Source organism: Arachis hypogaea, chromosome 18, assembly GCF_003086295.3.
Source record: "Arachis hypogaea cultivar Tifrunner chromosome 18, arahy.Tifrunner.gnm2.J5K5, whole genome shotgun sequence".
Lineage (NCBI taxonomy): Eukaryota > Viridiplantae > Streptophyta > Magnoliopsida > Fabales > Fabaceae > Arachis > Arachis hypogaea.
In genome coordinates, this window is record NC_092053.1 from 26917319 (window position 1) to 27061497 (window position 144179).

Consider the following 144179-nt stretch of genomic DNA (forward strand, 5'->3'; position numbering starts at 1 on the left):
TATTCTTGAGTGACCATTTATCATTAACTTTAATCACCTACCTGAAGTGTCATGTAGTGCCCACCTTGCTTCAGAAAATTAATGCCCATCCTTTCTGTCTCTGGCACACCAATCGTGTCCAAAACAGCATCGAACTTCCCCTTTATAGCTACTTCCACATCCTGTCACTCAAGATGAGATTCAAGACAAACCAGGTCTTAAACAAGATGTTTGGCATCAAGAAAGCATACATTCAAAGATCAAATTATCTGATTTGGGGTTGATTGTATTTTCATAACTTGCTGGATGATCATATTATATAGTTATTAGCTTTACTAACCTGCTACTTATATAACATAGTCCACCTATTTTACATGTATGTATGGGTTGTATTTGGGTTTGGGGTTTATGTTAATCACGTCTTACTAAGTTTTATTCATCCAGCAAGTTTCCCTTATGGACTAACAGTATCAAAATACTTATGGGATTCAGGATTTTGTTCCATTTACTTGATGTATTACATCAGGATAAGGGCTTAGAAATAATTGTTGCTACATTAAAAGTGCAGTTAAACAATTGCACTAAAATAAATTAGCTGATTTCAATGATGAACCACCATCTCTCTCAGGTCCTCACTATCCCACTTATCATAATTTCACATTATAAGAATAAATAGTTGATATTCACAGTGCATACACACAACATAATCATTCTTTTGCCACATTTGATAGGTATCGCCTCTCAATATCAATTGTTTTTACCTTTCTTACTGTTGCCTTATTTTTCCTGTAAATCAGTATGGCAAGTTTAATTTACTTCCAATTCATGAAATTTTCTTCCAGAAATCAGAACAAAGAATTTGAGTAACATTTTCTGTCATAATTGAAATATCTGAACATGGCAAGTAATATGATCCAAAAAAGATTCATAACCACCTCAGTAATATAGTCAACAGCCTGCTCAGCACCAGCTGCTGATAGTCGCTCAATGCTTTGACCTCCACAAGTGGTTGCAACATGACAACCAGTAGCTACTGCAATCTGAATTGCAGCAAAACCTACTGCTCCTCCACCTCCCACTACTAATATCCTTTGTCTGTTGAGGTAAACTAAAGGATATTAGTGAGTAAAAAAAAAAGAGGTTTCAGCAAGATGAATTTAGAGGGTATAAGATGAAAACTTAAATTCATCCAATTGAAATCATACCCTTCAGTTATTCTGGCAGTACTTTTTAGAGCACGCCAAGCCGTTAGTGCAGCAAAAGGTATTGCACTTGCTTCCTATAAGATAAAAAATATCGGCAAACATGCTTTCAATTTTTATATCTCTCGGTTAGGAAGGACAAAAAGGTTTCCAAGAAATAAGAAAATTTTGGATGATATGTGGCTCACATTTTGAACAGATCAACATGACAGATAAAGAAGTTGGATATGTTTCCTGATTAACATAGTCTACAAGAAGTCCTAAAGAAACTAAATTTGATGTGAATTGAGCCTATAAAGCATGCAAATGTTTCATAATCTATAGGACAGGCCAGCACATTTTCAGATGTTTCCTTCTAGCTGCAGATCTTAAAATAATTATGTTTTTCAGTGTAATACCATTTTCATATTCAAAATTCAGTTATGATTAAGTCTTGATCATAATATAAGCCAATCACTGTTGCCGAACCTTAGTACACATTGACTAATAGACATAGTAAAACATATTTGGCCACTTACACATCAAAAATTCATTCTTTAATAAGCGACCAAATTATTTACACTCAGTCTTTCCAAACACACTTCTACTATCAAATTCCCTACACCAAATATTGTGTTTCAAATTAATTTAGGCCCAAGATCCATCAAATCAATAGGCCACACATAGCTGATGGAAAAAGGAAGAACAATAAAATTTCCAAATAAAGCTTGGGACCAAAACAGAAACAAGAGAGCTCCAAATATCACATTCAACAAGACTAATTTCTGATTTTTGTCAATGGCACATGAAATCACAACTTGCATTTAAAATCAACATTCCCTGCTAAAGACACTTACCACATGCGAAAGTGAACTAGGCTTTGGAGTAATCTCATCTTCAGGTAGAATAGCATAATCAGTATAAGTACCCCTCACAGCAGTTGGATGCAAAGCCCCAAAAACCTCCTGTCCGATGCTCACCGACCTCACCGAAGCTCCAACGGCTGCAACCTCGCCGCTGACGTCGCGGCCCAAGATGATAGGCAAGAGCGGCTCAAAAAGGGAACGCCCATAGCCAGAACGCATCTGAGCCAAAACAAACTCGATTCAGCATTTTCCAAAACATCCACATTGTTCAATAGAAAGAAACGAGCTGGAAAATTAAAGTCAATGAATCCGGAACAGGGTCAATGCAAGAATCGAATCTCCACAAATTAGAGATGCAAGTATACAAGACAAGAATGGAGTAAAATCCAAATTTAGAAACGAATGATTGAAGAAATGGAGGAATAAAGGAATCTGAAATTGGCATCTACTCTAAGAAATAGAGAGAGAGAAAGAGTGAGTGAGTGAGTATAACTGACGCGAGTGTCCAAGGGGTTGATGGAAACGGCGCGAGAGCGAACGAGAACTTCGTTGGGCTTCAAGGGAGGGACTTGGACGTTGGGGTGCAGTTGCAGAACCTCGGGACCGCCGAATGAGGGAACAAGAACGGCGCGGCAAGTGGAGTAGCAGCTGCGATTATGATTGGAAGCAGCGCTAGCAGAGTGTGTGAGAGTGATTGCAATTCTTGTCGGGATCCTCATTTTGTTGATTCAATTGGTGGGGTTTACGGAGGGGTTTTGGGAAATTAGGGATTGTAGAAGAATTATAACGAGTGAATTGAAATTGAAATTTGGTGTGTGTGGTGTGTGCATGTGCATGAGAGAGAAGAGGGGAACGTGTCCGTGTTAGGCTCCGCACAGCATCACACAGAAGCAGAGAGAGAGAGAGAAGGGGAGGTTGGGTGGTGGATTTGGTTTGCTGACGTAGCTGTTGCTGTTTAAACGGTTAATGATGGATCGTTATTCATCTCCTGATCCTTCATAATCATGTTATTACACATGCATTAAATATTGAAAAACATCTAGTGTTAATAGGGATGCCCATTTAATTTTAATGATACGTGATATTTTTTTTTTTTAATATAGATGGCTCAATTTTTTATTTTTATAAAGTTTGAAAAGGCTCAATTTTGTTATAATATAGATGACGGCCAAACCATTCCTCCAATTAAGTTTATTTGAAGGTAGAAACTCAGGTGCAGTCAACTTCATGTGAAGTTGATATTTGAAAGCTGTTAGATGAAAATTTAGTCAAATCAGTCAAATCATTTAATGGCTCTCAGTATCAACTTCACATGAAGTCGACTTTACTTGAGTTTTTCACCTTATTTGAATAGTATAAAATTTTAATATAGACGGTGCTATTTTTTTTAAATTAAAAAAAAATTGTACGAGTATAAATAGAAGTAGAGTCTAAGGCATATAACACACTATCAATAATAATTTTCACTCTCTTTATATTGCTGTAAAAACATTTTTCTCTCTTTTATGTATACGTTACTATATATATTAATAATATATCAAGGTTCTGAAAACCAGTTTGGACCGGCCGGTCGAACCGGTTGAACCGTAAATCGCACAGAAAAGCGATTTGGGTAAACAGTGAAACTGGAGAATTTGAAAATCGGAATTGAACCGGTGAACCGGTCGATCGAATCGAACCGTGACCTGGCCGATTTTTTGGCTGCGCAGTCAAACGTTGCCGTTTCAGCCCTAAATCCCTAATTCGATCCTGATTCCTGAATTCCCCTTCTCAGTTCTCATCGAGCTTCCAGCTTCCAGAACCAGAAGTGAGAACGCCTCTCTCAGACTGTCACACGACAGGGGTTCTCATCGAGCTCGTCGTCCGGTCGTCCCTCACCTCCGTCGTCATTCCTTCGAATAGCCACCGCCTCGTGCTCGCTCACTTCCCCTCCATCGCGCAGCAGCGATTGCAACCTTCAAAGCCTTTGTCGCGCAAGCTTCGAAGCCTCCATTGCGCAGAAGCCATCGCAACCTTCGAAGCCACCTTCCGTGGAAGTCATTCACCGTCGCAAGTTCCTGGAGCCAGCTTGGAGATTCGCACAGCCCTTTCCGTCGCGAAGTCAGCCATGGAAATCGCAGCCACCGCCACCACTCCTTGCCGTTGCGCAGTGTCTTCCCACTGACGCCAGCCCTGTTTGACCCTTCCACCCCAGCCACTGTCCCTATCGTCGCTAGCTCTACATTCTTCCCTGTTTTTCACTAACCTTAGGTATAAATCCAATTTGTTGTAATAATAATTGTTGAAGCATGACGAATTATTGGTTTTAAACCTTGCTGTTGATTGTTTAAAGCATGACACCGAGCACAGGCTGTGATAGCTGCAGATAGTTGGGCTGCAGAATTTTTTTGTGGATCCCAGGAATCCGTATTTCTTCCTTGGTATTGCTGTGGTAGACAACGATGTGGTAGTCTTTGCGAATATGTTCAATATAGATAAATTCACTATATTTAAACAAATATTGTTTACAAGCCTTATCACAGGTTGTTGATTAATTTTTTGGTGCTGGTTGGTGATTAATTCTTTGGTGCTGATTGCTTAAAGTATTATTAACTATTAAGTGATTAATTGTTGAAACTGGTTGCTTAAAGCATGATTAAATGATTAATTTTTTGGTGCTGATTGCTTGAATTGTTAAATGATTAATTGTTGAAGCTGATTGTTTGATGCATGATTAATTGTTATAGTAGTGCCTCAATATATATATAATCTAGCTAGCTTCTTCTTTTGCACTTAGCAGAGGAGGAGTTTGTTTTATCAGAAAAATGAAAGCCTAGTGACCAAATATGGGGTATTTATAAAATTGAAAAAACAGGCCTTTCATCCAACAAGATGCTTTTTTGCATCTGAAACTATATATATTAATATACTTAGATATATCTTTAAATGATTAATTTTTAGTGCTGATTGCTTGAAGCATTGTTAAATGATTAATTGTTGAAGCTGATTGCTTGAAGCATGATTAATTCTTATAGTTTATTGTTGAAACCTTGATAATTGATTAGTTGTTGGGTGCTAAACCTTGTTGTTGAGGCATTAATTAGTTGATTAGTTGTTGGATTGTATTGTTATTGGATTGCTGATAATTTTTAGGTATGGATGATAGTATCAACCAAGAATTACCTAGGAATAATAATTATATTAGACTATAATTATGTTTTAATGTGTTTATTTATATTTTATATTATTTTATTATAAAATAATTTTTTTGGTTCAACTACGGTTGAACCTATAAACCAGTAACTAGAGCGATTCGATGACCGGTTCGATTTTCAGAACCTTGTATATATATATATATATATATGAATTATTTTTATTATATTGAGATATTAATTGTGGTGAATATTAATAATAAAATCTTTTATTTATATTTTTTATTTTATATTTATTTCCTCTTCATTATTTATTTATTTCACAACACGTTATCAGCACGAGATTCTGATCAAATTAAGAAGACTCAGGTAATAAATTTTTATTATGTCAAAACTTTCTCATCTTGAATTTAATGCTCTTGATATATCTGAAAACAACTATTTATCATAGATACTAGATGATGAAATCCATCTTGATTCAATGGATATTGGAGATACCATTAAGGTTGAAAATAATGCATCCCAGAAGGATAAAATCAAAGCCATGATCTTCCTTCATCGTCATCTTGACGAATGATTGAAAAATGAATATCTCACACTGAAAGATCCCGCAGATCTGTAAAAAACCTTGAAGAAAGGTATAATCATCAAAAGACAGTGATACTTCCTCAAGCCTGATATGAGTGGACGCACTTACGTCTACAGGATTTTAAATCCATAAATGAATACAATTCAACAACGTTCCGAATTACCTCACGAATGAAATTATATGGAGAAAAGATAACTGATAATGACATGTTAGAGAAAATTTTCTCGACCTTCCATACCTGGAATGTGCTCCTGCAGCAGCAGTATCGAGAAAAAAATTAAAAAATATTCTGAGCTGATTTCTTGTCTTCTTGTTGTTGAACGCAACAATGAGTTGCTTTTAAAAAATCATGAAGCGCGCCCAGCTAGCATCGTCCCATTTCCTGAAGCAAATGCGGTAAATCATTACCCCAGAAGAGGTAAATGACAAGATTTTGGTAACAAGAAAAATTATGGAAGGAAGAAAAATTATGTTCACAAGAAATAATCTCACCAGAAGTGGGATAAAGAAACAAACAATGAGTAAAATAAATCAACAGAGGATAAATATTTTTTGTTGTGGTGGAAAGGGCCATTGGTCGCGTACCTGTTGTACCCCAAGGCACCTATTCGTTCTTTATCAAGCATATTTGAAAAAGGACGACAAAAGAAAGAAGACGAAGTTTGTTTCAAAGGATGTTGCTGAAAATTACAATACTCATTATGAAGTATCCGATTTCTTTGAGGATCCTGAAGGAAATATTGGTCATTTGATCAATAATGAAATAGTTTAATATGTGGATTTGTTAAAGTAATCATGTAAATAAATAATGTAAAAAATTTCTTGTTAAGTTTTATTTTCAATGTATTTAAATTTCAAGTATGATGTATATAAATAATGTTTAATAAAATATTAATGTTTATGTTTAAGAATTTTAAAATTATTAAATGTGTCAAGATTTAAAATAATAATAATAATAACAATGATAAAATTTTTAGTATATGACACTATTTTTATGTACAATGTTTCTTAGAAAAATAATTTCAATCAGGAATACAATTTTACTGTGCATGTACTACTACTTATTTTTTTATTATTATTTGTCTTTGAAGAAAATGGCAAGGATATATAATGAAAATGTTTGCCTTGCGGATAGTGCAAATTCGCATACCATTCTCAAAAGTAATATATATTTTACTCATCTTGTACAAAAAAAAGAATATGTTAATATTATTATTGCCTCAAACAATGTGATAAAAGGCTCTAGAAGAGTTATAATTTTATTTTTCGGAGGAACAAAATTCATAATAAATAATGCACTATTGTCTACCAAGTATCTAAGAAACTTGTTGAGTTTTAAAGATATTCGCCGGAATGGATATCATATTGAAACAATGGATGAGGAAAATCATGAGTACTTATGTATCATAACTCATGATTCCAAAAAAAAAAGTTATATTAGAAAAGTTATCCTCACTTTCATCTGGATTATATTATACTAAAATTAGTACAATTGAATCACATGCCATTGTAAACTCAAAGTTTACTAGCCCAAATGAATTTATAAATAGGCATGATCGATTGGGTCATTCGGGAACAATCATGATGCGGAGAATTATTGAAAACTCCCATGGACATTCACTAAAGAACCAAAAGATTCTTAAATCTAGTGAATTATGTTGTGCTGCATGTTTTCAAGAAAAACTAATTTTAAGGCCATTACCAGTAAAGATTGGATTTGAGTCCCCTAAATTCCTAAAAAGGATTCAAGGTGATATATGTGGACCTATTCATCCACAATGTGGATCTTTTAGATATTTTAGGGTCCTAATAGATGCATCTTTGATATGGTCACATGAGTACTTATTATCTTCTCGCAACATGGTGTTTGCAAGATTACTTGCTCAAATGATTCGATTAAAAGCACAGTTTCCAAAAAATCCAATTAAAGCAATTCATCTTGATAATGCTGGTGAATTTACTTTCTAAACCTTTGATGCTTATTGTTTGGCTAATGGAATAAGCATTGAACATCTAGTAGCTAATGTTCACACACAAAATAGGTTAGCATAATCACTTATTAAACGCCTCCAATCAATTGCTAGACCCTTACTTATTAGAACAAATCTCCCAACCTCGACTTAGGGGCATGCTATTTTACATGCCGCGATACTTATTCGTTTGAGACCAACAAGTTATCATCAGTTCTCTCCTATGCAATTAGCTTTTGGCCAGTAGCCAAATATTTTCTATTTAAGAATATTCGAGTGTGTGATATATATTTCCATTGCACCACCTTCTCGCACCAAAATGGGACCCAAAAAATTTAGGGATATATGTTGGATATGATTCTCCCTCTATAGTGAGGTATATTGAGATACAAACTAAAGATATATTTAAAGCCCAAGTTGTGAATTGTCATTTTGATGAATCAAAATTTCCAACATTAGGAGGAGAGAATAAGCTTTATGAAAAAGAACTTAATTGGAATGCATCATCCTTGATGCATTTATATCTTCGATTAGGGCAATGTGAACTAGAAGTTCAAAAGATTATACATTTGCAAAGAATAATAAATGAATTGCCTGATGCATTTTCTGATATGAAAAGGATAACTAAATCCTATATACCAGTTGAAAATGCTCCAATTCGAATTGATGTCCCAGTCGGACAAATGGCCACTGAAACAAATTCACGTCAGAAGCGTGGTAGGTTTGTCGGTTCCAAAGACAAAAATTTTCGAAAAGGAAAAGAGGTATATACTATTCCTGTTGAAAAAGATAAAGACATAGTAAAGAGCCCTGTAGTTGTCCAAAATTCTGATATAGTTTTGATGCCAGAAGACATTCAGGTACCTGAAAATACTAAAAATTGTGAAAATTATGAGATCTCAATAAATTATGTCTTTACAGGAGAAAAATGGGACCGAAATAAGACAATTGTCGATGAAATATTTGCATATAATGTGGCATTAAATATCATCCATGAAAGTAAGGATCTTGAGCCAAGAACAGTCAAAGAATGTCGACAAATAAATGATTGGCCAAAATGGAAAGAAGCTATGAAAGCTGAGTTAGACTCACTTGCAAAACGTGAAGTCTTTGGACCTGTAGTCCATACACCAGAAGATATAAAACCTATTGGATACAAATGGGTATTTGTAAGAAAACAAAATGAGAAGAATGAAGTTGTACACTACAAAGCTCGACTTGTGGCGCAAGGTTTTTCACAAAGGCCCAGTATAGATTATGAAGAAACATATTCTCCTATAGTAGATGCAATAACATTGCGTTATTTGGTCAGTTTATCTGCATACCATAAACTACATATACATCTAATGATGTGGTAACAACCTATTTATACGGAACATTAGATCGTGATATCTATATAAAAATCCATGAAGGACTAAAGATATCTAAACAATCAAATGAATATTCGCAGGGGGTATACGTTATCAGCACGACGCTCTGATCAAAATTTAGGAAGACACATGTAATAAATTTACATATATTCTTTCATCTTGAATTTAATGCTCTTAATATATTTGGAGATAACTACTTATCATGAATATTAGATGTTAAAATCCATCTTGTTTCAACAAATTTTAGAGATATCATTAAAGCTGATAATAAAACATTTCTAAAGAATAAAGTTAAAGTCATGATCTTCCTTCATCGTCATCTTGATGAAAGACTAAAAAATGAGTATCTCACATTAAAAGATCCTATAGATCTTTGGAAGAACATTGAAAAAAGGTATAATCATCAAATAACAGTGATACTTCCTCAAGCTTAATATGAATGGACACATTTGTATCTACAGAATTTTAAATTCATAAATGAATACGATTTAGCCATGTTCCAAATTACCTCATGAACGAAATTATGTGGGAAAAATATATTATAATGACATGTTAGAAAAAACTTTCTCGGCTTTCTATGCCTCAAAAGTGCTCTTGCAATAGACACCTGCAATATCGAGAAAAAGAATTTAAAAAATATTCAGATTAAATTTTTTGTGCTCTTGTTGCTAAATGAAATAATGAATTACTTTTAATAAATCATGATGCACGCACAGTTGGCGCCGGCCTATTTCCTGAAGTAAATGCGGCAAATTATAACCACATAAGAGGTAAATGACAAGACTTTGGTAAGAAGAAAAATTATGGGAGGAAGAAAAATTATTTTCACAAGAAATGATCTCACCAAAAGTGGGATAAAGAAAAAAATAATGAGCAAAATAAATTAATAGACAATAAATATTTCCGTTGCGGTGGAAAACGTCATCCGTCACGTATCTGTCGTACCCAAGACACTTAGTCGATTTTTATCAAGAATCTTTAAAGAAATATGACAAATGAGAGGAGACAAATTTTGTTTCAAAGGATGTTGCTGAAAAGTATACCACTAATTATAAAGTATCTGATTTCTTTGAGAATCTTGAAGAAAATATTGGCCATTTAATTAATGATTAAAAAAGTTTAATATTTGAATTCGTTAAGTACTTATGTCATAAAATAATATAAAAAACTTGTTAAGTTTTTTCTTAGACATTTGAGTTTCAAGTATGATGTATATAAATAATGTTCAATAAAATATTAATATTTATGTTTAAAAAATTTTAAAAAATCATTAAATATGTCACAAATTATAAAATAATAATAATAATAATAATAATAATAATAATAATAATATTTTTAGTATATGATACTATTCTTTTGTATAGTGTTACTTAAACAAACAGTTCCATTCAAGAATACAATTTTACTGTGCATACACCTTTACTTATTTTGTGATCTTATTATTATTATTATTTGTCTTTAAAAAAAATAGCAATGACATATAATAAAGATATTTGCCTTGTAAATAGTGCAAGTTCGCGTACTATTATCAAAAATAATATATATTTTATTTATCTTGTACCAAAAGAAGAAGGTGTTAATACCATTATTGGCTTAGGCAATGTGATAGAAGGTTTCGGAAGAGCTATAATTTTATTTTTCGAAGGAATAAAATTCATAATTGTCTATTAAATCTCTAAGGTAGCGTTTGTTTTGAGGTACTGAGACAGAGACGGAGAGGCTGAGACTCAGTATCGTGTTTGTTAGTTCAGAGACTGGTACTAAAATTTCTGTCTCTGTCTCTAAAATTTCAGTATTTCAGTACCTCCAAAAAGTAGGGACACAGGAGACTGAAATTTTTAGAGATAGAGACTGAAACTTTAATAACATTTTATATCTAAAATACTTTCATTTTAATTAATTAATTCCAATTTTACCCTTTGTGCAAATTAAATTAGAGTTTCATTCTTGTTTCAATTCCTGTCTCCCATTTTACACCAAACAGAATACTGAGATTTATTTCAATCCATGTCTCTTAGTCTCTGTCTCTCAGTCTCAGTCTTTCCGTCTCTGTCTTTTCACCAAACGCTACCTAAGGAACTTGTTGAGTTTTAAAGATATTCTCCAAAATAGATATTAAATTGAAACAATGAATGAGAAAAATTATGAGTACTTATATATCACAATTCATTATTCAAATAAAAAAAATTATATTAGAAAAGTTATCCTCACTTTCTTTTGGGTTATAGTACATGTTATCTAGATTATTTTTTTATTAATTTAATATTGATGGTAATTAATTATAGTAGGAGTACATAAAGTTAACCAAAAAATAATTTTTAGTTTTCTGTTTTCATTAATTTGAAATTTTCAAAATGAGAAGAACCAATTTTTTTCTCTCTCAACTTTCACTCTTTCTCCTAACATCGCAGCTTGAATAGATTAAGACACGAGATTTTTTTTATGGTGCGGTGAGCGTGGAGAGCAACAAGTTGTAAATCGAATTAAAAACTTATGAATTGCCAATAGTTGCCAATGACGTCGTTTTCTCTCTTTCCCTTGTTTTTTTTCCGACATTTTCTTTTCCACTTTCTTACCTCTTCCTTCAAACTCATATGAATCCTTATTACTTTTTGATTCATTAATTTCTCAAAATGACGGACATAGTAAATAGATCCTTGGGTGGTAGTTTTGACAACCAGAGCAATGCCAATCTCCTCTATCAACTAACGAATCTTCAATCTCAAATTTCAAAGAGCAACAAATCCGATTTAAGATCAATCAAAGCCTTATTTTTTCCACCTTAAAAAAATCCAAGTAATAGAGGTCTTGGAGCTACAATAGCATGCTCTCATTGCAACAAGCAAGGTCATACAGAAAATGTGTGCTATAAGAAGTATGGGTACTCCTCCCGTTTTCAGCAACAGTAGCAACATAACACCACAATCGATCACGTGATTACTGAAGAGCATGATGATATACTCAGTGACAAACAATCCCAGCTCAATTGTCTCCAAGAGAACACTGAAACATCAAGATCTGAGTTCAATCCAGAACAAAGATTTGCCTTGTTAGATTTGATCAAAGACGAAAGTGTGCAGCAACAATCTCACAACGCAAACCAAATTTTGACTAATTTCATTTGATCTTCACTCCAGGTATAACCAATGCATTATATTTGAATGCAAGAATTATGAGCATTATCACTCCAAAATTTGCACTATGGGTCACTGACTCTGGTGTAACAGATCATGTGACTTTTGATTTAAAAGATTTTGTAAACTTTCAAAATATTGCACAAATCAATGTGATATTGCCAAATGAGACTAAAACTATTAGCACCATCATTGGCATGATCACGTTCTCTAAAAATTTTTTTTCAAAAATATTTTGTACATTTTCTCTTTTGATTTCAAATTGATCTCTGTATCAAAATTAACCTCAAACTTACATTGTAAACTGTTAATGGATGATAAATATTGTGAGATACAAGATCAATCCACATCGAAGATGATTAACATTGCTAAGTGTAGAGAAGGGTTATATATAATGAGTAGAGAACTAGAATTCTCTCACTTTTCCCTCCTCCAACAAATCAAACTTTATTGGTGATAACTACGACTACTACTCATCCCACAACACCTTCACACACACTGAGCACAAAAACTTTTGGCATCTTAAATTAGGACACATACCTATGCATAAACTGATTTTACTAAAGAAATATTATCCTTTTATAGATTGTATTATTTGAAAACTTTCTTGTGACTCATGTCATTTTGTAAAATAAAAAAAATCTTTTGATATTAGTACAACTGAAATAAAAGATTGTTTTGATATCTGGGGTCCCATTTCTGTCTCTTTCAATAAAAGACATAGGTATTTTTTTTTACTATGGTGGATGATAAGAGCATATTCACTTGAATTTTTGTATGAAAACCAAATCTAAAGCACCACAATTGGTTATTAATTTTGTGAATTTTGTTAAAGTACAATTTGAAAAACAAGTTAAGTGTATAAGGACTGATAATGGGCCATAATTCACTCTAAATTTTTTTATATCAACTGGCATTTTATACCAAATTTCTTGTGTAGAAACACCATTGCAAAATGGGATTGTAGAGCAAAAATACCAGCACATTTTAAGTGTTGCTAGAGCACTGTTATTTCAATAAGGAATTTCACATTGTTTTCGATAATACGCAGTTGCTCACGCTATTCACCTAATTAATAGGCTGCCTAACACTAAATTGGATAATGTTAGTCCTTATAAACTTTTGTATGGTAACTTATCTAACCTTTCATATCTAAGAGTATTTGGTTCTATTGTGTATTCCTCCACATTAACAAATTCAAGAACAAATTAGACCCAAGAGTCAGGAAAATAACTTTTCTCGATTTTAAATTTGGAACAAAGGGTTTTTAACTAATTGATTTAAAATCAAAGAAAAATTTCATATCTAGAAATGTAACCTTCTACAAAACTCATTTTTCATTTTCACATTCTACTAGCACTAACATTCCTACGACACCCACTCACACTCCACAATGCATTGATCTTTTTCAATATGATACACCATCCACACATCATTTGCAATCACCCATACATACCACACTTACAGATTCAAATGAAAATTTCTCAAACTCAATGCACTCACCAATATTCTCATACACCATTGCACCCATTACCACACCACACAAGAACAATGCACCTACATCACAAAACTACGACATCACACATGACTGCATAACTAGATAATCTAAAAGAGTCAAAAAATTGTCTACTTATTTGAAGGACTACCATTGTATGATACCCATGCAGCTCACTCTAGCAACTTTGCCAACTCTAACTATTTATATCCTATCTCACAACACTTGTCATGTGATAAATTAACCCCAAAATATAAGTCCTTTTCTCTAGCCATCACCTCAAATTCAAAACCTAACACTTATGAGGAAGCGGCTGCATATGAATGTTGGAGAAAGGCAATACAAACTGAATTGACAGCTCTAGATCAGAACAGAACTTGGTGTCTCACTGAACTCCCAAAAGGCAAGAAGACAGTAGGTTGCAGATGGGTTTTTTGGGTAAAATTTAACTCCGATGCCACCATAGAAAGGCACAAAGCCAGGCTAGTTGCAAAAAGATTCATTCAAGTACAAGGAGTGAATTTAAAACATGTGGACGTCAAAATGACTACTCTACGAGTAATGTTAGCATTAGCAGCGGCAAAGACATGCCATTTGAAATAGGTGGACGTCAATGCTGTCTTCCTTCACAGAGATTTGGATAAGAAAGTTTATATGAGGATACCACCTGGTTTGGCTGTGTCACAACCAGGTTTGATTTGTAAATTGTAAAAGCCTTTATATGGAGTTAAGCAAGCAAGCAGACAATGGAACATTAAGCTCACTCAGACTCTTGTTGATGCTGATTGTAAGCATTTTTTTTATGATCATTCCCTCTTCATCAAGAAACAATCCGAAAGCTTCACTGTCATCCTAGTATATGTGGATGACTTGGTTTTAATCGGGGATGACATTAGCGAAATCAATTCCATCAAGCAAAATTTGGATGTCAAATTTAAAATAAAGGATCTTGGTTATCTCAAGTACTTCTTGGGAATGGAAGTAGCACGGTCTAACTCTAGAATTCATATCTATCAGCAAAAGTATTCCATAAACCTTCTCAAGGATTTTGGTTATCTAGATTGTAAGCCTCTCTACACTCTAAGTGATTATAGTCAGAAATTCTCAAAGGAGTAGGTACCATTTTAACAGACAACATTACTTACAGACATCTCATCATCCGACTCCTTCACCTCACAAACACTAAACTCGATATCTCTTATGTTGTAGGACGTTGGAGCCGATTTTTGGATTGTGCAACCACTTCTCACCTACAAGCTACTTTACGCATACTTCAATATTTAAAAGGCAAACCTGTAACTGGTCTAATCTTTTTCTCTACTTCTGATCTGCATCTCACCAGATTTGTTGACTAGGCTACCTGTGCCGATACTCGTAGCTCCATTTCCGGTTATTGCTTCATGCTTGGGAACTCTCTCTTTAGCTGGAAGAGTAAGAAGCAAACCACCATTGCCAAGTTCTCTGCAGAAGCTGAATATAGGTTTTTGTTGCCACTTGTGAAGCTAGTTGGTTATCTTTTTTAATGTATTTTATTGGTTTGTCACTTCAAAAGTCTATCACTCTATTTTGTGACCAGTTAGCTATTCATATTGCCAATAATCCCATCTTTCACGAAAGAACTAAAAACATTGAAGTAGACTACCACATTGTTCGTGAAAAATATTTGTCTGATCTCATTCATCTTATGTCAGCTTGTTCCAAAGACCAACTTGCTGATTTTCTTACCAAAGCTCTGCCATCGAGTCATTTTCTTACTAATGTTTCCAAACGAGGATTGTTAGATTTATACAATTCTAGCTTGTGGAAAAGTGTTACCTAGATTTTTTTTTTATTTGTTTAATATTGATGGTAATTAATTATAGTAGGAGTACACAAAGAGTATATAAGGTTAACCACAAAATATTTTTTTAAGGAAGAAGGGACAAAAAAATACACCTGAAAGTTCACACGCTGGACACGATTACACTTCAATCATTTAATGAGTCATGCATACACATTATTTATACATTTCAACGGACACATTTACCCTTTCGACCATCGGCGTGTGGCGGCGTTAAATGATTGAAGTGTAATTGTGTCCAACGTGTGAACTTTCAGGTGTATTTTTGTCCTTTCTTCCTAAACAAAATAAACACAAAAAATACCGTGTCCGTCGGAGTGTATAAATGGTGTGCACGCGTGACTCATTAAATGATTGAAGTGTAATCGTGTCCAGCATGCGAACTTTCAGGTGTACTTTTGTCCCTTCTTCCTTTTTTTAATTTTCTGTTTTCATTCATTTGAAAATTTCAAAATGAGAAGAACCAATTTTTCTCTCTCTCTCAACTTTCACTCTTTCTCTCTTTCTCTTGGTTCATCAAACCATTAACATCACAGCTTGAATAGCTTAGAACATGAGATTTTCTTCAGTATACTAAAATCAGTACAATTAAATCACATGTCATTGTAAACCAGAAATTTACTAACTCAAATGAGTTCATAATTTGGCATGATCGATTGGGTCATCTTGGAACAACCATGATATGGAGATTTACTAGTAAATTTTGGTGTGTTGCATGTTCTCAGAGAAAGTTAATTGTAAGGCCATCACCAGTAAAGATTAGATTTGAGTCTTCTAAATTATTAGAAAGAATTCAATGAGATATTTATGGACCAATTCATCCACCATATGGATTCTTTAAATACTTTATGGTCCTAATCAACGCATCATCGATATGGTAACACATGTACTTATTATCTTCTCGTAACCTCGCGTTTGCGAGATTACTTGCTCAAATTATTCGATTAAAAGCACATTTTTCAGAAAATCCAATCAAAACAATTTTCCTTAATAATATTAGTGAATTCATTATCCAAGCTTTTGATGCTTATTGTATGACTAATAGAATAAGTGTTGAACATCCAGTAGCTCATGTTCACACACAAAATGGGTTAGCAGAATCACTTATTAAATGTCTCCAATTAACTGCTAGACCCTTTCTTATGAGAACAAATCTCTCTATTTCTGTTTGGGGGTATACAATTTTACATGCTGCAACACTTATTCATTTGAGGCCAACAAGTTACCATTAATTCTCTCCCCTACAATTAGCTTTTGGCCGAGAGCCAAATGTTTACCATTTGAGAATATTTGGGTGTACGATATATGTTCCAATTATCCCACCTTCTCTTACCAAAATGGGACCTCAAAAAAATTGGAGATTTATGTGGGATATAATTCTCCCGCTATAGTGAATAAACTATTTGAGAAAGAACTTAATTATAATGCATCATTGTTAATGCATTTAGGCCTATGATCAGGACAATGTAAACTAGAAGTTTAAGAGATTTTATATTTGCAAAGAATAGCAAATGAATTATCTGATGCATTTTCTGATACAAAGAGAATAATCAAATCCTACATACCAGCTAAAAATATTACAATTCAAATTGATGTTCTAGTTGGACAAATGGCTAATGAAACAAGTACATGCTAGAAGCGTGGTAGACTAATTGGTTCCAAAAATAAAAATCCTCGAAAAAAAAGAGAGGCATTTGATATTATCGAGACAAATGGTACTCCTGTTGAAAAAGATAAAGACATAGAAAGGACACCAGTAATTATCCAAAATTCTGATATAGTTTTGACGTTAGAAGACGTTCAGGTACCTGAAAAGTGTGAAAATAATGAGATCTCGATAAATTATGTCTATACAGGGGAAAAATAAAATCAAAATAAAACAATTATCAATGAGATATTTGCATATAATATGGCATTACACGTCATGCATGAAAGTAAGGATCTCGAGTCAAGAACAATCTAAGAATGTCGACAAAGGAATGATTGGCCAAAATGGGAAGAAGCTATAAAGGTTGAGTTAGACTCAATTACAAAACGTGAAGTCTTTGGACATGTAGTCCATACACTAGAAGATGTAAAATCCGTTGGATACAGATGAGTATTTGTGAGAAAACGAAATGAGAAAAATGAAGTTGAACACTATAAAGCTCGACTTGTAGCACAAGATTTTTCATAAAGACCCAGTATAGATTATAAAGAAATATATTTTTCTGTAGTAAATACAATAACATTGTGTTATTTGATAAGTTTATCCGCATACCATAAACTACACATGCATCTAATGGATGTGTTGACAACTTATTTATACAGATTATTAGATCATGATATCTATATGAAAAATTTTAAAAGAATAAAGATATCTAAACCGTCCAATGAATATTCACAAGGGTTATTGGTGCGGATTTTCTAACCACAGACTAACCGGCAAGTGCACCGGGTCGTACCAAGTAATACCTTACGTGAGTAAGGGTCGATCCCACGAGGATTGATGGATTAAGCAACAATAGTGTTTGATAGGCTTAGTTAGACAAACAGAAAATAGTGTTTGGAAGTTTAAAAGCATTAACAGTAAATTTAGAATATTAAAGATAGGCAGATAAATAAGTTGGAAATAAAATATTGAGAAGGCAGTTAAGGCTTCAGAGTTATCTATTTTTCCGGATTTACTTTTCTTACTAACTATTTTAATTATGTAGGATTTAATTTATGGCAAACTATATGTGACTAGACCCTAATTCCTTAGACCTTTCTAGTCTCCTCTAAAATTCATTAACTGCCAATTCCTTGGTCAATTAATTTCAATTAGAAGCTACATGATCAAATTCCAGTTTATATGCCACAAAAACTCTAATTACCCAAAAATAAAAGGATTATATATCACGTATCCCGTTAAATCCAAATAATTAAAATTTAGGAGAATATGTTTTCAAGTTGTTGTTCAAGTAAAGAGCTTTTCCAAGTTATACAAGAACTCAGGGTTGAAAGCATCATTTGCCTTCATCTCTTCTTCTGCAGAAACTCCATCAAATCCAGCTGAATGCTACCTAAAATAAACAGAATTGCACAAGATTCAAAGTAGCATCCATATTGGCTAAAAGATAATTAATTCTTTATTAAACTTAACAATTTAGATGCAAATTCACTAGAAAAAGATAGGAAAGATGCTCACGCATCACAACACCAAACTTGAACTGTTTCTTGTCCTCAAGCAACCAGAACTAATATAAGCTTAGGATGTGAATTTGCATGAGAATGAGAGTTCGATTAAGCTCATGTCTCTTCTTATAGTGGGGTTTACAACTACAATCCTGAATAGTTTTGGCATCTCACTTTATCCTTTGAAGTTCAGAATGATTGGCATCCATAGGAACTCAGAATTCAGATAGTGTTATTGATTCTCCTAGTTCAGTATGTTGATTCTTGAACACAGCTACTTTATGAGTCTTGGCCGTGACCCTAAGCATTTTATTTTCCAGTATTACCACCAGATACATAAATGCCACTAACACAACTGGGTGAACCTTTTCAGATTGTGACTCAGCTTTGCTAGAGTCCCCAGTTAGAGGTGCCCAGAGTTCTTAAGCACACTCGTTTTGCTTTGGACCACGACTTTAACCGCTCAGTCTCAAGCTTTTCACTTGACACCTTCACGCCACAAGCACATGGTTAAGGACAGCTTGATTTAGCCGCTTAGGCCATGATTTTATTCCTTTGGGCCCTCCTATCCATTAATGCTCAAAGCCTTTGATCCTTTTTACCCTTTGCCTTTTAGTTCAAAGGGTTATTCGCTTTTTCTGCTTGCTTTTTTTCTTTTTTTTTTCTTTCTTTTTCTTTATTATATATATATTATTTTCGCAAGCTTCGTGTTTTTCACTACTTTTTCTTGCTTCAAGAATTAATTTTATGATTTTTCAGATTATCAATAACATTTCTCTTTTTTCATCATTCTTTCAAGAGCCAACAATTTTAACATTCATAAACTTCACTATAAAAAATATGCATTGTTCAAGCATTCATTCAGAAAACAAAAAGTATTGCCACCACATCTAAGTAAATAAGACTACTCTTAAAATTAACTCAATTTCTCATGCAATACATCACTTCTGTATTTTTTATTTGAATTCAAGCTCAGTGAGTAATACGTGAGACATCTTTTAAAGCAATTAAGAGAAAACTAAACTAGACCTAGGATTCTAACTAATAAAGGATCATGCAACAAACAAAGTAAAATAGCAGAAAACCGGAACATGATATAGTAAAAGTGGGAAGGAATATAGAATGAAAGGAACTCAACCACCTTATTTATCCTAGTGGTCGTTTTATTCTTCAGGTTGTGCTCCTCTTGTGAAGATGATTCGCCTCCCTTTGGTGCCATAAGAATAAACAGAAAACTTCTAAGCGAAGCGTCAACACCAAACTTAAAGGTTTGCTTGTCCTCAGGCAAAGAAGAAATGCATATGACGCGTACACGTCGTGTGCTTCTTCTTCTTTTTTTTTGTGTGTGTGTCGCCTGAAGTGTTCGGTTCCTTTTATAAAATAGCTGCATGATTAGAAAATAGTAAAAACTCAATAAAAATCAAATAAGTAATAAAACTACTACTACGAAAAATAACTAAGGATACGAGATTATCGGGTTGCCTCCCGACAAGCGCTTCTTTAACGTCACTAGCTTGACACTTGATTATTAAAGTTTCTTCCTCTTCTTCCAGTTGGTTAAAAGAAATGTCTCCAAGGGGGGAGAGGTGAAAATTAGTGCCCCCTGATATGAAGTCCTCCTAACAAGCTTTCTTTTATTGTGATTAGCTTGATTCATCTTTCTTGTTGGGTGATGTTAGGATTTTTGCTAGTATAGAATTTTATAAAAATAGTCGCGTTGTAGATATAGTTTCTAAACCAACAGAAACCCCTTCGTACAAACGTTTTGGTTGTCACAAGTAACAAACCCCTTAAAAATTGATAACCGAAGTATTTAAACCTCGGGTCGTCTTCTCAAGGAACTGCAGGGAAGTATGTTCTTATTATTGGTTATGAAGATTGTAAATTGGGGTTTTGAAGATGAGGAACAAGTAATTTAAATGGCAAGTAAAATAAATAATAACTGTAAAATAAACGTTTGGCAAGGTATGAGAAATTGGAAGTCCTATCCTAGTTATCCTTATCAATGATGATGAAAATTGAATCTTAATTCCACTTAGTTAACCTTTACTTAAAGCAAAGGAATGTCAAGTGACTAATTAGTTTGATCTTCAGATCCTAATTACTTCCTAAGAAAAGATTGGGATTATTGAAGTTCAATTCAATTAGCAAAGGTAACAATTATCAATCATGTTGAGTTTGATAACTCCTGAGTTACTGATTTCTTAACCAAGACCAAAAGGGGAAAAGTAAATCTATTCGAATAAAAATGTCTTCAGATTGGAAGCAACAGTAACATAAATAAAAGAGAGCAATAATAAACTGAAATACCTCAAATAACATTAATTAAAAGAATCATCTGTAACATAGAAAATTTCATAAATTGAATTGAGAAAATAAGTAATTAAAAAGGAATATTGAACCTGATAAAAAGAGATAATCCTGAAAGCAAAAGAAATCTTAATTCTAAATCCTAAAAGAGAGAGGAGAGAACCTCTCCCTCAAAACTATATCTAAATCATGAATAGTAACTAATTGGGGACTTCCTTTGAATGGATGCATTCCCCCACTTCATAACCTCTGATCTGTGCCTTCTGGACTTGGATTTGGGCTAAAAAGGGCTTCAGAAATTGCTGTGAGCATTTTCTGTAATTTCTGGTGCGTAACCTCTGTCACGCGTCCGCGTGGGTCACGCGGTTGCGTCATCTGGAGTTTTCCTTATCACGCGGTCGCTTCAGTCATGCGTCCGCGTCAATCACGCGGTCGCGTCACTGCCAGTTTTTCCAAAAACTCCGTTTTGTGCTTTCCTTCCATTTTTGTATGTTTCCTTTCCATCCTTTAAGTCATTCCTGCCTTAGAAGATCTGAAACTACTCAACACACGAATCACAGCATCGAATGGAAATAAAGGGTAATTAAAATAATTATTTTTAAAGCATAGGAAACATGTTTTTTCACATACATCACATAATAAGGAAATGGGAAGTAAAACCATGCAATTTTCATGAATAAGTGAGCGAGGGATTGAATAAATCACTTAATTTGAGCACAAAATATATCATAAAATATGGGTTTATCAACCTCCCAACACTTAAACAATAGCATGTCCTGATGCTAAATCCAAGATAAAGAGTAAGGTAAGGGTAAAGTGGTGGAATCTCATGCAATACAATCTATTCTAAATGCAACTACCTAAATGAATCATGCAATTCTAATTGTTATTCACTTGTATATAAAACTTACATGTAGTTAAATTAATTCACATTCTCAAGGAATCATATATGCATAGCCAAACCTTAGATAATGATAAAGCACTTTTACAATTGAGATGGGAAAGAAAAATATTTTACAAACTTGCAAGACAATTAACAAATTAGGCAGAGATATATGTTGATGAGCTATTGAACCCTCACTGGATTTTGTGTTGACTCTCTAGTCACTCAGTGTTTATTGGGTTAATCACTCTATTCTTCTTTTTACCCTTACTTTCTATAACTTTGTTCTTCTTCTAATCAATCAACAATTATAGAATTTAGGCATACAAAAATCATGAGGTCTTTAATTAAGGTTGTAATGGGGCCAAGGTAAAGGAAAGGGTATATGTATAAGGCTAAGTGAGCTAATAAGTGAATCCTTGATTAGTCTAAGATCTCACCTAACATACATACTTTGTAAGGCAAGAATTTCTTTACCTATTCACCCAAATTTTTCCACTTTTGATGTTACATGCTCATGCATTAGTTTTGATTTTGTCCCATGTGCATTGCTTTATTTTACATTTGGGGAATTCTTTTGTATCCCCTTTATTCAAATACTGAAAAATAAATTTTTTTTAATGCACATGGTAATTCAATTATTTTGATTTCACATGAGCATGCTTCCCAAAAATTTTTATTTTGAATTATTTTATTCTTTTTAACTTTCTACCCTTTGTTTTTATCATCCATGTTCCCAATAGGTTTTCCACACTTAAACAATACACACTTTCTATCTTAAGCTAACCAAGGATTCAACTTGGGATTTTTATTTTATTTTTCTGCTTAAGGCTAGTATTGTGGTTTATAGAATAAGAGGGGATTTAAAGGCTCAAGGGGGCTAGCAAGGGTGATGTAAAAGGTAGGCTAATTTGGGATAAGTGAGCTAGAATCAAACAATGGCCTCAATCACTTTCTTGGTATGTATCTATATTCTATAATCGGACATATAGATTAAAACAAAGTAAAGAATACCAGAATAAAAAAGAAGGGCGGAACACACAGGAATAAAAATTATGGTTTGAATGTAACCATACAATTAAGCTCAAAACTCATAGGCTGTGTGTTCTCTAACTCAAAAATCATATATCAGTTATATATGTCATGCAAGTAAAAATTAAGAGTTCCCATTATTCTCAATGCAAATCTTAAGGTGCCTTTAAAGTTTTAGTGTTTCTCCTTGATGAAATGTTGTTAACTAACTAACATGTAATGCTATATACAAGGTGTGTGGATTGTTTTTATTATGTTAAAGTCTCTAGTTTACTTCCTTTTTATAAACTAAGTTATCTTATGCTAAAAAGGGTAAACTATACTAATTAATCCACATTTTCTATAACTAATAAGTTAGAATTGCAACTAAACTAAACGGCTAAAATATGAACTAAAGTGCAACATGCTGAAATATAGTATAAATACATGAAAATAGCAATGTATAAGTACTGAGAAAATAAAAATAAAAATAAAAATACAGAAAAATAGCAAAATAAAGTAAAAGAGTCTGTAGTGGTTCACCAAAAAATACGCCAGAGATGGCGACCTCCCCACACTTAAAATGAAGCATCATCCCTGATGCTCACTTAAGCAGGGTGTGAAGGGGTGTCATCACTAGAAGGATGGGTAGCCGGAGTCTCTGTGGGGGTGGTCTGAGGATCTGCCTATTGCAGAGGAGGTGCTGACTGAATAGGGATCTCTGGGTCTGCAGCCTGAATCTGAGGCGGGGCCTCCTGCTGTGATGCAACCTGCTCCGTGCCTGCCTGCGCAGCCTCTCTCTGTGGATGGGTCTCCGCCTCGTGATCATCCGCCTCCTCCTCAGATGGCTCTGATGGTGTGTCAGGCTCGGAGGGGATGTCGCTGCCAGAACGGATCATCAGCTTCAGGTGCTCATAGCGTCGCTTGCTGCGACGCTCAGATCTCTCATATCGGCGCCGGTTGCGGCGCTCCATCTGGTCTAGCTGCAGAAACAGGCGGTGTACTAGGTGATAAACTGGCTCTGAGGCAGGTGGAGGTGCAGTAGTGGTAGCAGGGGTAGCTGGGGTAGCTGTAGAGGAAGAGGGGCCAGCAGACGGTGTGGCTATCTCATCAGGAGCTGTGAGGAATGGAGGTCTGTAGCCCAAAGCCAGAAAGTTCTTGCTGTGAGGGATAATCTTCTTGCATTCTGCAGTAGGTGGCTTCTCATTAGCATCCTTCCAAGGCACGTCAGCTCGACGGCCTAGTTGTGTAATCAGATATGGAAAGGGGAGAGTGCCTCGGATGTGGACCCTGGCCATGTAGTACCGGATGAAGCGGGGCAGGTACAGGTCCTTACCCTCTATCACACACCATATGAGGGTGATCACAGCGGCAGGTAGCTCCGTCTCATGGGTACTCGGCATAACAAAGTTGCTCAGGATCTGATGCCATAGCCGAGCCTCATCATTTAAGTAAATCCGCTTGATTCCCTTAGGCATGGTGGTGTTCTGACCCATGACCCATGGAACAGCCGGGTCAAGGGCTATCCTTGCCTTGACGGCATCCCAGTCAAACTTCATGAAGCGCATGTCCTCCTCAGCCTTTTAATAACCATCTGGCTGATCAGATTTAGGCAGAAGCTTCAGAATATCCTCAATGGCCTCTTCAGTGACCAGTATCTGCTTCCTTCTTAGGTTCACTGCATCTAGGGAAGTTTTGAAGTAATTGTAGTAAAACTCTCTTACACAAGAAGCATTGACCTCAGTCAGGTTTCTCTCCAGGAAGAACCAGCCTCTTTGTTTGATCTGATCAGAGGTGTATTGCTGGAGTTCTTCCGGAATTTTCAGAGTCCGCTCCAGGTACAGGTTCCTGGAGGTTGCAAACACCGGATACTTTAACTCGCAGTATTTGTTTGCAAACTTGATGGGATCAGTAGCAGGGAGTTGCTGGTCAGCCTTCTCCTGCGGGGTAAAGTGTTTCTCCCGCTAGGAGTCATCATGCATGATGTCCAGGATGGACATAGAGGATTCTCCTCTTTTTCGTTTGCCAGTTGTTGCCTTTCCTTTTCCTTTTCTTTGGGTGTCAGACATCCTGGTAGGCGTATGAATGAAAGTGGGCAGAGAGATGGCTGGGGGCTGGTGGTGGTGGCGGCTGACGTGGCTGTTGAGGGTGGTTGGCGCGGCAGTGATGGCTATTCGGAGGAAGGGGGTTTCAGGTAGGGTAATGGGGGTAGGGTATAAGGGGGTAGGAAGGGAAGGGGGGCGTGGGTGGTGGGTGGAGGCGCGGCGGTGACGGCGCGGTGGGCGGTGGTTGTCGCAGAGGGAGTAGCGGTGGTGGAAGGAAGAAGAGGAAAGAAGAAGAAGAAAGAGAGGGAAGGAAGAAGGGGGTGGCATTGCGGTGGGTCTGGGTGGTCGGCGGTAGGGTGGTGGTCGGTGGTGGTGGCTGGAAGTTGGTGGTGGTTGGTTGCAAAGAAGAGAGGAAGGAGAAGGGGGTTGGGGGGGCGCGAATGGGTAGGGTTTCGCGTGGATGGGTGTTATCAAATTTGAATCTACGCGATCCCGAGGGGCACGCGGTCGCGTGGCTGGGGTGGAATGGGGGTTGACGCGATCGCGTGAGTGATGCGATCACATGGAATGGGAAAAAGAATGAATGACGCGGTCGCGTGAGGGATGCGACTGCGTCGCTGGAAATTGTGCTAAACGCACAATTCCAGCATCGTTTCAGCACAACTCTCTGTCTCCTTTGGGGTGTTGTGCAATCCACGCGACGCGATCGCGTTGCTCACGCTTTCGCGTGGGACGGGTGTTGTGCAAGTGACGCGATCGCGTCAGGGACGCGACTGCGTGGGTCGTTTTGTGCGAAACGCGCAACAGCCGCACGATTCCAGCCCAACTTTCTGGGCGTTGGATCCTTACGCCGATTTCCAGATCACGCGGCCGCGTGAATGACGCGGACGCGTGGGAAGTGTTTTTCGCAACTGACGCGATTGCATGAGGGATGCGGTCGCGTCGAGCGCCCTTTTTTTTATATGCAGGTATGCAATTATGCAGTATGCAATGCGAGTGAATAATATTCAGGTTCAATTGAAGAGGAAATAAAAATAAATAACACGAAATAAAACTGAAAAAGAAACGACCATACCATGGTGGGTTGTCTCCCACCTAGCACTTTTAGTTAAAGTCCTTAAGTTGGACATTGGATGAGCTTCCTGTTATGGCGGCTTATGTTTAAATTCATCCAGAAATCTCCACCAATGTTTGGAATGCCAATGGCCTCCGGGGTCCCAAACTAGGCATGTAAAGCTTTTGAGTAGCTTCAAACAGATTCTCAGGTTCCCGGGGTGGCGAATGTCAGAATAGATTCCAGGATCCTAAACCTTGCTTTTAAATCTGCCTCCGTCTTGATCTATATTTTTTCATCCGGGCGGTTTAGAAAGTAGATTCTCACCATGGTGACCAAACATTTTCCGATATCCATTAGATTGATCAAGATGCCAATCCGTGCACTTTGAGTTGAAGCGTGGAACCTTATTGAACCTTGTACACCAGCTCTGAGTACGAGCTATTTCCTTCTTACTCTTAAAGCCACAGAGAGCTCTAAGCTGGCCATCTGTTTCAAGCAACCCATATTCAAGTGGAAAAATAAAGCTAAAGGTTAAGGATTGTACCCACTTGAAGCTTGTATTGGGTGGTAATGGCCTTGGGATAGGTGTTTCCAGTGGTTCTGTAAGTTCTACTCCCTTATGTTCTTCTGTGAATTTCTTCACTTCCTTGCAGACTTCTTCAAATGCATCCATGTCCTGATCAAAGCCTTCTATGTCTTCCTCGTCACTTAAGTCATAAACGGGAGGTTGAGAGAAATCTACCTCCGCATCATCTTCGTATTCACTTGGGGAAGATTCTTCGATCTCAAAGAATTCACTTGCGGATGCAAGTTCATTACTAGGAGAACTTGACTTGATATTATCATCATCAAGAAAACTTGCTTCTTGGATTATTCCGTCTAGTTCTTCATAAAAGACTTGCTTTGGGAGTTGTGCACTATCCTCCTTAGCATCAATTGTAATGTCCTTGATAGAATTTTCCACAATTCTGGATTCCCATGGAAGTTCAACTTCTCCTAAGTCTTCAACCAACTCTTCTTCTTTTACAATGATAGCTTCCTCTACTTGTTCCAGTACGAAGTCATGCCCTGTTCTGTCTACTGGAGTTTCTAGTATCTCCTTCATACTACGCTCTTCATTAGATTGTCCACTTGGGGCTGTGGGAGGTCCTTGAATGTTCGAACGTCTAGAAGATAATTGACTTACTGCTTGCTCCAGTTGATGAAGGGTTGTTTGAAGTTGATCTACTGTTTTTTTGAGGCGAACCTCTGATTCTCGGGGTGATGGATTTGGACATGGTACACGGGAAAGTGATGGTGTTTGGGAGTAATTGGATTGGAATTGGGGTAAATGAGGATCATATGGTGGTGAATGGTGAAAAGGAGCTTGTGAGTGTGGTGGTTTGAAGTTATGTTGAGAGGATGGCCTATAAGCACAGGGTGGGGCTTGTTGGTAACTACAAGGTTGTCTACCATGTCTATTGGCTTGGTATTCATTGTAGAATGGTCTTTGTCCATGATATCTTGGAGGGTGTTGTTGCCTAAAGGGTTGATCAAATCCTCTTGGCTCCATCCATCTTTGATCTCTCTGATCTTGATGCATATTCCTGTTATAGCTTTCACTCCTTTCAACAATATTAAAACCAAACTCAAAGCGAGGGGGGTGAGAATTCATAGTAGCTAATAAAAATTAAAAGAAGAAAATAAGAACAAATAAACAGGTAAAAGAGAAATATTTACAATAACCAATAATAAGGCACACGATTGCAGTTCCCCGGCAACGGCGCCATTTTGACGTTAGGATTTTTGCTAGTAAAGAATTTTATAAAAATAGTCGCGTTGTAGATATAGTTTCTAAACCAACAGAAATCCCTTCGTACAAACGTTTTGGTTGTCACAAGTAACAAACCCCTTAAAAATTGATAACCGAAGTATTTAAACCTCGGGTCGTCTTCTCAAGGAACTGCAGGGAAGTATGTTCTTATTATTGGTTATGAAGATTGTAAATTGGAGTTTTGAAGATGAGGAACAAGTAATTTAAATGGCAAGTAAAATAAATAAATAACTGTAAAATAAACTTTTGGCAAGGTATGAGAAATTGGAAGTCCTATCCTAGTTATCCTTATCAATGATGATGAAAATTGAATCTTAATTCCACTCAGTTAACCTTTACTTAAAGCAAAGGAATGTCAAGCGACTAATTAGTTTGATCTTCAGATCCTAGTTACTTCCTAAGAAAAGATTGGGATTATTGAAGTTCAATTCAATTAGCAAAGGTAACAATTATAAATCATGTTGAGTTTGATAACTCTTGAGTTACTGATTTCTTAACCAAGACCAAAGGGGGAAAAGTAAATCTATTCGAATAAAAATGTCTTCAAATTGGAAGCAACAGTAACATAAATAAAAGAGAGCAATAATAAACTGAAATACCTCAAATAACATTAATTAAAAGAATCATCTGTAACATAGAAAATTTCATAAATTGAATTGAGAAAATAAGTAATTAAAAAGGAATATTGAACCTGATAAAAAGAGATGATCCTGAAAGCAAAAGAAATCCTAATTCTAAATCCTAAAAGAGAGAGGAGAGAACCTCTCCCTCAAAACTACATCTAAATCATGAATAGTAACTAATTAGGGACTCCCTTTGAATGGATGCATTCCCCCACTTCATAACCTCTGATCTGTGCCTTCTGGACTTGGATTTGGGCCAAAAAGAGCTTCAGAAATCACTGGGAGTATTTTCTGTAATTTCTGGTGCGTGGCCTCTGTCACGCGTCCGCGTGGGTCACGCGGTCGCGTCATCTGGAGTTTTCCTTATCACGCGGTCGCTTCAGTCATGCGTCCGCGTCAATCACGCGGTCGCGTCACTGTCATTTTGCGCTGGCATGCGGCCGCGTCGTCCATGCGATCGCGTCACTGCCAGTTTCTCCAAAAACTCCGTTTTGTGCTTTCCTTCCATTTTTGTATGTTTCCTTTCCATCCTTTAAGTCATTCCTGCCTTAGAAGATCTGAAACTACTCAACACACGAATCACGGCATCGAATGGAAATAAAGGGTAGTTAAAATAATTATTTTTAAAGCATAGGAAACATGTTTTTTCACATACATCACATAATAAGGAAAGTGGAAGTAAAACCATGCAATTTTCATGAATAAGTGAGTGAGGGATTGAATAAATCACTTAATTTGAGCACAAAATATATCATAAAATATGGGTTTATCATTGGGGTAGAGGTTAGATTGCTTTTTATTGACCTTTAATTTCTTCTTCATGGATATTTTCTTCTGTTTCTTGGTCACAATTCCCTTTTCAGTGCTTCCCTTGGTTATCTTCACTTCTTTGATTTCAACATGTGGGTGTTGTGTGATGGTTAGAGTATACCCTTCATCAAGAACTTCTTAAATTGGTGGTTCAATAAACTCACCCTCCATGCCACTCTCTGCTTCATTAGAGTGTAGATTCCCATAATTATTTTCATCCCTTGCAACCTCCTTTGTTTGTGCATCTTCCTTCTTTGTTGGTGCATCAACCTCTTTTGTTTTTGCATCTTCTTCTTCTTCCATGTGTGAGGGTGGAAAGTTCTCTAATTCATTGGAGTATGAACTCCTTTGATTGATTTCCTCATTTTCTTCTATAGGATCTTGTATTATATCTCTTGGGAAGGAATTTGCTTGCTCCTCTTCTTATGACTTGATAATCGACTGCATATGTTTCTCTACATTTTTGACACTCGTCTTTATATCATGTAAGAATTCTTTCATGAGAAGCTCAAGATCTGATGGTATTTGAGATGAATAAGGAGGAGGTGATGGTTCTTGATAAGAATAAGAAGGATGTGATGATTCTTGATAAGAGTAAAAAGAAGATGGTTCTTGGTAAGAATAGGTAGATGGTGGCTCTTGATATGGGTAGAAAAATGATGGTTCTTGGTATGTATATGGAGATGGTGGTTCTTGATATGAATAGGGAGGTGGTGGCTCTTGATAGTTGGAACATGGAGCACTGAAGTTTCTTTGGTTTTGACCTTGCCAACCAAAATTTGGGTAGTTCCCCCATTCATAATGATATGAATCACTACTCGGGTGTGAGTAGTAACCCATATGATCTCTTTTCATTATTTTTCCTTAGCACAAAACACCAAAAAGGATTAAACGCACCATGTGGTAAACAGGAAATCAAAGAAGAAAGAACAGAATTCTAAAAATTAAAATAAGAAAAATTAAAACAAAACTAACTAGGAAACACCAAACTTAATTTTAGAAATTAAGAAAAAATATTAGTGCTATTTATATATATATATATATATATATATATATTGTTAAAAAAAAATTTTTGAAAATTAAAAATAGAAATAAAATAAAACTAATAAAATATAGAAAAAAATGAAAAGAAATCGAATGAAAATAAAAGAAATTAAAAATAAAAAATAAAATATATAAAAAAAACGGACAAGGCTTTAAAAAAAATTTTCAAAAGTTAAATGAAGTAAAAAAATTATAACAGGGAACAGGGGGTGGGAAACGAAAAACAAATAAAAAAAATAAAGGAAAAAAATGAAAAATAAAATTTAATAATACTAAAAGTAAACAAATTAAAAGAAAAATTATCTAATCTAAGCAATCAAACAATGAGTAGTTGCCAATCACAATCAATTTCCGGCAACGACGCCAAAAATTTGGTGCGGATTTTCTAATCACAGACTAACCGGCAAGTGCACCGAGTCGTACCAAGTAATACCTTACGTGAGTAAGGGTCGATCCCACGAGGATTGATGGATTAAGCAACAATAGTGTTTGATAGGCTTAGTTAGACAAACAGAAAATAGTGTTTGGAAGTTTAAAAGCATTAACAGTAAATTTAGAATATTAAAGATAGGCAGATAAATAAGTTGAGAATAAAATATTGAGAAGGCAGTTAAGGCTTCAGAGTTATCTATTTTTTTGGATTTACTTTTCTTACTAACTATTTTAATTATGTAAGATTTAATTTATGGCAAACTATATGTGACTAGACCCTAATTCCTTAGACCTTTCTAGTCTTCTCTAAAATTCATTAACTGCCAATTCCTTAGTCAATTAATTCCAATTAGAAGCTACATGATCAAATTCCAGTTTATATGCCACAAAAACTCTAATTACCCAAAAATAAAAGGATTATATGTCACGTATCCCGTTAAATCTAAATAATTAAAATTTAGGAGAATATGTTTTCAAGTTGTTGTTCAAGTAAAGAGCTTTTCCAAGTTATACAAGAACTCAAATAGAAAGAGGATCATACTTCCGTTTCACCCAAATTCATAAGATAAAGAGCGAAAATAATTCTTAAATTATAAATCCATACATGAATTAAAATAGATAAAGCAATAAAATCAATCCATACAAATAGACAAAGCTCCTAACCTTAACAATGGAGGATTAGTTGCTCATGGTTCAGAGTAGAAAACTAGGATTACGGAATGTAAATTTGTATAGAATTGGAAGTCTGGAATGTCATAATGTTGAGGTGGTATCCCCCTATTTATATCTAATCCTAATTAATTTAAAATCTATCTTTAAAACTAAAATAATATCTTTTTCTATTTTTAAAATTTGAATTTAAATTAGAATTAATTATAGCAATCAGCAAATCTTCAATTAATGGATGGGGACCACTTGGCTTCACTAGGATCCACACCTAACTTGAGCTTGGCAGCATGAATTGGAGTTTAGTTGAGTGAAGCTGCGCCTAACTTGGGCTTTAGTGCGCCTAACTTGGGCTTTAGTGTGTCAAACTTGAAGTGGGCAAGACCAATCTCGCGTATTGTTGTTGTGTCTTGCACCTAACTTGAGATTCAAGTTAGGCGCAGCCTTGGCAGCGAGTTCGGAGAAGAAGTATGAACTATTATATATCGTTGGAAAGCTCTGGAAGTTAGCTTTCCAACGCCACTGAAATCAAATCCATTGGACCTTTGTAGCTCGAGTTATTCAGGTTTGAGTACAGAGAGGTCAAGGTTGACAGCATCATTCGCCTTCATCTCTTCTTCTGCAGAAACTCCATTAAATCCAGCTGAATGCTACCTAAAATAAATAGAATTGCACAAGATTCAAAGTAGCATCCATATTGGCTAAAAGATAATTAATTCTTTATTAAACTCAACAATTTAGATACAAATTCACTAGAAAAAGATAGGAAAGATGCTCACACATCAGTTATACTCAGTCAAATTGTAAAGATCTTTATATGGTCTAAAGCAATCTCGATGAATGTGGTTTAATCGTCTTATTGAGTACTTGGCTAAAAAGGATTCAAAAATGATGATATCTACCATATTTTTTTATAAAGAAATCTACATATAGATTCATTATAATTGCTGTGTACGTTGATGATTTAAATATCATTGGAATCGATTATAAAAGTTTTAAAAGAAGAGTTTGAGATGAAAGATCTCGAAAAGACTAAATTTTGTCTCGGCATGCAGATCGAACACACAAACAATGAGATCTTTATTCATCAAACAACTTATACATAAAAGATCTTGAAGAGATTTTATATGGATAAGTCACATCCATTAAATACTCCAATGATCGTAAGATCTTTAGATGTGAAAAATGATCAATTCTATCCTAAAGAAGAAAATGAAGATATCTTTGGTCTTGAAGTATCATATTTCAGTGCCATTAGAGCACTAATGTATCTTGCTAATATTACACGACTTGACATATCATTTGCTATGAATTTACTAGCAAGGTATAGTTTCACTCCAACCAGAAGACATTGGAATAAAATTAAACAAAATTTTTAATATCTTCATGGAACAGTTGATATGGGACAATTTTATCCATATGAATCCAAATCACAATTAGTTGGCTATGAAGATGCAAGATACTTGTCTGATCCACACAAAGAAAGATCTTAAACAAGATGCCTATTCACATATGGTGATACAGCTATATCATGGAGGTCTACAAAATAGACGATAGTAGCAACATCTTTTAATCATCATAAAATACTAGCGATACATGAAGCAAGTGTTGGGAATATGTAGTATGACCAAAATCTAATCAATTATGTATCAAATAATTTATTATTGTTATTATATTAAAATGTTAATATAATAAGGTTCTTGATTAAATTTAAATATTTATCATTGTGATAGTGATCATAATATTAAGAGATAAATCTTTTATAATTTAATCTAAATTGTTCTTGGTTATAGGATTATTAAAAAGGACATTATAATCCGAAAAGATTAATATATATATATATATATATATATATATATATATATATATAATGGTTTTCATTGGATGAAGATTAATAGATCTCTTTTATTAAATTATATATATAGATGGTGCATATAGAGATATGACCATTGAATTGACTCACTTTGAGAATTCCTAATGATTATAATTACCACATATTTGTCAATAGGATATTCTCAAGATGAACATGGTAATAGAGTTTCCTTTGACCTGTGACTATCATAATAATTAACAATGTATTTATTATACTTTGATTCCGGACACCTAATACCCTAGGGTGCTAGTTGAATGGATATTGGGTATGATTTAAATACTTGTAGAATTAATGATTAGTCAATAAGGAATCTGTCAACTCTCGGTAAAGAGTTTGAGCTCTATGATTATAATGACTGAGATGAATAAAACCTTGGCCAAAGGGATTGAATGAATGAAGAAATGAGTTTCTTAGGTCATTCACAGTTCATTATAATAATGATAACAAGTTAGAGTTTGACAATTAAACCATACTCTAAGGATTAACCAAGAGCTGAAAAGATGAGAGGAATTATACTTTGTTCTTTTGAGGTTCTTAGTAAAAATAGATTACTTCATACTATCGTGTCATTGAGGAGTGTTGCTAAACGCTAACCTTGATTAGTAAATTTAGTATGACTAATTTACTACCCGCTTAGTATTGAACTTATGATGTCACACACTAACGAGTGTTTTAATCTTTGTTATAGAATTATTTAATTATTATTTTGATTTGATCAAATAAATAATTATATTAATTCAAATGGAATATTATTATATTCTTTGCTAGTACCAAGAATATAATAATAATATGATCATTAAGAATATTAAATGAGATTTGAGAATAATTAGTTATTTTATTTCTAAACTTGAATTCTAAATTTAGATGAGATCCTAACTGATTCTGTTTCAAATTGAGTTATGATATGATTCATAAATTTAAAAGATTCAAGTTTAAAATAGTAAGATATGATTCAAATTTGAATTAAGATTCAAATTTAAAATCAGTAATAAATCTCATGCTATATATATATGCCAAGAGTAGAGAAAAGAGATGAGAATAAAATACAAGAGTTTTATTTCTTTACCTCTATACACATAAATGTATGTGAGCCTAATTCTTGGAGAAGAATTTTATGGCATGCAAAGAGTTGCAAGAGGTTTTTCAATTTAGATCAGATGTTCATTGGTCAAGGAGTTGACAGCAAAGGTTGGTCTCGGTGTTGATACGTATAGCGCCTTCGTACCATCGAAGGAGAAAGTGATTTTTACTAGTGTACACATGTATTTAGATCTTATCTATACATATATTATTGTTGGAATATAGTTCAAGCACAAAATAGATCTTTAGGATTATTTTTTTTTTCTTTCACTGCGTATTATAAACACATGGTAATCCTTCAGCAAGTCACGAGTATTTTTGGCTCAGAAGTTTAATCCAATATATCCTATCATCGTGTGAATTGACTCATAAAAAAATAGTTCTAAATATTCTGTTTGAAGATAATACATTATGCATTTTTCAACTTAAGCATCAAAGGTGATAGAACAAAGATATTTCTCCCAAATTCTTCTTCACTCATGACCTTTAAAATCAAATAACAATTGATGTCTAACAGATCCGCTCAAGCAATAATTTGACAGACCTATTTACAAAGTCACTTTCAAAATTCCCCTTTAAAAGATTTGTATATTAGATTGGGATGCTGCTGAGCGGATAATTTATACGCTTTTTGGCATTGTTTTTAGTATGTTTTTAGTAGGATCTAGTTACTTTTAGGGATGTTTTCATTAGTTTTTATGTTAAATTCACATTTCTAGAATTTACTATGAGTTTGTGTGTTTTTCTGTAATTTCAGGTATTTTCTGACTGAAATTGAGGGACTTGAGCTGAAATCAGATTCAGAGGTTGAAGAAAGACTGCTGATGCTGTTGGATTCTGACCTCCCTGCACTCAAAGTGGATTTTCTGGAGCTACAGAACTTGAAATGGCGCGCTTCCAATTGCGTTGGAAAGTAGACATCCAGGGCTTTCCAGCAATATATAATAGTCCATACTTTGGCCAAGAATAGATGACGTAAAATGGCGTTCAACGCCAGCTTTCTGCCCAAATCTGGCGTCCAGCGCCAGAAAAGGAGCCAAAACCAGAGTTGAACGCCCAAACTGGCACAAAAGCTGGCGTTCAACTCCACAAATGGCCTCTGCACGTGCAACACTTAAAGCCCAGCCCAAGCACACACCAAGTGGGCCCCGGAAGTGGATTTATGCATCAATTACTTACTCATATAAACCCTAGTAGCTAGTTTATTATAAATAGGACCTCTTACTATTGTATTAGACATCTTTGGTCTCAGTTTTAATCCATAGTTCATCTTAGGAGACTATTGATCACGTTTTAGGGGGCTGGCCATCTCGGCCATGCCTGGACCTTTCACTTATGTATTTTTAACGGTAGAGTTTCTACACTCCATAGATTAAGGTGTGGAGCTCTGCTGTCCTTCAAAGATTAATGCAAAGTACTACTATTTTCTATTCAATTCATCTTATTTCGCTTCTAAGATATCCATTCGCACTCAAGAACTTGATGAAGGTGATGATTATGTGTGACGCTCATCACCATTCTCCCCTATGAACACGTGCCTGACAAACACTTCCGTTCTACATGAAATAAGCTAGAATGAATATCTCTTAGATCTCCTAACCAGAATCTTCGTGGTGTAAGCTAGAATGATGGCGGCATTCAAGAGAATCCGGAAGGTCTAAACCTTGTATGTGGTATTCCGAGTAGGATTCAATGAATGAATGAATGTGACGAGCTCCAAACTCGCGATTGCAGGGCGTTAGTGACAGACGCAAAAGGATAGTAAATCCTATTCCAGCATGATCGAGAACCGACAGATGAATAGCCATGTCGTGACAGGGTGCGTGAGTATATTATTCACTGAGAGGATAAGATGAAGCCATTGACAGTGGTGATGTATCACATAAAGCCAGCCATGGAAAGGAGTAAGACTGACTGGATGAAGATAGCAGGAAAGCAGAGGTTCAGAGGAACAAACGCATCTCTATACGCTTATCTGAAATTCTCACCAATAAATTACATAAGTATCTCTATCCCTATTTTATTAATTAATATTCGAAAACACCATTATCAATTTATATCTGCCTGACTGAGATTTGCAAGGTGACCATAGCTTGCTTCATACCAACAATCTCCGTGGGATTCAACCCTTACTCACGTAAGGTATTACTTGGACGACCCAGTGCACTTGCTGGTTAGTTGTATCGAAGTTGTGAACCATGGTATTGGCACCATGTTCTTGGCGCCATTGCCAGGGAAAGAAAGAGCCATAAATTTTATATAATTAAAGTGTAATCACAATTTCGTGCACCAAGTTTTTGGCGCCGTTGCTGGGGATTGTTCGAGTTTGGACAACTGACGGTTCATCTTGTTGCTCAGATTAGGTAATTTTCTTTTTATTTTATTTTCAAAAAAAAATTTTCAAAAATATTTCTAAAATTTTCTCATCTGTTTTCGAAAAAAATAATAAAAATGTTTTCAAAAATATATTTCTCTTCAGAATTTTTAAGAATGAATTCTAGTGTTTCATGAAGCATGTGAAGCCTGGCTGGCTGTAAAGCCATGTCTAAATTCTTTTGGACTGAGGCTTCCAAAAGATCAGTTCATGAAATTGGATGAGGAATCAACTGTTACATGTCTGAATCTACATGCTGAAGTTTGGCTGCCCATTGGCCATGTCTAGTGTTTTGGACTGGAGCTTTCATTGAAAGCTTGGCTGGCTAGTGAGCCATGTCTAATTCCTGGACTGAAGCTTTAGACTAACATTGCAAGATTCCTGGAATTCATATTAAAAATTTTGGAATCCTTATTTTTTCTTTTTCATATAATTTTCGAAAAATATCAAAAAAATTAGAAAATCATAAAAATTAAAAATATTTTTGTGTTCTTGTTTGAGTCTTGAGTCATATCATAAGTTTGGTGTCATTTGCATGTGCATCTTGCATTTTTTTTCGAAAATTTCATGCATTCATGGTGTTCTTCATGATCTTCAAGTTGTTCTTGGTAAGTCTTCTTGTTTGATCTTGATGATTTTTTGTTTTGTGTCTTTTCTTGTTTTTCATATGCATTCTTGAATTCTTAGTGTTTAAGCATTAAAGAATTCTAAGTTTGGTGTCTTGCATGTCTTCTTTGCATTAAAAATTTTTCAAAATTGTGTCTATGATGTTCATCTTGACATTCATAGTGTTCTTGGTGTTCATCTTGACATTCATAGCATTCTTGCATGCATTCATTGTTTTGATCTAAAAATTTCATGCATTGCATAATTTTCATGTTTTTCCCTCTCATAAAAAAAAATTTCAAAAATCAAAAAATATCTTTCCCTTTTGTTCTCTCATCAAATTCGAAAATTTGAGTTGACTTTTTCAAAAAATTTTTAAAATCAAATTGTTTCTCATGAGTCAAATCAAATTTTCAATTTGAAAATCTTATCTTTTTCAAAATCTTTTTCAAAAATCAAATCTTTTTCAAAATTCTTAGTTATTTTCGAAAATTCCAAAAATATTTTTCAAAAATCTTTTTCTTATTTTTATATCAAATTTTCGAAAATAACATAATCAATTAATGTTTTGATTCAAAAATTTCAAGTTTGTTACTTACTTGTTAAGAAAGATTCAAACTTTAAGTTCTAGAATCATATCTTGTGATTTCTTGTGAATCAAGTCATTAATTGAGATTTTAAAAATCAAATCTTTTTCAAAAACTAATTTCTATCATATCTTTTCAAAAATATCTTCTTATCTTTTTCAAAAATTTGATTTCAAAATATCTTCTCTAACTTCCTAACTTCTTATCTTTTCAAAATTGGTTTTCAAAAATTTGTTTCAACTAACTAACTAACTTTTTGTTTGTTTCTTAACTTTTTCAAAACTACCTAACTAACTCTCTCTCTCTCATTTTCGAAAATATCTTCCCTCTTTTTCAAAATTTCTTTTTAATTTATTAATTATTTTAATTTTTAATTTTTAAATCTTAATTTTCGAAAATTTTTACTAACCTTTTTCAAAAACTATTTTCAAAAATCACTAACTCTTTTTCAAAAAAATCATTTTCGAAAATTCCTTCTCTCTCACCTTATTCTATTTATTTATTCATCTACTAACATCTCATCTCACATCTCTGCCATCCTCACATTTGTGTTTCTTCCATTATATTACATTCTTTGTCCCCCCCCCCCTCTTCTTCTACTCACACAGGGATCCCTATACTGTGGTATAAGGGATCTCTATTATTATTATTATTATTCTGTGCCCTCTTCTTTGTCATATGAGCAGGAGCAAGGATAAGAACATTCTTGTGGAAGCAAATCCAGAACCTGAAAGGACTCTGAAGAGAAAATTAAGAGAAGCTAAAATACAACAATCCAGAGATAACCTTTCAGAAATTTTCGAACAGGAAGAGGAGATGGCAGCCGAAAATAATAATAATGTAAGGAAGATGCTTGGTGACTTTACTGCACCTAATTCCAATTTACATGGAAGAAGCATCTCCATTCCTGCCATTGGAGCAAACAACTTTGAGCTGAAACCTCAATTAGTTTCTCTGATGCAGCAGAACTGCAAGTTTCATGGACTTCCATCTGAAGATCCTTTTCAGTTCTTAACTGAATTCTTGCAGATATGTGATACTGTTAAGACTAATAGAGTAGATCCTGAAGTCTACAGGCTCATGCTTTTCCCTTTCGCTGTAAGAGACAGAGCTAGATTATGGTTGGATTCTCAACCCAAAGACAGCCTGAACTCTTGGGATAAGCTGGTCACGGCTTTCTTAGCCAAGTACTTTCCTCCTCAAAAGCTGAGCAAGCTTAGAGCTGATGTTCAAACCTTCAGACAGAAAGAAGGTGAATCCCTCTATGAAGCTTGGGAAAGATACAAACAGCTGACCAAAAAGTGTCCTTCTGACATGCTTTCAGAATGGACCATCCTGGATATATTCTATGATGGTTTATCTGAGCTATCAAAGATGTCACTGGACACTTCTGCAGGTGGATCCATTCACCTAAAGAAAACGCCTGCAGAAGCTCAAGAACTCATTGACATGGTTGCTAATAACCAGTTCATGTACACTTCTGAAAGGAATCCTGTGAGTAATGGGACGCCTATGAAGAAGGAAGTTCTTGAAGTTGATACTCTGAATGTCATATTGGCTCAGAATAAAATATTGACTCAGCAAGTCAATATGATCTCTCAGAGTCTGAATGGAATGCAAGCTGCATCCAACAGTACTCAAGAGGCTTCTCCTGAAGAAGAAGCTTATGATCCTGAAACCCTGCAATAGCAGAGGTGAATTACTTAGGTGAACCTTATGGAAACACCTATAACTCATCATGGAGAAATCATCCAAATTTCTCATGGAAGGATCAAAAGCCTCAACAAGGCTTTAATAATGGTGGAGGAAACAGGTTTAACAATAATAAACCTTTTCCATCATCCACTCAGCAACAGACAGAGAACTCTGAACGAAATACTTCTAATTTGGCAAACTTAGTCTCTGATCTGTCCAAGGCCACTGTGAGTTTCATGAATGAAACAAGGTCTTCCATTAGAAATTTGGAAGCACAAGTGGGCCAGCTGAGTAAAAAGATCACTGAAATCCCTCCCAGTACTCTCCCAAGCAATACAGAAGAGAATCCAAAAGGAGAGTGCAAGGCCATTGACATAAGCATCATGGCCGAACCTGTAAGGAGAGGAGAGGACGTGAATCCCAAAGAGAAAGACCTCCTGGGACGTCCAGTGATCAATAAGGAGCTTCCCTCTGAGGAACCAAAGGACTCTGAGGCTCATCTAGAGACCATAGAGATTCCATTGAACCTCCTTATGCCCTTCATGAGCTCTGATGAGTATTCCTCTTCTGAAGAGAATGAGGATGTTACTGAAGAGCAAACTACCAAGTTTCTTGGTGCAATCATGAAGCTGAATGCCAAATTATTTGGCATTGATTCTTGGGAAGTTGAACCTCCCTTGTTCATCAATGAACTAAGTGATCTGGATCAACTGACATTGCCTCAGAAGAGACAGGATCCTGGAAAGTTCATAATACCTTGTACCATAGGCACCATGATCTTTAAGGCTCTGTGTGTCCTTGGTTCAGGAATAAACCTCGTGCCCCTCTCTGTAATAGAGAAACTGGGAATCTATGGGGTGCAAGCTGCTAAAATCTCATTAGAGATGGCAGACAATTCGAGAAAACAGGCATATGGACAAGTAGAGGACGTGTTAGTAAAGGTTGAAGGCCTTTACATCCCTGCTGATTTCATAGTCCTGGATACTGGAAAGGAAGAGGATGAATCCATCATCCTAAGAAGACCTTTCCTGGCCACAGCAAGAGCTGTGATTGATGTTGACAGAGGTGAACTAGTCCTTCAATGGAATGAGGACTCCCTTGTGTTTAAAACTCAAGGATCTCCCTCTGCAACCATGGAGAGGAAGCAGAAAAAGCTTCTCTCAAAGCAGAGTCAACCAGAGCCCCCACAGTCAAACTCTAAGTTTGGTGTTGGGAGGCCACAACCAAACTCTAAGTTTGGTGTTGAACTCCCATATCCAAACTCTAAGTTTGGTGTTGGAGAGTCTCAACAAAGCTCTGCACATCTGTGAGGCTCCATGAGAGCCTACTGTCAAGCTATTGACATTAAAGAAGCGCTTGTTGGGAGGCAACCCAATTTTTATTTATCTAACTATATTTTTCTTCGTTATATGTCTTTGTAGGTTCATGATCATGTGGAGTCACAAAATAAATAGAAAAATTGAAAACGGAATAAAAAACAGCAGAAGAAAAATCACACCCTGGAGGAAGCACCTGCCTGGCGTTCAACGCCAGAACAGAGCATGGTTCTGGCGCTGAACGCCCAAAATGGGCAACATCCTGGCGCTGAACGCCCAGAACAAGCATGGTTCTGGCGTTCAACGCCAGAAATGGCAGCAAATGGGCGTTGAACGCCCAAAATGGGCACCAACCTGGCGCTGAACGCCCAGAGTTGTGTGCAAAGGCATTTTACATGCCTAATTTGGTGCAGGAATGTAAATGCCTTGACACCCCAGGATCTGTGGACCCCACAGAATCCCCACCTACCTCATCATCTCTCTTTCCATTCATGATCATCCCTTCTGTTTTCCATTCACCACTCACATCCATACACCCACTACCTTCAAAATTCAACATCTCTCTCCCACCCAATCCCACCCATATGGCCGTATACACACACCCATCCATCTCCTCCATATCTTCTTCTTCTTCTATTCTTTCTTCTTTTGCTCGAGGGCGAGCAACATTCTAAGTTTGGTGTAGTAAAAGCATAGCTTTTTTGTTTTTTCCATAACCATTGATGGCACCTAAGGCCAGAGAAACCTCTAGAAAGAGGAAAGGGAAGACAAAAGCTTCCATCAAAGGGTCTATAGCTCAGTGGTAGAACATTTGACTGCAAATCAAGAGATCCCTGAGATACCTCAGGGGATACATTTTCTTCCACACAATTATTGGAAGCAACTAAGGGTGGAACATCAAGAGCACTCCATCATACTCCATGAAATAAGAGAAGATCAAAAAGCAATGAGGGAGGAGCAACCAAGACAAGGAAGAGACATAGAAGAGCTCAAGGACATCATTGGTTCCTCAAGAAGGAAACGCCACCATCACTAAGGTGGATTCATTCCTTGTTCTTATTTCTTCTGTTTTTTTCATTTTCTATGTTATGTGCTTATCTATGTTTGTGTCTTCATTACATGATCATTAGTAGTTAGTAAATATGTCTTAAAGTTATGAATGTCCTATGAATCCATCACCTCTCTTAAAAGAAAAATGTTTTAATTCAAAAGAACAAGAAGTACATGAGTTTCGAATTTATCCTTGAACTTAGCTTAATTATATTGATGTGGTGACAATGCTTCTTGTTTTCTGAATGTATGCTTGAACAGTGCATATGTCTTTTGAAGTTGTTGTTTAAGAATGTTAAATATGTTGGCTCTTGAAAGAATGATGACTAGGAGACATGTTATTTGATAATCTGAAAAATCATAAAAATGATTCTTGAAGCAAGAAAAAGTAGCAAAGAACAAAGCTTGCAGAAAAAAAAATAGGCAAAAAAAAAAATAATAGAAAGAAAAGCAAGCAGAAAAAGCCAAAAGCTCTTAAAACCAAGAGGCAAGAGCAAAAAGCCAATAACCCTTAAAACTAAAAGGCAAGGGCAATAAAAAGGATCCCAAGGCTTTGAGCATCAGTGGATAGGAGGGCCTAAAAGGAATAAAATCCTGGTCTAAGCGGCTAAACCAAGCTGTCCCTAACCATGTGCTTGTGGCGTGTAGGTGTCAAGTGAAAACTTGAGACTGAGCGGTTAAAGTCAAGGTCCAAAGCAAAAAAAAAAAAATGAGTGTGCTTAAGAACCCTGGACACCTCTAATTGGGGACTTTAGCAAAGCTAAGTCACAATCTGAAAAGGTTCACCCAATTATGTGTCTGTGGTATTTATGTATCCAGTGGTAATACTGGAAAACAAAGTGCTTAGGGCCACGGCCAAGACTCATAAAGAAGCTGTGTTCAAGAATCATCATACTGAACTAGGAGAGTCAATAACACTATTCGAAATCTGAAGTTCCTATAGATGCCAATCATTCTGAACCTCAATGGATAAAGTGAGATGCCAAAACTATTCAAGAGGCAAAAAGCTATAAATCCCGCTCATATGATTGAAGCTCTGTTTCATTGATAGTTTGGAATTTATAGTATATTCTCTTCTTTTTATCCTATTTGATTTTCAGTTGCTTGGGGACAAGCAACAATTTAAGTTTGGTGTTGTGATGAGCGGATAATTTATACGCTTTTTGGCATTGTTTTTAGTATGTTTTTAGTAGGATCTAGTTACTTTTAGGGATGTTTTCATTAGTTTTTATGTTAAATTCACATTTCTGGACTTTACTATGAGTTTGTGTATTTTTCTGTGATTTCAGGTATTTTCTGGCTGAAATTGAGGGACTTGAGCTGAAATCAGATTCAGAGGTTGAAGAAGGACTGCTGATGCTGTTGGATTCTGACCTCCCTACACTCAAAGTGGATTTTCTGGAGCTACAGAACTCGAAATGGCGCGCTTCCAATTGCGTTGGAAAGTAGACATCCAGGGCTTTCCAGAAATATATAATAGTTCATACTTTGGCCAAGAATAGATGACGTAAACTGGCGTTCAACGCCAGCTTTCTGCCCAAATCTGGCGTCCAGCGCCAGAAAAGGAGCCGAAACCAGAGTTGAACGCCCAAACTGGCACAAAAGCTGGCGTTCAACTCCACAAATGGCCTCTGCATGTGCAACACTTAAAGCCTAGCCCAAGCACACACCAAGTGGGCCCCGGAAGTGGATTTATGCATCAATTACTTACTCATATAAACCCTAGTAGCTAGTTTATTATAAATAGGACCTCTTACTATTGTATTAGACATCTTTGGTCTCAGTTTTAATCCATAGTTCATCTTAGGAGACTATTGATCACGTTTTAGGGGGCTGGCCATCTCGGCCATGCCTGGACCTTTCACTTATGTATTTTTAACGGTAGAGTTTCTACACTCCATAGATTAAGGTGTGGAGCTCTGCTGTCCCTCAAAGATTAATGCAAAGTACTACTGTTTTCTATTCAATTCATCTTATTTCACTTCTAAGATATCCATTCGCACCCAAGAACGTGATGAAGGTGATGATTATGTGTGACGCTCATCACCATTCTCCCCTATGAACACGTGCCTGACAAACACTTCCGTTCTACATGAAATAAGCTAGAATGAATATCTCTTAGATCTCCTAACCAGAATCTTCGTGGTGTAAGCTAGAATGATGGCGGCATTCAAGAGAATCCGGAAGGTCTAAACCTTGTCTGTGGTATTCCGAGTAGGATTCAATGAATGAATGACTGTGACGAGCTCCAAACTCGCGATTGCAGGGCGTTAATGACAGACGCAAAAGGATAGTAAATCCTATTCCAGCATGATCGAGGACCGACAGATGAATAGCCGTGCCGTGACAGGGTGCGTGAGCATATTATTCACTGAGAGGATAAGATGAAGCCATTGACAGTGGTGATGTATCACATAAAGTCAGCCATGGAAATGAGTAAGACTGACTGGATGAAGATAGCAGGAAAGCAGAGGTTCAGAGGAACAAACGCATCTCTATACGCTTATCTGAAATTCTCACCAATAAATTACATAAGTATCTCTATCCCTATTTTATTAATTAATATTCGAAAACACCATTATCAATTTATATCTGCCTGACTGAGATTTGCAAGGTGACCATAGCTTGCTTCATACCAACAATCTCCGTGGGATTCGACCCTTACTCACGTAAGGTATTACTTGGACGACCCAGTGCACTTGCTGGTTAGTTGTATCGAAGTTGTGAACCATGGTATTGGCACCATGTTCTTGGCGCCATTGCCAGGGAAAGAAAGAGCCATGAATTTTACATAATTAAAGTGTAATCACAATTTCGTGTACCAGATGCGCAGATTTTGAGATATTAAATAATAACAAGAGGGGAGTTGTACTCTCTTTTTTCTTGTTAGGTTTTTATTACTATTGGATTTTTTCTTGATAAAGTTTTTAACGAGGTATTTCTCATCACAAAAAATATTGTATTCTTTTTCTTTCACTAAAATTTTTTTTCATTGAATTTTTTTTATAAAATTTTAATGAGGTATAATCCTAAATGGATATCTAAAAAGGAGTGTTATGATATCGATATCCATTTAGTGATATGTGATTTTTTTTTTATAATATGAGTAGTTCAGTTTTTCAATAGTAGAATCTTAAAGTTCTCAAGATGGATTATCTTAATAAAGTTTGAAAATATTAACTTTGTATATATATAAATAGAAAAAGTATGGTTTGAGACAGAACACACACAATACTAGCATAAAACACTTCTCTTTATATATGTACACTCTAACATATGAAAAAGTGAATTATCAAAAATATAAGAATTATCTCAATTATATTAAAAGAATGATATTAAAAAATATTATTAGAATTTTTTATTTATATTTTTTTTATTTTATATTTATTTTTATTTATTTATTTATTTTACAACACATAGTTATTACTTATTAAACACTTTTGATATTAGTATTAAATACAGTTGTGATAAATTAATTATGTATTTAAATTATTTTATAATTAATAAAATAAAGAAAATATGTGTATAATTATTAAAAAAATACTAATATATATTATTTATTATAAAAAATGTATAAGTAGTGGGATTGTTAAACATTTTAGATAAATCGTTTTCGTTATTTGTTATGCCCTTTTTATCTCTCTCTTTGCCCAAACTCGGATGGACATGGGTGGTTCAGCGAGTAAATACCCATAGTTGTCCTTGAGATTCACGCAAATACCTATAGTAATCCCTAAGATTCCGATTTTTTCATTGTAGTCCTCCAGATAGAGCTCCGAGCACTCAAACTGGTCCCTGATCATATTTCAGGTGATGAGTCATCACTGGAGCGCTGACGTGGCCTCGGATTGCCACGTGAGAGGGGTCTAAAACGTCGTTGTTTTGGTTTGGTGCCCTTCATAGCAAAAAACGACGCCGTTTAGATGTTGCTAAAACAGTTTTCTCTCCCAACACAAACGTTTCACTTCACTCGTCTGTTCTTCTTCCACTCTCTGAATTCTTCTTCATCTCCCCATCAATGGCGTAGCCATAGGGTTGTATTCGCTGGCAAGAAAAATTTGAGAGAAGAAGTAATTCGACCAGAAGTTGTTATTGTTCTTTCCCTCCTTCACGAGAAGAACGAGGTTCTGACTTTGTGATCGGACTCAAGGTAACCTTCCCTTTTTTTTACTTTGCATTTTGAATACAGTGTTGATTGATGATATGCAAGTTGTTAGTGTAGTTGAGGTTCTGTTATGTGTCCACCAAATCTGAATCTCATCTTTTGTTGGGTTTTATAATCACAAGTGTTCTACTTCATAAACCGATTTTGGGAATATTGTTCCAATTGTAGCACGTTTCTTTTTTTCTTTTTTTTTTCTTTCAGTTATTTGTGCTTTATTTTGTAAAATTAATTCACCGTCCGAAACAAGAAGTTCTGGTCCTAGAGGTATAATATCAATCACTTCACGTCCAAAGACAAATTCAAAGTCTCTTTTTTGGCCTCTGTAAATCAAAACAAAAGTCTAGAGCCCTTACTATCGAAAGTACTCCATAGCTGCTTGCTCCCTAATGGTTAAGCTATCCCCATGGAATCGAAATTCAGTTATTCCTGGAGATTAAGAATATGCTTTTTCCTTAACAGAAGAACTTGAAATTCCTAATTTAATAAAAAAAATGTGCTTTTGTGAATAGAAAATTAGAAATCATAGTTAGCTTAGATAAGATTGCTAATCACATATTTTTTCAAATGTTGTTTTGCTGAATTCATATTTTAGGGTCTTCAATTCTTCATAGTGTTGGTGATTTAATCAAGAAAGTAGCTTAGAAATTTCAGAGAGATTGAAGATGAGAAAGGTTCTGTTTTTCGGTATCTCTTGTAGAATATAGTGCTAGAACTCATGCTGAGAAGACATTGGTACCCAAAGACAAGAAACTGAAAATGGAAAGAGATGAAGTAGTTAAAATTAAGATCATCCCTCCATCTGGCTGTGGGAAGAAAATCTATGAAATTGATCCACTTTTGCTCACTCACCGCGACCATCTTGATTTCTGGTAACCTCACTTTTAAGCTTCATTTCCTTAAAGTATTTGTGGAACAACTATCTGAGTTGCTAGATCATGTAAAATTTTCAAACTACAGTTTCGGACGATACTTGAGATTGCGAGAGGATATCGACAAGCATGAAGGTGGCCTAGATCCATTTTCTCGCGGCCATGAAAATTTTGGCTTTAGGCAGAGGTATCTAACTTCTTGCTCAGAAAGCTGCTATGAACTTATCTACAGTTTATTAATACCAACTTATTTATCAATATTACTACTATTTTTTGCAGTATCACAGGAATTACTTATAGAGAATGGGCACCAGGAGCTAAGGTATATATGCTTTCATATTATATTCTTAACTCTTATTATTAAAATTGGTTTCTTTTCTTATGCTCAAATTCAATTTAAGGAGTTGTATTATTAAAAAATCTGTTTTGGATGTTCATCTAAAGTTCAACAAAAATCTTGTTTTCGATGTAGAAATATAGCTTGACATGTGTCTTAAAAATGATTGGATATTTTCTCAGTCAGCAGCATTAATTGGAGACTTCAACAATTGGAATCCAAATGCCGCTGTAATGACTCCGGTATGTTTCGGTTAATGTATGCAAATGATTGTGCTAGTTGGAGCATGTAATCATCTTCGGTTAATATATCCAAACAGAATGAATTTGGTGTGTGGGAGATCTTCTTGCCAAACAATGCAGATGGTTCGCCACCAATTCCTCATGGATCTCGAGTCAAGGTATGCTTATGCAGATGGTTCGCCACCAATTCCTCATGACATCGAAGCACCAATATATATCGTGAAAAAATGAACAGGAAGAAGTGTATGAAAGAAGAAGGAGAAGAGACGAACAAGACGAAGAGATGAAGTGTATGAAAATTTGGGGATTTAGGGTTACATATAATAGGAGGGACCAATTTGGGTACAATTTGAAAATTAGCCAGCTCAGCTAGTCGTTGGGACCCCTCCAGCGTGGCAAACCGAGTCCACATCAGTGTTCCGGTGATGAGTCATCACCAAAAATATACCTAGGGACCAGTTTGAGTGCTCGGAGCTCTATCTGGAGGACTACAATGGGAAAATCGAGATCTTAGGAATTACTATGGGTATTTGCGTAAATCTCAGGGACAACTATGGGTATTTACTCGTGGTTCAGCCTTGGTTTGAGGAAATTCTCCAATGTCCAATTTTTTTTATAGATATAATTTAATTTTTATATATTGTACATAATTTTATACGGTCATTCATTCTTTTAAATAATTATTTATACGGTCAATAAAAAAATAGTTATTTTTATTAACGTGTTATACTGTTATATAATTGGATATATGTATAAAATTATTTTACATTGACAATACATCAAAATTAAATTCTTATTTAATATTAATTATTATCTTCACATAATGTCAATAATATTGTAGCTATTAACTAAAATCTGGATCGTTACCAGTAAAACTTTAAATTGGTTGTTTGCTATAGTTCCGAGGCTCTGAGCAATGATTAAATTGGAAAAGAGTAAAGTATTGTTTTTATCCCCAACGTTTGGAGTAAGTCCTATTTGTGTCCCTAACGTTTAAATCATTCTATTTGTATCCTTAACGTTTATAAAAGTGATTCAATGTTATCATACTATCAATTATACTAACAAATCAGATAATATTTTTCAATTATTCTTACTTGAATGTATTCATTCTCAATTAGATCTCACTTGGATGTAATCGATTTTAATATTATACCCACTATTTGTGTTTAGATTCAATTATGTCCCTAGAAAAGTGAATTATGTAAATGTTGTAGGAATTAGTTTCAACATTTGATGAGCTATTTTTCGGAGTAGATCATCGATTCTATCCCAGACATTTGTATTCTAACTTCAAGAAGAGATTTTTAAAACTCAAACTAAAGCGCTCATGATGTGTAATTAACAGCAGGATAACATTAAATCACTTTTACAAACGTTAGGGATACAAATAGGACGATTTAAACATTAGGGGCACAAATAGAATTTACCCCAAATATTAGGGACAAAAGCGATACTTTACTCGTTGAAAAAAATTGTTACTCCAAATGGTGTTACTAACGAACATAAAGTTGAATTTCCATCAGATCGAGTAAATTGCCAAGAATGTAGTGCATCTTTTCGAGATTATAAAGGGAATAGTTCAATGGAAAGTAAGAACTTCAATAATATTTGGTGAAGTTGAAAATTTCCACGGAGGAACGGAAAATGCCCACCATGTCCAAGAAGGAAAGAACTGTCGTAGGTTCAGAAGGAATTCTGCTCTTAAGACGAAAATCGGGTAAAATTGGGGCTCGCAAGTTGCAAATTATCTGGGGATTTTGAAAAATATATTCATTTTAATATTGTTTTTAAATTAAAAATACGAAAAATGGTGCGTTTCACTTATATAAACATACACTTTTTAACGCAAAAATTTACTGTACTATGATAACGTGTGCTTTTCTTTTTTCTCCCTACTAACATTAATTGAATTATCATAAAATTCTTACATAAATGTCAATAATCATTTTGAGGGAAGAAAAAATAAACCCAGCAATGGGAGAGGATTAGAATAAGCATGCTTTATTTTCCTTCAGCCATGCTGTGACTAGAGGCACCATGAACACTGCTTGAAGCAACGTTGGTTGCGAATGTAGCAGCACTGACCGGGAACACGCTTCCTGCCGTAACATCGCTAGATGTTTCGACTTTACTTATACTTTGTGCTAATGTTGACATTGGAGTGTTTGCATTCTGTTGTTTCTGTGATTCGGCCGAAGTAGTAACCCTGACAGCATGAACAGGTGCTGGATCCATGCCACTCTTCATCTCCGGCACGGCATGAAGCTGTTGTAACCTGAAATCGGTTTCCGGCCTGCGACAAATCTTCCTAAGTTGCACAATTTCCTGTGAAGAGAACACAAGTGGATGTGGATGATGAATAAACAAAATTGATCATGAACATAATATGAACTAATTTCTAAGTAGCACTATACAACAACACCTTTCATTTATATTTGATTTAGTTTGATATTTGTACACAAATCATCTCGGCAATCCAAAAAGATAAACTCATATGCAGTTGTCTTCATGTGAAGTTGATAGTTGAAGTCGTTAGATAGCAATTTAGTCGGACATGTCAAATTATTTAACGGTTCTTAACTATCAAACTTCGTATGAATACAATTGCATATGAGTCTCCACCATCTAAGTAATATAACATTATTCTCTTATCCCTTCTTTATATTCTAGTACTGTATCTTATCCGTTTCGCTGATCAATCATGGAACCTAACATGAACACTAATGATCGTAGCATAAAAACACAAATCCCACAAGATGGAACCACAAAAAAATATTAATACCTCTGACTGATCATGATCATAACGAACCAAAAATCTACAACGGCAACCTCTTACATCATGCCTCCGCCTTTGAGCATCAAGTACATGGGCATCAAAATAAAGGGCCTGTTCTTTACCTTCCTGAGATGTCAAAACAAAAACATAAAAGAATGATTACCAGAAATGGTGAGTGTCCAAGAAGTCAAATAGGACGATAATAGACAATAAAATTAACCACAATTATGTTTTTAATGATGTCATGTCAAGTCAGAGCCTCGCACCTGAAAACATAGTATAAGATCCCCGGGAAGGACTGCAACACATTCTGCTGATTCACATGGCAGAGAGCGTGGCCTGACATTCTTTCGGACATTTACCCACTCATCTTCCGCAGGTCCAAAACCAGAAAATCTTACCAGCACTTCCTGAAAGTGAACATATTACTACCATTAAGGAACTATAAAGGCATAAGCCGCAAGAAAATAGTCACTTCCTGTTTGTTATGAAAGAGTTCATGACGCAACTCCAGATATTTGCATAATCATTAATGAGCGACCAGAAAATTGAGAATCAAATCAATTCATTTGTTTACAAGTAAAAACATTACAACCTTTACAAACATCTTGGAAGTTGTATGCAAAAATCAGTCATGCAACCAAGAAAAACCAATCTTTGATGGTTTATTGCAGCAAGATCAACCAGTCCAAAAGAGCAATTGCTAAGAATGTTTTACAGCATACCAAATCCCCTACATAGTCTTGATATTCCGTGAACATGCATTTGGAAATATAAAAGTAGTACATTCACTGGATCATCAAGTTTATATATTAAGGGAAAAGGGAAATTAACCCATGAAAATAAAAAGACCAACATTTCTCAACAAAGCTTGTGAATTTAAAGAATCTCAAACTAAAATTACCGGATCACCACTCTCCAAATATCTGTGCATTATAAAGTTAGCAACGTCATACCTACAGAGAAAATAAAAAACCATAAGTCAGTTCCCACGGATACAAAACAATTTAGAGGGAAAATAAGAAACAGAAGATCCTAAAACAATTTAGAGGGAAAATAGGAAACCGAAGATCGTAAAAATCAACAGGGAAAAAATCCTGACCATGCTCTATCCCTTCCAGATTTAGCTTCAAATTCTGTGGCTGAGCTTTCTTGAGTAACTTTTCCTGCAGTTGGAATAAGCAGAAAAATGAAAAAAGTGTACATAAGCAAATAAATTGAATAATAAGAGCATACAAGCATAGACACTTGATGTAGTAGGATATCATTTGCTTAATAAGTTTTTCTCCAACGGCTATTAAAGATTATAATCAGAAAATAAATGAAACTCTAAGCCAAGATCATCACGAGCAAACTCCGAGTTTTCTTTCTGCTCAGTTATGACTTAAAAAAATTAACATCTTTGCAAGAAGCATAGTATCGTGGACATTAAAAAGTTACGTTACTGTGACATATGTATTCAGAGACATAGAGTGGAGATGTTCATATAACACACATTCAGACCCCAAGATATATATCTAGCCAAATGTTAACATTATTACTAGTCTTGGACCATATAATATCTGTTGAAGCATAAAAAAAGTGGCATGGTTCTACCTGAAGCAGTTGGAATTGTAGCAGCTGTTGGTTGATGAATATTCTTTACTACGGCTGAACTGGCCTTGGTCATTGGTGTGATATCTAACTTTACAAGAGACTTGTTTAATTTTGCCCTTATAGCATATCGCTTATTTTGAAACCAATTCCACACCTGAAAATAGATGAAAGCTAAGATAACAGCATAGGAAAGAGTCATCTCACAACAAAATATGATTACCGTACTTGTCTCATCTGAACAGTAATCTTGTCTTTACGACCCGGTGATTCACTGCAAATTATTGAAAAATAAAGGAACTCATTTCATTAATCTTAATGTACTAGAGCAAACTGAATAGTACCGAATACTAATATTCCTTCAAGAACTAAAGATAAGAGCCAAGAACGGTATGACACACCTGAACTTCTCTGCAATAGCAGTAAGAACATCGCGTGCCGGCATTGCATTATTGTGCTCATGCAAAATAGCCTCCATTTCTGCAACCTATACAGTCAAAACAACAGTTTATGGCAGCATTGTAAATAGAAAATATTCCATATGCCACTAGTGGTGAAGCCTCATATTGTCTCACTTCTGCAATTCTAATAAGATTAGTCCCTTATTTTGCATCGATCAGAAGCTGTTAAAGTGAGGTTTTTAAGGAAAACAACTACAATCCCATCAGAAACACATGGAAAGCCCCTAGTCTACTTTCATGTGTTTATTGATATTGAGTAGTCTAACATTTGAATTGAATGACACAATAAAGAAAAGTAAGATTTTCCCTCTATTTCGGACAAAGTTTCACTGAATAGCAAATTGAAAATGAAATAGAATGTGGCATTTAGCTTCTGCAACAGTGTGCAGAGGCTATCATCATGTGATCCAGCCTATAAAACATTACGAAGTTCCTCTAATAAGGAATGCTTTCTTTGAAGACATAGATGTTTTCAAATAAAAAAATTTCCCAATACGAACTCCATGCATGCGTATTTCAAAATCCACTGCTGGCTGTATTAGTTAGTAATTTAGTAATCATGTATTTAATATTTATTAGGGAAAAAAATGAAATATATTCAGAACCCTAAAAGTAAGCAAGTAGGTACTTGCATAATGAAGGTAAAGCTAACCACTTCGTTAATACTGCACAGGATTCAAAATTTAGCTTGAAAACAGGCACCCAATACTCGAAAACGAAAAAAGTATGGAACAGAACTTCACTAACTCATGTGAGAACTTCGAATTCAAAACATCCAAAAGTTCACCATAGAAATAAACATGTTCATGCGTGGAATAGAGAAATTTTGGAGGGAAAAATAAGATAAAATGAGCACCTCAGATGAAGTGAAGCGAAAGGCAGGTCCTCCATTGCTGGGTGGGCGACCCATGAGAACTTTTGTGCCTTTTGTGGCACAATTTCTGCTATGCAATTTGTGTACGGAAGAAGGAGAGGAGACCAAGAAGAGAGAGAAAAAAAAGTGGATAATTTCGGTTAGGTAGGTATAATAATAATAATTAGAAGAAGAAGAAGAAGAAGAAGAATGAGAAGAAGGAGAAGAAGAAATTTGAGTTTGAAGTAGTGGGGTGGGGGGACAGAGAGAGCATGAAAAAAGAGGCGCTTGTTGTGGGGGGAGAGAGAGAGAAAGATCTTTTTACAGAACAGTTAGTTGGGGTGGAAACAGGAAACTACATAACGAGGAACGGCTTTTCCCAGATAAATATTTGTTTGTACGTTATTAAATTGATAAAAAAATTTAATAAAAAGATTTTTTTATTTTTAATGTATTTAATAAATTTTTAATAATAAAAATAAAAATATTAAAAAATATTAAAAAATATTTTTTTAAAAGTTATAATTTATATTTTTTTAAAAGATTTTTTTTAAAAAATAATATTTTTTTACATAATAAATAAATAAAAAAATATTTTTATCTTATTTTATTCATATATAATTAATAAATAAAAAAAATTTTTATGAAATATCTAAATATAAAATTATTTTTATTTTTATAAAAAAATTTTTAAAAAAATATCATTTAAAAACAATCTTTTTCGAAAATAACACCCAAATAAGTTTTAACAGGTTAAAATCTATTCTTTTTTTTAAAAAAAATGTGTACCTTCATTTAATTATATTATTTTTTAATAATTAATTTAAATATAAAATTATTTTATATTAATAATATTTTAAAATTAATTTTTTATAATATATTATTTTTTAAAAATTTATTATCAAAATATCACTTTTTTTTATTAATTATTCAAATATTACTTTTTATTAAGATAATAACTGATTTATTATTTTATTTTTAATTAAAATTAATAAAATAATATAAAAAAAGTAGCATCTAAAATAATTTTAAAAAACTGATATTTTGATATTAAGTTAAAGAAAAAGCATAACACATTGATAAAAAAAACCTTTAACATTTATCTATCTTAGCCCTTCAAATAATTAATAGTTAAAGATTAATGCGCTTAGTCGCTAAAATTTTAGTAATTAAAAAATAATAAAAATTTTATATATTTTAATTTAAATATTTAGATTTTAAATCTTATTTTATGAATAAAAAAAATTATTTAATTATTTCTAATTTTAAATTAAAATATTTATTTAAAACATAATTTGTAAGTGAAAATAAGTAGTATTCTCAAAAGTAATTATATTGATTTATATTTGGTTTTTAATTATTACTTTATACCTTAATTTTATTATTTGTTCCCAAAAAAAATCCTAATTTCATTACCCACATTCACTCACCCTCACTTACCTCCTTCAGAGTCGTTGTCACTCCCTCACTCTCATCTTTCACTCAACGCACAACACACCCACACACACTCAGTCCCTCGTCAAACACACAAAATCCACACATAGAGGAAGAAAAAGAAGAAAAGGGAGAAGAGGAAGGAGAGGAGACGACGCTAGCGGGTTGGGTGCCGCCGCCATCATCGTCGAGCTGCAGGAAGAGAGAGAGATGTAACACGAGAAGAGAAGTGCTGCCGAAATTTTTATAAGTTTGGACCTAATTAAATGATTGATTTAAGAATAAATGATTTTTGAGTCTTTTAAGAGAGGTTTAAACTTGAAATGGTTTGAAGTTAGTTCGAGAATTTTGGACAGGTGAAAATGAGTTCTATAAAAGAGAAATAGTTTTAAATGAAGTTGCTTTGGAGGTTCCAAAAAATGTTATAAAAAGTGGTATCAGTTTTAAAGAAAAACAATTTGAGAAAAAGTGTTAAATGGTTCAAAAACCCGAGAAATTTTAGATTTAAATGAGATATGGAAGTGATTCTTGACGTGATGTGAACTAAATATGTATTGTTCTTGAAAGTAATAGGCCAAGCATGTCTTTGAATCATGATAAAAATAAGTATAAAGACTTATGGTTCGATTTTTATTATGAATTGAGTTGGATTATGATTTTGAGTTTGATTGATTGTGAATATTATTGAGATTTGTTCTGGACAAGAGCACTTTAGTTAATTCCGCTTGTTTGAGGTACCCGGTAAGGACGGTGGTTAATCCTGCTTACTCGTGGACTAATGTGATAGGCAAGGACGGTGGTCTTATTCCACTTGCATGTTTGACATCCCAAGAGAAGGTAACAGGGCACTCTCCCTTTGAGACCAGCTTGTGATAAGCTTGAAATGTTCCTCTCAGGGATGTGGTGGGTTGTTTCGCCCACGTTCTTTCTTATTGCAAAGTGACAGGGCACTCTCCCTCTAAGACAGGTGACAGGGCACTCTCCCTCTAAGACAGAATGATACCTCCAGTGACAAGGTGACATTGCACTCTCCCTCTGAGACAAGAATATTTTTCCTCCTTGGAATGCACAATAGAGAGATCATGTCCGGATTAGCTACCGGGTATATTGGGTTCTGTAACACTCTAATTACCCTAAGCTTTATCTCTAGCCGTAAAGCAAAGGTTATGACAATTCTAAGGCTTATACATATTTATATAAAAGGAAATAATATATTCTAGAAGCCCGATGAAGGATTAAGCTCAAAATAGAATTACAAAAGCGCGAAACGTTCACACGAAGCTAACGTGCAAGATACAAGGTATAGATGCAAGAGAATAGAACATGTATAGATATAAGAGTATAATAATCATAGGGAACTAGCCGCAGCTTGCGGAGTTTAAGCCGACTAGTTATAAACAGAAAAATACAGAGTTTTGGAGTTAAAACAGCTTATACAACTTATCTCTCAAGTAAGCCTCTAAGGTCATAAAGTCTAAAACAAAAAGGGTGAGAGAAAGTACTACAACAAAATAAAACAGAAATAAGCCAGGAAGAAACCATACTCCACTCTGCCACCATGTCCGCAATTTCACCGAGGTGAATTACGACCTGCATCTGAAAAACAACAACAAAATATGGAATGAGAACTGAAGGTTCTCAATATGGTAACAGTGCCCAACAATGTAAGATGTAAGGCTCCGGGACGCCGAAGGCAATCCTAGAACTTCACATCGCATACGGATATTCAAGCTTAGAATAAATTAAATAAATAAAGAACTTAAAACACAAACCGGTTATCTAAATTTAGGAGAATTCTATCTAATACTAATCACACCGCTGTACCTCACAGCCTTCACCAACCTAACCTCCGTGCGATCCCATCACCACCGCCTACCTACCTCTTCAGCACCAGACAAACACAGGTAATGCAAGCAAATAAAACACATATATTATTCATATATAACAAGTAATTCAAGAAGCAATTAGGCAAACTCAAGTAACCAAAGCAAACAAACACATAAGAGATGCATATGATGAATGCCTGTCCTATTGGCTCGTGATATCACATGTCGGTCTATAAATGCCAATCCGACACATCCTTTCAGATGTAGCTTTTCTGCCACACCCACGGATATAGTGCCGGGCACACTCTATTTACCCACGGATATAGTGCCAGGCACACTCGCATGCACAATCCAAGGGCATAGTGTCTGGCACACTCTTGCAGCAGAAAAGATTATCAATCATAATTCAATCCCAAGGACATAATACCCTGCACACTATCATACTTAACCCAAGGATATAGTGTCTGGCACACTCTCAACATTCATCAAGATCATCATTCCTCTTTGAGTTACCACCACACTTAACCCAAGGATATAGTGCCTGGCACACTCTCAACATGCAACAAGATCATCATTCCTCTTTGAGTTACCACCACACTTAACCCAAGGATATAGTGTCAGGCACACTCTCAACATGCAACAAGTCCATCAACCTCAAATCATCACTTGTCATCACCATTTCTCATATCAATCCACTTTCAATTATCATTTCTCAACATTCCAAGGATATAGTGCCTGTCACACTTTCCACATCCAACATCCATCAGGCTCATAATAACCATCCTCAGTTCTTAATTCCATTCCGAACTCGTTTGTTCATCAGTTTCTCAATTCGTTGTCAGTAATCACCAAGTTCACTACTCTTTCTTCTCTCTCAACCAAACTCATCCCCCAATACACCAGAAACCTAAACCTCCGTTCTCTAACTTTTCAAAGTAATACCCAAATAATTTCACCCAAGACCTTCTCAATGTTTAACAGCCAAAAGCAAGCCAAAAAGTCTTAAATAGGTGCCACAGAAGTTTACAAGCTTGTTGGGAAGGTGAAACAGTTAAAAACAAGATTTTAGTTGAAAAACAGGGCATGTGCATACGCACAAGGGTGTGCGTGCGCACGCCTAGGAAAGTTTTCAAATGTGTGCGTACGCATAGGTAGTAAAAATTTCAACTCTGTTCATCCATACAAGGCATGCGAATGCCCTCAACAGAGTGCACCTTCCAACGTGTGCGTGAGCACAGGGCTGTGCGTGCGCACAGGTTGCAAAACTTCGATGGTTGTGTGTGCGCACAGGTCGTGCTAGCGCTCTCATCAGCAAGCCTTCCCCTGTGTGTGCGTGCGCTCAAGGCTGTGCGTGCGCATACAAACCAGAAATCACAAATTCTGCAGCATGCACAGAATTGAAATTTTGACACCAAACTTTGAATGATCATAACTTCTTCTACAAAAATCCATTTCTTACAAAATTTATATCTACTTAAAGATTTTTCAAAGAACTTTAATTTAAGATAAATTCTGACTAATTTTAAAAACTGAGGCTCAAGTTATGATATGTCAAAGTTCACCAAGAATCTGCTTTTACCAAAACCTTGAAAATTCAACTTACCACAACTCTCATCTTAAAACCAAATCAAAGCCTACTCAACACAATACCGAATTCACTCATGAATCCATACCAAACATTTCTCAACCAACCATCAATAACCTCCCATTTACACTATTCCACACTATCAAAATCATTATTCTCCAATGTCTAATAATCATCATAAACACTCCTAATTCTCCTCATTCATCAATAACATTTTTACAACTCATCATCAGTCATCAACAATACCAGCAACTCTCAATAACTATAATAATTCTCAACATTCATCATTTTAAGCTCCCAAACATTTCACAGCAACATTACACATCAATCATTCCTCATACATAAATACTTCACTTACCACCCATCATCCTCATAATAGTCATCCATCATCAATCATAGCTCAACATCAATAATGCACCCTCATACAACATTAACTCACAATCAACACCATTCAATATCATCACCAACCACAAGATTCAAAATCCACAATCATCATCATAATATATCATCACACATCATAATCATCAATATCCTTCAACAAGCACCATAAACATATATTATACATTCCAACATTCCCTACAATCCTCTTCATCATACAACATAATTTCATAAATAATTAGGCATACACCAACATCATTCAATCCTATCTTATGGTCCACTAGCCTAAGTTTCCAGAAATACTACATATTACATAAAGAAAACCGAAACCATACCTTAGCCGATTCCCAATATGCGCAAACACCCAAAGCTTGATTCCAACGAGATCAACAAGCCTTAAACACCAAAACTACTTCCAAAACTCACCAATTATCAATCCAATGAGATTAGGGATAAAATCCAACAATTACCTGCTACTAGAGATCACCTAAATAACCAAAACCACAAAACTTACTCAAAAACCAAACCCCAAAAATGCAAAAAGTTAGGGCAGGAAATTGGGATGTGAGTTTCGAATTCTTACCAAATTTTCTTATATAGAAACGAAGAGCTCAACGAGAGCTTCGCGTAACCACAAACGGCTCGTCAATCGGAGTTCCGTAACTCAAGTTATGGCTCCCGGAAGGTGATGATGAATAGTAACATCACCTGTTCTTCTCTCTCTTCTCTCAAACCGCGCCTCTCTCTTTTTGGAGGGTGAAAATGAGCTGAGTTGCTCATTTAACTCACTTATATATGTTGGGCCTTGGGCCCGGTTTAGGCTCGGTCCAACCCGTTAGCGTTTTTAGCCCGTTTGACCCACTTTGAGCCAAAACCTTTAAGATTAACGCCCGATTTTCGATTCTAAATTGTTTTTGTCCTTTCAAAATACCAAATCAATTTTCAAAATCTTATTTTCCAAAATACGCGGTACTGGACAGACTAGAGCTGATACTGCCGGCTTAAGCGCCAGTACGCATTTTTACAAAAACTTTTCAAAAAGGATACATTTTCCAACTAAAAAAATTCATTGAAATCAAATTTCACCTTTAAATTTTCAAATTAAAACTTCTAAATTTTGAATCTACTCCAGACACTTAAAAATTATTATTTTCACTAAAGCGATTAAGCCAGTTCTTACAAGTTCTAGAAATTTAACCGACACGTGAGCTCATGACCAGTAGGATAGGCATGCATCATACTGCATTTATTTGCTATTGTTTGGGTGTACTTAATTGTCTTTGGTTTGTCTATGTGAATATTTATGTTTAACTGCTAATTGTCATACTTACTGTAATTGTTATTGATTGTGTTTGAACTTCTTTACTTGTGATTGTGACTGGTTGGTTGAATTGTGGTGGATTGAGTGTTGATTGATTATGCTTGAGTTGGACGCCGTGATTGATTTTGTGATGGGCGGGTGATAAACCCCATTTTTAGGGTTTATCTTGTACTTAATTTAGGGGATTTTATGACCTTTTACCCACATTTATTCAATAAAATAGCATAGTTTCATGATTGTCTCCTAATTTGTGCTTAAGTGTAAAAACATACTTTTTAGGCACTTAATTGCTAATTTTGATTCACCTTTGATTCCACTAGATGCCTTGATATGTTTGTTAGTGAATTCAGATTGGAAAGGCTAGGAATGGATCAAAGGGATGGAGAGAAAAAGCATGCAAGTGGAGAACTCATGAAGAAATAAGGATTTGGGATGCTGAGATCGACGCGCACGCGCAGCAGACGCGCACGTGTGGAAAGTGACGTCGCAAGGTGACGCATACGCGCACATGACGCGTACGCGTGGATAGCAATTTGTCAAGCGACGCATACGCGTGACCCACTTAAAGTGAATTCGCTGGGGGCGATTTCTGGGCTTCTCAGGCCCAAATCTAGCTCATCTCTTATGCTATTTAACCCAAGGATTGAAGGGGAATCAACACATTACATCACATTAGTTTAGTTTAGTTTAGTTTTAGTTTTAGAGAGAAAGTTAGTTTCTAGAAAGAGAAGCTCTCTCTTCTCTCTAAAATTAGGGTTAGGTTAGATCTAGATTAGGATTTCTTAGATTTAGGTTAATTTCATGCTTTGATTCACTTTTTCTTTACAAATTCTTGTTCCTCTACCTCTCATATCTCTAGTTTAGCATTTAATTCTTGTAATTCTCTACTTTTATGTTGATGCACTTTTGTTTCCTCTATTTTTCTTTTAATTCAATTTATGATTCATGTTCCTTTATTGTTGAATTGCTTTGTTATTGTTTAATTCCTTGAAATTGAGTAGTGTAGATTTACTTTTCTTGCAATTTGATTTTACTTTCCTTTTATGCCTTCCAAGTGTTTGACAAAATGCTTGGAAGGATGTTAGAGTAGAATTTTATGTTCTTGACTTGGGAAGGTAACTTAGGAATTCTTGAGTGACTAATGTCCAAGTGATTGATAGTTGGTAGCCATTGACTCTAGCTCTCATTAATTCAATTCGTGAATAGCTAGGACTTATGGACTTGGATTAATCCTTGCAATTATCATGTTGTGGTTAGTGATAAGGATAGAGATCCTTGACCACCAAACCTTGCCAAGACCTCTTTTTGTCATTTAATTTTCATTGCCATTTACTTTTCTTGTTTCTCATCTTAAAAACCCCAAAGATATTTCATAGCCAATAACAAGAATACTTTATTGCAATTCCTAGGGAGAACAACCCGAGGTTTGAATACTTCGGTTATTTTTATAGAGGTTTGTTACTTGTGACAATCAAATTTTCGTATGAAAGGATTATTATTGGTTTAGAAACTATATTTGCAACGAGAATTCATTAGTAAAATTCTCTACCATCAATTTTCCATTCATTAGCGGGAGGCCGTGATTGATATATATTTAAGGTTTAGTAGAGTATGAAAAATCAAACTAGTTCAGCATAGACTTAATAAACGCATGCTTGGAACATGTTGGTCATTCATACAATTTAGGAAACTTTTAAATTTTTTATAAGAAAAATATGAATTTAGATTTTGGAAAATTAACTGTTAGTTTTTGAAAAGATTCATAATACAAATGATGATCACTGTGGTTGAAAATAGCTTTCTTTTTATATATCTTCTTATGACGATTCTGAAACTCCTATGGTGAGACCTTGTGGTTAGGTTCTCATCCCCTACACCCTTATATTTTCAGAAAATAGACGAAGAAACTTATAAAGAGTTATTGTGCTTTTGGGTCATGCGATATTGTTGTATTAGTTTAGTTATTATTTTTTCTTCGCCATTATTATTATATTCTTATAAAAAAGGTTATGAGTCGTGATTTGTAATGATATATAATATTTGTAAGAATGTGTATAACGAACTCTGGTTATTATGTGTATATATATAAATGAGATGACTGTAATTGGTTTGTATGTATGTATGTATGTATGCATGTATATATGTTTCAAGAAAAAGTATTTTTTGATTTTTTGAGGGAAAGTCGATACGATTTATAGTTAAAGGCTCCTATTTTATTACTATATATGTGTGTGGATATTGTCGTAATATCTTTGCTATCAGAGTGGTACAACTGAAAACGTAACATTCTGATAGTAAGAGTGTTATATTAAGTAATTTAATTAAAAATATTAAAATATTTAATAAATTTTAATTATTATTTAGACAAAAATATTTTTATATGATATTATTTATAAAAATTTAATTTTAATGTATTAATAGAATAAATTATTTGGATGATCTTCAAATGTTAGTTGTGGAAACTAAAAAGTGATTATTTTTGGTACTATAATAATACATAATTAGATATATGTATAAATTTTTTTATATTATCAATATATCAAAATTAAATTATATGCGTAAACTACTAAAATTGTCATCGTATTTTGGAGATGCTAACAAAATGCTCTATACTTTTGATAACGACAATAATGTCATCAAAATATTATAAGATACGATAAAAAAAATCAAAAAACATTTTTTATTATAAGTGGCAAATGATTTTTGTATTTGGCAAACCAATTTTTAAATATGATAATAAAAATACTCTCCACTTTTGAAGGTATTTTGTCGGCTTATTCAAAAATTGAAGAAGATTTTTCTGGTTTATCCAAAAGTAAAAGAGCATTTAAAATAGCTTAACTTAATAGTCACCCGAATTCAAAAAATAAAAAAAATTACCTAAAATTTTTAAATTAATCTTCACTTATTTAATTTATTAAGGAATAAGTTCTATTTATATATAAAATATTTAACCATGGTCTCAAATTTTTATTCTATAATTTATATGGAGGATTTTGCTACTGTGTAGAAAAAAATTTCTTTCTACATATATAAAAACCACGTGTCTTATATAAAAATAGGATAGTTATACAGCGTAGAAATGTGTATTGGATCAATAGCTTTTTAAAAATTTTAGAAAACTGTGATTTCAAGAATGCTAGGCCCTATATATTTTTTTAATCAAGCTATAATAAAACCTATAAAAAGTATTAATGACTAAAATTAAAAAATAATTTTTTATGCAAAATTATTTAGTAAATTTAAATATTTCATTTGTTAGAAGAGTGTAACATTGGATCATAAAAGAAAAAGATAAAAATTGAACTTAAAATAAGAGTAATAGCAGGTCAAAACTGACGTCGTTTGAAGAAATTTAACAAAAAAAAACCTTATCAGCCCATTTACTCACCACCATCAGTAGCCCTAGCGTAGAATCCCATTTACTCACCATCATTGCAGAACTGCTCTCCGCAGCCAAAGGGTGGCGTTATTGCCGCCGAAGGTCTATCATGCTTGGCCCTCCTCTCGCTGTCGTAGCGAAGGTTTGGCAGTAGGAGTTGTTCCCGTCAAGTCGCCAATGTCTACTCAGCCATGTTATCCTCGTTGTCGCGATCCTTTGTAATCGGCCTTGTTGTCGTCACCGTTACCTTCATTCCGTCTATCATCTCTACGCGAGTAAATATAAGAATGGGGGATGAATATGAAAGGAGAAGAGAAGAAATCAGATTTAATCAACTTTATACCTATTAAAAAGAATTAACATTAACATTAAAAGTAATATGTAACTTACATAAAAATAAAGTATAAGAGAATATAAAAAGTTAAGGTTAAAAAGAATTCTATGATAAGAATCCTATGATATAATACAAAGATAGAAGATAGAAGATAGAAACCTAAGAGACTAAGAATGAATCTGGAGCCACTTAAACTGACATGACATCATCTTAGAAACCTAAAAAGTTAAGAATGAATATAAAAGCTACCTTTCATAATTTTAATGGCATCTTAAGAAATTTTTTTTCTTGTAACGTGACCTTAAGATCAATGTAGGATATGGTAATTGTACATTGAATTTTTTAAGGCGTAACATTTCAAAAATTTAATGGGAGTTTAAGATAAAATTATTACATTGAATTTTATTCCTTGTGACGTTTCATAATTTTAATGGGAGGTTTCATGATGATTTTCATAGTTTCTTTTTATTTTTTATTGTAGTTGAAAAAAGAAGAGTAAAAGTCTAAGAATGAATCTAGAGTCACCAAATCTTACGTGGTATCATGATAGAAATTAAGGAAGTTAAGAATGCATATAGAGACTACCTTATATTCTGTTTTAATATATTACTAATAGATATGTATAAATTGTAGAATTTTAACATTTGTAACGAAAATTTTTTATAATTATTATAATTATGGAACTTTTAATGTGTGTTTATTGTATTTAATTATTATTTTATATTTTAACTGAATAATAATATATAAGAGTTTTTCTTTTAAACTTTAAAAAAATTACTAAAAGATGATTGGTTGATTTCCAAATTTTGGCAAGTAAAACAAAATTACTGACATGACATCGTTAGAAAGAGAAATATGGCTTAAACACAATATAAAAGAACTTAGGTATCAAATTTTATATAATAAGAATAGATAGATAGATGTACTTAGTAAAGAGATTTTGTACCAAATTTAAACAAGCTAATCCTAAATTTGGCCTCTCAAATTTGAGGTCGAACTCAAATCGACCCCTAAAATTACAATTGACCCAATTTGAACTCTAAAATTTACAATATTAACTCACATTAGCTCCTGAGCTAGTTTCCATTAATAGTGTGCTGATTTTGCATGTTAACTTGCCACAATTTAGACTTTTCGCCTAAGTTCCACGTGCCTGAGACCTACTCGAGCTTTTATAGAAGCTTGAATGGCTCCCCAACTTCCCTAAGAAGACAATAATAACAAACTCAACTCTTAAAATCTTGGGGCCTGGGAGCAGCAGTCAAACTTCTGGGAGTAATAGATCGCAATCACAAGAAACATGGGCGAGGAATTCAAATCGAGGCAAGTTAACGTACCAAATCAACACGTCATTAACGGAGATCAGCTCAAAGGTTAATGTGAGTTCTGATTGTAATTTTGGGTCATTGAAATTTTAGGATTTAATTTAATTCCACATCAAATTTCAGCAGGCAAATTGAGTATTAACTCAAATTCGAACATGAGAAGTTTTTAATAATTTGTATGAGAGATTATGAAATAAAATAATAGTAGTAAAAGTCTTAGAGAACATATATAAATAGGTCAAATAGTATAAAATTTCAAAATTTATAATTAAAATTTTTTATGATTATTATTATTATGACATTTATAATGCAAGTGTTTATTGCATTTAATCTGTTGAAGGTAAGACTGGAAATAGAAAATAGTTTGTAAGCCAGTTTTAGATAGTGTTAGTTGGTAGTTAATAAAGGTGAGTATTCTTTGTTCTAGTGAGTGTGTATATATATCTAGTTCAATGTATGTAATGTAAGTAGAAGTGATAAAATAAAACCAGTTCAGTTCTATGTGATAATTCTCTTTTTCTCATATTGCATTTTTCACCAAAAGCTAATTGCCATTGTTCTTAGCATTTTCATTGAGATTCTCAACTGCAGTGAAGTTCTATCGTAGCATTCATTCTTGTAACATGGTATCTTGAACTTGGTTGTGAAGATCCATGGCATTTTTTTTGTGTGAATTCAACCTCTACTATTTAGAATGTTTTGGTTCTAATTCAAGACAAACTTAAATAAAATAATTTTTCAACATGGCAGCAAGTTGTTTTCCTCACTCTTGAAAGCCTCAAACTTGAAGATTATTTGGATCCTTCAAAAATTTCCTCTCAATTTGATTCAAAAAAATCTACTCAAGAAAAGGCAAATTCAGATTCAATAAAACAAGTCACCCCTACAACACCTTCAACTATTTCAATCAAGAAAGAATCAAGCAAATTTAAAGAATGGAGGCAGAATGACAAAGCTCTTATGACATGGATTCTGTCTTCCACAAGCATGACGTTTAAGCATAAAATGGTAAACTGTAAACAATTTTATGAGGTATAGAATAGAATTCATTCTTATTTCACTACATATTTAAGAACATGAATTCAAAGTCTAAAGACAGAACTCCGATTTGTCAAAAAAAACTTCAAATGTAACTGAATATTTAGCTATAATTCAAAAGCATGTGGATTCTCTTCTAGCCATTGGATATCCTCTCATTGAGGATGATCATATTCAAGCTATTCTAGATTGCCTCACAGAAGAATATCATGGATATGTTTTGTCAGTAAAGTCGCGCATGTCAAATTTTACAGTTTAAGAAATTGAGTCATTTTTACTTGCTTATGAAGATTTACTTCAAAAGTTTAAAAGGCCTTATGAGAGAATTGCTTTGGCCAATTTAGCACAAACTCCTTCAACTCCTTGGTACAATTCTAATAGAGATGCTGGTGGAAGAAGGCGTGGAGGTAGGCTTGGACATGGTGGAAGGTTTATGACTCAGCGGCCACAATGCCAATTATGTGGCAAACTTGGTCACATGCTACAGAATTGCTTTTTTAGATATGATCCTCAATACCAAAATTCAAATAACTCTGTACCCTCCAATACACAACTTTCAACACAAGTTTCATATAGCAATTCTTTCTCACCACCATCCTCATCATCATTCCACCAACTAAGAGCCTATTTTTCAATAAATTCATCTCTCCAAAATACAGCATGGTATCCTGATTCAGGGGGCTAGTCATCATCTTACTACTGACCATGTTAATCTTCTCAATACATCAAATACTTCAACTTGCCCAGAGCAAGTCTTTGTTGGTAATGGTCATAGGATTCCTATTTTACACCATGGCTCATATTTTTTATATGATAAATGTTGCAATATATGTTTTAAAGACTATTTTACATGTTCCTAATATTTCTCAAAACTTATTAAGTATTTCTCAATTTGCTAAAGACAGTCATGTCTTTTTTGAATTCTGACCTGACTTTTAATTTGTGTAATTCGTGATTAGGATATTCGGGATCATTTCCTTCAAAGAATAGCTAAAGAAGGAATCTATTATTTTGATCAACTAGTTGTTCCAAGAAATAGGATGATTACATCTACTGCTGTTAATTCTAAATGCTTAGCTAATTCAAACAATTCAAAAAGATCTATTACTTCTTTCAATTTTGTTGTTGCGTGTAATAGTCACATTTGTAGTGCTCTCAATAAATATACCAAGATCAATAAAAATGATACTGATTATTCTACCAATCTTATACAATCTTCAAATCTCAAATATGATCTCTTATGTGATAAGTATAATTCTTTTTCTACTTTTCATAATACTGTTGATTCAGATGCCGCATCATGGTTGTTGCCTAAATCCATGAAAAATAATCCTAATACTCATATCAGGTCTACTATTAATGATAGTGACATTGTGCATATACTTGTATCTTCTATTAAGAAATGTGCTCTTGCTTGTGCTAATAAACCTCATCATACTAATGACAGTTCTAACAAAACAGTAAAAGACCTTAGTAATTTGCATTATAACTTCATTTCTATTGCTTTAAATACTCAGTATAGGCCTATTCTACCTACTGAACTATGGCACAAGATACTTGGCCATAGCAATTTAGGAACTGTCCAAAAAGTCATATCCTAATGCAATATTACTTTTTTCAAGTCTGATTTACTATACGGAGTTTGTGAATTTTGTACTATGGCCTAAATGCATCAGTTACCCTTTAAAGACTCTGACTCTATTTATAATAATTCTCTAGACCTTGTCTATGTTGACATTTGGGGGCCAACTCCCTTTGTTTTAAAATCTAGTTTTAAATACTACATATGTTTTCTTGATGCATGTATCAAATTCTCATGTATTTTTCTTCTTGTTAAAAAATCACAGGCTCTTATTGTTCTTCAAAATTACAAGACACTTATGGAAAACCAAACCAACATGAAACTAAAAAGTCTTCAAAGTGATCATGGTATGGAGTTTATGTCAAAATCTTTCAAAACCTTCCTACAACATAGTATTTCTCACCGTCTATCCTGCCTTTACACTCACCAACAACAAGGAAGTGTAGAGAGGAAGCATAGACATATAACTAAGACTGGTTTATCTCTCTTGGCTATTGCATCCATGCCCCTAGAATATTGAGATGTTGCTTTTACTACTGCATGCTTTCTTATAAACAGATTACCTATAGCAAAACTAAATTTTAAAAGTCCCTATGAAGCTCTCTTTCACAAACCACCAGATTATATGCCTCTAAGGATATTTGGATATGCTTGTTATCCCTTGCTAAGAACATACAATAAAGAAAGTTCAATTTTAAATATGAAATGTATGTGTTTTTGGGTTATGATTCGAAACATCAAAGATATAAATGTCTTAATATGGATGGCAAAACTTTTATCTCTAAAAATATACTATTTGATGAACTTATTTTTCCTTTTTTGGCTATGGAAGGCTTCAAATTCTTCTGCACTACACTCTCCTCGCTCTCCTAATAATGAACATGTTGGAGTCATCCCCTTGAATAGTCAATCTATTCAATCCGATTCTACTTCTATTTCTAACATACAACCTTCTCCTCTATATAACCAAAACTTATCTCACACTGTCACTCCTCCAAATTCTAACACTAATACCAGTACTCCTTCTCCCACAACCACCACCAAAACTACAATAAATTATGACATTTGTAGTTCATCCACCATTGATCTAACTACAACAAGCAATAATATTTGTAAGAACCGCGAATTAATTAACCGGTTAATTAACATAAAATAATAATAATTTAATTGTCCAGAATAGGTTCAAAATTTTAGAATATTAATTAGAAAATATAAATATGATATTTGAAAAATTTTCTTCGGAATAGTAATTTTCTTCGGAAAATTTCGTAAAAACGCGTACTGGTAAATTAACCGGCAGTACCGGCTTAAATCTGTCCGGTACTGTGCGAGAATGATAAAAACTGTAGAAAGACTTAGGAAAATAATTAAAGTTGAAAACCGGACACTAATTTTAAAGGTTTGGCCCAAAGTTGGGCCAAACGGGCTAAAAACCCTAACGGGTTGAACTGAGCCCAAGTTGGACCCAAGCCCAACATATAAGACCCTTCATTAATGAGCATTAAGGATGGCAACGGATTCCCATGGGGGCGGGGACATGCCCTCCACCCCCCGTCCCCGCCACCCATAATCCGTCCCCGTCCCCGCCCATCCCCGCGATGGGTAATGGGGACCCTGTATCCGCCGGGGATCGGAGTCTCCGCGGATATCTGCGAATTCTTCAAAAAGTAAACAATTAAGAGAAATAAACAAAAATCTTCAATTATCATTACAATCATAATCTTCATCACCAACAATATTTAGTCATAACTCCTAAGTTCATAATCTATACCCAAACCAAATCAATCAAACACCAAAAATTACACAAACCATTAAAAACATTCATATTCATGCTTCCAATTTGAACACAACCAGATACCAAATTAATCAACCAGCCACATCAAACAGCAATTTACATTCGGCCATCACTAATCCAAAAACAAAATTTACACAAAATTCACAAACGAGCCATCAACCATCAAAGATCTTCTGCAAACCCACCTCAACCTTCATAAAAAATATAACCAAATCCTTCAAATATTCAAAAATTAATATTTCAAATATTCAACTATCCATAACCATATATCCTCACAACATAACAATTAACTTCAAATATTCAATTCCAATTTTTCTTTAGCCACTGCATTACCAAAAAAATAGAAGGACATATATATATGAAGTAAAATCACAAGATAATTGATTGAAATTCAAATAAAATTAAAGAAAATCATAGAAACCACAAGACAATTTATGAAAGAAATAAAAAATGCTTCAAGTAGATGAAAATTACAGAATCACTGAAGAAAAATAGCTTTTGTCTCTGCGAAGAAAATAAAGACGGCGACGGTGAAGAACGCTTCTGTCGCTGCCTAGGGCTGGATGTCAGGCGAAGAATGCTTCTCCTAGGGCTGGGTGTCAGGTACGTGAGTGATTGCGAACGAAGGTGCTGGACGGCGGAGAGAGTGTCTGAGTGGAGGAGGGTGGCAGAGAGAGTGTCTGAGTGGAAGAGGGTGGAGCGAATCTAAGAAAAGAAAAGAGAGCATGGAGGAGGGACGGAGAGGGAGAAGGAGAATCTGAGTTTTGAGAGGAGAGTGAGTGAGTGATGGCCGATAGAGAGGAGAGGGTTAGGAGTTAGGGTTTCAGAAATCATAACTAATATATATATAAGCCCCCGCCCCATTTATTTCGCGGATCCCCGTCCCCGCCCCCTACGGGTGAAAAAATGTCCCCATCCCCGTCCTCCCGCGGGTAAATCCCACGGATACCCGCCCCGCCAGGGGAAATTGCCATCCCTAATGAGCATTCAGCTCATTCAATACACCACACAACACAAACACAGCTGCAACATGAATTGAGAGAGAAGAGAGCAAGGGTTACAAATTTACTATTCATATCCACATTCAATCGCTCATAACTCGAGCTACAGTGCTCCGATTTGCGTGCCGTCGGCGTCTATGCGAAGCCCTCACCAAGCCCGTTAGTTCTATCTAACTTTTGTAGGTAAGATTTCGAATTTCACTCCCCATTCTGCTGCTCTAAGAAATTTGAAATTTTAGGTTTTGGTTTTGAGTGGGTTTTGTGTTTTCAATTGATTAGGTGGTATCTAAGGTTGGGCAATTAGTGGTTTGTGCCCCAAAGACCATCGAAAAAGGTAAAAAAACTCTTTACCTTGTGAATTTGTGTATTTAGAAACCAAGGTATTGATTTATGGTCATTTATATGGTTTTAGTTAAGTTTTTGCACTTGTTGGAGTTGATTTGGAGTTTGGAATGTGAGTTGGTGAATTGCTTGTGATTGGAAGCTTGTTTGGACTCAAAATTTGGGTATTATGCATATTGAGAATCGACCAATGTATGGTTTTGGTTTTCTCTATGTAATATGTAATATTTCTGGACACTTAGGTTAGTGGACCACAGGATATATAGGTTTGAATTGTTGATAATGGATTATGATTATTGATGCTTGTGATGAGTTTAATGAATTGTGATATTATTGTTGATTATTGAGATTGAAGTTGAATAATGATAATATTGAGTAGTGGTGTTGGATTTGGATGCTTGTGGGTGTTGATGAATGTGAGAATTTTTTAATTAAGGTTAAGTTGTGATTTATTGAAAACCTGAAGGTGTATAAGTAGGACTTTTGAGTGGGAATGGAGAAAATGTGTATGGATAGGTTGGAGAATAAATTGAAGGATATAAGAATATCGTTTAGGTACATTAGAATTATTTTGAATGTGGAATAAGAGATTTTTGATTGAGAGTTTGATAAATTTGAGGTTTAGAGAATTTTGGTAAAAATAGATTTTTGGTAAACTTTGACAGATCATATCTTGAGCTATTATTTTTGAAATTGAATGAATTTTATATCAAATTAAAGATAATCCAAAGGTATTTAAACGGTATAAATTTTGTAGAAATCTGAATTTTGTAGAAAAAGATATGATTGTCGGAAGTTGGTGTCAGAAATCTGAATTCTGTGATGTTGCAGAATTTGTAATTTCTGTTTTGTGTGCGCGTGCTCTGAACAGTGGCTACACTTTGACTTGTGCGTATGCACAACTTTGTGTGCATGCACACCCTGTGATTTTCAGAAAACGTGTGTACGCACACACGCACACATAGAAAGATGCTTACTGTTGAGAGCGATCGCACACTCTGGTGCGCACACACACCCTACGAGTTTTGCAAGTTGTGCGTACGCACAACAACGTGCGCATGCACACGCAGAGAAGTGCATTCTGTTGAGGGCGTTAGCACGTATTTGTGCATGTATTAAAAATGAAGACTTTTACTTTCTGTGCGTACGCACACCTCTATGCGTATGCACACTTTGAGAAAATTCTTCTGGGGTGCGTACGCACAACCCTATGCATACACACACTGCTCTGTTTTTTCAATGAAAACCTTATTTTCAACTGTTTTACCTTCTCGGCAAGCTTATAAACTTCCGTAGCACTTACCTAAGATTCTTTAACTTGTTTTTAGGCTTTGAAACATAGAAAATTCCATAAGTAAGTTAACTAGGTAAATTCAAGTAAAAAGTTTAGAAGATGGAGTACTGAGAGTGAATTAGTTAAGTGAAGTGGTAGAGTACTGTAAGGACGATTGGTATGATGAAATTGTGGAGTTGTGGATTTGATGATGCTTGAGACGAGTCTAGGACTTGGGGTGGAATGATGGCCTTACAGAAAATAATTTTTTTAAAATCCACTGAAATACTGTTTTATATTGCTATTGATGAGACGTTATGCGGCTGGCAGGGATGGTTCGGTTAATCCCGCCTGTTGAGGTCGCGGCGGCGGTGTAAGGGCTGTGGTTAGTTCCGCTTACGTTGAGATGTGAGGTCCGTGGCAAGAGGATCCCGCTCGCATACCTTCGGAATCACTAGAGTGTGCAGGCACTATATCTTGGACCGTGTTCTGGGCACGATATCTCGGCGGTTCCCATTCTGATATTGAAGGGCGACATCTCCATGGAGATGTGTCGGGTTGGCAGTTGAACCGACAATGTGATATCACAGCCAATAGGATAGGCATTCATCATGTGCATCTTCTATCTGTTTGCTTGCTTTGTCGACTTGAATTGCTTGCCAGCTTCTTGAATTTCGTGATATATATGCTATACCTGTGTTTTACTTGCATTGTTATTACTTGTGTTTTCTACTGGGATTGAGGAAGTTCGAAAGGCGGTGGCGATGGGATCACATGGCGGTTAGGTTAGTGAAAGGCTGTGGGACAGTGGTGAACTGATAGTTAGAAATCTCTTAAGTTAGTTTACCCCTTTTTCTAAAGGTTTTAAAGTTATGGTTTTAATTTTAATTATGCTTTAAGTTGAATCTTATGTGGATATGAAGTTCTAGAATTGCCTCTGGCGTCCCAAAATTTTATATCTTACATTACTGGGCACTGTTACCATACTGAGAACCTCTGGTTCTCATTCCGTACTTTGTTGTTATTTTTCATATGCAGATCACAACCCACCTCGGTGAATTGCTTGATGGTGAAAGAGCAGAGGACCTTTATTCTTAATTTGGACTCTTTTGGTTATTTTGATTAGTTATCTCTCTTTTGTATTTATATTTGTCTTAGAGGCCTACTTTGAGAGAGATATTGTATATGTTGTTTTACTGTTCAAAACTCTGTATTCTCTGTATATAACTATTCGGTTTAAACTCCGCGGGTTGCGGCTAGTACGTTATGACTATTCTACTTATATGGATATCTCGTATCTATATCTTGTGCCTCAATTTGTATAGCTTCGTGTGAATGTTTCGTGCTTTTGAGACTCTGTTTTGAGCTTATTTCTTTATCGGGCTTCTAGAATTATTATTCCTTCTATATATATTTATGTATAAGTCTTAGAATTGTCGTAACCTTTTATTAATCTTTGCTTTACGGCTAGAGGTAAGGCTTAGGGTAATTAGGGTGTTACATTTAGTAGTATCAGAGCGGTTCATCCTCGTGAGCCTAAGGGATTGACCGATTGTGCTTCATTGCGTACTCTGGATCATTTTTCTTTCATGCTATTTAGGTTATTTGCTTGATATGTGTATAGCATACTTGTTTGTGAGTGCCTTTTTGGGATAATTGAAGCACTAGGCTCAAGATATTGAGACTGATCACCTTGATATCAATTGCTTGGTGTGGACAAGACCCTTAATGGTGACTCACGGACGAGGTCAGACACGTACTCGGAGAGAAAATGAGGGTAACCCGTCGACGGACAATCGCGCTGAACTCATGGCGGTGATGACTAACTTAGTTAACACGATTCAAGCGAGCACTGCTATGACTATTCATGCTATGCAGCGAACAAGGCAATCAGCCAGAAACGAAAATGGAGAAGGTGCTAAGGACAGCTTAAGTGGTGTTCCGAGAATTCTAGCTGCTTTTTCTGAAAGTTGACCCGCCGGTTTTCAATGGATCGACAAACCCTACTAAAGCAGACAACTGGTTTCAAGTTGTGGAGAGTGCATTGCGAACTCAACATGTACCGTATGACCAGTTTGTGGAATATGCGACTTATCAATTAGTAGGAGAAGCTCAGCAATGGTGACAAGGAGACCGCCGACTGCTACACCAACAAAATGTGGACATTACATGGGCGTTATTCCAGGCAGCTTTCTACAAGAAGTACTTTCATGAGCCAATAAGGGAGGCCAGAGAGTTAGATCTCATACAGTTGAAGCAAGGGTCTATGACTATAGCCGAATACACTAACAAGTTCGAAGAACTCTGTAGGTTCTTGAGAATAAGTCAGGGTGCCCCTGAGTCCTATGAGGGCTGTAAATGCATCAAATACCAAGTAGGGTTGAGGGAAGATATCATGCGTGTTGTGGCTCCATTGGAGATTAAAGGATTCTCAGAATTGGTGAACGAGGCAAGAGTGGTGGAGGATTGCATTAAGAAGAAGACTTTAATGAGAAATACTCGCAGGGGTACCAGTAGCAAAGGTCGTGAAAAGTATTTTCCACCAGGAGGCCAGATCTTCAAAAGGGATGGACATGCCACTCAGCATCCTCATGGTCAAGGAAACTTCCGAAGAAACAACAATACCCAGTTTCAATGGGCAAAAAGAAATGGTCGATGCTATACTTGTGGATTATTTGGACACATTACCAGGGACTGCCGTCGTGGAAAAAACCAGGATGCGAGTCAGAACTAACAGTAAAGCCATGTATTCGCTGTGAACGCCCTATGTGGGAGCCTGAGATAAGAGGTAGGTGTATAATTGGTTATAAAACTTTAACTGTATTGTGCAATATTGGGACAACGCATTTACTCATAGCTTGTGACGGAGAGAAAGGTTTGAGAATAAAGGTGTCAAACTTAGTATTAAAATTTAGGACCAAACTCACTTGTGCAGCGTAGAGTATTACCACTAGAGCTGATAGAACTTAGGAACATTTTTGGTTGGCGTGGGCAAATAATCCAATTCTTAAAGACCAACAAGTCAGAGTAACGCTGCGGAAGCACAGTGATCTTAATGACGGTGTGAGGTTTTGTACGAATGAGAGCACCAATACATCCTTGTGAACCGATCTATCTTTTCCCTTGTAAATAGCATTAGGGCTCTTTCTTTCGAAATCCCTCTTGGTGAATAAATTGAACCTTTCCCAAATCCTATTCTTTGTTTGCACATATCCTCGCACGAACCTTGTACTCCTTGAGGTGAGCTTGAACGTGTACTATTGGATTGAACCGCCTTTATTCAAGGGCTCGTGATCCTCTTAAAATTAGTAAAGACATGTTTTGATTCAATTTGCCTTACTGTTTCCTCCAAAGAATCTTGATTTGGAATTTCTTTCTTGAGGTGTACTCTAATTTTCTTTCTAATGCATTTTCTTATTTTCTATAACCTTGTCTGAACACAACATAATGTACCTTTTCAATTTCTTACGGATATCCTTCGAAATTGTTTCCTCCCTTTTGAGCTTGGTATCCCTTCAGATAACTTGAGCTCATTTTGACATTGCATACAATCGTCAGACGCAACCATCGATATGTTAGTTCCTTAGGACACAACTTATGAACACGAAGGATGAAACCGGTGAGCATGCGACTTTACAAGGAGTTGTGAAGCTTTGGTTTTGCAAATGGCGTTACCGATAACTGAGTCAACACACAAAGGTGCCCATTGGTACAAACGTCAGATTATGGGGGAAATTCTTTAAGACTTGAAAGAAATATTAACTACAGCGCTAGTGTTTGCACTGCTTGAACCCCATGGACCATTAAGGATCTACTGGTATGTTTCATAGAAAAATCTTGGAGTGCGTTCTGATGTAACATCAGGATGTAATGGTTTATGCATCACGACACTTGAGGCTGCACGAAGTAAATTCTCTTACTTTTAATCTGGAGCCTGCTGTGTTTGTGCTTGTGTTGAAGATGTGGAGCAAGGAGGAACTACCTCCATGGAGATGGATGTAATCACTAAAGGACTACGATTTTGAGTTAAGCCATTACCCAGGAATTTCCGCGCTTGACTTTGGTTTTTACGTGTAGATTATAGGGGGGTTAATATAACATTTGGTACATGGTGAATCATAGAGTGCAGAGGTAAGTAGAGAAGGAGAAAAATAAGTGAGAATAAATTTAGGCTTGAATTTTTTGCTGAGTTTAACATTTGATTTTAGTTATGATAAGTAGAAATTTATTAGTTGTTTAGTATGTCTAAGGGAGGCTGAATTGTATACATTGATGAAACTGTAAATGAATTGGATAATTAGATACGGAATAAACAGTATGGTGGTATTGTGGACCTTGCGATTTTGTCAAATGAGTAAAGAAAATGGAGAATAGAATATTTTAGGTGTTGGAATGATTGAATGTGATTGAGTGGTTGGTATTGAAATTGTGGTTAGTATAAGAATTGTTGTTAGGCTTTGAAAATGTTGAATGGTTGGAAATTTATGGATATTGTACTTGGAGCTGTAGAAAATTGTTTAAGATTAGAATTAGGCATAGAGACCCTACAAGGCACTAAGTTATGAATTAGTCTTAGGATAAGCGTAAACGCTATTTGGGTCAAGTTGAGGAAGTTTAGAAGTAAGCCTAGGTTTTGTAATCCGATAATGATGTATGACTTGACTGAATAATTAGATTAGTTAATTAATTAGTGCCAGAAAAATCAAAGTGGTGCAGCAGAAGCTTGTGGCATGCAATGAAACATGATAGTTGGGAATATAGGTAGTAGAATGGTGACTAAATGTATCTTAGGCTTGAATACTTGAAGAGTTTAGTAGGTTATGGTAAGTAAGGATTTCTAAAAAACTAAGTTTAATTATGGCTGTAAGATTAGATTGAATTAGAGTAGGTTTTGGAGATGATAATAGGTGTAATTGAATTGAAATGCCAATGTTGTATTGAGGTTGATTGAAAGGAGCTAAGAGTGAGAAGAATGAGTACAGCGTAGGCTTGAATTCGATTAAGATATGGCGTTATAAATAAGAATAAAGGATGTAGAAAGGAATTTGAGCTGACATGGAGGGATGAAAAGAAGCGTAATAAGAGGTAGGTTTAAGTTTATGGAACATTTAATGATGATGATGGGTAAACCAAATTTTGAGGACGAAATTTCTTATTTGGTGGGGAGAATGTAAGAACTGCGAATTAATTAACTAATTAATTAACGTAAAATAATAATAATTTAATTATCCGGAATAGGTTCAAAATTTTAGAATATTAATTAGAAAATATAAATATGATATTTAGACACAATAGATTTTTCTGAGTTGGAATATTTAATTTTCTTCGAAAAATTTCGTAAAAATGTGTACCGGTAAATTAACCGGCAGTACCGCCTTAAATCTATCCGGTACTGTGCGAAAATGATAAAAACTATAGAAAGACTTAGAAAAATAATTAAAGTTGAAAACTGGACACTAATTTTAAACGTTTGGCCCAAAGTTGGACCAAATAGGACAAAAACACTAACGGGTTGGACCGAGCCCAAATTGAGTCCAAGCCCAACATATAAGACCCTTCTTTAATGAGCATTCAGCTCATTCAATACACCACACAACACAAACACAGCTGCAACTTAAATTGAGAGAGAAGAAAGCAAGGGTTACAAAGTTACCATTCACATCCATATTCAATCGTTCATAACTTAAGCTATGGTGCTTCGATTCGCGTGCCGTCAGCCGCTACGCGAAGCTATTGCTAAGCCCGTTAGTTCTATCTAACTTTTGTAGGTAAAATTTCTAATTTCACTCCCGATTCTTCTGCTCTAAGAAATTCAAAATTCTAGGTTTTTGTTTTGAATAGATTTTGTATTTTCAATTGATTAGGTGGTACCTAAGGTTGGAAAATTGGTGATTTGTACCCTAAACACCATCGGAAAAGGTAAGAAAACTCTTTACCTTGTGAATTTGTGTATTTAGAAACCCTAGGTATTGATTTATGGTCATTTATATGATTTTAGTTAAGTTCCTGCACTTGTTGGAGTTGATTTGGAGTTTGGAATGTGAGTTGGTGAATTGCTTGTGATTGGAAGCTTGTTTGGACTCAAACTTTGGGTATTGTGCATATTGGAAATCGGTCAATGTATGGTTTTGGTTTCCTCTATGTAATATGTAATATTTCTGGACATTTAGGTTAGTGGACCACAGGATATATAGGTTTGAATTGTTGATAATGGATTATGATTATTGATGCTTGTGATGAGTTTAATGAATTGTGATATTATTTTTTATTATTGAGATTGAAGTTGAATAATGATAATATTGAGTAGTGATGTTGGATTTGGATGCTTGTGGGTGTTGATGAATGTGAGAATTTTTTAATTAAGGTTAAGTTGTGATTTATTGAAAACCTGAAGGTGTATAAGTAGGACTTTTGAGTGGGAATGGAGAAAATGTGTATGGATAGGTTGGAGAATGAATTAAAGGATATAAGAATATCGTTTAGGTACATTAGGATTATTTTGAATGTGGAATAAGTGATTGTCGATTGAGAGTTTGGTAAATTTGATGTTTAGAGATTTTTGGTAAAAATAGATTTTTGGTAAACTTTGACGGATCATATCTTGAGCTATAGTTTTTTAAATTGAATGAATTTTATATCAAATTAAAGATAATCCAAAGAGCTTTAAAACAGTATAGATTTTGTAGAAATTTGAATTTTGTAGAGAAAGATATGATCATCAGAAGTTGGTGTCAGAAATCTGAATTCGGTGATATTGCAGAATTTGTGATTTCTGGTTTGACTTGTGCGTATGTGCGCACGCACAACCTTGTGTGCATGCATACCCTGTGATTTTCAGAAAACGTGTGTACGTACACACTGGTGCACATGCACACGCAAGGAAATACCTACTGTTGAGAGCGATCGCACATACTGATGCACACACACACCCTACAAGTTTTGCAAGTTGTGAGTACGCACGACATCGTGCACACGCACACGCTAGGAAGTGCCTTCTTTTGAGGGCATTCGCACGTATCTGTGCGTGCATTCAAAATGAAAACTTTTACTTTCTGTGCGTACCACACTTTGAGAAAATTCTTCTGGGGGTGCGTACGCACAACCTTATGTGTATGCACACTGCCCTGTTTTTCAATGAAAACCTTGTTTTCAACTGTTTTTACCTTCTCGGCAAGCTTGTAAACTTCGTAACACTTACCTAAGATTCTTTAACTTGTTTTTAGGCTTTGGAACATAGAAAATACCATAAGTAAGTTAACTAAGACAAGAGTAAGGGTTGTGGTTAGTCCTCCTTACGTTGAGATGTGAGGTCCGTGACAAGAGTATCCCGCTCGCATCCCTTTGGAATCACTAGAGTGTGCATGCACTATATCCTGGACCGTGTTCTGGGCACGATATCTCAGGGGTTCCCATTCTGAGACCAAAGAGTGACATCTCCATGGAGATGTGTCGGGTTGACAGTTGAACTGATAATGTGATATCATAGCCAATAGGACAGGCATTCATCATGTGCATCTTCTATCTGTTTGCTTGCTTTTGCCAACTTGAATTGCTTGCCTAATTGTATAACATGATTACTTGCTTCTTGAATTTCTTGATATATGCTATACTTGTGTTTTACTTGCATTGTTATTACTTGTGTTTTCTACTGAGATTGAGGAGGTTTAGAAGGCGGTAGCAATGGGATCGCATGGCGGTTAGGTTGGTAAAGGCTGTGGGACAGCGGTGAACTGATAGTTAGAAATCTCTTAAGTTAGTTTACTCCTTTTTCTAAAGGTTTTAAAGTTATGGTTTTAATTTAAGTATGCTTTAAGTTGAATCTTGTGTGGATATGAAGTTCTAGAATTGCCTCGGGTGTCTCAAAATCTTATATCTTACATTACTGGGCACTATTACCATACTAAGAACCTCCGGTTCTTATTCTGTACTTTGTTGTTGTTTTTCAGATGCAGGTCGCAACCCACCTCGGTGAGTTACTTGATGGTGACAGAGCGGAGGACCTTTATTCTTAATTTGGAGTCTTTTGGTTATTTTGATTAGTTCTCTCTCTTTTGTATTTATATTTGCCTTAGAGGCCTACTTTGAGAGAGATATTGTATATGTTGTTTTACTGTTCAAAATTCTGTATTGTCTGTATATAACTAGCCGGCTTAAACTTCGCGGATTGCGGCTAGTACGTTATGACTATTCTACTTATATATCTATATATATCTGGATATCTCGTATCTATATCTTGTGCCTCGATTCGTATAGCTTCGTGTGAATGTGTTGCGCTTTTGAAACTCTGTTGTGAGCTTATTTCTTCATCGGGCTTCTAGAATTATTATTCCTTCTATATATATTTATGTATAAGCCTTAGAATTGTCGTAACCTTTGATTAACCTTTGCTTTACGGCTAGAGGTAAGGCTTAGGGTAATTAGGGTGTTACAATATCCCAATCTCTGAGATAGAGATTCAACTCCCTCCTAGTACACCTATTGCTAACACAACTCCGTCTCTTTCTTTCAATATTCATCCCATGACCACTAGGCTCAAATATGGTGCTATAAAGCCTAAAAACCTTATGGTTATTGTTGGCTCTTCTGATTTAATCAATCAAGTATCAAAAAATGCGAAACAGGCACTCACTTGTTCTCATTTGAAGCAGGCTATGGACAAAGAATTTGAGGCTCTAATTAAATGTGGGACGTGGTCCTTGGTTGATCCTCCATCCAATGCAACCATTGTTAGTTACAAATGGGTATATACCATTAAAAAGAGTGCAGAAGGTAAAATTCTCAAGTATAAGGCATGATTAGTTGCTAAAGGTTTTCACCAAGTAGAGAGAAATGACTTTGAAGAAATTTTCATCCCTATGGTGAGGCTAGTATCAGTGTGAATTATAATCACTATTGTACTCATCCAAAGTTGGTGCATAAGACAGATTGATTTTGATAATGCATTCTTAAATAGTGCATTATCAGAAAATGTCTATATGCAACAGCCAATTGGATACAATGAAAAGCAGCCAGTGAAAGTTTACAAACTGCACAAGACCATCTATGATCTCAAGCAAGCCCCAAGGGCTTGGTATAATACTCTTGCTTCTACTTTAAGAAATCCTGGTTTTCGAAATACAACTTCTGATGTGGCATTGTTCATAAGAAAAACAAATTCTGATGTCACTTACATGCTGATATATGTGGATGATATCATTGTTATAGGGTCAAACTCTATTGAAATAGATAAATTAATCAAATAGTTGAATTGTATTTTTCCTTTGAAGGATCTTGGTTTTTTTCATTTCTTTTTAGGACTTGAAGCTCATTATTTACCTAACCAAAAATTGTTACTCACTCAAACAAAATATGAAAAAGACTTGCTAAATCGTGCAGGGATGAATAATTCAAATCCTATGCCTACACCTATGATGACATCTTTAAAGATGAGCGAAAGCGACTCAGATCCTTATGAAGATCCTAAGCAATACAGATCCATTATAGGAGCCTTATAGTATCTCACAATTATAAGACCAGATCTAGCATTTATTGTAAATAAAATTTCTCAATTTATGCACTCACCAACCATTCAACACTGGAAGGCAGTCAAGAGGCTACTTAGATATCTACAAGGTACATTTCATGAAGGTTGAATTTTTTCCAAATGCACTGACTATCGTATCTTATTTTTTGCATATTCAGACTAGGCTTCGGACTTAGATGATAGGTGGTCGACTACTAGTTACTGTATCTACCTTGGCACAAATTTAATAGCTTGGAAGAGTGGTAAACAATCCAAGATTAGCAGGTCTACAACTGAAGCAGAATATAGAGCGATAGCCTCAGCTCAGACTGAGATCATGAGCATCAAGCAGCTATTGGGAGAATTGGGAGTCCCACAAACAATATCTCCAACAATTTATTGTGACAATAATAGCACATGTGTACTTGCTGCGAATCTTGTAATACACAGCAGGTGCAAGCATTTGGGATGGATTTTCATATTATTAGAGAACTGGTTAATTCTAAATAATTCTATGCGATTCATATCTCTGCTCTTGACCAAGTAGCAGACTTGTTAAGAATCTCTCTCAATTACCCTATTCACCAAATTTAAGAGCAAACTTAGGATATGGACTCATCCCTCATTATGTTTGAGGGGGTGTTGAGGGTAAGACTGTAAATAAAAAATAGTTTGTTAGCTAGTTTTAGCTAGTATTAGTTGATAGTTAATAAAAGTGGATATTTTGTTATTCTGTTTTGTCCATCTCAACAGCTTTATTAGCTTCTCTGTTTTAGTAAGTGTGTGTGTATATCTAGTACAATGTATATAATGTAAGTAGAAGTGATAAAATAAAATCAATTCGATTCTATGTGATTATTCTCTCTTTTTCATATTGTATTTTTCACCAAAAGTTAATTGATACTATTCTTAGCAATTTTATTGAGATTCTCAACTATAGTAAAGTTCTATTGCAGTATTCATTCGTGTAACATAATCGATACTTAATATTTAAATTAAATAATGATAAGTAATAAATTTAATTAATTACTTAAAGAGGTTAAAATGATAAATTTTTATTTTGCTTAAAAATGGTTAACTAATTGCCATCTATTATCATATATTTAAAATTGCTGATATGATATCATTAAAAAAATATTATAATTTAAACTCATTATATAAAAAATTGATATACACTTTTATATAATTAAAATATATAGATAAATGATACTATCACTTCAATTTTTTGCAATTTTTTTATACAAATATCTGCTCATTCTTATAGGTTGAACTTACTCATCATCTTTTAATTCAACAACTTTAGTATTTGTGTTGAGTTTTGGTATTGATACATAAACTATAAATAATTTTCATGGATTGCAAAATCTTTTGTATTAGTTATTTATTATAATGACATAATTTTACAAGAAAAAGAGAAATTATTATATCAAGTCATATTGTATAGTATATAATGAGAATAATAATACTAGATAGTCTATTGTTTTAATAACTAAGTTTAACTAAATATTTTATGTACGTATTTTTCTTTTATGTCTCTCTATATCTCTCTTTCTCTCTCAAAAGAATAAGAATAAGAATAAGAATAAGAAGACAAAAAAACGAAATAAATGCATAACAAAAATGAAGTAATAGCAAAAACAAGTTGCAAAAAAAATTACAACATTAAAAGAAATATTTTTATGTATTTTTAGAAAAATTTATGTTTAGTTTTGTTCAGAATTTTATAATTTTTATTTCATTTTTTGGTTTATTCTTTTAGACAATAAATACAAAAAAATTTTAAATAAAAATACAAAATTTTATAAATAATAACACAGAAATTTCACACAAAAAAAAAAGAAAAATAATAAGTATCCAAAAAAATGCAACACTAATGTAGACATTTTTTTTAACAAAATTATTGCGTTTTTCAGTAAAAATTTTTGTGTTTTTAGTTTTGTACAGAATTCTATAATTTTTTATTATTTTATTTTTTGGTTTATTATATTCAACAATAAGCACAAAAATTTTTGAAGCAAAAATGTAATTATACAAACAATAACACATAAATTCTGCCCGAAGAAAAAAGAAGTCGAACAAGTTCTAGTTGATTTAAAATTTTATTATGTCACGGTTAAAAATTTTTTTGTGTCATAGCTAAAAAATTTTAATATTATTTTTTTGTTTTATGTTTTTTCAAATATTTTTTTTTCTTTTTTCATCATCTTCTTTTTGTTTTACTTTTTTATAATTCTTCTTGTTTCGTACTCTAAAAAAATAAAAAAATTAAAAATTAAAAAAATACTGCTAACACCAAGAGGAGGATCGGATGAGAAGAAATTTAAAAAAAAATTCAGCAACAACAACAATAAAGAAGAAGGAAGAGGCGAAGAAGGAAACGCATAAAAAAAAATATAACACGAAAAAAAATACAAAAAAAATATATGATTTACACGTACATTATGTGAGTGATTTTTTGTTGAGTTGAATCAACTTGATTAAATTTAATTATAAAAAATACTTATATATGTAGTAAGATTCTAATAAAAATACAAAAAAAAAATTGATATCCAATTTTTTTTTTAAACATCGTTCGTTATCTATAATTTAAAAAAAAAATCTTGCTATTTCCAAAATTAAGAGATCATGGGTCAAACATTGGAAATTACTTAAAGTTATAAATTAAGAGATCATGGGTCAAACAATAAATTACTTGTCATCTTAACTAATTTTATTTTTATTAATTTTATATACAACAAATATAAGAGTGAATCCTGCTTATTAATACACTAAATATTGTATAACAAAAAACTTCGGGCAAAAAGGTGTAGCTTTCTTTCACTTATTTTAGCTTATTATACAGTATATATGATTTGTAATTTTAAAACAACATAGTGGACGTGCCGGAGTGGTTATCGGGCATGACTAGAAATCATGTGGGCTTTGCCCGCGCAAGTTCGAATCCTGCCGTTCACGTTTTTTTTTATCTAATGAAAATTTGATTTTTATAATTATGATATATTTGAATATATTTAGTAAAGAGATGTGTCAAATTTAAATTTGGGTTTAGAAAAATGAATGAGAATAAAATACAAAAAATATAAATATAAAATTATGAATTAATTTTATAATCATAATCTAATGAAAATTTGATCTTATTTAAAAAGACATAGACTTTTTATATTAGAGTTGTACAAAATTACATTTTTATTTGTTGCTTCTATCTTTATATTTGTTTTAATTGTCATATTTTGTCTTTTTATACAGTGTTCTTTGGGTTGCAAATAATTAAAAAAATAAATAAAAATAAAAAAACCAAAAATATAAATTATTTTTATAATTATGATATATTTGAATATATTTAGTAAAGAGATGTGCTAAATTTAAATTTGGATTTAGAAAAATAAATGAGAATAAAAAATACAGAAAATATAAATATAAAATTATGAATTAATTTTATAATCATAATATATTTGAATGTATTTAATAAAAAAATGTGACAAATTTAAACTTACTTAAAGGAGTTTTCGTTAATTGGTATGAAATATTAAGAAATAAAGAGTAGTAAAATCTTATGTAGCATGCATAAGTAGACTAAACAATGTAGTAGTAAGAGTATTAATATATTTAAGTTGTAGAATTTTAATATTTGTAACTGAAAATTTTTATAATTATTATTATGGCACTTTTAATATATATATTTATTGTATTTAATTAGTACTTTACGTTTTGATTGAATAATAATAGATACGATTTTTTTTAAAAAACTTTTTACTAAAAGATGATTGGTTGATTTTTAAATTTTGCCAAGTAAAATTATTAACATAGCATCATTAGTAGGAGAAATTTGGCTTAAATACAATATAGAAGAATTTAGGTGTAGACTTTCGTATAATAAGAATAGATAGATAGATGTTAAAACATGGCCAAATATCAAGTAGGAATGTTATATGTCATGATTTGCAAACAAAAATCACAATGCAATGCTCTCTAAAACACAATGCCATTTGTTATTAGATATGTCACAATGCTACAAAATATGACTTGACTGGCAACCGTTATTAACCCTTAAGATTTAGACATATAAACGTTGACTTTTTATTTGACAAGTCCAATCCCAATCTCAAACCCGATAAAAGAGGTAGACTGTGTGAGGTGTTAAAACTTAAAAAGTTTTGTCGAATTTCTACACCACGGATCATAAATGGATGTCTCATCTACTGAGATAAAATTTTGGTGTTGTTATAGTACCAAAGTTCAGCATCAATATGCTTAAGCTAATAAGCATTCTTCTTTTGCAATTGCAAATTATACTCTTTCTTTGACAGTCGAAAAACTTTGGAACATATTTAACATAGTTATAGTAACTGCTAAAACTTTACAAGAGCACGTGAGCACCTTGTATTGATCTTATAGTAACTGTCAAAAACTGTTTTTACATTTTAAAGTTCTAATACAGAATTTAAGCAACACAATAACCATTGGAGAGGTCCCCTAACCAGAATCTTTTAAGGGGCACCCACCCAAAGCTATGATTCAACTGCAGCGTAGCTGGTAGCTGAGTATCTTCATCCTTTTGCTTCTTTTTCTTGCTTTCTGTTTGAGCTTAAACTAATCCAGACAGAACTTTCATAGGATTAGCAATGATCTATGGTCTTGCATCAGAGTTCATTAAGATACAGGCAACCTCAGTTCTGATGTTCTACAGGAAATTGACCAACAAAGACAACAGCCAAAACACCATCAGGCAGAGATTAGTTGCTAGCACACACTACTGATGATCTGTGATGTTAAATAATGGCCTCAACAGCAACGCATTCGCATACTGGAGACCAACGTCAAAACCATAGTTGAAGTTGTTTGATCTCATCAACTAGTGTTAGTGGCCACCTTCGATGGTTAGTTACATTGATGAAGCTTTAACAAAACTGGAAAATAATGAGGACTCATCATTCAGAAGAACCTGTGGATTTCCTTGTTCAGCCTACACAGACACAACACAAGGGAAAATGATGTTATTCAATGAGGTGGGTTAACAAGTACCTGCTCAAGTAGCTAAAAATTGTTGCTTGTCCCATGGAAAGCACACTGTAAAGAGATTTGCAAAGTTTTTGGAATTTTAGGAGCTACATACTAAGTAATGTTGAACCATGAACTAATCAAGTAATAAATCAACAAGGTTCGGTAAAAAATAACCTTAAGCTGCTTATTACCCTTTTGACATGTGAAACATACAAGAACAGCTAAATCTTATCTTTCTAACTGGGGTGGGGTCAATTACATAGATCAAATGTCAGTATAGTGCTTTGTCATAGATCATATCTATGAGGTGAGATGCGGAATAAAACAAAATGAAACATACCAGGTTGCCATGGTCTAAAATCAGAATGCTATCCATATTTAAGACAGTAGAAATCCTGTGAGCAATTGTGATCACTGTCATGCCTTTGCACTTGCTGGATATGGTGGTGTGGAGAAGCGAAGCAGTTTGAATGTCCACATTGGCAGTGCATTCATCCAAACAGAGAACCTACAAGGACAAGAATACAAAAATAACCTTGTTGTTATGCCTTTGTATGATGTATAGTTTGTTTCTCAAGGAAGACACTATCATCCTTCATTAACAGCAAAATTACTGTTATGATGGAAATTCAAACTATAACCACTTCTCTTGAATCATCACCCGTACTTTTGAAGATTTAAGAAGCGCACGTGCAAGGCAAAGAAGCTGCCGCTGGCCAACGGAAAACGATATACCTCCTTCCTTTACAAGAATATCCAGCCCTCCAGCTTCTTCTACTTCCTCTTTCACATGGCACTTCTCCAAAGCATCCCAAATTTTTAAGTCGTCACTCATCTTAAATGGATCTAGGTTCTCCCTGGAGTTTTGAAACACGTTGAAAAATTTAGCAGACATGACATATTGTGCAATTAATAATTTGCATCAGAATCATCAAATGCAAAGACATTCCAGTTCTGTACCTTAATGATCCATTGAACAAGAATGGACTCTGAGGCACAATAGCCAAATGTGTACGCAGTTCTCTGACAGGAACATTTCTAATGTCCGTACCATCAACTAAAATGGAGCCTGAACATATTGGGGTCAGGCAGAAAAGGGCATTTAACACACTAGACTTTCCAGCACCTGTTCTTCCAATTATTCCAACCTAATTCATGCCATGTAAAAAGTATGAAGAATGACGGGGTTAATAATCATAGAAACTTTCATTGCATATTCAAGTATCACTAACTAACCTGTGTCCCTCCAGCAATAGTAAAACTAAGATTGTAGATTGCAGGTGCCAAAGATGGCATATATTTCAAAGTGACATTCTGGAATTCAATAACTCCTAGGTTAGGCCAATCTGGATTCACATTTAAGCATCCAGCTTGTTCTTCTTGAGGAATGTCCATGTACTAGATATGTTAACGAATGTTAGTTTCTGCAAAATAAATCAAAACACGTCTCTAGAAAATGAAACAAGTCTTTTCATACTTGAAGTGCTCTTTCAACTGAAACCATCTCCTTTTCTGTTTCAGTGAAACTTGTTAAAAAACTCCCCAACAAGGATACGATAGGAGCTGCATATGAGAGGGCCAATCCTACCTGTCAGAATAAATAATTGTGATATGTTTAATTTTGCATTAATTGGCTGATCTAATCAAAGATTAATAAAAGGGTAATCGACAGACCAGCCCTGGGGTACCAAAGTTGATAGGCAGACTTCTATGAGATCCAACAACAGCCATCAAAGCTATGAATGAGATGATAAATGCACCTAATAACTGGAAGAAGTTCAAGATTACAAGCAATTGAGAATAAGAACATGAGATTATAGATTTCATAAGTTCAAACCTAACCTTTTATATACAAAAGGGAATTGAGAGAAATTTGGCGAACAACTTTTTTTCCCCTATTATAGCCCTTAACTCCCCCCACTAATTAAGCAGTAAAATATTTATTGAAATAACTTCTTGCTATTCCTTATACTTAAACCCAAGATAACTTAATAAGAGAGCAAAGTACTTATCATGTAGACTAGTCTCACATTTGTTACTATTACACATAATAAAAATAATGCATATTAATCCACTAGCTTATTTAAATTCTACATTAATAAATCTTATATAAGGCATAAACCGTAGGTTTATTGCTGCATTTTCTTTGCTTGAAATGTTGCAAAACATATTTAAGGCAAAGAACTACCTGAAGACGCAAGGAAAGCCATAAACTTGCTACAGTCTCTGTGTATGAAGTCTTTTGATACAATGTGATGTGTTCAATGAATTTGGCAAAGAAGAAGTCCTGTCCATAATTCCCATTTTGTTATAGTTAACTCATTGCACAAAAGTCAAGGCTAGTATAAAAATCACTACACATAGGGCAAGCAACAAATCCCTTCAGAAAACAAAACTTCCCAATAATAAAGTGGAATATAAGTCACCCAAATCAAAATATGGATGACAAACTGTATTGGAAGTCCCAAAAAAAGGGGGAAGAAAGAAAAACAAATTGACATGCATCAAGCAGGAATTTTATGTGAAACAATAAAACAGAAAAATATAATCTCTTGTCTCAGCAGCTCTATTCCATGCACAAAATTTTATGTTCTTCATGGCTATGATAAGAAGTAAGAATTTACAAATAGCCGTATCTCATATGGACTCATTGATGTGATATGATAAATGTACTTTTGTTTGTCCTTTAATTCAGTTTTTCTTTTCTTCTTCTTTTTTTTTCTGATGTACATTCTTCTTCAAAACCCTCTCCCCACATGATCCAATGTTTAACAATTGCTCCCCCTCATCCTGTGATTATTATTATTATTAAACTCTGATATGGTGTATATATTTACCTCGGATTTGAAAGCCCTTATAGTTGAAGTTCCATCAAGTGTTTCTGAGAAAGATGTATATATTGGAGAACGAGAAACACTGTCCAATCGGCGTAATTCTCTTGATGTGGATCTGTAGAAGAACTGAATGCACACTAAAATCAGTTGAACGATGTATATCATACCAAGATTATGAATACTCACAGTTATATTTATAAACAGACCATAATTGATCTGAAGTTTAAAAAACTACCTTTTTTTATGAAGAATTCCAAATTATACAATACAATAACATCAATCCTTATAGGTGCGTTAAAAGCAAAGAAAGTGGATAGATCAAGGAAATGAAAAACAAGACCAACAAATACCTGTAGTTTACTGTAGATATACCACAATGGCAATAGGAGGACTAGGAAGAAGACCTACAGAAAATGAAAGGATAAAATTACTTCAACGATGAGGAAGGCTAGTACGAATTTCAAATTTTCATAAAATGTTAGCGAAATAAGAAAAAAAATTAGGGATACCTGTACATATGACAAAATGATTGCAATGCCCAACAGGCCTACAAAATTAGCCAGGAGAATGTTCATAATGAATGGAAGAGAATCATCAATTGTATAAAGATCTGAAGATAATCTGCATGAAAAAATATAAATCATGAAACATGTTAAAGAAAATTTCATGTTAATATAATCTGCTATGGTCTGAAGACATCTGATTCTAACCTGTTCAGTATTCTTCCACCCGGGGTCTGATCAAAGAATCGCACAGGTGCATTGATAAGCTTGCTAAGCAGTCTATTGTGTACCTTAATTGCTGCTTGTAATCCACCAAACGCAAAAGAGAATGCCCTCACCAATGTGAAAAAGGAATTCACAGCACAAAATAGACATAGTATAGCCTGCAACATTAATTTCACACTCAGATTAGGAAGCTATAATATCAGTACCTGATGGGATAAGGTTATTCACTACATAACCAAATGGTTCAATATTATATACAGTAAAGAGAGCATGAATTTTCAATTATGCTTTAAACTGAACTTCTAACAAGCTAGTTTCATTTAACTACTTCTTTCTGAAACATCATATTAGAATAATAAAAGGAAATTTGAAGGGAAAGAAAGAAAGAAAGAAAGAAAGAAACTACTTTGTTGTGCTTTTTGGATTAGACATTTGATGCCAGAAAATATGTAATTGTATCAGTCATAGTCCACAAAGAGAAATCCAGTACGAAAACTAGTATCACAGATTAGCTACCCACCAGATAGAAGGACACAGAGTGCACTGTTTGACCAGTTTCTGTTGTATCAACCCAATATGATAGCCATAAATCATTTCCATTCCGAGATGCTTGCATGAGGATAGCTGACAGGCATATAACAACTGTAACAAACTGACCAATGAAGACAGCATAGTTCCTGCAAATTGCACTAAACTGTTAACCAACAATTGGAATTATTATCCAAAGAGCACAGTAGTTAATCCACAAAACTGACAAGATAAGCTCCCTGAACATCACTTGTATCATCAATTTATGATCTATTACTCACTTATACACTCCAATTTCAACTTTTCCCTCTTTCCTTAACTCAACTTCAACTATCTCCTCTGCTATCTCCGGAGAATGCACAATTTCTTTTTCAGGAAGAGATTGCTCCTTAGGTTTGGATGAAGAATCTGAGCTGCAAGATTCTCTGTGATTTTTTGAAGTTAAATCAATATCATTCGATGGGGAGAATCTTGTGTATGAAGAAATTGGAAAGGCAGCTGAACTTCCCAACCATTTTACATGCCCCTTGTCCATTACAACAACCATGTCAGCTAAAGATATTGCCTGCATATGAATTTAGATATGTCAATATGCTAATGTTTACATTTTTATTTTAATAAAAAATATACAATACTTCATCTGAAAATACTCTCCTCAGCTATAGCTTAAAGTGTCAGTTTAAATATCATTTAATCAGAATTTTGCCAAAATGCTTGACAAAACCAATGTAATTTGAGCAAACAAATAACAATTGTAAAAGAGAGAACATAATAACCTGCACATTGTGAGTACAGAGCAATATAGTTTTTCCTTGCATAAGAGGGCCGAGAATGGCATTGTGTAAAATCCAGTGAGCAACTTGTGCATCAACTGCACTCAGAACATCATCAAGCATAATAACATCTGAGCCATGATACACTGCCCTGCTAATTTCCCAACTATCAGAACATTTTTCTTGATAATAATTAAATAATAAAAAGAGCACAAATGAACTAGTAGAGTAAAAGGAAAGAACATCATCAAGTCATCACCTCGCCAAAGCAAGTCGAGCTCTCTGTCCACCAGATAAATTTAGTCCTTTCTCTCCAATATACGCCATGTCATGTCCAACCATCAATTCAATATCAACATCTAATGCGCATGCCTGCAGTGTATCTGTATACCTGTTTAAGCTATGATAATTAGTTCTTTACACTTGAAATATACGAATGGAGTGAGACAAGGATTGTGTTTTGGATGAATTCCCTTGAGAGAATTATCTCCCAGCGTCAATATATATATATACATAGGTACAGAAATAAAATCCCTTAATACTAGGAGATATGATAGAATCAGATCCCTTAATACTAGGAGATAGAATCAGATCCCTTAATACTAGGAGATCCAACAGAATTAGATATCTAAAGATGGAAACTATATCAAAACAGATCTAATCTGATATTCAACACTCCCCCTCAAGCTGGAGCATATAAATCATATGCACCAAGCTTGTTACATATGTATTGTATCCGAGGACCCCGGAGAGCTTTGGTGAAAATATCTGCAAGTTGATCGTTGGAGTTGACAAAGGCTGTTACTATTTCCCCACTTTGCAACTTCTCCCTTATGAAATGGCAATCAATCTCTATGTGCTTGGTCCGTTCATGAAACACAGGGTTGGAAGCAATATGTAAGGCAGCTTGATTATCGCACACCAGTTCCATCTTACTCGGCTCACAAAACTTAAGTTCCTTAACTAATTGCTTCAACCATATAAGTTCACATGTGGCAAGTGCCATAGCTCTATATTCAGCTTCCGCACTAGATCTTGCTACAACATTTTGCTTCTTACTCTTCCAAGATATCAAGTTTCCACCAATAAAAACACAATAACCAGATGTAGAACGTCTATCAGATGGAGATCCTGCCCAATCTGCATCAGTATACCCAACAATCTGGTTATGTCCTTTATCTTCATACAACAAACCTTTTCCTGGAGCACCTTTGATATATCTAAGGACTCTAACAGCTGCGTCCCAATGACTATCGCATGGAGAGTCAAGAAACTGACTTAGGATACTTGTGGCAAATGAAATATCTGGCCGAGTGACTGTCAAATAATTCAATCGGCCAATTAATCTGCGATATCTACCAGGATCTGCAAGAGGTTCTCCTTGATTTGGACTAAGTTTTGTATTGGGATCCATTGGTGTATCTACAGGTCTAGAATCCAACATTCCAGTTTCTTCAAGAATATCTAGAGCATATTTTCTCTGTGAGATACAGATCCCCGCATTAGATTGTGCCACTTCAATTCCTAGGAAATATTTTAACTTCCCCATATCCTTAGTCTGAAAGTGATCAAACAAGTGCTGTTTTAACTGAGTGATTCCCTCATGATCATCTCCAGTAATGACAATATCATCCACATAAACAACCAGATATATGGAGGTCATGGAGGAAGAATGACGGAAGAAAACTGAATGATCTGCTTCACTTTGAATCATGCCAAATTTAGAAATAACAGCACTAAAGCGACCAAACCAAGCTCGAGGGGATTGTTTCAAGCCATATAAAGATCGGCGTAAATGACATACTAAGCCGGAAGACTCCCCCTGAGCAACAAACCCGGGAGGTTGCTCCATGTATACTTCCTCCTCGAGATCACCATGTAAGAAAGCATTTTTAATATCAAGTTGATGAAGAGGCCAATGGCGAATGGCAGCCATAGAAAGAAAAAGACGAACAGAGGCCATCTTCGCAACAGGAGAGAAGGTATCACCATAGTCCAAACCAAAGATTTGAGTGTAGCCCTTAGCCACAAGGCGGGCTTTTAATCGATCAATGGTTCCGTCTGAGCTGACCTTAATAGTATAGATCCAACGACAACCCACAGTAGATTTGCCCGGTGGCAGTGGAACAAGATCCCAAGTACCAGTAGAATGTAAGGCAGACATCTCCTCAATCATAGCCTGGCGCCACCCTGGATGTGAAAGAGCTTCTGCTGTTGTTTTGGGTATAGAAACAGAAGACAAAGAGGAGGTAAAAGCATAGTGCGAAGATGATAAACGATGGTAACTGAGAAAATTATAAATAGGATTAGGATTACGGGTGGAACGAGTACCTTGTCTGAGAGCAATAGGAGGACTACTGCTAACTCCCGAAGAAGGATCCAAGGACGGTTCAGCCACGGGTTCAGGAGATGAGTTATCTTGGACTGCAGGCCGTGGGCGGCGATGATAAACTTGGAGAGGCTTTGTGGGAATAGGAGGCCCATCTAAGTAAGGAACAGGAAGCACCTCCGTAATGGAAGGTGAAGTGATGTCGGGTGCAGAGAAAAAAGGGGTATTCTCAAGAAAAGTGACATCGGCAGACACGAAGAAACGATTAAGAGCTGGAGAATAACAACGATAACCCTTTTGAAATCGAGTGTACCCTAAGAAAACACATTTGATAGAACGAGCAGTTAACTTGTCTTTGCCTGGGGTAAGATCATGGATGAAACAAGTACAACCAAAGACTCGTAGTGGAAGAGAAAAAATGTGCTCATGAGGAAATAAAATGGAATGAGGAACTTGATTTTGCAAAACAGAAGAAGGCATACGATTAATTAAATAACATGCAGTCAGAACAGCCTCACCCCAAAATTTAAGGGGAACATGAGTATGGAGAAGAAGAGTGCGAGCAGTTTCAATCAAGTGACGATGTTTACGCTCAGCCACACCATTCTGTTGAGGGGTATGAGGACAAGATGACTGATGTAGAATGCCTTTGGAGGACAAGTAAGACGAAAAGGGTGCTGAAAAATACTCACGAGCATTATCACTTCGTAAAATTTTAATTGAAGTTTTGAATTGGTTTTGAATTTCAGAACAGAAAGACTTGAAATGTACAAATAATTCAGATCTGTCCTTCATTAAATATAGCCAAGTGCAACGAGAAAAGTCATCAATAAAGGTGACAAAATAACGAAAGCCTGAATGAGAAGTAACTCGACTAGGTCCCCATACATCAGAATGAATAACAGAAAAGGGAGACGCAGCCCGTGTATTGACACGACTTGAAAAAGAACTACGAACATGTTTACCTAAATGACAAGTTTGACACTCTAAGGTAGTAAGACGAGATAAACTCGGGACCATAGCTTGTAACTTCGAGAGGCTGGGATGTCCCAGGCGACAATGGACCACGTCCGGAGACTCAACAGCAGCAACAGAAGACACAGTAGTAGTGGGTAAGGCAAGCCGATACAGTCCTTGAGACTCACATCCTGTTCCAATCGTCTGTCCCGTCCCTCGATCCTGCACAATGACGGAGTCAGCAAAAAAGGTAACAGAACAATTGAGAGAACGAATAAGTTGGCTAATAGAAATCAAATTGAAAGGACAATTGGGCATGTAAAGAACAGATTTCAAAGGTATTGTAGGAAGAGGAGTAGCTTGACCTATTCCCTTAGCACCAATTTTAGAACCATCAGCCAAAGTGATAGAAGGAAGAAATGCAGGGTGTTCAAGTTTAGAGAGGACAGAAGAAGTACCAGAAATGTGATCAGAAGCACCTGAGTCAAGGACCCATGGTCCAAGAGAAGAGGAATGAGAGATACAAGCAACAGAATTACCAGAGTGGGCCACCGAAGCAACGGGAGTAGATGCCTGCTTTGAAGCTTGGTACTTGAGAAACTCATCATAATCATTGCCAGAGACAAATATCCCTTGTGGTTGTGCGGCGGAGTGAACGTCAGATGGCTCATTAGTTTGGACAACATTAGCTACCTTAGTAGGACGACCATGGAGAGCATAACATTTATCCTGAGTATGACCAATCCTATGGCAATGGGTACAACTAGGGCGAGTACGATTACCACGACCATTACCACGACCCCCACGGCCGCCGCGAGTGGGCACTTGAAAGGACACTTGAGAAGAAGATTGGGATGCCAATGCAGTTTGGTCAAAAGTATGGGTCTCAAGAGAGGGGCCGGATTGCAAGAGTCGTGCAAATACGTCTTGAAGGGAAGGAACGGGTGAGGTGCCCAATATTTGTTGCCGAAGAGATTCAAGTTCAGCTGGCAACCCAAGTAACGTAAGTACCAAAAACAGCTTTCCCTGTTGAGCATGATGTTCATCAGCATTAGACACATAGGGAAGGAGAGTCGAAAACTCTTCCCTGACAGCTTCCACAGCCCCAACATAAGATTCCATATCAGTTCCTTGAAGCTGTAAACTACACAGCTTCTTAGCAACATGGTAAAGTCTTGCAATGTCATTAGTGTATAAAGCTTTAGCACGATCCCACACCTTTTTACAAGTTTTGTAAGCCCGAAACATAGTCAGCTTTGGTGGATCAATGGTCTGCCACATAAGGTTACATAGCTGGGCATCAATCTTCTTCCAAGTGGTTTTGTCAGCGGCGCGAACATCATCAACAGATTTAGTAAGGTGGTCTTCATAGCCTTGGCCCATGAACCAAAGTTCTACAGAATCAGCCCAAGAAAGGTAATTTTTGGCACCCATCAATTTTTCAGAGGTCATTGTAGCGGTTCCAGAAACGACAGTTGTTAGAACAGCCGGTTTACCACCATTGGAGTTGGTGTCGGGGATTACCTCAGAAGACATGATGGCAGACACTCAGAAACGGCCGGAAAACACCTGCAGAAGGGAAACGAGGGCCGGAAAAAGCCTGGGCAGCGGAGAAATTTTGGGGACAGGCCGAAAAAAACAATTTCTGACGAAGAGACACAACTGATAGTGTCAGCTGGTGGGAAAAGGGAACACGGCTGAGAGATTGCAGCCGGAAAAGAAGAAAAAAAAAAAAAAATAGAAACCAGAGCCGGGTCGGAACCCGCTCTGATACCAACTTGAAATATACGAATGGAGTGAGACAAGGATTGTGTTTTGGATGAATTCCCTTGAGAGAATTATCTCCCAGCGTCAATATATATATATACATAGGTACAGAAATAAAATCCCTTAATACTAGGAGATATGATAGAATCAGATCCCTTAATACTAGGAGATAGAATCAGATCCCTTAATACTAGGAGATCCAACAGAATTAGATATCTAAAGATGGAAACTATATCAAAACAGATCTAATCTGATATTCAACATTTACGTTCAAAACAAGTTTGTAAAGCTCAGGTAGATCAATATCAAGTCAAAATTATGAGAGGAAGTAAGCCAATTATACCTTACAGGATCATAGCTTTTCCCAAATAGTATGTTGTCACGTACAGTACCAGATAAAATCCAGGGGACCTGAAATTTGAGGGGAAGACATAAGAAAACTCATTTCAAGGCTAAGCACTATGTCAATAATGTCATCATCATTTCACGAACCTGTGGTACATATGCCACGGATCCATCACAATAAATATATCCATGAGCAAGTTGCGCTTCTCCAAGAACTGAATATAACAAGGAAGATTTACCAGAACCAACCTGAGCAAATGCAGTTGAAAAGTGAAATACTGAAATGGATATATTTAGAGTAGTGCTTCAGATGTTAGATGAAGTGCATACTTCTTTCCATTCCGTTGATGATACTAACATAATGTTGTGAATTGTTAATGTTGATGATACTAACATATATAAAAGATTGCAAGCAGCCTAACCAATATAATGCAGTTTTCATATGATTGGCTGAAGAAATCTTGATAAAATTCAAGTAAAAATCTAACCTCTCCAATAATAGCAACAAAGGAACCCTTGGACAGGCTTAGAGTCACATGACTCAACACCATATTTAATGGTGGTTCATCACTGCTTGACCAGGTACAAGATACATCTTGGACAATGATAGCCAATCTTTGTGAAGAATCAGGTTGTTTACTCAAGAAAGATGATGAACTGGAACCGGTGTCTCCCACATTGGATCTATGCTCAGGACAAGAAAGAAATCTACTCAACCTTCTAGAGGATATAAAGGCCTACAATTAAGTTAAGAGAATCCTTTCATTGGTGTCATCAATTAGTGTGTACAATATAAGCTAATTTTGTAGGTAAAATCTTCACTGAATAAAGGATACTCACATCAATCAATCCATTAATCACCCATGGAAATGAATTCAATGGCGATATCAGTGTGTTAAACAAAGCAAGACAAGTGAAAACCTACAATTAGGGTTTTCCAACCAATTCAAAATTCTTGATGATGAAAAAAAAATAATTGAATGCAAAACTAAAAAGAAGAAAAACAAAAAACTTGTCTGCAAGTAAGATTAGGTAAAAAAAAAATTGAAAATACCATTGCGGCATCAAGTTGATTTCCCATCAGTGTGAAGAGTCCAAATGTGAAAATAGAAAAGAGTGTTGGTGTGGTAGCCCAAAAGAATACACACCATGCATCCAAGTACTTCCGAGTCTAAAAAAACATGGATAAAACACGAGGATCAAAATTAAATAAGACAGTAATCAATTAAATTATGCCGTTGTTGAACACTAGCTCAGTGGGTTTCAATGAAAATTTTCCAGTTTCACTTCTAAAGATGAAAAATCAAAATTTAAAGCATTACAGCTAGGTGTTTCACTTCCAAAGATCTTGTCTCCATCAACCAACTAGAAAAAATAAGTTCCCATCCATACATCTTCAAAGTGCGAATATAGGTCAAAAGTTCTCCTGTTCTACGAATCCTGTAAGAACCACAATTTCAGGATTGTAAATATGCACCAACAGCTTTGAAAAATATTAACCCATTTTTGTAACATGCTACAACTGGCTAGAAAATGGAAAACTGTTGATCCTGAATGCAGAAAAACAAGAACATGGAAATCTAACAACTAAAAAGAAGCAGGGAACAACTGGAAAAATATTGCATCATGTTTGTAACAAATATGAAAAGATTACATGCCAAAACTTTTAGAAACTCCAAAGGTTCATTTAGCAATTGAAAAAGAAATCAATGGATACCTTTCATCCTTCTCCTTCATCATTTGTTCAGTGGCAATTGCAATTAATTGTGATATCCATTTATTCACTACATCAATTCAAATATCATAGTTTTCAAAATAATAAGAAAACAATAGCAGTGACAACAACGATAATTTAAATACATAAATTAAACCTTTTAAAAAAAGGAATTGAAGGTCAAGTGTACATTTCTGAAATGGAAACTGGCTTCTAGGTCTAGAACAATGTTAAATCAAAAGAAATATTAAGCAATCTTCCCTGATGGTACAGCCAAATACACATTCATTGATAACAAATTAGAACAGAGTTCCCGCTTAGGATTTAGGAAACAAACTCAGTTAGTGATAATACTTATAATAAACTATGAATTCATTCCAGCTATTGATGCTCATTGATGTAAACTAAGAATCAACTTAAAAAGATTGATGTAACATGTGTAGCTTCCCTGTTACTGAAAATTTTTTATGGGTGGTATTACCTGGTATCAGTAAAATGGTTATAGCTAATCCAGATACAAAAGCAAATTTGACTTGAGTATATAAAAGATAAAGTGCCACTCCAATTTGTAAAGGCAAGCTGAAAAAAAAAAATATTACAGTGCTTATGATCTATATAAAACTTGATTCAATAATGTATACATGATTTAACATCGATTTTAAGTTGTAAAAGATGGTTTCCCAGTCATGTATATCAAATACATCTACATAAATCCCAACATTTTTACGTACTGCTAAAATATGTTAAAGCAGTAGAAAACTAGTATCCATAAGTACTTAAGACTTGATATAAATAAACGAGGAAATTTAATTACACTTGAAAACAAACAGTATTTTCCAAAGATATAAAAGGTTAAAGAGGAATCTTCTAAAAGATGACAAGCCTGTTGAACAAAAGATATTCAATAGACGATGGAAAAGATAACTTGAAGTAAAGATTTTGCATCAAGAAATAATGAAGGGAATACCTCCATGTATCATGGAAACTATTACACAGGTTGACAGTTCTGTCAGCATCTACTGACATAAATGTCTGAATTTCTCCATTTGTGAATTTTGAACGCTCTGCTAGGTTCACATGTAGACACTTGAAACACATGAAAAATTTATATATATATTAGTACTAGAAAATCATTATCATCAGCCAAATCATAGAATGTGCAAACCAATAATAACATTAGTGTAAGAAACTGAAACTGAAAAAAGCCTTTTAGGGCCGGCTACATGAATCTAAAGACATCATTGCGGCGTGGTCATGCATTGAGATGCAACAAAATTTTACGTTGATTGTCGCAATCCTAACACAACCCTAATGGATCCAAAGACATTATTGCGTCATGATCATGCATAGGGATGCAACAAAATTTTACATGGGCTGTTGCAGGCCTAACACAACCTTCCTTGTTTTTCCGAGTTTAGGATCGGAAAAACACACACACACACATGCAAAGGGATCTAATTGAGTTTACAATCTATAATTTTGGAATTATTGAGAATGAGAAAAGCTGCATACCTTGTCATATATTAAAGTCATGATGCTGGATCGCAGCTTTAGCTTCAATTTGGCAAGATGAAAAGAATATTGTGTGTCCAAAAAGGATCTAGAACAGAACACTGTCTTATTAATTATTACTGGTAAATACAGCACAAGATCTTAATAGAGGCCATATCAATCCATTAAGATACAAAGAAATTCCTTTTGGATCATTGAGTGTGTGTGTGTCATTTGTGTTCATTCCACACAGTTGCAATAAGGCAGTTTATATTTTTTTATTTGCTGAGAAATTTTATTGCATTATAACCACCATGGTTTTCCCTTTCATTTCAGCATGCTTGGGGGGAAGCAATTTTATCCTCTGACCACTCTCCTTGAAGCTTAGCTTTTATCATTAAAACCCCTAATATTTGGCTGTAATGCAGAATCCTGTAAATGGTTTTATGTTTCAAAACACAATTTTTTGTTTCTTTTGAAAGAAATAATGAATCATTTATATTTTTCACTTCTCAGGCTTTGTTATTTTTATGCTGTTTAGTGTTTATGTACTTGTGTAGCATAATACCAAATTAATAATGGGAGAAAGATGAAGAGTTAATTAATGTATGCAGTTTTGTGCTGTTCATTTTTATTGAAAATTAGACTGATGGCCTATATATTTTAAGAATGATCCTAGTGTCTGGATAATTAAACTTCAAGTGAGTTCTAAAATAATTTATTCTCATAAAGGTGTCTCGTAATCTTTACTCCTCATTTGCGAAACATAATAGACAGCAACAAGAAGTATTCAAATAGAGAAATGCCTACAAACATATATCACAGGAAAATAAAAGAGGACACAATGAGTTATTGATAAAAGAACCTTACTTAATTATAGAGGTCAGGCCCAAGGATACTGCAAGTAAATACCCATCAGAGGTCACTGAGCCTGAATGATTTAAAGAAAAGTGGAACCAACATTTTATTATGATAGTTTGTACAAACTGACTAATGAGAAGCGAGGAAAAATGTGAACAAAAAGTACAGGATTTCCATCCTTGTTTCATTATATATAAACTAACCAATTTTAATTCTCCATGCTGCGTAAATAAAAAGGTCTTAGTTCAATTCTTTTATTCACTTCAATAAAAGTTTTATTATCAAATGATCGTACTTTTATCATTTGATGAAGAACAATAACAATAAAAATCCTAAACATAATATATATATATATGCTTCAGGAATATCATGTATTATTCCTGCTTTCTTGTTTAGATATCTGATGCTTCAGAAGTCACAAAAGGAAAGATTAAAGAAAATGTGAAGAGCAGCAGTAATTTACCAGCATGGTTTTAGGATAATATCAATATCAATATTATAAGAGAAGAGTCAAAATACATATCTATGTTAGAATTTAATGATCACAATGGATAAATACGAACTGTTCATTGTTGAAATACCTTTTTGAAGAAACTGGATTAGCTTATTGAGAAGCAATGGTCCCACAAAACCAATACAATCATTAATCACCTGGAAGAAGTAGAATATTGTGTAGTTATAGAGCATAATTATTTTAAAAAAATGGTTTTGTTTGGTTAATTTTTTACGTATCTTTGTGGAACATTTTAATATTGACATATACTTCGTTAAAGATAGCTCAAAACAAATGAGAGAAACTAAACATAATTTTCTTAAATTTTTTCCCAAATCTAATCTAATTAGTAAATATGATTAGGTTTCAGGACCATTAAAATTGACATGAATACATGATAACAAATGTCATTGTATTTAATACATTCTGTTTTGAAGCTGACATGAATCCTTGTAGCTTCCATACATTTAGAACAGATCAAGGTATCAACACTATTAAAAGGGTAGAAATAAATATCCAAAAGTGGGTGTCAATGGGATATCAAACAAATTCTAAGGGTATTAAACAAGAATTTGAGTGTTGGAGTAGGGGCCAAATTAAAGTCTAAAGGTGGTGGCGTAAGTAGTACATTTGGATGTTTAAAAAACATTTTCCATAAAGATGTCTAGATGCATGTAAAATAAGCTATACATCATGTGTCCTTGCATAAGATGAATGTATTTCCATTGGCATAGCTGGAATTGCAAGGAATAATATAATCTACTATCTATCCAGACCAATGGCCCACAAAGTCATGACCGTTGCTCTTCTATTAAATAGAATCTTTACAGAAGAGCAGACAAAACAAGTACTCTAGACAGAAACTATGGTGGCATTCAAAATTTCAGACAATTTTAAGATAGCATTCGCTAGAAGAATTAGATTACACAATTACCAGTCTAAAGAAGCTTAAACCTATTTGAGTAAATGTTGTACATAAATACTAATGCACAAGCATCAATTTTGTACAACTTAGATTTATGTCGAACATGGAAGAAAACACTGTCTGTTATCGAAAAATTACCTTTAACAAACCCAGGTAGAGATATGACCATCCATAGGCACTACAGAGTGCTCTAAACAAGGATGGCTTTGAAGCATCATTAGTCAATTGAGCTTGCCAGCAGGATGAAATTATATCATGACAAGAAGATGGAGCCATATTAGTAGGTATCTGCAGCAGATCTTCACAGTCTAATTGCTTTACCACCCCCCGGTTCATTACTGGCGCTATGAATTTGAAAGTCATCAAATCCCAAATGCTCTCATTAGTTTCCTTTAAGAGAGAATTATAAAAACAAAAGTAAATTAGTAAGATCATATGAACCTTTAAATATATGAAAATAAAATTAATAAAGCATGATCAAACAAAAAAAGTGAAATTTCATTTGAACATAACCATAAATTTAATTATCTATAAAAAAACAAAAATTTTAAAATCTTATTAATGTTCCAACTAAGTCTTAGGCAAATTGTCTAGAGCATGAAATGCATTCCACTGTCCTGCAAAGAGTGTTTGGAGGAAGTAGACACAAGTGATCCAATTATCTAGTATATTCCTCTTCACATGACACAACTCTTAAGTTAAAAGTTTTCAACTATCAACTCACAAGGTCATGATGGCCACCCTCCTCAAGGCTTGAGTCATAGGAAAGAAGTGGATCTCCCAATAAACTGAAATTATGATATTAGGTTCAGTAAAGATATATCAATGTCTTCTTGCAACAGAACTCAACTATCCTTCCTATATGAATAAATACATAGTCAATCAAATGTGTTCCCTTTGCTTGTTACCACAGTTAGATCAAATTATCTGAATAAGTGATAAGCAGAGTGATATGCAATCCAACCTATGTTCATAATGTGTGTGTGTGTAGAGAGAGAGAGAGAGAGAGAGAGAGAGAGAGAGAGAGAGAGAGAGAGAGAGAATCAATTATGCCCGCTTTCAAAATTTTATCTGATGTTGAATGCTTATCAAAAATATAAAATAGAAAGCGACTATGATAAGAATGACAGGAAGGTATATACCTTCTTTTGAAAGACTCTCTCTTCACCCTAATCACATTTATAGCTGTGCCATACGTGATACTCAAGAGAACAACTAAGCTTTCCACGATGCAAACTGAAACCTGCAACGAAATTTAAGACAAATTGCCACATGCAGTCAACTGGCAATATTCATTGTTAAAGGAACAAAAGATGTTAGTAATAAAGAAAGTTGACATGCCCGGAAGATCCTATGGCATCAAGTAATAGTACCTCCAATGATGGGAATGTAGTCACCAAACGGAGGACCCCCAAAATTGGTTTCAGAATCCACCAGAAGCATAAAACACGACTGAAGATTATGTAATGACTGCTGGCACGCTTTGAGAAGAGAATGATATTTGTCTACATATAGGATTGTAAGTGAGGTTTTAGATCACATAAAACCACATGCCTTATACTATGCAGAATACTGTAGCTTAACTCTAAGAAACTTACCCACACAATCAATTCAGAACAGCTATAAAACCACTTATGATATCCAACAAACTGACTATTATGTTCTTTCTTCCACACAAAAATAATTTCCAGGACTGAAAGGCATGCTTCAATAGCTGGTACAAAATAAAGAACCGATTTCTCTGGAACAGTCATCTGTTTACTCATTGCAAAAACATCAACGTAAGAAGATATCTTATGTACATCCTTAAAAGTTAAAATACAAAAATCATAAGTATGAAGATTTATTGATTTATCCTCTTTTCTTTTTTGGTGGTAGTTTCAGGTGGCTTCTAATCAACTTTTAACTATTACCTGCACATCCGATCCGTGAACTCCTCGACCACTCTTCTGCTTAAATCCAAGCACAACAATAATAATAGTAGTCACTATATTCAATCCAATGCCTAAAAGAGTAGGTATTATTAAGGAAAATCAAATTAATAATAATAATAATAATAATAATAATAATAATAATTAGTATGAAATGTAAATATCGTTAAGGGAAAAAAATCAATGCACAAATTTAAAACTGAAATTTCTAAATAAGGATATATGTCTTCAAAACAGTATGAGTATCTCTTTCCATTCCATATCTGTTAAACAGGGAAAAAGTGCAAGTCATGAGTGCATGAACCATTATGATCTTAAAAAGTTGTAATCTTTAATCCATAATCTATTGTTCGTTAGCAGTGGAATCATTTCTCCAATAAACAGTAAAAATAAAAAAGCTGCTCTAGTTGCACAGTCTTCACAACAGTAAACTTAATTCTAAGCTCAATTACAGAACAGAAACATGTTCAGAAGCACATAATTCCTCAATTCTATAACCTCGCATCAGATAAGGATATAGCAAGACGCAGAATATGATAACTCTGATTCAAATTGTTCCTTTATGAAAAATGAACCTAAACAAAAGAGTTTGTATATTTGAAAGTGTTGATGTAATAACTAGTCATAGTCACTTGGGGGTTGACTTCAGAATGAAAAATAAACGCATGTGGCACACACTGGTGCTACTTGTTAAACATCAGAATTGGAATAGCGTTGGTTCCTTGATAAAAGGGCAAAATAAAGAGGGAAAATGAGTGAAGAGAAAAGAGAAGCGTACGAATGGAGAATTAGGGCAAATAAGAGCGAGGAAGTCGTCCATGGAATGGAAGAGAGCACAGAATTGTAGAAAGAGAAGAGTCACCGATTGTTTGTTTGAACTTCGAACTTTGAATGAATCATTGAATCGCTCACTCACCCTCTCGTGCAGCGAAGTGTCTTTCCTGCATTTTAGTATGACATTATATCGTTGCCATGCAACTATGGAAAAAAAAAAAGTTGACAGCTTTTTCTTTTTCTCTTTTTTATAATGAAATTATTTTTTTTACAATAAATAATTTTTGTGCAATCACTTTTTGAATTTGGGTTATTCTTTTAGATATGAATTTAGTTAGAGTTATGCACTCGCATAGAGGAGGAGGAGTGTGTTACACTCAGGGGTAAACACCAATTGAATTAATATGTTCAAAATCTCGATTTGATTTTGATTTAATTAGCATTAAAATTATTGGATCTAATATGTGAGATTTTTTTATCTTGGATTTGATCCACATATTTGCATATCGAATCGAATCGAATTTTAGATATATGCGCAAAACATAAAAATATTTTTAAAATTTTATTTTTATTAAAAAATAACAATAAAATCTTTCTTTTTCACTCTTTTAAATATGTTTACTCTTAAAATATTATTAAACATACTTTTCTTAAATAATAAAAATAAAATAGTATAATATATATGATAATTATTAGTTGAAATAAAACTTAAAAAGAATATTTACTTATTTATTTATTTTTGCAGATCCGCATATATGCGGATCGGATATGCGAATACTTATCTAAAATCCGCAATCCAATTCTATTAGTGTGCAGATCCGATTCGAAAAGTCTTACGTATTAGATCGATATCCGTAATTTTCGGATCAGATTCAAATAAACACCGAATATGTGAATCGGATTCGATCCATGAACAATCCTAGTTGTACTGAAATTTTTTTTAATTTAATATCATAAAAGGAGAATTTTGCTCTGCACATACTCAAAGGAGAAATTGGACGATCCGATTTTTTAACATAAAAAAATTTAAATTTCTAAAGTACAGACATTGGTAGGTTCGATTTTATAATTATTTTTTATTTTGAAAATACCAAATCGGTAGATTCAATTTGAAATTAAAAAAAATATTTAAATGAAAAATCACAAATTGAACTGTCCAATTTATAGATATATATAGGCAACACTTTTGTCAATTGCGCAAAACTCTCTTCTTCTTGGCCTCACCTCATGCTCTCTTCCTTTGCTTCCAAAGAAGAGAAGTGTTCAAATGAAAAGTTTTTTCAATGTGAATAAAAAAATAAAATGAATGATAAAATTATGTTAAAAATATATTATGATGGTCATATTTGTCACAAACGTTTGGGGAGTAAATATTATATATCAAAATCTATATGATATTGATATTCTTTTTACACTTTCATTTGAAGAACTAAAACATGTGATTTATAAAAAGATAGATTCTCAAATTTTAAAAAGAGTGTCATGTATTTTGTACAAGTATCCTATCTCAATGTTTGGTGGATTTGTTTTATTTCAGATTACGTATGTGACCAATGAAACGAGTATGCAAAAGATATTTTCAATCTATATTAAAACTCGCTCAAAAATGTCATTCATCAAATTATATATTGAGTTCAAACAATCTCAAGCCAACTGAAAATCGAATGAAAAAATTACAATAATGATAATGAGTAGGAGTTTGAAATCAATTACGAGGTAATTGATCTAAATGAAGGCGAAGAACAAATTCATGGCACTATAAAAATAGATATCATGAAAATGGTAAATACACTAATAAATCAGCATCTATTTAAAAAGTCATTTTTTTATATGCATGTGTTAATTTGAAAATTATGCAGGTACTAAAATTTTCTAAATATATGAAAACATATATATAATTTGGACATTTGTATAGTAGATTAATATTGTAAATTTAGTTAGATTTGGAATGATTACTTGATTAATATGACAAAGAATGAAATCTTGTCATTATTTATATTGTAAATAAATTAATAATGTGATTTGTAAAATATAAATTGTTATTAATAGACATATTATTTAACTAATATTTTTAAATCATGGACTAATATATATATTATTGTTGAGTTAAGAAATTAACTAAATTAATTAATGATGATAAATATTATTTTATTGGGTAAATTAAATAATTAGTGTTGATTATTTATGACTAAATATTGCAGGCCAAAACTCATTGTTGTAACAGTTCTAATTGGATGGAAAATAAAAATAAGGCTGGTAGGCTACAAATCAACAACAGCCCAATACAAAGCAAGCTAAATCTATTATAGTGGGCCACAAAAACAATAGAAGCCCAAAGGTGATGAATAGAAAGCAAACGGGTTGCATGAATGATAACCGATCTAAGTCCGATTGCATCTCCATTCAAATCCCTCCATTCAAAGCCCGATTTGCTTTCACTAAAAGCAACATTCACCTTTTTTCCTCTTGATAAAAAATCAGAGAAATGAGAGAGAGCTTATTTCCTAAGCTATTCACCAAAGAAGCAAGAAAGAGAAGGTTTAGCAAAAAGGTTGAAATCTAATCATCCACATCAATCTGTATTAAGAATAAGTTAGAAGCTAAAGGTGATTTATTTTCTTCTACATGCATCTCATTTTCTTCTCTTCATCTTCAACTCTTTGCCACTCCAAATTGGGATACATGAGAAAGATGATCTCTGTTCAACATTGCTGTGAATCTATGATAAAAAAAATGTGTCTTGAGAACCAAGTAGTATTTCAATGGTTCAGATCTGGGTTTACCATTGAAAACATTTTCTTCCTTACTGTCATGAGGCTTTCGGTCAAGAAAGAAGGTCAGAACCATAGTTCCTAATTTGAGGAAAAATGGAAGAAAGTGAAAAAGTGAGTTGGTGAAGCACACAGCTCGAGGGTTGACATAGGAGAGAGCAACTCAGCAACATGTAAGGAGATACAAAAGAAGATTTCTCATCATTCAGAAGCGAAGGAGAGATAACCAGTGTTTTGAGGTGTATGTTCTGAGAAAAGTTCTCTGAAGAAGTTCATCAACTTGGACAGTGCTTCCTAGTCAAAGGAGCATTCCGCCAAAATGAGGAACTGAATCAGAGACAAGCAAATCTAGTTTATCACATAGCAAATAAGCTGTTGAAGCATCAATCTCCTTCATATTTTACAAATTGTAATTTTTTTTTTAATGTTTATCTTTCTGTAATTTCTTGAGGTAAAAGGCTGAATGAGAGAGTCATTGAAAAAGTATAAGAGTGAAAAGAGGCAGAGAGATACACATGAGTGAAAAGCCTATAGTGATTTAAGATTTCTTTAGGTTGATTTTGTGTCTTGTATCTTGTACCAGTGAGGTACCACTTTCTTAGTTGGGTGAGTACTAAGAGTGAATAGTTAGACATTAGCATAACCAAGTCAAGTTAGGTTAGAACTTGAGAGTGAAAGGATTGTGTCAATCCTATAGAATTGGTGTATGTAACACTTTAACTATAGTGAAAATTCCACCACTGTTGTGGTGGAGACTGGATGTAGGTTGCATTGCACAAGGCAACTAAACCAGGATACATGATGGTGTCAGCTTCTCTCTTCTCTGCTCTGTTCTGTTTTCTGATATTCATGAGACAAAAATAAATTGTCTCATAAATTTTTCGCTGCTAAGTTCAAACAGATTCAAACTGAAAGTTTGTTTTAAAAGGGTTATTTCAGTAACTTAAAAGAATGTCATATATTCAACCCCCTTCTCTAAACCTTCTACAACCTTCAATTATTATTTAGGATTAAGTATTTTTTTTCGTTCTTAAAATTTGGGGTGAAAATTAAAATTATCTCTAAATTCTTTTTTATATTCAAAATCGTCTCTAACGTTGAATTTTGTTTTAAAATCATCATTTTTTTTAATTTTCAAACAAAAATATCCTTCATCATCACATTTTTCTCACCCTCCTCACTCCAACTGTTCACACCACCACCACCTCCCTCCACCTTTCAATGGGCATCTACTGCCACACCCCTCATTTCATCATTGTCATTGTATATCTATATTACCATAATTTTAATTTCTTAAATTCACACCCAACATACACAATACACGAAGAAAGCAAGAGAAACAAAGAAAAAAAAAGAAACTCGAAAAAGGAGAAAGTGTGAGTTGGTCTAAGAAAGAAGCAGAGATAGAAAGAGAGTGAGAAACAGAAGTTGTGGGGAAGGAAGAAGAACAAAAGAGGAAAAAAGATGAGGAAGAAGCGACGCAGGAAGCCACTGTCGTTATTGCTATAGCAACTGTGGCTAATGAGGAGAGAAACAGCTGAATAGATCGTAGAGAGAGGGGAAAAAACAGAGTCCCTCACCATTAGGAGCTCGACAATGGTGATGGAGCTCGACGTCGATAGGAGTAGCTCCAACCTCAGTCACGATAGATGGCGGCAGTTGCACTCTTTCCCGTCATCACCTTCCTCTTTTTTCTTTCCTTTCTTTCTTTCCCTCTTTGTTTCTCTCTTCTCCCGTTCTCTCTCTCTCATTTCCTCGTCTTGTCTCTCTCTCACAGTCACGAGGTGAGACGGCAGTCGCACTCTTTTCTGTTGTCACCTCCCTCTTCTTCCTTTTCTTATCTTTCTTCTCCGGCTTTTTTATCTAAATACGCATGAAAAAATGATTTATTCCCTAAATGCGCATGGTTTGAAATTGTGCTCAAAATACGCACACCCATTTCATCCCTGTCGACCATGAAATGGATTCTAACTCCATTTCACAAGAAGCGCCCACGAAATGGACCTGCTGCATGTCAGAGAACAACTCAAGCATGCCTTCCACGAAATGGAACATATCACATGAGGCATCCACGAAATGGCCAAGCCTGGCACCAACGAATTGGTGGACATCAGCTGAGCCAACAACGAAATACTCTTATATGCTATATTTCTATAATAAGCGAGTTTAATTATTTTTAGAAGGCACTTCAATATATAGAAGAGAAAAAGATTTTTTGCTAGTATTTTAGCCATTCATCAGTTAAAGCAGTAATAAAAAAAGTCATCTTAATTCTTGTTATATTTTTTAAGTAATATCAAAATTTCTGTAATTATAGTCATCTTAATTTTTAGTGTTTGTTACTATAAAATAATAGGACAATTTACGTAAATAAAATGTTTGGATTCTAATTTTATGCCAATACAACTTTTAAAATATGAAGACGCAAATGCATTTTTTTATATGACAAATGTTGTTGATTTTTTTATATTTTTTATAGTGCTCTAATTTTTCAAGTATTTTATTAATTTTTATGATATTTTATTATTTTTTGTTAATATAAATTCTTTTTTTATCTTTTACTACATTGTATTTATGTTGTGTATGAAATTTTTATTTGATTTTATTCATATGAATTTTATTTGTTTTTTATTGTATTTTTTTCATATGATATATGTTGTTGGTTTTATGAAATTTTTTTATTTCTTATCTGTATGATTTTTTTTATTTCTTTGATGTACTCTATAAAAAAAGACAAAATAAATAAAAAATTAATCATAAGTAACAATATAGGCATAAATAATGAAAATTTATAGTTCAAAAAAATACTAAATTAAAGAGTAATGGCAGTGCTAGAAAAATTATAGAATATTTTTTTGTTTGAAATTATAAGATTGATAGTACTCTCATTCATATTTTTATTTTTTATTGTATTTATTTTATTTATATGATAAATATTTTTATATTTAATTTGTTAATGTTCTGATTTTACATGCATATAAAAAAATTATTTAAATGGATGTCTTTTTTAGTAATTTTTTATCTAAAAGTGATTTTGCATTTGAACTCGAACCAAACCAATTAAATTGGTTCTGGAATCAACGGTTAATCGGATCCAACCCAAACCAAACTGATAGCCTTTGTTAATAATTGGTTCAGGTATCGGTTTTAGGGGTACGAAACCCGAATAAGATTTTATTATTATTATTGTTTATTAATGTAAAAGAATTTTATATAGATAAATAACCGTATTAAAATTTATTATTTAAAATATTATCTAAACATATAAATTTAATTGGATATTCGTGGAAAAAATTTTACATTCTCATACATCAAAATTAATTATATATATATATATATATATATATATATATATATATATTCCATTGTTTCTCCAAGTTTGATGTCTACCATCTGTTTGTTTTGATTCGTATTCAATTCTAATATCTCACGCCTCCATTTCGTGGATGCCTCCTGTGATATGTTCCATTTCGTGGAAGGCATACTTGAGTTACTCTCTGACATGCAGCAGGTCTATTTTGTGGGCGCTTCTTGTGAAATGGAGTTAGAATCCATTTCGTGATCGACAGGGATGAAATGGGTGTGCGTATCTTGAGCACAATTTCAAACCATGCGCATTTAGGGAATAAATCATTTTTCCATGCGTATTTAGATAAAAAAGCCTTCTTCTCCTTCTCTGTTTCTCTCTTCTTTTGTTGCATGTGTTTCTTTTATTCTCTTCCTTTCTTTTGTTTCTGTTTCAAGTGGGAGGAGTTGGGAGTAGTGGGTGAGGTGGTGGTGATAATAGAGAAATATTATTTGTATCATTTAAAAAAATTATTATGTTCAAAATGATGATTTTAATACTAAATTTAATATTGAAGATCATTTGAACAAAAAAAAAAGATTAGGAGTCATTTTGATTTCATTCTAAACCTGAAGCACGAAAAAAGTATTTAACCCTAATATTTATGTATTTGTTACAACTTTATAACTTGTATATTTGTATGTTAAGACCATTGTCCTTTTTTAAATTATTTCACAGTATTGCTGTACCAAAGCCTTCTGTCATGACGAATCATGAATTCGTCATGAGAATGTAATTAAGTATTAGAGAAGTTGTCATTACGGCAATAAAAAATTATACCATTCATAGAGTAGTAGAAGTGTAGATTTTTGGGTGTATGAATCGAAACTTATGACATTTTATGTCAAATGTACACATTACGGCACAGGTTGCTGTCGCGAGCGTCTGTGCCGGCTTGCGTCGCTGGTGCATGCGTTTCTTCCCCGCCTGGGTTGCTGCCGCCACTACTAGAAAACTAGTTATTACAGACAGATATTTCCGACGGATTTTATCCCACGAAAATACAGACAGAATTTCAGAGGGATTTTTGGTCGGAAAACAAAAAAAATAAATTAGCATAAATTACAGACGGAAAATAAAATCCGTCAATAATTCTGTCGGCAAAACTATTTTTTTTCGTGGGAAATGGTTACAGACGAATTTTCCATCTGTAATTAAATAAATAAAACGCTGCGTTTTATTAAATTATTACAGACAGAAAATCCGTCTGTAATTTAAAATTTTCCGTCGGAAATATTAAATTACCCCTAATTTTATCACCACCCTTATCGAGCTCCATTCTCCTCCTGACCTATGAACTCATTTTCACCCTCATCCCTCCCTCTTCAAAGTTGTCGTCGAACGCTTCTCCTCCGGTAGAAGGTATTGTCGCTGCCGGCGGAGACAGACCGTGGGTACCTTCGTCATCTGGGGAAGCTCTACTCGGCCCTCTTCGCATTGTTGGTTCCTCCTCTCCTCGCCGTTGCACCAAGTTCTGAGTTGAGCTCGTGGCGTCACCGTCACGAAGGGTTCTTCCCCTCCTCGCCGTGCGTCATTTCTGATTCTCTGCTTCTCGCCGTTTTTGCCTTTGATTTTGTGATTTCATTTCTGATTTTGTGATTTCATCTCTGCTTCCTTTAATTTTTTCTTATTTCCTTATCAACCTTTTGGTTTATCTCTTTGATTTCTTCTGTTAGAATTTGTTCTTGCAGAATTTGATTTAGTTAGTTGCTTTCTGGTGCTTAAGTTTTTTTTAATGGGAATAATCAAGTAATCTATCTTTTCTAGGGTTTGGAGGCTATGCCCGAAGCTGACTTGAGTTCACTATGAGTCACTATTAATTGCCACAAGCTTTTCTCTTTTTTTTCTTTATTTGTTTGTTTGGATCTTTAATTTCGAGTAGCTGTGCTGTGATTTATGATCTATTCCACTCTCGGTTTCTTTTGATGCTGTTTTTCTTCCTCCAAGTTTTTTAATTGTTCATTGTGTGAGTTGTCGAGCTGGGTCAATTCTGTTAGTATATCACAAGTAGAAAACTTCTTGTGGTACTTTTATTTGTTAATCAATATAACTAGAACCGCAGCACCATCTTTCAATAATCAATACCTTGCATGTTTCATACATCAAAGATCCATTTGTTGTGACAGCTTTAGGTATCATAGAAGGCACTTCATCTTCTTCATCAACTTCAATTACCAACAATCCTTGATATGGCCATTTTTTCATTAAACACTTGACCAAGAAAATGTTCTCACCTAGCCCTGCCTAAAACCAACAACTTCTGGTTTCTAGGCTTGTTTGGTTCTACTGATATAGAACCTGTTATGGTTTGATTGGGGATCTGAGACGTCATTGAGGAAAAATCTGGACGAGGATACTCTAATGGTATTGTCTCTGTTAAAGTATGCTTTCTTTACCTATCCTTGAATAGCATTACTAGTTCTATCACTATCTGGACGAGGATACTCTAATTCATGGCTTACTTATTTTTTTAGTTATTTAATAGCATTACTAGTTCTATCACTTGTTTATGCCTAATGAGCAATTGACATCTATCTACTACTTACATGACACACACCTTGAAACTTTGATGGATTTGTTGGAGAATTAGCAAAAAGGATATGGGTCATTCTCACTCTTAAAAACTTTAATTTGCCAAAAACACTAAATTATATGCAGATAAATAACAGGTAATACTACTTAGTTTAATATCTGAATTCAAGTGTGTAGGCGACATTACTTTCTTTCAAAAAGTGATATTTTTTTTTAATTAATGCACAAAGTAAAATCAATATTTGTTTTTGTCTGATAATTCTTGGTATACTGTGTTGTACCTTTTGCTCTTCTCATAGATAATTCCTATGTTTATGTATGGTGTATTTTTCAAGTAATTGATGTATTAGTTAGCCTCTTCTGTTGTTTTATTATATCTGCAGAGAAGTTGTGGGATGGTGGTTGGCTTCTATGCCAGTTGCTTCCTTATAGATAGTCAGAGTTCAACAGCAACCACCTTAAGATGGTGTTTTGCTCTTAATAGGTACATTAGTGTTTTGCTCTTAATACGCCAGTTGCTCTTTATAGATTTGGGTTCCTTGTTTCTTATTTATTTGTTTCTTTATTTACTTATTTGAAATAATTATTTGAATGTGTTCTTGTTTGACAGTTGACTGAACAAAAATTGACGAGAAGGAAGGTATAAGCTTTTCTTGTTTGAGGTTACTTGCTTGTTAGAGTTACTTGCTTGTTTGAGGTTACTTGCTAAGATTAAAGTCTCGCTATCTTTCACTTAAAATTTCTGAAGGTTTTGATAAATTTTACCACCAATAGAAGCAGGAGGCTAATCTGATTCAATCTGCTCTTATTGTCAATTATCTATGTTTCCATCTCAATGTATTCCTGTCCTAAATAACATTGTTCATCTTTTGTTGTTTAGGAAGCTTGCAGACGAAATTGCAGCTTCTGGTATGTGGTTGTTCCGGACTTCTTTTATGGTGAACCCTATGATCCTCAGAATACTAATAGACCTTTAGGAATTGAGAGTTAGTGATGGCGTGGGTGTAAAGTCTTTAATGCAACTTGTGTTAGTGATTAGATAAATAAAATAGAATAGAATAGAAGTCCATATATGTATTTGTTGCTGCAATAAGCAATAAGCTACTTCGGACCTATTTCAGCTGCCAATAAGGTTAGAAATCAGTATCGTTTGTCGATATATGTATTTGTTGCTGCAAATCAATGGCTTATTGAATTCTATTTTTGGCTGCAGTTTTTCTCATTAAATGGTTTTCCTTGCCCAAGTCTCTAATTTACAATGTTCTCTTTGCCTCGTGCTCTCTCCTACCAGGGAGCTAGCTCAATAAGTATGCTTCTTATCTTTTAATGCATAGGTTGTTGTTTCATTGATTTTAGGCTCTTTATCTTCAAAACCAGTGTCGCACTTTGCCTATTGCTTAGTTCATTGAGATACAGCATTACATTCAAATCTGTTTTGACAATAATAGATATTTCAATGTGTGTGGTAGCTTTGATTAAGTGTCTGCCTAAATGGAGTTATTCCTACTTAGTCAAAGGACTAAAATGAACATTACCTCCTTGTTATTCACATATAATTTTATATATTTGATGCATCTTAATATTGATTAGTAATTTAGAATAGAAGCTTCTCTATTCAATTAAGTTACTCAACTTCCCTTGAAATTTGATTATGCAGGGTCCATACCTAAGCAAAGTGGGCACTACTGTTTCTTTTATCTAGTGATGGCACTACTGTTTCTTTTATCTCTTTTCCGTTCTTATCTTTTCGGTGGGTTTGGTATGAATGTGAATATGATCTTTGCTTCTTTTTTTTCTCTCTTGATTCTTCAGGAATCCGACAATATCAGAGGGTGAAAACCAACGAGAGGTACTCTGCAGTTCTAATCTGATCAAGGCACTCATTTTATGTGAACTGTTTCAAACACTTCTAAAACTCTACTAATTTGTGTTAGTTCCATTTTTCTTGAAGGTGAGGATATAAATATGAGCATTTCACATGCTGCTGATTCTATTGGTTTGAAAGAGATACCAAGATATGAAGTTAAAATTATTGAGGAGGATGACTAGATGAAAGGAGCTCAGGTCAGTTTGCTTCTTTTCTAGATCAATATCATGAAGTTGTTCTTGTGTTGCTTTAGAAGATTGATCTAATATCTACGCAACTTCCTTGCTATTGAAGTTCTGCATTATTATGCTATATTCACATTTCTTCAGCCATCTAGTCTCTGTTCTATGATATTTGGCAAAGTTTTTCATGAGAAAAATGTCTTTGTATGCCTTTCACTCGAAGGCAGAGTAGCTAAAATTTTTGGGTGTATCTTCTAGTGTTTCTGTTCAAATCAATTTTGGAAGGGCATGAGTGAAAATCAGACAGGTTCATCTTTTATGAACTAGAAATCGAGTCAATGAGGCAATGATGCTCTTTATGAAATCGAGTTAGTCCTGTGTTCTAGCTGTTAAATACTAACTGCTAATTGTTTGGTTTCTGTTTAATAGCTATTAAATTTACTGCGTTCTTTACTTAGCATTCTTATTCGGGGAATGATCACTTATTCATATTATGGATCACTTGGTTCATCTCCTTTGTTCCTTATGTAGGTCCAGAACTTATTACAAAAATATTCACTATTCTTAGAAGGCATAGAAGTGTCGAAAATGGATGACTGGGCCTGTGTGAGTGGCAGAAAAAGAAAGAATATAGATATCTGCTGATTCGTTGCTGTAGATGCTTGGTTTAGGGGTTTAACTTTTCTCATCCAATCATTCTTTGCCGTTTTAATGCCATCCAGAATGTTTTACAAGAAGCAGCATGTTGATGATATACTAGGAATTATAGTTGATGATCAATACATTTTGTTTTTGTTTTGAATTATATATATTGACTTGCTTGTTTATAGTACTTTTCTTTTAGTTTGATAATACGATGAAATTTGTTTATTTTTTGAAATATTATAAATATTCAAATACAAATTAGATAAAAATTTGTATTAAATTTATATTTATTGTGTATAAAAATAAGTTTATTTTGTAATTAAAAATTTTTTTTTACCTTACAGACAAATTTACAGATAGATTTTCTGTCTGTAATCAGAGTGTGAGATGATTTATCAAAGTTTAAATTACAGACGGAAAATCTATCGGAAAATCCGTCTGTAATTACAAACGAAAAATCCGTCGGAAAATCCGTCTGTAATTACAGACGGAAAATCTGTCTGAAAATCTGTCTGTAATTACAGATGGAAAATTCGTCGAAAAATCCGTCTGTAATTACAGACGGAAAATCCGTCGGTAACTGGTAAAAATCTGTCTGTAATTTTCCGACGGAAAAAAAATCCGTCGGTAAATAATTTCCGACGAGGCTTTTACAGAGGGACGAAATCCGTCGGTAACCAAAAATCCGTCTGTAATAAGGACTAAATCTGTCTGTAATAACTAGTTTTCTAGTAGTGCGCCCGTGTGTCTTCTCGCCTCGTTGCTGTTGCCTGCGTCTCTGCCTGTCCGCGTCGCTGCCGCCAGCGTCTTTGTCTCTCCGCGTCGCTGCCACCCAGTGACGGATCCAGAAAATTTTGATAGTGGGGGCAAAATATATATAATATGATAATAATTTTTATAATAAAAATATTACGTTTATATAAAAAATTAGCTATCAAATTATCTACTATAAATTTGTGTATAAAGACATATATTATTTAACTTATTTTTAATATATATTTTATATTTTAAAATTTGTATTTTAAGATTTATTCTGTACAAGTGATTATTTTATGTATACGTAGCATAATTATTGTTATAATTATATTTTTTATTGTAAAATATGATTAGATTTTAAAATATCTAATTATAAATTAAAATATTAAAATAGTAATTTAAATAATAACATATAATTTAAAATTTAATTTTTTATATTTCATATTTTAAAACTTTGACGATATAATCAAAATGTCTCTTTTTTTTGTATATATCATTAAACAATAATTTAAAACTCAACTTTCATACAATTAACTTTTGATGATATTCATAGTTAAAAAATTTCATTCAATTAGTGTAGTTATTATGAAAAAAAAAACTAAAGCTAATTTCAAAGGAAGAAACACAAATGGATAGATAATATTCTTTCGAGTCGATTTTTAAGAAAGAACACCAATCTTATTTAAATTTAAAAATGGATCATTATCCTATCTAATATGGAGTTCTCAAATTAACTATCAAGTATCGAAAACTGAATAAAAAATTATTGTGAGGTCAAATTTAATAATTTAGTAGAGGCAAATAAATATTATTATTATATACTACTCAATAAAATTTCAAATTGTAGTGAGGGCGCTTGCCCCCACATTCAAATGAATAGATCCGTCCTTGCTGCCACCAGCCTGTTTAGTCTACTCTCTGCACCCTTTCGTTGCCGTGAATGGAAAAGATGAAGATTGGGATAAATTGGGGATAGAAGGGTATTTTTGTTCAAAATGATGACTTTAAAACCAAGCTAAATCTTAGGGATGATTTTGTATTAAAAAAAAATTGAAAATGAATAAAATTTTTTATCTATACCTTAAAGATCAAAATCGTATTTAACTCTAAAAATAATAATAGCTTAAATTATAGTGATGGATAAAATGAAAAAAAAAATTGGACACTAAATTTTTATATCCCTCTTAATTTATCAGGTATATTAAATAAAATAAAATATTATTTTTATAGTATAAATTAAATAAAAAAATATTTAACTCTAAAAAAGAAAACTTAACATCTAATAGTAAAATAAAAGTAAATAATTGAAAGAAGAAAGTTTGGTATGCATGTTTTTTTGTTTGTTGTAGCACGTATATAACTTTATAGTAAATATCCATGTCAATATAAATGAAAAAAAAAAATCAGAAAAGAGTGAGAATGAAAAAAAAAAGGGATAATAATAATAGTATGATAAGAGAGTTAGAATAATATATATGAGATAATAGAAATAATAATAATTTTATGTATAAACTGCTTTATGATAGTAAAAATAAGGGGTAAGTATGGTTTTGGTTCCAAAAGTTTAACGCCAGAATCGAAATCGTCCCTCTTATAATTTTCGATTTAAAATCGTCCTTAATGTTGCATTTCATTTTAAAATCGTTCTTTCTAATAAATTTTTTTCTAAATGACAAAAATACTCTTTTTTTTCACCATTTCATTCTTCTTGTTCTTCTTCTTTCAGGAGAATTGTTCTTCTTCTTCCATTAACAAATTTTTCAATTCCAGATTCAGAACAATTTCAGAATAAAAATTCTTCTTCCGTTAACAAAACTCAAAATTTCAAAATTTTAGATACAGTTAACAAAATCCAATTACAAGAATTAAAAATACCCAAATTTATCTTCAATTACAAAAATAAAAATCTATAAATTTTGGAAAATGAGAAACAAATTAGGAAACAAGAACAGATTAGGAAAATAAGAAACAAGAACAAAATAAGAAACAAGAACAAAAAATAAGAACAGATTAGGAAAATTCAGAACAAGAACAAGAACAGATTAGGAAATTCCAGACCAACATCAAATTCAATAGCAACAACCAGATGCAGAAGAACAACAACCATGGATCTTGTATACAATTAACCATTAACAGAAATTCAATAACCTAAGCTAATTCAACAACAACAACAACAATTCAGCAGCAACTTTCAACAATTCAATAACCTAAAATTAACTAACAGAAAATTAAAATCCAACTAAACTAACCCAGAATCAAATCAAGGCGGCGGCGACGACGGAGGCTCGCCGACGCCGTCCCCCTCTTCCCTTCCCCTCCCCTCCCCCTTCGTATATCCTTTTCTTCCACACCCTCCCCCCTCCAAAATGCATTTTCTTCCCCCTCCCCCCAACACGTGTTTTCTCTTTTTTTTAAAAAAAAATTATAATTTTTATTATTAAAATAGTAATACGGGTAGTTTAGGAATAAAACAAAAAATTTTATTAAAAATGACAATTTTAATACGAAAAAAAAACGTTAAAGACGATTTTAAATCGAAAATTAGATGAGGGACAGTTTCGATTCTGGTGCTAAACTTTTGGGACCAAAACCGTACTTACCCCTAAAAATAATGATAACTTAAATTATAGTGATGGAATAAAATAAAAAAAAAGAATTGGACACCAAATTTCTATATCATTCTTAATTTATCAAGTATATTAAATGAAATAAAATATTACTTTGCAGTATAAATTAGATAAATAAATATTTAACACTTAGCACTATAGTAGGAGGAAATAGTTTAACAGAAATTAATGCTGTCAATTATGCAATTGGCGATACTAGTGAGTTAACTACTAAACCAATCTAATTTGGTTTTTATATGCAAAAATATAATTAATAATAATTTCACCCAAAACGAATCGCAACTTAAATAATTGGCCAGAAAGCTTAATTTGATTCGAACTTCATTGGGTAGGTTTGTTCCAATTTTTACTTGGCAAAGATCATATTTTGTTCTTAATTGACAACTATTTTTTGACATACAATAATTGCCCAAAAAAAAGCCTACAATTATATAAAAAAAATTATGTTATCAAAATACCTTTTGAAAATTTTGAAATAAACCCAACCTTGTTGTAATTTAATATAAATAGATACTAAAAATAAAAATAAAATATTACTATACAAATTATATTTCTCTCACATTTAATCTTTTATTTTCTTGAAATGTATTTGATTTGAGGGTAACAATGACAATCGATTTTCATGGACCAGCTCCTCTTACATGTATCTCAAACCAAAGATACCCTTGACATTGTTATTTCAACAGATTAGTATTATTTTTAGGAATTTAATTTTGATATACTGATAATATAAAATATTTTATATATTTGTATAATTATAGTCATTTTTTTGGCCAACTATTTACATAATTAATATATAAAAAATATTTTTATTGATGTAATGTTATATAATTAAATACACGTATAAAATTACATTATACTGATAACAACACATCAAAATTAAATTTTTCTTGTTAATTAGTTCATAATAAATATTTTTGTTGAAGAAATAATAAGATAATCATGAATTTTCCTCATGAATTTACAATAGAAAGGAGAGAGAAACTAATTCAAATTGGTCAAAGAAAAATTTATTCAACTACTTAAATATTGATAATATAAATTTCGGTTTGTGTGTAATTTATTAGTCAATGAAAAATCGTTAAAGAAAGTTAGATCTTTAACGAATTACTTTTAAAATAGCTTGGTTCATGATTTATCGGACGGAAACATTATGTTAAAAGAAGAAAAGGAGATAGAGGACAAGTGCTACAAAGCCTACAACAACTACTTTAATTCTTTCACTTTATACAAGATGACAAGCAATAGAGATACTCCAACACCATCCACACCTAGATTCATAGTGAATCATGTGTATTGCAATAACACATAAAGAATTAAAGCAACCTGAAACATGAGATAAGGTTAAGTTTCATGAATCTATGCACATGTTAATCAGAGCTTTCTTTCTTTTAGTAAATAGTGGCAATGAAATGGCTTCACACATGCCATCCATGTCACGGTTCCACTTGCACCTATAAAGGAAAAGTTTGATATGTGAAATTTATACAAGCCATCAATTAAAACACCATAACTAACAATATTAGAATTTTTAAATAAATTAAAACAACCATGTCTACCATTAAAAGAAAAACCACAATTATCCAACTTTAAAATAGAAATTAAATTCCTAGACATTAAAGGTACATAAAGAGTCTTAGGTAAATCTAAATGAAAGCTTGTATCCAACACCAAACGATAAGTTCCTATTCCTTCAATTGGCACTTTCACACGGTTTCCCATGTAGAGGAACATTTTACTTTGATTTGTGGTTTGGATCATAAGAAATTCCTACATTACATTAGATACATGAGTTGTAGCACCAGAATCAAGCCACCAATAATTATGAGGAATATCAATTAAATTTGATTCATAAGTACATACATATGTTTCAAATATACCTTTCTTTTCGAACCATGCCTTATGTTTAGGACAATCCTTTTGGAAATGTCCTTCCTTTGTACAGAAATGACACTGTTTTGTATTGGCATGTCCTTTCTTCTTAAAATTCTTGGGCTTTGTCTTTAATTTCTTTTCTGATTTGCCAGCTCCTTGAACCAAGTTGACAGAATGACCACCACAATTCTTAAGTCTATTTTCTTCCTGTATGAGCTTTCCAATCAATTCATTAACGTCCCATTTTTCCTTCATGACATTATAATTAATTTGAAAAGGTCCATACTCAGAAGGTAATGAGTTCAGAATGAATTGCATCATAAAGGAGTCATCAACTGTCATACCCAGTGACTTTAATTTTGCAGCAATATCAGTCATCTCAATAGTATGCTCTTGCATGCTCTTAGACCCATCAAACTTCATGGCCGTGAGTTGTGACATTAATGTACTAGCGAGTGACTTATCAGCAGAACGGAAGCGGTTTTCCACAAACGCAAGATATTCTTTAGCACTTTCTGTTTGTGGAAGGGTAGTCTTAATATTGCTTGCAGTAGTCATTCGCATAAACATAAGGCTGTTAGAACGTTCCCATGTCTTAAGTGCATACTTTTCATCCTCATCATTGTCATCAGTGACAATGGATTTCTCTTCTAAAAGTGACAAGTCAAGATCCAAAAGATCTAAATGGAACTTCACTTGTTCACTCCATTCAGAGATGTTTAAACCATTAAACATGGTAACAGATGAATCTTGTGAATGAATTGAAATACCTATCATTTAATCATACAATGCTCATATTAAGTTTAATTTTATCATCTACTCAGATTACAGAACACAGTTCACCTTTGGGTAAAATTCTATAATATACTAACATATTAACATACAAATAACTGCCATATTTATCATACTTGAAGATTAAAATTCTCTGCCAAATACATATACCATCTTTGGACAATACATATATCTGACCCAAGAATAATAATTTTTCTCGTTCAAGTCTATTAATAATAGAAGAGATTTCCTTTGGGTAAATCTAATTCTAAAATTAATTAACACATTATTAAATATACTGACATTTTACGTTATAACTTGGTCACTTTGGTGTACACAAGCAGTAAATAATCTAAATAAATTTAATACTATAAATAAAATATTTATAGACTTTTCATAAAATTAGAGTACATTACGTACTCAAAATAATTTCATAATTGTCATCAATACTAAACTTAAACTCAAGATTAAATTCATACATAAGTATAATTTATGATCAAATTAAAATATTCAGAAGAAAACATATAGAACATATACAACTACAAATATGCAGTTTTGATGGCATGAAATTTAAAATCCACTTAATTAAAATTCAATTATAAATAATTAATCAGAAACATGAAACACCGTGGATATCATAATTAGATCAGAGAAAATCACATACTTTCAAAACACGTGCTCTGATACCACAATTCTTAAGTCTATCAGAGCATGTGTTTTGATGACAATTATGAAATTATTTTGAGTATGTAATGTACTCTAATTTTATGAAAAGTCTATAAATATTTTATTTATAGTATTAAATTTATTTAGATTATTTACTGCTTGTGTACACAAAGTGACCAAGTTATAACGTAAAATGCCAGTATATTTAATAATGTGTTAATTAATTTTAGAATTAGATTTACCCAAAGGAAATCTCTTCTATTATTAATAGACTTGAACGAGAAAAATTATTATTCTTGGTCAGATATATGTATTGTCCAAAGATGGTATATGTATTTGGCAGACAATTTTAATCTTCAAGTATGATAAATATGGCAGTTATTTGTATGTTAATATGTTAGTATATTATAGAATTTTACCCAAAGGTGAACTGTAATATGCTTGTTATGTTCTGTAATCTGAGTAGATGATAAAATTAAACTTAATATGAGCATTGTATGATTAAATGACAGGTATTTCAATTCATTCACAAGCTTCATCTGTTACCATGTTTAATGGTTTAAACTTCTCTGAATGGAGTGAACAAGTGAAGTTCCATTTAGGTCTTTTGGATCTTGACTTGTCACTTTTAGAAGAGAAATCCATTGTCACTGATGACAATGATGAGGATGAAAAGTATGCACTTAAGACATGGGAACATTCTAACAGATTAAGCTTTATGTTTATGCGAATGACTACTGCAAGCAATATTAAGACTACCCTTCCACAAATAGAAAGTGCTAAAGAATATCTTGCGTTTGTGGAAGACCGCTTCCGTTCTGCTGATAATTCACTCGCTAGTACATTAATGTCACAGCTCACGGCCATGAAGTTTGATGGGTCTAAGAGCATGCAAGAGCATACTATTGAGATGACTAATATTGCTGCAAAATTAAAGTCACTGGGTATGACAGTTGATGACTCTTTTATGATGAAATTCATTCTGAACTCATTACCTTCTGAGTATGGAGCTTTTCAAATTAATTATAATGTCATGAAGGAAAAATAGGACGTTAATGAATTGATTGGAAAGCTCATACAGGAAGAAAATAGACTTAAGAATTGTGGTGGTCATTCTGTCAACTTGGTTCAAGGAGCTGGCAAATCAGAAAAGAAATTAAAGACAAAGCCCAAGAATTTTAAGAAGAAAGGACATGCCAATACAAAACAGTGTCATTTCTGTAAGAAAGAATGACATTTCCAAAAGGATTGTCCTAAACGTAAGGCATGGTTCGAAAAGAAAGGTATATTTGAAACATATATATGTACTTATGAATCAAATTTAATTGATATTTCTCATAATTCTTGGTGGCTTGATTCCGGTGCTACAACTCATGTATCTAATGTAATGTAGGGATTCCTTACGATCCAAACCACAAGCCAAAGTAAGATGTTCCTCTACATGGAAAACCGTGTGAAAGCGCCAATTGAAGGAATAGGAACTTATCGTTTGGTGTTGGATACAAGCTTTCATTTAGATTTACCTAAGACTCTTTATGTACCTTCAATGTCTAGGAATTTAATTTCTATTTCAAAGTTGGACAATTGTGATTTTTCTTTTAATGGTGGACATGGTTGTTTTTATTTATTTAAAAATTCTAATATTGTTGGTTATGGGTGTTTTAATTGATGGCTTGTATAAATTAAAATTTCTTGATCAATTTTCTGAATCCTTGCTTATTGAGTACCAGAATGATATAGTTAGGCCAAATACGCCTAAAGAAAGTTCTGCATTTTTGTGGCATAAACGCTTGGGTCACATATTCAAGGAAAGAATAGAAAAATTAGTAAAGAATGAAATTTTACAAAATTTAAATTTTACTAATCTTGGTTTATGTGTGGATTGTATTAAGGGAAAACAAACCAAACAAAACAAGAAAGGTGCCACAAGAAGTAGTCAGCTTCTTGAAATTATACACACTGATGTATGCGGACCTTTTGATGCTCCATCTATTGGTGGAGAAAAATATTTCATCACTTTTATTGATGACTTTTTACGTTATGGATATGTCTATTTGCTTAAAGAAAAGTCTCAAGCAGTTGATGCTATTGAGATTTATATTAAAGAAGTTGAAAGGCAATTAGACAAAAAGGTGAAAGTTGTTAGGTCAGATAGAGGTGGTGAATATTATGGAAAACATAATGAAACAGGACAATGTCCTGGTCCATTTGCAAAACTTCTAGAAAGACATGGCATATGTGCACAATACACAATGCCATACACACTACAACAAAATAGTGTGGCAGAAAGGCGTAATCGAACGTTAATGGATATGGTTAGAAGTATGATTAGCAATTCTTCTTTACCTAAATTCTTGTGGATGTATGCATTAAAGACTGCCATGTATTTGCTAAATAGAATTCCTAGTAAAGCTGTTCCAAAGACTCCTTTTGAGTTATGGACTAATAGGAAACCCAGTTTACGGCATTTACATGTTCGGGGTTGTCCAGCAGAAGCAAGAATATTTAATCCACAAGAAAAGAAATTAGATTCTCGAACAGTGAGTGGCTATTTTATTGGCTATCCAGAGAAGTCTAAAGGGTATATTTTTTATTGTCCAAACCATAGTCCAAGAATTGTAGAAACTGGTAATGCAAAATTCTTTGAAAATGGTAAAGTTAGTGGGAGTGAAAATCATCAAAATGTAGAAATAAAGGAAATTAAAGTTAATGTTCCTATACATATTAGTGTTCCTTTATCCACACCTACTCAAAGAGTTGTTCCAACTATTGTTGAACACGTTAATAGTGATGAACAAGATTTGAATGATAATGCTCCTAATGAAAAAACTAACTCACAAATATCAGAAAAAAATGAGTCTCAAGAAATACCATTGAGAAGATCTCAAAGAGAAAGAAAGTCAGCTATTCCAAGCTATTATGAGACTTATTTACAAGAAGAAGATATTGGAATATCTAAAGATCCAGTTTCATTTACACAAGCCATAAATAATAATGATTCAGAAAAATGGAATGATGCCATGAAAGAAGAGTTAAAATCCATGGAAGATAACAAAGTTTGGGATATTGTTGCATTGCCAGAAGGTGCTAAATGTATTGGTTGTAAATGGGTCTTCAAAGTTAAGCGAGACTCAAAAGGCAATGTTGAACGATATAAAACTAGACTTGTTGCTAAGGGATTTACTCAAAAGAATGGTGTTGATTATAAAAAAACATTTTCACCTGTTTCTAAGAAAGATTCATTGCGTATCATTATGGCACTTGTGGCTCATTATGACTTAGAGTTCCAACACAAACTTCTGAACTTGAATGAATGAAAGAATATCTAAAACTAGCATTCATTCTTCTCCAAAGATTTTTGCATAATAAAATTACTTTGAAAATATCACAAAGATAAAAATATTTTTAAAAAATTTCAAAACATAACAAAAATAAAAACATCATTTCTTGTATAAGTGGCAAATAATTTTTATATTTGATAAACAATTTGTGTATTTAATTTAAAACCTTTTTAAAATAATTTGATAATTATTTAAAAAATAGATCTGAAAAATTGGAATAAAATTTAATTTCTAGAGCTATTCAAAAAAGTAATCGCATAAAATTTCACTTGGTAAAAAATTATCAATTTCAAATATAAAAATATCTTAATTTTTTAATTATTTTTTTAATCATATTTACAAAAAACTACATCAAAATTTGATCTCAAACATTTTTGAAAATACATATCTAATATTTATATTTTTTTGTTAAATTACACAGTTGATCTCTATATTTTCAGTGAAATTGTAAATTGGTCCCTATACTTTAAAAGTTTATAATTGAACCCCTAAAGAGAATTAAAATTTACAATTTAGTCCTCGCTGTTCAGAAAGTGTTTTATTTAACAAAATATTTTTAGCATATTCTCTATTTTAAACATGTGAGCTACACATGTTTGACAATAGAGACCAATTTGCAATTTTAGTGAAAGTATGAGACCAATTGTGTAATTTAACCATTTGAAAATGACAAAAAATTTTCTACGCTATCTGAACCCACCCCGCCCTTTCCCAGCTCTTTCACTCTCACTTTCTCACTTTCCAAAACGACATCCCAACCCTAGCGCTCTCTGTCTCTCACCTCGGTTCACCGTCGCCGCGCCGGATCCACCGTATTTGTGCTCACGAGTTGGGTCTCGCCTCCTTCCTCCATCTTGTCTCTCTCATCCGGCGACTTTTTCCTCTCTTCCAATCCCAATACTAGACACCATAAATGGAAGAGAACATTTTCAATCCCAAACATGGTCAGAGTGAACAATTCAATGTCTAAGAAGAAAATAGCAACAAATCAACATAAAAATAGCAACTCAATTTATCAGTGAATTCGACACGATGACGGAGGCGAGAGGCACCGCAATGGTGAGCCTAGGTGAGAGATAGAGAGCGCTGGAGTTGGGATGCCATTTTGGAAAGTGAGAAAGTGACAGCGAGAGAACTGAGAAGGAGCAAGGTGGGTTTAGATAGCTTAGGGAGTTTTTGGTCATTTTCAAATGTTTAAATTACACTGTTGGTCTCCATAATTTTACTAAAATTGCAAATTAGTCCCTATTGTCAAACATATGCAACTTACATGTTTAAAATAGAGAATATACTGAAAATATTCTGTTAAATCAAACATTTTTTAAACGATGGAAACTAAATTGCAAATTTTAATTCTCTTTAAAGACCTATTATAAACTTTTAAAGTGTAAAGACCAATTTACAATTTCACTGAAAGTGTAGAACCAACTACATAATTTAACCTATTTTTTTAACCTATAATGCACGAATATACAAGACTCTAAGATCGATATAAGCATAGTTTAATCTGTCATGTTCATGTATATAGTTTCAAGACTCAATGTATGAGGAATGTAATACTGTCACGCTTCCAATCTTTCACAATAAGCAAAAGCTTTAAAAATGAGTAACGCTTTCTACTTTGAGCAATGAAACGTGGGTTCCCCATTTTGAAAGTAATAATAATTACTAGTGTGGAGCTATTTTAGGTAAGAATGACATTTCTATTGTTCCATGGTTTCAGGGGGTACACTCCATTGCAAGGGATATGTAGCCCGTAACATTATACACAGGGGATGCTTATCTGGGAATTCTGGGCATAAAATAAGAGATTGATGCAAGAAATTCGTTTTAGTCATCATGGTTTTAAATTTAAGGTGTGCAAACCAATGGTTATATTGCTGAACTAGCTTACTTTGGATTTCCCATTTTCCATAAGAAATGTTACTGAAACTCAAGTAAGATTGATTAAAATAAATATCAAATGTAGGAAACATTGAGAGGTAAGGTACCTATTTGAAGCTAAAAGCTTTCTTTCAAATATTCTACAATAGATCAACGAGAGATCATAAAACTTGTAACATACATGGAGATCGCAGTCATTGTTCTCACAAGGCATCACGAGAAGCAATTCGGCAAGTTATCGCATCTGCAAGTGATGAAACTCCAAGTTCGGGGGCAGATAGCTTGTAATGCTGAAAAGGAACGAATTAGAATATCATATAGTCTGAAGAAAACGATACAAAGCCATTAGAAATTAGAATCAGTGCCCTGCCAAACCTTTTGTATCTGGGATTGGTTTGCTCTTCCTTCCAGCTCCTCCAGTTCAATCTCTTTTCCATTAATGAGCTTCTCAATGCCTTTTATCTAGTGACGACACGGAGATCACTAAAGTTACATGCTTAAAAGGAAAAAAAAGGTGTCCTACGTTATTTTAGAATTGTCTGACCTCATCAGGAGTAGCATCAAATCTAGCAGCAAGGATGTACGTCGTGTTATCTGAGATACCACATCGTTTCAAAGATTCACTAATCTATCAACAATACAAGCATAAGTTAGCCTACTTAATTGGAATGAACCAGAATCAAATACAAATGCATACTTACATGCTTGGACCCTGAGTAATTGTAAACAAGCTCCGAGTGAAGAGTGCGTGTGGTCAAAGAATCCCGTGACTTAGCTACAAGCGTCTTGTGCGCAGCAGCTAGAAGAGGAAAAACATCTGGAATCTGGTTCAGTTGATAATAATTGGAACATTAGAATGATGTAAAATGGCACATAAAAGCACTAGAGTCATGGTTATAAATGGAGCTGGGTATGACATAAAGCACAAATATAAGAAACAATACAAGTAAAGCATTGAGGAATGCAACTTCTGGCTCCAATGTCCCAGCTTGCATACTTTCCAAGAGCTCCCTACCAGAAAACAAGAATTCCATCATATAATTTATCGAAGGGAAGGGAAGCAGGATCCCAATCTTTAGAATGAATTACAAATAGCAATATTTTACAATGTGTTCCATATATTTACTTTTAGTCTTTTACAGATTGGTTGTATGATATAAATAAGAAAAAAATTGCAAGTACCATTCTAAAACAATTAGAAAGGAGCAACTAGTCTATAAATTACCACTTCTAACTGCCGCAACACTAGTTTCACTAAACGCTCTTACTATCACAAGAAAAAGTGGAAAATTGAACTCTAGCTACCATGAATTATAACTTTCAGTTGAAGTTATTCCTTACGCTGCGTCTGAATACTGTCTCTGACACAAAAACAAAGAGAATACAAAAGCTCATTTGGTTGTGAAGAGACACACACAATTTTTCTGTCTTCGACTTGCCATTGCGTATTTTAGTCTCAAAGGAAAATCCAAACACAACCTTATGATATGTTTGGTTTGGGTTGCTTTCTTTTAAGTTGATAAGTTTTCATTATTAATTACAAAATTGTTACATTGTACTAATTACTTTCCTTCTTGTTCCCAAAATGTGAAATGAGTTCTAAGGAAATCGAAAGGAAGTACTCATAGATAAGAGTACCAGCCTTATATATACTGATGTAGTATGAAACATCAAACGGAAAATTATTAACTACCTAACAACTAACAAATTCTATCTCTTGTGTGCTAAGTTACATTACTCTTCCTTATACAAATGAAAACAAGATATCATTTTTGTAATTAACAAAGAAAACATATCACTGCGAAATCAAGACCCAAAAAATAAAAATAAAAATAAAAACAAAGCCCCTTATGATCTATTCGATCATAGCTACTTTGATGTTTACTGGACCAATCATGCACCTCCAATAACCATTTAACCTAATTAAATAGATAAAGGAACAAAACGGTAATTTTAGACAACAATGCCTCTCTGATAGTTGGGTGACGAAAAGTCTCAATAACTTGAACAAATACAAATGTCAAACAAGTCAAAAATGCAATAATATCTTTCTTTCATTAACAAGTAACAAGTAAAATTTTCCAATAACAAGTTGCTAATATTCCATAATTTATAATTGTTTTTAGAATAAGAGAGAAACCCAGAGAAAAAGACTAACTTGGAATTGGTGACGTCGGTGTAGAGTGCAAGAGAAAGTGTGGCTTCATTTATATTAAACACCTTCATAGTCTCTGCTTTGAATCTGCAAAGAAATTGGAACGAGAGAGCAATGAAGGCCACAAAAAGTTACGACCATTAAGCTTCAGCTATAGAACTGTCAAGTGAGATTCTCTCTGCTCAAAATCCAAAACTTCTTAACCAATATAAAAGAATGAAGAAAGTGTAATAAATACCTCCTTCCAGTGAGGGTGACTCCGGCGGTGACGGTGGCGTGGCTCTTGTGGCTGCCGTACCCGATGCTGCGAACGATAAGAGTGACGTTTTGTTGAGGTTCTTTCACATTGAGAAGTGAGAACTACAGTACTAACTAGACTTTCAATTTGGGTGTTTTGGTAATTTAACTCTTTTTTTTTCATTAATTTGATTTTTTGTATAATGGGCTTTCTAAAATCTTATCCAATTAGCAACTGGCAAAACTCAAAAATAAAAAAAAAAAATAATTATTTAACCAAAAAGTAATTAAATCGACTTTGTATTTGGTAGTAATTTAAACCACCCATACTACTGCCGACGAGCCATAGCTCATATGGCATTCCGTTCCCTCATGCGGGATGAAAATTTTATTAAAACTCTACTCTATCCTATCTGCGGGTTGAGAATCTCTCAATCCTAACCCTACCCGCACCCTAAAATTCTAAACCCTACCCTATCCTACCATACCCGCAGAAATATCAAGTTTTTCAAAGTAAATATAAAATTCAATCATTTCAAATTTTATACATATTAATAACATAAAAAATAAAAAACTAATGCTTTAAATTACTAAATTAACTAACTAGTTTTAGTGGTTGTTCACTTATTGTAAGTCATTACATAAGGGAGGTTGTGGGTTCAATTCTCACTTCCTTCACTATATACCTAATTTTTATAAAATATGTGTTATATATGAGGTGCGAGTAGGGTAGGGTAGGGTACACCCTAAACCCGTATCCTACCCTACCCGCAGACATACCCAGACCCTACCCTACCCTACCCGAACGGGTTGGACCGGGTTAATCACAAATCAGTAGCATTACAAAAGTCCCAAAACTCAAATCAGTAGCATTACAAAATCTAAACTCAAATCAGTAGCATTACAAAAGTCCCAAAAAATCACAAATCACAAATTCAACTTTAAATTCATCAAACAAAGTAACACAGACTCAACTTTCCACTAACCTCAAATCAGTAATCACAAATTCCAAACTCAAATCAGCACCATTACAAAAGACTCAAGAAATCACAAATCACAAATTCAACCTCAGATCCCTGAAACAGAGTAACAGACTCAACTTTCTACTATCCTCAAATCAGTAAATCACAGTTTTACTAACCTTTCACTGGCAGCAGGAAGACGACGGCGAGACGACGAAGACACGACGGCCAGACGACGGCGACACTACGGCGCACCAGCTGGAGGCCTCGAGCAGCGATTTCACCTGGGAATAGAAGACGTGCCGAGCTAGAAAGGGGAGACGCCGTGGAGAAGGAGAAGGAAGAGGCCCCGGAGACGCTGACACAGACGAACGGCGGCTACGGTTCCGTCCAGGAAGCTGAATTTTTTGGTTGGGAAGGATCTATGGCTTGCTCTTGCTGTGTGTTTTGTCCAGGAAGCTGGAATGAGCTGGGTGTTTGGTCGGGTGAGGGATTGAAGGGGTAACTCGAGTGGGGGTGGGAGGGTTTTCTTTTTTTTTCTTAACAAATCAGAACGACAGCGTTTCATACGAACCGGTCGGTTCCCGATCTGGTCCAACCAGTCGGTTACTGGTCGGTTCAATAGTTTTCTAGCGGTTTTGTCATCAGCGATTTTAACAGGAGGATCGAACCGTTTTCTATGTCGGTTTCCAGTTGAACTAGTTCGACCGGTCAGTCCGGTCCGATTTTCAAAGCATTGCATACTACTAGCTGGCTCACTAGTTGTGATTGAAGAGCTTTGTAATGTGTGTCAATTTGGGTTGATCGAGTGATCAACTCACTCATCCGCTTAGATAAGTAGCAGATGTTTAAATTTCATTTATATCTGCAGTAATCCATTAACCTAGAAAAATTTTAACTTTTGGTGAGTGCTTTTCAATATTATAGTATTAGAGGGAAAGTAAATATTTTCTTTGATATGTAAAAGTGGCTACGTGCAAGAAGACAGCAAGAAAAAATAATACTTTGCTACCTAGACACCAAAATGATAAGGCGAAACATGATGATAGACAAAATTATGAAGATCTGTTCACATGCTCGACACAAACGTCACTAAATACTCTCATATAAAAGTTACAACTTAGATATCTAATAACTTACGTATAAATTATTTTTCTTTTATTTATTTAATCTTTTATTTTTTACTAAAAATACTATGAAATTAGTTCTAAGTAGATTATAACATCTATGTGTATATTTCCATCACAAAATTAATGATAGAATAATATTATAATTATTAAAATATTATTAGAGTTGTTAGTAGTTGGGAGTTAAGTTAATAATGGCTAATAGTTAGTAGATGGATATTTATGAGGTTAGTTGGTAATATCCCTACTTGTATCATGTAACAACTTCAACACAATAACTTCACACATAATATTATCTTCTTATTCTACTCTTCTCTCAGAAATTTAACATGGTATCAGAGCCATGGTATCCTCCTTGAAGAGAATAAGTTATTAGTTTTTCGGTGAAAAATCATCACGCTTCTTTTTTACTCAAATATTTTTCATCCATAATTTTTTTGTTCTTGTTACTAAAATGCGCCTTCACGCGCCTCTCAAAGTTTGTTGTCACCGTCACTTCTTCTTTTTTTTCTCTTCTTCTTCGTCCCTTTTCTCCTTCTTCTTCTGTCAAAAATCACCCCCTGTCTACAATTTTTTCTCTCTATCTATCTATCTATCTATCTATCTGTTCACCATGCTGTCGGCCACCCTCTGCCATTGCAATGTCCCCTATGTCCCCTTTTCCTCTTCTCTTTTTTTTTTCTACCCCTCCCTGGTTATCACACTCACGTCTCACTCTCAAACACAGAACTAGAGCAGTAGCCTTGTTCCTCCTTTCCATCATGACTAGAATCGCCGGCCTGTGACATATGAGTCTTCCTTCTTCCTCATTGCGCCGCACGCATCATCTCCTCTCATCACCGCATGCTGTTTACATCTTCCCCTAACGAGAGCAGAAGCCATGTTTCTCATTTTCGTCATGACCAGAATCGCTGCCCACGCCGCACCTCTCTCTTCCTTTGTTTTTCTCTGCGTCTCGCGCCACATGCCTCATCCTCTATGTTACCACGTCGCATGCCTCTTCCTCAATCATCTCATTGAAACTTATTCAAGTTGGGGATTATTGGCATCTTTTATCCACCAGCTTGCGTGACATATTTTAAAATATTATTAGAGTTGTTAGTAGTTGGGAGTTAAGTTAGTAATGGCTAATAGTTAGTATATAGATATTTATGAGGTTAGTTGGTAATATTTCTATAAATAAGTAACTCTTGTATCATGTAACTGTTAGGAAATTATTTTAGTTTCTTAATTTGTTTGTGAACAATACATATATTAATTATAATAACAAATTATGCTATTTCAAATTAAATGACTTATATAATGGTGATCTCATTTATTGTTATAAATGTTAAATTGAAATAAGTCATAATTACTTTTGATTTGGAATTAAATGAGAATAAAACCAGATATTATCTTTTGGACTTTAGATATATATCTTTTGGACCTTAGATACTATTTTTATTTGGGTTTTAGGGTTTAATGGATGTCATGCTCAAATATAAATAATATCTTCAGAGTTTCGGTGCCCAATATACCAAAACCGCCTCAGCAACTTTTTTCCATAAGAAAAGTTGCAATTCAGCCGCCCAATTAGAATACAGAAGGTTTTGGCTGAGGAAGATTGAGACAATCCTTTCATCAATTTCTAATTTCTAATTTCTATGAGTAAAGGTACGTTTTCGCATAATGATATATTTTTGTTGATTCAATATAGATGATCTGAATTAATGAAATAATTTATTCTAACAAGTGGTATCAGAGCCATCTATAATTCAGTCATAAAAAATATTCGATTTTATTTTATTGGATCAATATATATATATACATATGCAGATTTACATTATATATGAAATTATTGCACGCTTAATGAAATTGTTCTCGTTATATGTGTGCATCAATACGTATATATACGCATTATATATAAAACGTATTCCCTCCATGCTGTTTTGGGTTATATATATACATATTACATGTTACGCATATATGTATACTGTGGGCCATATATTATAGGAAGCATTTTAGGTGAGGCAGATTCCTTTACTGAAAGTTTAATACGTCAGTTGTTTACACCATTAAGATATATTGTAAAATATTTGAATGGCTCAAATAAATAAATACATAGGTACTGTGATGACTGATTTAATAAGGTGCATGATAAAACTCTAACCGCATTTATAGGTGTAAAATTTTTAGTTGTTTGAAATGACATTAATACCCAAGCTGGTGTGAAATAATGGTGCTTCCCAGTTCTTATGTAGCTGGCTTGGCAAGTTGTAGGGAAGCCAATGCAATGGGCGTAAGCAGCATCTTATGTATTTAACTATGTATATATACCTTTTTTGCAATTATGCTATGTGTATATCAAAATTAATCACCAGTATAAAATATACGTTAGAATACAAATACACATTAAAAATAAATTAAACCAACGCATATATTTATATATAAATACATTAGTGGCTAATTTTAGTGGCTGATTTTAGTGTACAAATAATATTTTTAATTATGTTCTTGTATACGATGTTTTCTCTTGCTTTAATGTTTGGTGTGTCATAACGATCGTTGTTTTGTTTATCTTTCCTTCACATATTCCTAGTTATATTATTATCATTTGAATACTATGTATGTATTTTTATTTTTAAGTGTCGTAATATCTCACCACCTCAGATTTACGACTATAGCGTAAGATTTTGTGTGGTAGGATATTACAAGTTCTAATGACGGAAGATGCACGAGAGACTACATTGGTGCACTTTTTTAAATTTAAAAGACTAAATTGTAACAATTAAAAAGTCAAAGACTACTAAATCAGTGCAATTCGCCAATCCCAAAGACTAAAGTGGAGATTAACTCATCATTTACGCATTTTCGAATATTTTTATATAAAAAAATTTAGTTGTATTAATTTTTCTTTATCATAAATTAATAATTGACTATATAATAGATTGATAAGTCGCAAGTAGATTATTATTAATGTGATAATATATATAGTTATTGGTCTTTATTTATAAAAAAATCAAAGTACTTAATTATAACTTTTTGATAAATTAATCATTATATTTGTGAAACCTTTTTTTGGGCATCTAATTGGATTTTGTGTTGCAGTCTCATTGTCTTAATTAATCTACAAAAATTGATTACTATTTTATTTAAAATAATGACAAAATAATATATTTTATTTAGCATTAAGATAGAGAAGTTCGCTTTTAAAATAATTTTAAATAATTAAAATAGTTATTTAGTAAAATAAAATATGTTGCTTTTTTACACTTGTTCAAAATATATATTAATATTTTAAAAGTATAAATTAATTAATGTTAATTCAAATACAAAACAAGTTAAAAAATATTAATCTTGATATTTTTTATATTTAAAATAATTATAAGAAGTTAAGTAAGTGTTTGAATAAAAATATTTTATTAAATATAATAATTAAGATATTCATTTGTATCATATTTAATAATATAATTAAACATAGTTAATTCTTAATTGTTGAATTCATCATTTCTTTGTTATTAATTTTGACCAGAGGAACATGCTTCACATAACACAAGCAGAGCCACTACGATCATAGTAACATAGCTGACCTTCGCTACACTGTGGTGCCCCATTTTTAAAGCTACCCGCAATTGTTGTCTTTCAATCCCTCTCTACACAACATATATATATATATATATATATATATATATATATATATATATATATATATATATATATATATATATATATATATATATATATATATATATATATATATATATATATATATATATATATATTATGATTCGTTGGACGATATATATAACTTCTTATTGTATACAATATGTAATTACTTTTAAGGTTAATGTTGTCTCGATTGCATTTTTTTATATATGTGTATACGGTCAAATAGATATTTTTTTATCAGTGTGTCCCATTAATTTGGTGTAAAATTAATTGATTATTCTTTTAAAATATAAGGATTATTATGTATATGTCACTTATGCGAATATTAATCTACTCAAAAGAAGATTTATATTTGGCCAAGTTATGTGTACACAATAATAATATTTGAGTAATTGAAAATAATATTCATTATTTATGCAAACAGTAATCTGTCCAAAGGAAGTTTATTGTTTGGCCAAATAATGAGCATTACACACTTTTATTTATTTTCTATTAATTATGCGATCAATAATCGGCCCAAAGGAAGGTTATTATTTGGCCAATTAATAGAAAATATATGCGGTAATAAATAGGTTGCGAAGTTTAAGTTTTCATGTGCACATTTAGTCGGTGCAAAAAAAGGCTTAATGTGTGATAGAAATTTTGACAAGATTTGATTACTGAAATGAGAGTATCAGTTACAGTTGATTTTTCTATCCAAAGATTGAAAATTAATGTTGTTCTAGATATCTTAATATGAAATTTTTTCTATTGTTTAACTAATATTTACTACATATTTTTATTCTAATCCAGAAACTATGACTTCAGCTACCAATGTTTCTGCACAAATTAGTAGTATTACTATGCTGAATGGTTCAAACCTTACCTTAAGGTTTGAAAGGATACCGTGTAGATTATCCTCGGTTGTATGGATCTGGATAAAGCTCTTCGAGAAGAGAAATCCACTTCCACTCTAGAAATCTCAATGAGGTTAAAATACAGAAGTGGGAGAGATCCAATCGAATAATCATTATGATCATGAAGCGCTCAATTCCTAAGGCGTCTCGGGGTTCAATTACTGAGGATAAAGATGCCAAACAGTTCCCGAAAGAAGTTGAAAAATTCTTTGTTAAGAATAAAAAGGTGGAGGTAAGTAGCCTTTTGAGCAAACTTGTTTCCATGAGGTATAAAGGTAAAGGGAACGTAACGGGGTACATTATGAAAATGCCTCATCTTGCTTCTAAATTGAAAGCACTAAAGTTAGAGTTGTCTGAAGATTTACTCGTGCATTTCATTTTGATCTCTCTTCCTACATATTTTGGGCAATTCAAAGTGAGTTATAACACTCTGAAAGACACTTGGTCCCTAGATTAGCTTATATCTCACTGTGTGCAAGAAGAAGAAAGATTGCTACAAGATAAGACTGAAAGTGCTCACATGGTTTCATCTTCTCAATAGAAAAGAAAGCGTGATACTATTGCGGATGCACCTTCTCAGCAGAAAAGGCTAAGAAACAGGATCAAGTTTCAACATGTTTCTTTTGTAAGAAGGTGGGACACATGAAGAAGGATTGTACCAAATATGACATTTGGCGTGTAAACAAGGGTATGATTCTTACTTTCGTTTGTTTTGAGGCTAGTTTAAGTTATGCATCTGTTGATACTTGGTGGGTAGTTTCTGCTGCTACTACTCATGTAAGTATTACTATGCAGGGTTGTCAGTCACGCGCACGCGTCACCATGGAAAGCTCCAAATCACGCGCACGCGTCAGTCACGCGCACGCATCGCTCCTCGCTGCCATCTCCTTTGGTTCTTGTGCTGCAGAAACTCCATCAAATCCAGCCGAATGCTACCTAAAATAAACAAAATTACACAAGACTCAAAGTAGCATCCATAGTGGCTAAAAGATAATTAATTATTGATAAAACTTAACAAATTAAATGCAAATTCACTAGGAAAAAGTAACAAAAATGCTCACGCATCACAACACCAAACTTGAATTGTTGCTTGTCCTCAAGCAACCAAACTAATATAGGCTTAGGATGTGAATTTGCATGAAAATGAGAGTTCGATTAAGCTCATGTCTCTTCTTATAGTGGGGTTTACAACTGCAATCCTGAATAGTTTTGGCATCTCACTCTCCTTTGAATCAGAAGGATGTCAGTGTCATTCGGAATTAGAATTCGGATAATATTATGAATTCTCTGATCTTTTGTAACTCAATTTAACCCTTGAACACAACAATTTTTCCTTTCTTTGGTGCTTTGTACTTTGAGCCTAGCCGTGACTTTAAATGTTTTGTCTCAAGCTTTACTTGACACAGAAACACCACAAGCACTTAATTGGGGAACTCTTTTTGGAGTTTTGATTTTTTTTTCTTTCACCTACTCCGAGACAGTGGTGCTCAAAGCCTTTGGCATACTCTTCTAATTGCAATTGATCTTGACTCTAAATGTTTTGTCTCAAGGATTATTTGACACAAGAACACCACAAGCATGTGACTAGGGAACAACTCTTTGAGCTTTTAATCATTTCTGACCTCCCTAGTCATTGATGCTCAGAGCCTTGGACCTTATTTTTATTTTTTTTGCTGTCTCTTTTGCTTCAAGGATTAAATTTTTGTTTATTTCAGAGAAGTCATAATAATTCTCTAAATTCCTGTTCCTTGTACATCAACATTCTTTGATTCAAATTTAAATATGCACTGTTCATGGCATGCATTCAGAATCACAGAAAATACCACCACATTTAAGTGAATAAGACTACTCTTCAATATAAACTCAATTTCTCATGCAATATATCACTTCTTTTTCTTTATCTTTTTAGATTTCAAGTTTAGTGAGCGGTACATGAGACAAATAACAGAATGAAACTAATTCTAAGAACTAAAAGTACTAAAGATCATGCAGGCAATCAAAACAACAGAAAACAGAAAACAACAAAATAAGAACGGAAGAGAAATAGAATGAAAGGAACTCAACCACCTTAGTTATGCTGGTGGCCATCTCATTCCTCCATGAAGAACATTCATCTTTCTTTGGTGCTATTAAAATAAACAGAAAAGCCATAAGCGTAGCGACAATACCAAACTTAAAGGTTTGCTTGTCCTCAAGCAAAAAGTAACTGAAAACAAAAACAAATAGTAAGATGAAAGAATAATAAAAGGATAAAGAACAAGAGAGAATTAGGATTGGGGGGGTGGATGATTTGAATTCAGGCATTGAGGGGTTTAATTTGGGCGTCACGTGCGATGCGTACGCGTAAGGCACACGTACGCGTGGACCTGGTTTGTGCGAATCGCGCGAAGGCGGCCACGCGCACGCACAACTCTCTGCTCGCGTGGTTTGGGAATCAAAATTTTCAGATGACGCGTGCGCGTCATGCATGCGCACGCGTGGATGGCCATTTGGGGAAAGGATGCGCACGCGTTAGGAACGCGTACGCGTGATCAACTTTGTGCCCCTAGCACACTTCCTCTAGCACACTTCCAGCCCCAAGCCATCATAACTTTCTGTCCAAATACTCATTGACGCCGTTTTTTAGGGTCACGCGTACGCGTCAGGGACGCGCACGCATGGGTGGCCATTTGTGCAGACAACGCGCACGCGTGATGCGACTTATGCGCCCAACATGGTTCCCGCCCCACTCCTGCTCAACTCTCTGGCAGATTTTATTTTTCACGCACACACATATGACGCGTACGCGTCAGCGACGCTTGCGCGTCGTGTGCTCGTTTTTTTTTGTGTCGCCTGAAGTGTTCGGTTCCTGTTATAAAATAGTTGCATGATCAGAAAAACGGTAAAAACTCAATAAAAATTAAATAAGTAATAAAACTACTACTACAAAAAATAACTAAGGATACGAAATTTTCGGGTTGCCTCCCGACAAGCGCTTCTTTAACGTCACTAGCTTGACGGTCAGCTCCTCTAAGGAGGAGGATCATAGGGGCTTAGCTCTGCACCCCTTACTTTAAACTTCTTTCCTGTGTCTCCATAAATTAGCTCAATATACTCCAGAGAGAGAATTCTGTTTACTGTATAAATCCACAATGGATTTCTAGTCAACACCACCTTCATTCTTGGGGAGAAACCTTCAGTGGGGATCTTTTTGTTTCTCCATCCCCTGGGTATTTTCTTCTTTTTGGGAACCTCCTCATTGGTGGATGATGCATTCCCAACACCAAACTTAGGTTTGATGTCAGGAGAAATTTTATTGATTGTCACCAAAGGAGGGTTGAGTTGCAGATTCTGCTGTCCGTCATCAGGGGGTTGTTGAAGGTTTGGATCAATAAGCTCAGTCTGCATGCACCTCTCTTCTTCACCTGTTGAATGTATATCTTTGAAGACATAAAAGACCAGTTGCTCATTATGCACTCTAAGCACTAGTTCACCCACTTCTACATCAATCAGAGCTCTCCCAGTGGCTAGAAATGGTCTTCCTAGTATTATAGAGGCATTCTCATCCTCCCCTGTGTCAAGAATCACAAAATCTGCTGGGAGGAAGAACTTACCCACTTTGACCAAGATATTCTCCACTAATCCGTGTGCAGGCTTCATAGATTTGTCTGCCATCTGTAATGCTATCTTTTTGGGTTGTGCCTTTTGGATTTGCAACTTCTTCATCACAGATAAGGGCATTAGATTTATGCTTGCCCCCAGATCACATAGGGCTTTCTCAAAGGTTGTGCTCTCAATGGTGCATGGAATTTGGAAGCTCCTTGGATCCGGCATCTTCCTTGGCAAGTTATTCTGAATGATGGCACTGAATTCTTTAGTCAGGACCACTATCTCATCTCCCTTTAAAGGCTTCTTCTTTGACAACAGCTCCTTCATGAACTTGACATAGAGAGGCATTTGTTCCAAAACCTCAGCAAAAGGAATATTGATTTGTAACTTTTTGAAGACTTCCAAGAACTTTGAAAACTGCTTGTCCTTAGTCTCCTTTTGTAGTCTCTGAGGATATGGCATTTTAGGCTTGTACTCAAGAGTCTTTGGCAATGTAGGATACGTGTCAAGAGAGTCAGGGAACGGGTTGTCTGCACGCTTAGGAGGGGCGTGCTCTACTTCTTCCTTTTTCTCCTCTGGAGCTTTCTTTTCAACTAGTTCTTCATTGGCCCTTGTCTCAGAACCAGCTGTTTTACCACTTCTCAATTGAATAGCCTTGCAATCTTCTCTTGGGTTCACCACTGTACCACCTGGATATGTACTTGCAGACCTCTCAGGTATTTGCTTGCTTAGTTGGCCCATTTGCACTTCTAAGTTTCTAATGGAGGCTCTAGTTTCCTGCATAAAACTCCTCATCATCTCCCAATTAGAATCTTCTTGGGATTTAGAGTTTTCTTGCTGAGGTGGTTGTTGCTGCTGAGACTAAAATTGACGGTTATTGTGATTGTTCTATTGAAAGCCGCCCTGAGAATTATTGTTGAAGCTTTGAGGTCTTTGAGATTGGTCTCTCAACCCAAAATTTGGATGATTCCTCCACCCCTGATTGTATGTCTTAGAATATGGATCATTATTGGGATTTCTAGGACCACTCCCCATATAATTGACCTATTCAGAAGTACATTGAGTATAGTCATAATTATCATTTTGCACAAAATTACCGGTCATGTCATAGGAGGCCTCTTGAGGTGAGTTTTGGGTGTTGATAGCTGAGACTTGCTTGTCACCCATTGGTGCGGAATTTATAACTCACAACTTACCGGCAAGTGCACCGGGTCGTACCAAGTAATACCTTACGTGAGTAAGGGTCGATCCCACGAGGATTGATGGATTAAACAACAATAGCGTTTGATAGGATTAGTTAGACAAACAGAAAATAGTGTTGGAAGTTCAAAAAGTATTAAAAAGTAAATTCAAGAATTTCAGAAAACAAGCAGCAAATGAGTTGTGAAATATATATGGGAAAACAGTTAAGGCTTTAGAGTTATCTATTTTCTGGATTGACTTTTCTTATTAACTATTCTAATCATGCAATATTTAATTTATGGTAAACTATCTGTGACTAGACCCTAATTCCTTAGACCTTCCTAGTCTCCTCTAAAATTCATCAATTGCCAATTTCTTGGTCAATTAATTCCAATTAGAGGGTGATGATTAAATTCTAGTTTATATGCCACAAGAATCCTAATTGTCCAAAAATAAAGGGATTATATGTCACGTATCATGTTAAATACAAACAATTAGAAATTCAGGATAATATGTTTTCAAGCTATTGTTCAAGTAAAGAGCTTTTCCAAGTTATACAAGAACTCAAATAGAACATGGGTCATACTTCCGTTCCACCCAAATTCATAAAATAAAGAACGAAAATAATTATTGAAATATAAATCAAAACATGAATTAAAATAGAAAAATTTTATCAATCCATACAATAGACAGAGCTCTTAACCTTAACAATGGAGGATTAGTTGCTCATGGAATATGGAATGTAAATTTGTATGGAATAATGTTGTGAAATATGTTGTGCTGGAACCACCCTGTTGGGATCCCTTTTATAACTAATCCTAATAATTTAAAAATCAAATATCTAAAATTAAAATTAAAATAATATCTTTTCCTAAAATAAGATTTGAATTTAAATTCGAATTAATTAACAAGTCTTCAGCTGATGGGTGGGGACCACTTGATTTGTCCATTCTGCAGCTTCCAATATGTGTTTTCTGCACGTGGCGCATGTCCTTTTTCGTGAGTCACGCGGACGTGTCGGTCACGCGTTCGCGTCATTTGTGCAGATTCCATTCCACGCGTTCGCGTCATTGCGAATTCCTCCATTCTGCGCGGTCGCGTGAGCCATGCGTCCGCGTCGGTATTCACTGGTCATCTCCTTGGTTTCTTCTCTTTCTCTGCAGAACTTCATCAAATCCATCCGAATGCTACCTAGGATGAATAAAATTGCACAAAACTCAAAATAGCATCCATAGTGGCTAAAATATAATTAATTCTTAATTAAACTCAACAAGTTAGATGCAAATTCACTAGGAAAAGATAGGAAAGATGCTCACGCATCACAACACCAAACTTAAACTGTTGCTTGTCCTCAAGCAACCAAAAACTAATATAAGCTTAGGATGTGAATTTGCATGAGAATGAGAGTTTGATTAAGCTCATGTCTCTCCTTATAGTGGGGTTTACAACTGCAATCTTGAATAGTTTTGGCATTTCACTTTATCCTTTGAAGTTCAGAATGATTGGCATCCGTAGGAACTCAGAATCCAGATAGTGTTATTGATTCTTCTAGTTCAGTATGTTGATTCTTGAACACAGCTAATTTATGAGTCTTGGCCATGACCCTAAGCATTTTGTTTTCCAGTATTACCACCGGATACATAAATGTCACAGACACATAACTGGGTGAACCTTTTCAGATTGTTACTCAGCTTTGCTGGAGTCCCCAGTTAGAGGTGCCCAGAGTTCTTAAGCACACTCTTTTTACTTTGGATCACGACTTTAACCGCCCAGTCTCAAGCTTTTCACTTGACACCTTCACGCCACAAGCACCTGGTTAGGGACAGCTTGATTTAGCCACTTAGGCCAGGATTTTATTCCTTTGGGCCCTCCTATCCATTAATGCTCAAAGCCTTGGATCCTTTTTTACCCTTTGCCTTTTAGTTTAAAGGGTTATTGGCTTTTTCTGCTTGCTCTTTTTTATTATTATTATTTTTTTTTTGCAAGCTTTGTATTTTTCACTGCTTTTTCTTGCTTCAAGAATCAATTTTATGATTTTCAACAGATTATCAATAACATTTCTCTTTTTTCATCATTCTTTCAAGAGCCAACAATTTTAACATTCATAAACTTCACTATCAAAATATGCACTGTTCATGTCATGCATTCAGAATCACAGAAAACATCACCACATTTAAGTAAATAATACTATTCTTCAATATAGACCCACTTTCTCATGCAATATATCACTCCTGTATTTTTTATTTGAAATTAAGCTCAGTGAGTAA

General features: G+C 34.2%; 5 protein-coding genes, 2 long non-coding RNA genes and 2 other non-coding genes across 30 annotated transcripts in view; 4 read left to right on the top strand and 5 right to left on the bottom strand.

Moving 5' to 3' along the window:
• The window catches only part of LOC140181582 (uncharacterized), a 2133-nt gene extending 1546 nt beyond the window's left edge, over positions 1 to 587 (top strand). The window contains exon 2 of the long non-coding RNA XR_011876453.1: positions 1 to 587. This exon is cut by the window's left edge and continues 279 nt beyond it. This is a non-coding gene — a long non-coding RNA (uncharacterized lncRNA).
• Positions 1 to 3046, bottom strand: part of LOC112771457 (uncharacterized) — a 4538-nt gene extending 1492 nt beyond the window's left edge. The window contains exons 1-5 of the mRNA XM_025816218.3: positions 2524 to 3046; positions 2018 to 2245; positions 1185 to 1258; positions 915 to 1074; positions 42 to 161 (exon numbers count right to left, since the gene is read on the bottom strand). Coding sequence (XP_025672003.1) covers positions 42 to 161; positions 915 to 1074; positions 1185 to 1258; positions 2018 to 2245; positions 2524 to 2745 — 804 coding nt within the window. The 5' untranslated portion in view covers positions 2746 to 3046. The remainder of the gene's footprint in view (positions 1 to 41; positions 162 to 914; positions 1075 to 1184; positions 1259 to 2017; positions 2246 to 2523) is intronic.
• A 36091-nt stretch (positions 3047 to 39137) lies between these two features.
• LOC112774375 (small nucleolar RNA R71) lies at positions 39138 to 39245 on the bottom strand. Its single transcript, XR_003188868.1, has one exon. It is a non-coding gene; the product is annotated as a small nucleolar RNA R71 (small nucleolar RNA).
• A 7662-nt stretch (positions 39246 to 46907) lies between these two features.
• On the top strand, positions 46908 to 47830 carry LOC140181326 (1,4-alpha-glucan-branching enzyme 1, chloroplastic/amyloplastic-like). The gene is made up of 5 exons (XM_072224865.1): positions 46908 to 47020; positions 47109 to 47207; positions 47300 to 47342; positions 47540 to 47599; positions 47720 to 47830. Exons 1-5 carry the CDS (start codon positions 46908 to 46910, stop codon positions 47828 to 47830), a joined length of 426 nt encoding a protein of 141 aa, XP_072080966.1.
• Positions 47831 to 49454: 1624 nt separating this feature from the next.
• Positions 49455 to 53668, bottom strand: LOC112772242 (protein SAWADEE HOMEODOMAIN HOMOLOG 2). The gene is made up of 9 exons (XM_025817143.2): positions 53289 to 53668; positions 52373 to 52458; positions 52200 to 52245; positions 51975 to 52128; positions 51481 to 51544; positions 51283 to 51334; positions 50645 to 50788; positions 50385 to 50504; positions 49455 to 49927 (listed from the first exon to the last, which is right to left on the bottom strand). Exons 1-9 carry the CDS (start codon positions 53340 to 53342, stop codon positions 49604 to 49606), a joined length of 1044 nt encoding a protein of 347 aa, XP_025672928.1. The 5' UTR covers positions 53343 to 53668; the 3' UTR covers positions 49455 to 49603.
• Positions 53669 to 84276: 30608 nt separating this feature from the next.
• On the top strand, positions 84277 to 84358 carry TRNAS-AGA (transfer RNA serine (anticodon AGA)). Its single transcript has one exon. It is a non-coding gene; the product is annotated as a tRNA-Ser (tRNA).
• A 1401-nt stretch (positions 84359 to 85759) lies between these two features.
• Positions 85760 to 105069, bottom strand: LOC112770663 (ABC transporter C family member 13). Of its 4 annotated transcripts, none has more exons than XM_025814994.3 (36): positions 104859 to 105069; positions 104303 to 104343; positions 104063 to 104162; positions 103748 to 103903; positions 103523 to 103654; positions 103292 to 103392; positions 102874 to 102937; positions 102288 to 102539; positions 101313 to 101382; positions 100741 to 100801; positions 99892 to 99979; positions 99347 to 99465; positions 98861 to 98958; positions 98383 to 98449; positions 97988 to 98105; positions 97720 to 97836; positions 97506 to 97586; positions 97154 to 97402; positions 96813 to 96914; positions 96664 to 96731; positions 91527 to 91658; positions 91271 to 91418; positions 90776 to 91059; positions 90487 to 90643; positions 89949 to 90124; positions 89748 to 89859; positions 89589 to 89642; positions 89242 to 89364; positions 88593 to 88691; positions 88079 to 88171; positions 87882 to 87992; positions 87641 to 87802; positions 87365 to 87552; positions 87072 to 87261; positions 86745 to 86912; positions 85760 to 86366 (listed from the first exon to the last, which is right to left on the bottom strand). In XM_025814994.3, exons 1-36 carry the CDS (start codon positions 104898 to 104900, stop codon positions 86286 to 86288), a joined length of 4404 nt encoding a protein of 1467 aa, XP_025670779.1. In that variant the 5' UTR covers positions 104901 to 105069; the 3' UTR covers positions 85760 to 86285. The 4 variants fall into 4 exon arrangements, with proteins under 4 accessions (XP_025670779.1, XP_029150834.1, XP_072081328.1 ...); XM_029295001.2 differs by having other exon boundaries at positions 91271 to 91421; positions 104859 to 105055; XM_072225227.1 differs by lacking the exons at positions 98383 to 98449; positions 98861 to 98958 and having other exon boundaries at positions 104859 to 105033.
• A 7111-nt stretch (positions 105070 to 112180) lies between these two features.
• LOC112770863 (uncharacterized) lies at positions 112181 to 116379 on the top strand. 19 transcript variants are annotated; one of them, XR_011876768.1, is made up of 10 exons: positions 112181 to 112497; positions 112739 to 113352; positions 113887 to 113987; positions 114114 to 114143; positions 114384 to 114635; positions 114717 to 114810; positions 115161 to 115204; positions 115316 to 115352; positions 115455 to 115567; positions 116084 to 116379. It is a non-coding gene; the product is annotated as an uncharacterized lncRNA (long non-coding RNA). The 19 variants fall into 19 exon arrangements; XR_011876780.1 differs by having other exon boundaries at positions 115161 to 115178; positions 115438 to 115567; XR_003815510.2 differs by having other exon boundaries at positions 112739 to 113335; positions 115438 to 115567.
• Positions 116380 to 128160: 11781 nt separating this feature from the next.
• On the bottom strand, positions 128161 to 130832 carry LOC112772969 (uncharacterized). Its single transcript, XM_025818000.2, has 7 exons — positions 130511 to 130832; positions 130276 to 130359; positions 129062 to 129128; positions 128819 to 128941; positions 128662 to 128745; positions 128493 to 128579; positions 128161 to 128407 (listed from the first exon to the last, which is right to left on the bottom strand). The coding sequence occupies exons 2-7, from the start codon at positions 130341 to 130343 to the stop codon at positions 128321 to 128323; spliced, it is 516 nt and encodes a 171-aa protein (XP_025673785.1). The 5' UTR covers positions 130344 to 130359; positions 130511 to 130832; the 3' UTR covers positions 128161 to 128320.
• Positions 130833 to 144179: the final 13347 nt, after the last annotated feature.

What these genes read in the sequence shown, in the direction of transcription:
- LOC140181326 (XM_072224865.1), top strand. Translation starts at nt 46,908, where the DNA reads ATGGAAAGAGATGAAGTAGTTAAAATTAAGATCATCCCTCCATCTGGC. An exon ending in AATGGGCACCAGGAGCTAAG is followed by an intron (nt 47,343 to 47,539) that starts GTATATATGCTT and finishes ATATTTTCTCAG; the next exon opens with TCAGCAGCATTAATTGGAGA. An exon ending in ATGCCGCTGTAATGACTCCG is followed by an intron (nt 47,600 to 47,719) that starts GTATGTTTCGGT and finishes CAAACAATGCAG; the next exon opens with ATGGTTCGCCACCAATTCCT.
- LOC112772242 (XM_025817143.2), bottom strand. Translation starts at nt 53,342, where the DNA reads ATGGGTCGCCCACCCAGCAATGGAGGACCTGCCTTTCGCTTCACTTCA. An exon ending in TTCGCTTCACTTCATCTGAG is followed by an intron (nt 52,459 to 53,288) that starts GTGCTCATTTTA and finishes TTGACTGTATAG; the next exon opens with GTTGCAGAAATGGAGGCTAT. An exon ending in ATCTTATACTATGTTTTCAG is followed by an intron (nt 50,505 to 50,644) that starts GTGCGAGGCTCT and finishes TTGACATCTCAG; the next exon opens with GAAGGTAAAGAACAGGCCCT.
- LOC112770663 (XM_029295001.2), bottom strand. Translation starts at nt 104,900, where the DNA reads ATGGACGACTTCCTCGCTCTTATTTGCCCTAATTCTCCATTC. An exon ending in AGGGTGGCCATCATGACCTT is followed by an intron (nt 102,540 to 102,873) that starts GTGAGTTGATAG and finishes TCTCTCTTAAAG; the next exon opens with GAAACTAATGAGAGCATTTG. An exon ending in TCATTTTGTCATATGTACAG is followed by an intron (nt 89,643 to 89,747) that starts GTATCCCTAATT and finishes CATTTTCTGTAG; the next exon opens with GTCTTCTTCCTAGTCCTCCT.
- LOC112772969 (XM_025818000.2), bottom strand. Translation starts at nt 130,343, where the DNA reads ATGAAGGTGTTTAATATAAATGAAGCCACACTTTCTCTTGCACTCTAC. An exon ending in TTGATGCTACTCCTGATGAG is followed by an intron (nt 128,580 to 128,661) that starts GTCAGACAATTC and finishes TGTCGTCACTAG; the next exon opens with ATAAAAGGCATTGAGAAGCT. An exon ending in ACCAATCCCAGATACAAAAG is followed by an intron (nt 128,408 to 128,492) that starts GTTTGGCAGGGC and finishes GTTCCTTTTCAG; the next exon opens with CATTACAAGCTATCTGCCCC.